The following is a 128,543-nucleotide window of genomic DNA, read 5'->3' on the forward strand; positions in this document are numbered from 1 at the left end:
CGTCATGTATGTTAGTGTATACTGTAGACTGACCCACTGCGTCATGTATGTAAGTGTGTACTGTAGACTGACCCACTACGTCATGTATGTAAGTGTATACTGTAGACTGACCCTCTACGTCATGTATGTAAGTGTGTACTGTAGACTGACCCACTACGTCATGTATGTAAGTGTGTACTGTAGACTGACCCACTACGTCATGTATGTTAAGTGTATACTGTAGACTGACCCACTACGTCATGTATGTTAGTGTATACTGTAGACTGACCCACTACGTCATGTATGTAAGTGTGTACTGTAGACTGACCCACTACGTCATGTATGTTAGTGTATACTGTAGACTGACCCACTATGTCATGTATGTAAGTGTGTACTGTAGACTGACCCACTACGTCATGTATGTTAGTGTGTACTGTAGACTGACCCACTACGTCATGTATGTAAGTGTGTACTGTAGACTGACCCACTACGTCATGTATGTAAGTGTGTACTGTAGACTGACCCACTACGTCATGTATGTAAGTGTGTACTGTAGACTGACCCACTATGTCATGTATGTTAGTGTGTACTGTAGACTGACCCACTACGTCATGTATGTAAGTGTGTACTGTAGACTGACCCACTATGTCATGTATGTAAGTGTATACTGTAGACTGACCCACTATGTCATGTATGTAAGTGTGTACTGTAGACTGACCCACTACGTCATGTATGTAAGTGTGTACTGTAGACTGACCCACTACGTCATGTATGTAAGTGTATACTGTAGACTGACCCACTACGTCATGTATGTTAGTGTGTACTGTAGACTGACCCACTACGTCATGTATGTAAGTGTGTACTGTAGACTGACCCACTACGTCATGTATGTAAGTGTGTACTGTAGACTGACCCACTACGTCATGTATGTAAAAGTGTGTACTGTAGACTGACCCACTCGTCATGTATGTAAGTGTGTACTGTAGACTGACCCACTACGTCATGTATGTAAGTGTGTACTGTAGACTGACCCACTACGTCATGTATGTAAGTGTGTACTGTAGACTGACCCACTACGTCATGTATGTAAGTGTGTACTGTAGACTGACCCACTACGTCATGTATGTAAGTGTGTACTGTAGACTGACCCATTACGTCATGTATGTAAGTGTGTACTGTAGACTGACCCACTACGTCATGTATGTAAGTGTGTACTGTAGACTGACCCACTACGTCATGTATGTAAGTGTGTACTGTAGACTGACCCACTACGTCATGTATGTAAGTGTGTACTGTAGACTGACCCACTACGTCATGTATGTAAGTGTGTACTGTAGACTGACCACTTCGTCATGTATGTATGTGTGTACTGTAGACTGACCCACTACGTCATGTATGTAAGTGTGTACTGTAGACTGACCCACTACGTCATGTATGTAAGTGTGTACTGTAGACTGACCCACTACGTCATGTATGTAAGTGTGTACTGTAGACTGACCCACAACGTCATGTATGTAAGTGTGTACTGTAGACTGACCCACTACGTCATGTATGTAAGTGTGTACTGTAGACTGACCCACTACGTCATGTATGTAAGTGTGTACTGTAGACTGACCCACTACGTCATGTATGTAAGTGTGTACTGTAGACTGACCCACTACGTCATGTATGTAAGTGTGTACTGTAGACTGACCCACTGCGTCATGTATGTAAGTGTGTACTGTAGACTGACCCACTACGTCATGTATGTAAGTGTGTACTGTAGAATGACCCACTACGTCATGTATGTAAGTGTGTACTGTAGACTGACCCACTACGTCATGTATGTAAGTGTGTGTACTGTAGACTGACCCACTACGTCATGTATGTAAGTGTGTACTGTAGACTGACCCACTACCTCATGTATGTTAGTGTGTGCTGTAGACTGACCCACTACGTCATGTATGTAAGTGTGTACTGTAGACTGACCCACTACGTCATGTATGTAAGTGTGTACTGTAGACTGACCCACTACGTCATGTATGTAAGTGTGTACTGTAGACTGACCCACTACGTCATGTATGTAAGTGTGTACTGTAGACTGACCCACTACGTCATGTATGTAAGTGTGTACTGTAGACTGACCCACTACGTCATGTATGTAAGTGTGTACTGTAGACTGACCCACTACGTCATGTATGTTAGTGTGTACTGTAGACTGACCCACTCGTCATGTATGTTAAGTGTACTTTAGACTGACCCACTACGTCATGTATGTAAGTGTTTACTGTAGACTGACCCACTCGTCATGTATGTAAGTGTATACTGTAGACTGACCCACTACGTCATGTATGTAAGTGTGTACTGTAGACTGACCCAGTACGACACGTATGTAAATATGCACTGTAGACTGATCCACTTTGTCATGTATGTTAGTGTATCCTGTAGACTGACCCTCTGCGTCATGTATGTAAGTGTGTACTGTAGACTGACCCACTACGTCATGTATGTAAGTGTGTACTGTAGACTGACCCACTACGTCATGTATGTAAGTGTGTACTGTAGACTGACCCACTATGTCATGTATGTAAGTGTGTACTGTAGACTGACCCACTACGTCATGTATGTAAGTGTGTACTGTAGACTGACCCACTACGTCATGTATGTAAGTATGTACTGTAGACTGACCCACTATGTCATGTATGTAAGTGTGTACTGTAGACTGACCCAGTACGACACGTATGTAAATATGCACTGTAGACTGACCCACTTTGTCATGTATGTTAGTGTATCCTGTAGACTGACCCACTGCGTCATGTATGTAAGTGTGTACTGTAGACTGACCCACTACGTCATGTATGTAAGTGTGTACTGTAGACTGACCCAGTACGTCATGTATGTAAGTGTGTACTGTAGACTGACCCACTACGTCATGTATGTAAGTGTGTACTGTAGACGGACCCACTACGTCATGTGTGTACTGTAGACTGACCCACTACTTTATGTATATTAATGTGCACTGTAGACTGATCCTCTGCGTCATGTATGTAAGTGTGTACTGTAGACTGACCCACTACGTCATACATGTAAGTGTGTACTGTAGACTGACCCACTACGTCATGTATGTAAGTGTGTACTGTAGACTGACCCACTACGTCATGTATGTTAGTGTGTACTGTAGACTGACCCACTATGTGATGTATGTGTTCCTCCGTGAAGAAATTTGATTACTGAATGTACTGAAATACACTGATGTAGATGTAATACTGTAGACTGACCCACTACGTCATGTATGATCAAAATGTGTACTGTAGACTGACAACGTCATCAATATTGCCCGCACTGGGGAATGCATGTCATGCATGTAAGTGTTTACTGTAGACTGACCCACTACGTCATGTATGTAAGTGTTTACTGTAGATTTACCCACTACGTCATGCATGTAAGTGTGTACTGTAGACTGACCCACTACGTCATGTAAGTGTGTTCTGTAGACTGACCCACTACGTCATGTATATTAGTGTATACTGTAAACTGACCCACTACGTTATGTATGTAAGTGTGTACTGTAGACTGGCCCAATACGTTTTGTATTTAAGTGTATACTGTAGACTGACCCACTATGTGATGTATCTGTTCCTCGGTGAAGAAGTTTAATTGAATGGAATGAAATACAATTGATAAAAGATATAATAATGAATATAGTATGTTATTATCTAAATATGGTATAAGAAGAAGACAAAGTCATCAATATTCCCCGCAATGGCAAAATACTCTTTATGTATATGTCCACTGGTTATGACTATGTCAAATGTTTTGTTTTGTATTTCAGTGAGTGAGTGAGTTTTATTCCCCACTCAGCAATATTCCAGGAATATGGCAGCGGTCTGTAAATAATCGAATCTAGACCAGACAATCCAGTGATCAACAGCATGAGCATCTATCTGCGACAAATGATATGTGTCGACCAAGTCAGTGACTAAAGTGCAAATAGGAAGGAGAGTGCAGAAAGTTTTTTTTAAGTTCTGCACCGGAAAAGAGCACTACCACCAATTTCTGTCGAAATCAATCTGGTTGCCATGGAAACGCAAAATATATTTTAATCAGAAATCCAAAACTACCAAAAGGCACCAGTACACCACCAGACCTATCGATGTGCCAAGTTTGGGGAAGAAATATTGAACGGTTTTAAGCTTCACCTCCGGGAAAGACAAATGTGCACGGACGGACGGGAGGACGGACGGACGGAGTCCATTCAAATATCCCCGGAAACGCGTTGCGGGGAATAAGAACGGACATTATGAGTTTGTCATACGTATAATTATGCATCGAACTGCATAATATTATTCTGACTGGAATATTTTGACATGATACAATAATGACAGACAGAGACACAGACAGACAGACGGTGTTTTATTTTGTATAAAGGCCTCAAGACCCATGGTACAAAGTTTGTTTGTGTCCAGCTTGCATAGGGAATGGAAGTGGCAGTTACAGTAACATACAGTAAGAAAATACCCGTTACAGAACAGTTTACAATTTGCCATTTTATTAACATCTGGAGATATGCGGAAACGTCTTAAGTGACTATTAATGACCATGTTTAAAGTGTCATTAATTAATCCTCATTTCGTGATACACGACATGGACTTCATCCTCAATAGCATCATTGTGATTATAGAAAACTCATTCATGAATGTGAGTGGTAAAACTGCTTCGAACTAACTACATCTCGATTATTACTACCACCCCAAAACTTCCTTAACAACCGTCTACATTGAAACTCTATGTTAAATAGAGCATATATTTTCACAGGTAAATTTAGATTTTGTTTAGATATATACATGACAATCAAATGAAATATATAGATCCTACGTAGTCCCAGAAAGAACTGTTATTGAACCTCTCAACAGTTTCACTTTCGGGTCACCTACAGACTGGCAATAGCAAAAGAATGACAATAGCACAACTAAATCGATAAAGCGAAACGTAGAATATATTTCTCTTAGGTCCGCCTAGATGTTTTGATATTTGTAAAATCACACTAAAAAAGAATCTAAAGATCACTACTATCCTAGAGAGAACAGTATTTCTACTTTCTCGGCGGACTTGAATAAAATATATTTGAATCACCTAGTTTACATAATTCAGACAACACCAAAACCTAATCGATAAAGCAAGTATACAACAGAATTGTTCAGGTGGGCAGTTTTCTGTACACGGTAAACAGCAAAATCGGTCAGCATTGATGCCAGTATTTATTCCAATGTATATAAAATAACATAAGCCAATACCTAACATATCTTACACAATGAACATCAGACATGTCATCATGTACATACAATAAGAAACATAGAAAGTCAAAACATACATTTATCAGGTAAGTCAACAAGTCTATGTTGAATACAAACAGTTCTCAAAAGCGGGATTCTGGTGATAATTTATCCCCTGATTAAGTCTTGTAATTTAATGGAGGAGTAGGCAGATCTGAGTCCAACACAACGGGGATAGACGGTAGGTGTTGTATAAGGTCAACCCATGTCATACTGACCAAAAATAAAGCCTGGTATTAAAATTGGTGTGGAACTCTAAGAGTGGCACATCCATCTCTACACACCCCTTTGTCAGAGGTAGACCCAGTGTTTGACGACAGTAACTCACACACAATTCAACTTTCAATTTTATACACACAAATAAATGTACATCGGGATAAATTGACCAAGAAAAAAAACACATAGCAAACCCTCTGTGGGGAATTTAAATTATTTACAAACACAACAGGACTGATAGAATAACGAGACAGACAGTTTAGTAGCTACATTTCTCTCCTGACACAAGTACCATGGCACATTTAAACTGGGACATTATATGTCCGCTTCAATCACTTTCATTGTCTAACTGAACTGACATCAACATGTCTATTTTACAGCTACAAATATTATATTTCAATCTCTAGCCTCTACATATGGGTATTTAAATTATTTATTTCACAGAGTAGAAACAAAATATGTCAAGATATTCATGATTTGAAACAACTTTTACTCAATCATCAACTCAGTTGTTAGTTGTGATATGTCCCAGAAATGTATGAAATGTTTCATAAACTGATCAGTTATTACATAATAATAATCATAACAATACTCTTGTGTGGATGTAAAATGCTGCTAGTACACAAATGAAAACTGTCATGTAGAAAACCGACATATTTAGCTAACCTTGTCACATTGTTGTACACAACATACAACACATGAACAGGTAACTTCTATGTCCGCTTCTTTCAGTTCTGTTGTATTGAATTTGTCTGATAAAGTTGATGTGTGATATTTACAAGTTTACACTGGGTCATGTTTAGTTTATTTCTTAGGCCAGGACTTCATTAATGAGTGATTTCTTGATGTCAGACATGAGGATCTCCTCCCCACTGACCACCTTCATGTTTACTGTGAAGTAATCTGACGGATCTACAGCAAACACAGGGAGAAGATCCTCCTTGAACTTCACATCAACTTTCCCTAAAACAACCGACCTGTCTACGTCAATAAATCCTATTCTACCCCTCCCGACATCCAACACAACGCCATAGTGGAGGGTGGCCTGTGTGCCGGGTGTGTCAGACATTGTGTTTCTGTAACACTTCCCCTCCTCCCCCGCCAGATACACCCTGGTACAGAGACTCCCCCGGTGTGTGACACAGCTCCATACACTGACACACAAGGAGCGGCGCTGGTAACAAACATACCCCTCACTGTCTACCTGGCTCTCCTCCCCCACACCCACCTCCAGGACAGGCCACCACCCCCACCCATAACCCACCACACCCACCCTGGTGTTGGTCTCCCAGTATCGTGTTGTGTGGGGGACAGGGGTGACACTAGAGGGGGATGGAGGAAGGGGGATGGGGGTGGAGCTACACGTGCCCCTCAATTCCTGTAGTCTGCCACTGTCCGTGTGTTGTGTGGCGGGCGGCGAGTTGGCCAGCTCACCGTCTGTAGTAACATGGCAGTAGTCTGTGTTGGCTCGACCAGCGTCCAGTTGGAGTTTAGGACCTGGAAATATACAATTGTTATTTTATTGAGTTTAGCAACTGTATTTCCTACAATATATCATTGTATTGTTTGTCCCGTGTCAGTGATTCCAAAACAGCGCACTAAATGTTCGGCTGCCATTTTCGTCCGTCTGTAAATACAACGATACTCGTGCCCTAGATAGTAATAATAACGACATGATACTATCCAGATGGGTATTTAAATTGTTTGTCATACATTTCTACATGCATTGGTAAACACATAAACTCTGTCTGACATACTTTTTACAAAGTTACATTTGACTTTGTTTGCTGTGACTGCAATCACAGAAAATGACACCATGACAGCTTATTACGGAAATATTTCAGCATCCTATCACAATAAAACTGTCATCATGGGTATTCTAACCTCTTGTTATACAACATAGTAAAGAGTGAGACAGGTAGTATTGCTGTATGGCGATATTTTTACATTTGAGTGTTCAACAGACAGAACGTGAACCGGTAACTTCTACGTCCGCTTCAATCACTGAACACAGTTTCATGACACTCGCTATGTGGGGAGGTTGTGTCGTGTCTCGAGGGGGTCAGATATTTGTAAACGAAATGACTATGTATTAAACCGCTACGTTATTATTATTCTTAAGAAATTTGAAATACACACATTCTAACAATAATCCACGATAATCCCACCTGATGTTTCATGATGATTTGCACTATGTTGAAACATACTATCATCTTGTTGATCGAAATATAGTGACTCGACTTTTACTTATTCTCTAACGTTTTTCATACGGGACAGTGCTTCGTATATGTTTAGATATATTGAACAATGAAATTTCAGGCCATCGTGAACCTGTTCCATGTAACCCTTTTCATTAATGTCACAGATCGGCCTAGGTGTTAATGTACCTGGATAGAACAACGGCTTGGATCACATTGGAGACACACAGTACTTGTGCTACCTGAATGTATGCGGAATGCATAAAGCATAACAATTATCCACGCCACCATACATGTCTAACTGAATAGTAAAAGGGCTTGGGTATCCGTGTCGATCCGGGTTAGAATTGATCTTCAGTAAGAGGCGACTTACGGGTTGGATGGTCAGCCTCGCTGACTTGGTGGACACATGCCATTGTATCTCATTTGCCTCAATTGATTTTCATGCTGTTGAACACTGGTCCAGAATTGATTGTTTACAGACGGCGGTCATATAGCTGGAATATTGCTGAGTGCGGCATTAAAGAAAAAAATAATAATTAAAAAAATACAACGGCTTGGGTCTCACTGGAGTGTAATGCGTTCCATGCAATCAGATCTCTTCTAAATTTACTTAACCTGCGTCTATAGTAATAAGGTAATTGTAACAAATAAGGTTCTGAAAATAGTGAATGCTTATACATTATACAGTAATAACCCTTCGATGAGTCAAGAGCAGAGCGACACCATAGCTGCTTAAACTGATCAATGAGAATGAATGGTACAGTATAGGGATACAGGCTACAGGTTGTTTGGCAAAAATTCCCTTGAATTCCTTGAACTCTTCCACCTTGACCTAACGTAGCTGGACATGTTATTGTCATGAAGACATGATTACCTCCTATTGTTGTGATCATATTCATATGTTTTAGTAGTTGAAGTATACATTGTTATGCAATTAGCTGAATAAATATTGCATGAATCTAGTACAGTTGTAATTGTTTTTATACATTTATTATTGTGGTGGAATAGTCTAACTGATGGAGGGGAGTGAGCTAGTAATTAAAAACCATATGACTGGAACAGATTGTGTATTGGACGGGTAGTCAAATTGGGAGTAGTCTAAATAGGAGTGAACGTTCCTTAACTTAAGCATGTACATTTGCAGCAGCGTTCCATCTTCATCTTGGCGGTGTGATAATTGTTAAGTCAGCCTATCAGTTGCTGATGACACGAACTACAAATACATTGTAACTCCAAATAAGACCACTGTTGATGTTTTATATGCTGTGGTCCCGTCAGATGAACAATACTGACACGCCTAGAATTCGCCACCCACAAAAAAAAAACTGCATAAAAGAATAGATTTACTTACAGGTAATGAATCTAGAACCTCTTTTCCCGCTGATGATGTGCATCGTGCCTGAATACCCTGAAACATAGTTGTCATGGTAACACATGGCTTTGTTTCTGTAGACTGATATCACATATACTCCACAGTTTAAAGTGTTAGCGAATCAGAGAGTTTTGATTATCGTCGCTTTGAACATTGTTGGGGTAGGATCACAGGAATATGACACATCTAAGGGTCGCAAATCTACTCAAGCAGCGGCGGTGCTGTAGTCGACATTGGCAACCCATGTCAAAACACAAAATTAGGAAACACAAAATTAAGTGAGCTGCACAGCTCCTATTGTCTTTTACAGTGCAGTGAACTACAATTACTGTTTTAATCAATGTTTTCAACTCTGTTTCTTTTCACATTATCTCACAAGCCAGAAGGGAGACGCCAGAGATGTTAAGTTGTTACATGCATCCCGAATAACACAAAAGTCATTCTGAGTCCTTGCTACACTGTTACATGTCAGAGTAAGCTTTTAACTGCGTGATAACCAACGTGATAATGCGTGATAATTCCAAAGTCGAAATAATTCCAATTAAACATAACAGTTATAGAGCATCTGTTATCTGTCAATGGAATTAAATGGGGACATCTTACGAAACTTCTGAAAATGTTAGTAGCTGTAACCTTTACTTGGAGAAGATTCCAACAACTAAACAACAAATCCCCATGTACAAACCTTTCAGGTATAGGCCACGCTCAGGTGACTCTGAAGGGATGATTGCTCCGATTATGAACTGAAAATGAACGATGAAAGATCGTCACATTGTATTAGTGATATGCATAAATCTAAATGGAAAAGAAGACTTTGAACTGAATCCCACTTCATTTATAATATGGAGCTTATATTCTGATTTCGGGGCATTTGTATGACATTCAACGTACATGCTTAGCAGCTTCAAAAACGTCCTGTGATGTCAGCGGTTCAGGTGCGACTTCCTGTGATGCCAGCTGTTCAGATGCGACTTCCTGTGACGCCAGCAGTTCAAGTCGGAGTCTTTGTGATCCAGATTTCGGGGGGACGGTTCCTGCTGAAAAAAATATTTGAACTGAAATTTCAAAATTTAAAGTCAATAACGTCTCATAAGTTCTTATTTTTATATCAACGACTGCTCTGATATTTCAAAAGGAAGTAGAAAGATGATGTGGTTCATTCGACATTTGATCTGCTTTTCCCGACCTTTATCCATTTATTATCTTGTACCTGTGATGTGATGAATGATCTCCCCAAGCTGATGCCACCGCCCTTCATGTACCTGAAACAACGATGCTTACATCATAAATATCAGAATATAACCTTCGACTTACACAGTAGCTGTGTATATTGAATGTATCTCACAATACAAGTCATAAATGTGTTCAGTGTTAAGAGCCTGTAAAACACTTTCTCAGTAACCTTTTTCATCAGTGTCTTAGATATATTCTTTTTACAAAAGCAGTACATTACCTTCCTGGTGTCTTCCTCTTTTACGGTCAATTGCATATTCCATTTTTGGAGATCTGAAGAGGAAAATACAAACACAGGTTGATTAGAATTTCGTCAAGTCATATAATACATCATACCTTTTGATGAAAGCAACAGGATGTGGTTTCAAACTATGTCATCATTGTGTGGTACACACGATACACACATATTGTTGCAGAGGCTAAATGGCACCACAAATAGAATAGATTTGAAGAGATTATCATTACAAAAGGAACTTACACGATTCAATTAAAGATGTAACTCATACGAGGAATATGGTAAATGTTTTCGATTGTCACTTATGTTTTATCTGTGTACAATGAACTCTTAGCCGAACTTTTAAAAGAGACTTCTTAAAAAGGAAAAGTGTTATTAGGAAAAGTGTTTTGTGTGTTACAATTTTTCGAAAAGTCTAGTTACCCTGTAAAGTAGGTTGTGTATCTGGTATGTCATCCACGTTGAGACTGGAGGCAAGTCCACCAAATGTATCGATGAGTTCCGTGAGAGCTTTCTGACCTTGAAGGTAAGAAGGATATTCGTGTCTTGTGTGTCATCTTCTGGAAGCTCCCTCTTCAGATTTTCATCACTTTTCGTCTGCAGTACATCTGTGAGAGTAATGAGCTCCTCTCGTCTTGTAGATTCAAGTGTTCTCTGGGTGTAGTCTATCGCCGATACCATTGAAGTATGGACGTCATGTAAAGTGTCAAGTTTCTCTTGAACCATTTCTGTTTGGGACTTGGAGACTCATTTGAATTTCCTCCATGAGTTGTCTCTGTCGATGAAGGAACCTTTACAGCAACACTTTTACAAACTTTAGTAGCAGCTTGTTCCAGTCTTCTCTGAGTAGTTCCCAGTTCAGTTTGGTGACTTGTGACAGTTTTCATCCTGCTAGTGACATCTTTCAGTTTATGTTGCTGCTTCTTCACCTGCTCCTCCAGCTGACCCTTCGCTACGTCATAGGCCTGATTCAAGTCTTCATTCTTGTGCTTGTTGTGGGCCCCAAGTTCACATACACGACAGACTGCCTTCTTACAGGTGTGGTCATACAGCTGCAGTTTGTTGTCAGGGTGGTCTCTGCAATTAGGCTCCTTCAGCCACTGCGTCATAGGGATATTCTCTGACTGGTTGATCTCAGTTACTCTGTGATTTCGATTCCTTTTCGGTTTGTCATGGAGTTTATGACAGTCGGAGCAGAGCTTGTCATCACATTCGTGACAGTACACCACAGGCTTTGCATCATGATCCCCTTCGATGTAGTTGCATTTCATCTCACCATCAGCGTGGACTTTATAGGCAGCTTCATTGCGTCTGACATGATCTATTGATGTCTGTTCCATGGTGAAGTCACGGCCACAGGAAGGACAGTGTATGCAGGTCTCTTCCGCCTGTGTAGCTTGGTGATCAAGGCATGGCTTGCAGGCAGAATGAAGGCATGGAAGAAGACGAAGCTGACTCTCATCACAACAGGACTCAGTTGATAACTGGCACACTGTCTCAGTGGAACCTAACAACATACACATGACACGAAAGTTGAGTTGAACTAAACCTAATTAAAAGAAATATATTCACACATATCCATACGCTCTTTTGTTGTAATTAGTGTTACATATACATGACGGATTGTTCATCTGTCTAATGTACCTCCATGTTGGACTTGCTCTGTATTATCCACCCTGTCTGGAGACTGTGACCTTGGAACACCCACTACAGCATCGTATGCCTCCTGTTCTTCCCGCAGTGTCTGAAACGACAGATATCGCTGCACCTCGTTTGTCGTTTTATTATTATGCTGTGCATTATTGTTCGTCTTTATTTCAGACGTTCACCAGATTAAGACTTACAGCACATAACATTATCATCTACCCACCTTCTCCACGTTCTCACATTTTGCTTGAGACTGCTGCAACTCATCATTTGACTTTGACAACGCTGTCTTCACTGAAACGACAAAGATGCGAGGATTGAACAAGATATCAGTTTGTCACATTCCAGTATTTGTTTGTCATGTTTTATTGTAAATATGGTCATCATATCTTTCCCCAAATATGACAAACAGCAATATTACAGGCATCACCATCGACGCTGACAATATAAACTATATTATCGAAATGGCAAATACAATTTATGTTAACATTATTTACTATATTACATTGACGAAATAATGTAAATGATGACATCATAGTAAAGGTGACATCATGAGAGTCGGCCAGTCGCAAATTAGTATCCAATTTCATCAGAGATAATCGGTATCGACATACGAACGATTAGGTTTGACATCGTCATCGATGTATTCTTCTGTCAGCATATTCCTGGCCAGAAAATTTATATTCACAAAAGCCAAGTGAGTTTGACATTTATGTGGGTTATCATCCCACTCCATGATTCTAACGATCCAATAAAGATCATGGTTAAGAATAGTTGATGTGGTGACATTCTCGCTACGTCGCTAACGTTTTATTGCCAGCGGTGAAACCCAGGCAAAATCGTAATTTGTCGGTAAACATTTCACGTAATTCGCGCACAGGCCGTCCCTGGTGTTGCCTGGCCCCGTCGATCTACACTCTGCACCTCTATCATTCCCACAATTCGTGATTTTGTCTGGTCATATCTCTGAGGTGCCTGGTTGCATTTTGCGATTGTGAGTTACTCCATGGGCGCACACATTTTGGCTTCTGTGTGCACACGCTTAGAACTAATGTTGCCTTCAGATGCAATACTTTGATGAGGTAAATATACATGTCAACTACATGTACATCCAGGTCATTAGTTCTCACATTTGTTTGCTGGCAATATATACTGTAGAAAATAAGTATCAGCTTACGAGTTTCAATTTCCTCGTTCTTCCCTTCTGTCTCTGACATGTGTTCATCAATTTCTTTCTTCATTCTTTCCTCCAGTTCAGCATGATCAATGTTGTTTTGTTCAATGTGTTTCTCAAGTCCTTCTATTGCCTGGAAATAAACGTGAACGCCCGGTAAACAAGTAGATAACGACTTCTTGTAAACAAATCACCTGCCATTTTATCAGATTACACGTCTTATATAACCTTCAAAGTTGCTGAAAGAGTACGTTTTAGGTTTACTACCGTTGGGAAACACTAAACGCGATTGCAGTAATAATCCTATCAATTTTCGACTATTCACAAGACAAACGTCATTTAAACTAAATAGGAATACAAGATTGCAACGCATAATCACAACTTACAGATTTCATGTCAGCTATCTCCTTTTTGTACTGAGCTTCCAGTTTGTCCTTGTTAACATAGACGAGATCTGGGTTACCTAAAAATATAAAAAATTCTTTTTTTAAGAAAACGGTGTCACAGGATTTATCATATGAAGCGCACAGGGGAATATTCTGGTCAGTTTTCATTTGGTTGCGTGTCTGTTATAGTGTTCGTTTAATATATTCCTGAAAACTTAAATATCTCACTGTGAAAGGCATTCTTGATCGCCACAGATATCTAAGGGACATCTTGGAGAAAATTATAGTGCCACATTTTTAAATGAGAACACTCGGCTGACAAAAAGACGTGCAGTGATGGATTTCCTACGTCTGGAGGCAATAATGTTCAACACGTCCATGGCCAACACAAAGTCAAGACAGGAACAAGCGCTCGACGAAGTAAAACAGACCGTGTCTGATTCTGTCGGTACGAAAACATTTCAGTCAGTCATCCATGTGAGTAGTGGCTGCACATGATGCTGACATTATGACCTCTTCTGGTAGCTTCAGCCAGCGATTATGAAATACAGCTTGATGCAGCCATTGAGGATGATGGGCGGGTACAAATGTGGCCCAGGGCAGAAAAACTGACTGGCATGAAACTGTCTTTCTGTTAGAGTTGACTGCTGTCGCCTTTGTGACATTTGTAATCTCTTGGTACATAAAGTGAAGCGTCGCTATAATAACCAGCTACTGCCAGTATTTATGTATTTATGCTATATATATACAGTTATAACATTCTTACTTTATTAGGTTCACTTAGCAAATCCATGTCTGTGATGCTTAGATTATTTGCAATATTTGTATATTCATCAAGAAACCCTTGGAAGGTTTGCCTACCTTCTTCATTAGAGGTCTTATCAAGTCTTTCCTTGATGAAAGGCTGAGTAGTGTCGAGGACAGCACAGAGCGTCTTGTAACCTTCTACTCCCTTCTTTTTAAGCGTCTCCAACACCATCTCACATTTCTCTGTCCCAGCTTGTCTACATCTATCATAGTCTGTCTGTGTGAAGATACATTTCTCATACAAGGCATCCAGCACAGGGTCGACCTGAAGGTTCTCCTTCAGAAATGTGTGGTTCTTCTGAAGGACAGCAACGTGGGAAAGGTCCATTCTGTATAGCAAGTGGTATAAATATCTGTAACAGCAAAATCACACGTTATCAATAAGAGGTATGCTTACTGTCTTCTATATTTAATATTTATGAAATATAGGGATTTATAATGAGTTTCGTGGTGGTAGAATGCAAACATATCAGCCACAAAAAGAAACTGTACATTGTTAAAATATCTCCAAATTTGAAAACATAACAACAGTTTTCACCTAAACTGTAATGGGTGGATATAGAGATCATAAAAAGATGGCAGAACAGCATGTTTAAAGTTATCTGGTGGATATGGAATTGGTACGCCACAGATGCCACTTCATTTCATTGCCAACATTCTTTATAGGAGAGAGATCCAATGCATTTGCGGGCCAAGGCAGTACTTGAACATTGTGCCGTTGAAGAAAAGCCACAACAACCCTATCCGTGTGAGGACAGGCATTGTCATGTTTGGATGTCAATCCCGGGTTAAATTGCCTCTGGTTCGAGAATCTGATGTCTGTAGCCCACATCAGTCAAATTGTCCTGACAACTAAACGTATTCTCTGACGTGCATTTATCTCATCCAAAAGTTACTGAACCACCACTAACAGCGATTCCTCTCCTTGGCATTGTCTTGCGCAAATACTCCCCACGACGCCGGTAGACACGTTGACGTCAGTCACTACGGGAACAGTTAAATGTGGACTTGTCTGCAAAGCCAACAGTCCTCCATCACAAATAAGGTACACGGAGATGATTTCGACAAGCCTTTGGCTGTTTTCTCGATGTCGTCGTATCACGATAGGTCGTATGGCGGGACGACGTGGTTGCATCCCATAATGACGTTGAAGCTTTCCCTGACTTTGTCGCCGAGTCCAAGAATGGTCTGAGCAGTAGTAACAGTGGTGAACACTGCATTCCGGGATATGAGAATCACCCATATCCATCTGTCATGTTTCGGTGCCGTGGCGCATGTGTCTATGCCGAAACCACTGACATCTAGAAACGAAGCACATGTATATCTCCTTAATTCAGTTCCTTAAATACTATGTTTTCACCGAAATAGTTGTGTGCATATGTAGTTCCAATGTAAACTAAAGGGCAAAAGAAGCGATACCAAGGAAGCTTTTAACTGTAACTTTGAGGAACCACACAATATCATTTATATATGCGAAACAGATGTGTCGTCAATATAAATCATGAGAATATATAATTATCAGTATCTCGAATGTCCGCCACGGGCATCAACACAGGACCCAGGTCTACATCGTGCTGAGAATGTCAAACTCTTGATAACGAGCAGAGATATTCTTCGTTACATCGTGAAGAGCCAGGAAAAGCTGCTGTCTGTTTCTCGGCATCACAGGTCTTGCACGAAATTTTGAATCCAAATGATCCCAAAGATGCTCAGGTGGTGACTTGCAGGTGACCATGCAGGCTAGTGTGCGTGTGTGTGCGTGCGTGCGTGCGGGCATGCTTGCGGAAAGAAAACCACATCAGCTGGAAGTAATTAGAAATATTTTATGTAGCTGCACCTTAAGTCGTTACAGCTCCTTATAAACACTCGAACACAATTAGTGAACCTAATATCCATCATGGCTAGCTACTGTCTTGAATACATTCAAGGATTCGAACATTAATCTGTGTTCCTAGCTATTAAATAGGTCTACAAAACTAGACGTCCAGGTGACCAAGAAATTCCTATTTTCAAGAGTCCTTACAGGGAAGTTTTGGTTCTTACGAAGTAATGATTTAATGTATTGTACTGTATATTAAGACGTAATAACTACATTATTCAGGTATCTGGTAGTTTCCCTCAGAATGCAATATATTTGTTTCGGCGCAATTGTTTAAGGTTCCTGTGAACTAGAACACATCTGCTTCACATAAATCCCTACTCTGGGAATAACCTTGATATGACACAAGAAAAAAACACCACACAACCCAATATGTCCACTGCCATGTTGAACAATGACTCGAACCTGGAACATCAAGGACAAGGGGCACGCAGCATATCTAACCCGTCTGTTCAAAGTATGAACGCCTATTGAGCCAGATACTGTTGAAAATAAGTCAGTGTTCAGTTATGTGAAATTCGAATATATCGATATGGAGAAAAAGCGAGAATTTGTGGTCAGTCCAGTCCGCATGATAAGCGGTGTTAAGAATGCTGTCTGACGACATACATGATCCGTGCAGCTTTTAATACTGTGTGAAGTCAAATTAAGTTCACGGTGTTCTCACTGCTACTGCAATCACAAAGATTTATGCATGTGTCAATTGAATGTGGAGGCGAACAAAGAGATGGTCTTTAATTGTAGGTACATGTATATAATGTCAGAAACAGAAACGGCACCCAGACATACACTTTGATTCAATTTTTTCAAACCACAATTTGTTTATACAAATTTTACAGTCAGGTATGTAATGTCAGAAACAGAAACGCTACCCAGACACACTTTTTGATTCAATTCTTTCAAACCACAATTTGATTTTACAAAATTTACAGGCAGGTATGTAATGTCAGAAACAGAAACGGCACCCAAACATACACTTTGATTCAATTCCTATAATAATATCAATAAATAATGGCAGAAGACAGATGTAGCAACCATAGCGAGAGAGTTCAGGGACATATTACGCAATGTGGGCATATATAAGGTAGTGTTGCTTAACAGTAAATCTAGTTTAGCGCAGTATAAACACATGAGCTTGTTTACATATTTCTCTGTTTAGGGAACCGGGGGGTAAGAGGATGTGTACAGCCTGTGAGTGATTCCGTACAATTACCCTCTATTTACAACATCTAGTTCATACCGGATCCATACACAGAGGGAATTGCCCAAGCCATATGACGACCTGACCTCACTGTTCACAAGGACTGTAGCTTGACCAGTTAACGAAAATAAATAAAAAAGGAATAATTCAACTGGGTCCTACCTGATCTATGTCTTCTGTGTGCTTGCAGGTCCCATAAGTTAAAGTCGTCCTCGGGTAGACTACTTTCTCCAGAATAATGACAGACGTTGTTTGTCAGTCTGCGCTTCTGGTCCTCTGTGCCCAGCCTGAATAATGACAGACGGTGTTTGTCGATCAGCCCTTCTGGTCCTCTGTGCCCAGCCAGAATGAAATGTGTTACATCAAGGAGGCGACTAGAACTCGCAATACAAAGAAAGCGCCAAAGTACACGTCACGTGATTACTAACGTAACACCCCATTTCAGGGGAAATCGATGGCCTACGTGCAGCACGACAGGACTTTCAGGTTACAATTGTATACGACAGCAAAGGTAGGTCAGTCGTATCAACATGGCATGCAGTTGGATATTATGTCTAGTGCTTTCTTTGTGCAGTTGTCATGACTCGCTGGCTTTGACAGGCAATGTGTTCTTAAGAACCGATATGGCTTTTGATCTATAGTCTAATGTTTTGCTTCTTCTTTGGCAATTATCACTGTACTATGGCCAGCATGCATTGACTAACAAGAAAGGTCCACACACTGAATTCACTTACTGAGGTATGGTGGTTGAGAGAAGAATTACAGGATTGGATTTAATGCTGTTTTGAAAACTTATTCATGATCATTTATATCACCGCGTGCTAGATTAGTGAGGTATGAAAGACTGAAATGGTTCGCCCCATAACGTTAATGCCTGACTGACATAACCAGCACAATGCAACACCTGGTCCATACAGAAAGAGTTGAGACAGACAGTTTTTCCCATGAAGGACTAGTTGAATACATCTTTAAAGGAAGTCTGCAAAAGCACTCTAAGTCCCTGTGGTCCCTAGTATGGTTGATCTAACTTCAGTTGTTGGTAATCTTTAACCTTTTTTATATTGTTTTGTCCACAGAAAAAACAACTAGGATACACAGATATAATTTTAACTACTAGGTTTAATTTTATATCTGTGATATCCTAGATGTTTCTACTGTCCTTCATTGACAGGTTTTACTCTTCAACATGTCTTCATCTTTATTGTATGAATTGATTTCGTCACGATATGGCTGAGACATTGCCGACGTGATGTTAAATATCAATTTAAAGTTGTGAAAAGCCGTCCAATGGCACCTTTAACGACACCCTATATCAACATATATCAGTTTCAGATCACAGTGGTATGGGGCAAGTACACTGACATTGACATTTGATGACCAAATCCACTTGCTCAGATTAATGATGGCATTTTCATCTGTCACAGCCACGTCACCATAACTCCGATTAGGCTATTAGGTGTCAGGGCCTTGCTGCTTAGATCCTGCTGTTTGGATCCTGCTGCTTGGATCCTGCTGCTTGGATCCTGCTGTTTTGATCCTGCTGCTTGGATCCTGCTGTTTTGATCCTGCCGCTTGGATCCTGCTGTTTGGATCCTGCTGCTTGGATCCTGTTGATTTGATCCTGCTGCTTGGATCCTGCTGTTTGGATCCTGCTGCTTGGATCCTGCTGCTTGGATCCTGCTGATTTGATCCTGCCGCTTGGATCCTGCTGTTTGGATCCTGCTGCTTGGATCCTGCTGATTTGATCCTGCCGCTTGGATCCTGCTGTTTGGATCCTGCTGTTTGGATCCTGCACGACTGTGATGCATTGTCCAAGACAATGGGTGGATTGCAAGCAAAGCGATGACCAATGTATTCTCCACTCACTGAAGAAAGACCTCACCATTTGCTTCAGTGTGATGGTCCCTGTCGTTCTTGGCATTGGTGCGAAAGACTAGGTCACATCCTTGGAGAAAACACGGTCAGCATAGAGAATGATAAGTCTTTCACCTATTCCCATTGATGATATTCTCCCAGAATCTTCTGTCCTCACTGGGTACCCACTGACCCCTGGTTGCGTGAGAGGCATGTACAAATGGAAAACAGGCTCATTCTTCACCGTTCTGCTTGAAGTATTGTTTCTTTAAAATCTATTTTCCAGTGAAAGTATAAAAATACAAAAAATGCAGATATTTTAATGTACAGTGTGTTTATTCCCCTGAAGTATCGATTAGGAAAAATTCACTAGCTAAATTGCTCACTTTAAATGGAATTGTCGTCCACATATTTGAAAATTCTAAGTTGGCTGAGTAGAGAGTGGCCATTGTTCCCCGGACATAATATCGTTGATACACAATGCCGTATAGTACTACATCTTTGTCACAATATAATGTGGATACCTGAGTCTGCTATGGGGGTGACACTAATCAGCCACCATACAAATCTGTAAGACGAATTTATTTTCCCATAGCCATTTTTCCTATTCCAATTTAAGTTTTTGCTCCAGTCATATCCAAAGCATCTTCATTCGAAAATATATTCCAGTAACCAGTTAAGTGCTGACACTCTTCTTGCCAAGGGCTTTACGCTTATTGCATTTAAAGTTACTAACATTTGTCCCTACTCGGCCACTTCAGACTTTTCGGCGAAGAGACTTGTTCCATACAAGAATGGTTTTCCATACAAGAGTCCATACTATGCTTAGTTGGTCTACACAGTTCAGGAGCTTCATGGTTACATTGTTTTACAATACATGACCCTGCCCTATAACGCAATACTCTACATGAAATACCTAGTTCCTCACTGAAAGTGGGTGAATGTGGAGTCTAGATGCCATGTAACAAGACATGCCGTGTCTATAAAATATAACTAAAAGAAGGAAAGATACCTAAAATAGAACTAGAAATAATACAATATGCAGGAGGTATAGTGGGAGTGTTTCTATTCATGGAGGTGTTTTCATTCTTCAAAGGGGGAGTGTTATGATCTTGAGGGGAGTTATGTTCTTATTCTGGGGTGAAACTATCCTAGATTGATATGTTTCATGGTGGGAAAAGCAATCAAAGAATAGTACAACAATCAAAGACACACACACACACACACACACACACACACACACACACACACACAAGCACACACACAAGCACACACACACATTCACACAAGCACATACATTCACACAAGCACACACGCACAGGCACAAACGCAAGCACTCACGCACAGGCACAAGCTCAAGCACTCACGCAAGCCTTCGTCAGTCCAGGCATCGTTGATCTGAAAAATACACTTTTGCAAGATGCTTCATTTCATAATGTTTAAGTGCACCTACATAACGTGCAACGACTAACGCCACCCTATGAAGGGAAATCGGTTGCCTCAAGTTCCTTTGTTGCCATGGCGTGAATTTCAGTTGCAATTGTGTAGAGTGACAAAGTTAAGTTTAAGGCTATTTTGTGTCGTGGTTGCCTTGACAACTCATTAACGTGTTGTCATCAGTATGTCATGGACGAGAAGACGCGGCAAACCTGGCAGCATGTTTTCTGCAAGATATACTTTTCCCTTCTGTCAAGATGATGATAACATATACAGTATGGTGTAGGATGAGTGTGTGTATATATGTACACAAAGTCAGATTCTGCTGAGCCAATAATGCGAAACAGGGGACAGATTTTTATATGCCTTGAGGGATTAGAAAAAATGTCATCATGGTGTGCACGAAAGGGAACAACAACAACAACAACAACAACAACAACTGACACCACAGAAATGCAGTGTCATTGCCATGTATTTACATGGTTCAGGTTGTCATGTCAGTGAGTAAGTGAGTTAGTGAGGGATTAAGTTTTGTTTTAGTCACATTTATACAATATAACTATACCACCAACAAAGAACAGTATAGACAGACAGACAGACAGATTATATTTAGTAACATTGGACTACTGGCCCATGTTACATTTGTTGTGGCAACATCTTGTTGTCACGTGATAAGCAAATAGAAGAAATGATTTAAACATGAATTCAAACATTCTTGGAAAGTACAGACTTTAGAAAAATGGCTATTGCTTTAACGTTCTGTGGTGTGAAGTCAACACATTTATCATTTGGTATTTACATACACATTTGCCATTGAGAAATGGTAAATATTTTATTCTCAAATCATTGAATTTTGGACATTGGAGTAAAATACATGAACTTCATCCTGAACTTGTCCACCGTTACAGTGGTTACATAAAGTGTGCTGTGTTTCAGATCCTTGTTTCGTCTGGTTACACTCACATTTAGATTAACCCGTGCAGGTCCGCGTTAGAATTGATCTTAAGTAACCCATGCTTTTCGCAAGAGGCGACTAACAGGATCATTTGGTCAGGCTCGCTGACTTGGTTGACACATGTCATCGGTTCCCAACTGCGCAGATCGATGTTCATGCTGTTGATCACTGGATTGTCTGATCTAGACTCGAATATTTACAGACCGCCGCAATGTAGCTGGAATATTGCTGAGTGCGGTGTAAAACTAAACTCACTCACTTACTCACTCGCATTTAGATTATGTGGAGTAGTTCAGAATTTACAAAATATCTTCGGTAACGAAGCATGTGATACAATCCTTATTTTACAATACAATAATTACTAATATGTGACGATTGTACATTGCCATGGCGAGGTTGGACATAAATACTTTAATCATTGCTTCAACACATACAAAAACAACTTTTCATCTCCTACATTTTGATATAACCATACATGTGAATACCACAGGCAAACAATACAAGACGGATATCTGAACCCAATTCCTTTTACCTCTATCATCTAGTTCTTTCAACAGTTTATAACATTGGTCTGGATATCTGTTTTCACAAATTCTGACCAGTTTAATCCAACATTTAACAGCTCTCTACCTACACTCACATACAAAAGATACGTCACGAGTTTTTATCAACTACCAAACAACACAAGCTCAAACACGAATAGATATGCACGTTTACTATGCATAACGAAGGTGTATGTAAAGCATGTCTGACATAAAGAAAGAGAACGTGGTAAACCTAACAGTGGTACAGGGAATGTTGTCAGATGGGGGTCGAGTGTCCAGTATTCGAGCGCAAGCCAAAACAACCAATGACAAAACAGAGGTTGAAATGGGAAGGCAGATCGTCAATACTGCGCATGTCCACCCCTAACATCGGTGCACGTCAGAACACGTCGTCGGGCCGAGTGTGTAAGTCTCCTGATCACGTGACTGGGGATCCGACGCACTTCTGTCTGTCATGCCTGAGCCAGTACATTTCTCGTCAATGGAGGGTGTGGAAGCTGTAGAATCCGACGTCCAAGATGGCCCCACAAGTGCTCTGTCGGAGACATGTCAGGGGATCTTCGTGGCAAAGGCTGTACAGGCACGTTGTTGACGCTGAGAAAGGCCGTTGTGACATAAGCGGTGTGAGGTGTTCTATTGTCTTCTTGAAACAAGGTTCCTTGATATTGCTGGAGGAAAGGCATAATATGGGAGCCCAGAACTTTATCAATATACCAACGGGATGTCAGGCTGCCATTGATGATAACAAGGTCGGTCTTGGTGTTCGAACATGCCACCCCAAACCATCACACTCCCTCTACCATATGGTTCCGTTTCCTCAAAGCAAAGACGTACCGTCCGTTCCCCACGCTGGTGGTAGACACGTCTTCGGTCGTCAGTTCTGTTTACTCTCAACGCTGAAAAGGACCCGTTGCCGGTTCCGTTGCTGCCAATGACGAACATTCCTGGACAAAACCAATTTCGACGTCGATTTTCTGGCAGTAACGTCATGCCCCTCAACGGTCTATAGGCTCAGATTTGCATCTGGACACTGTCCACCTGCTGACGCGATGACCAAGGCAAAGCACTGCGAGGAATCTGTTGCTTAAATGAAGCGTCAGTATATAACAGTCCTCTTGTGGGGTAGTGACTCTCGGTCGACAGCTCCTCTGTCTGTCTGCTGTCCGGCCAGTTTGTCTGTAACGTGCGACCAATGCTCCAATCGTACTTTTTGCACAACCCAGGATTCTTCCAACATCGTCGTGCGTTGCCCCCAGATGCAGCATGCCAATCGGTCTTTCTCTCATTTTCTGCTGTTAATCGAGGCATGTTCTGTTGGTTTTTCAGATGATTATGATTGCAAAGAACAGTTTCCAACGTGTTTTATAACCGATCTCCATACGGGTGCTTTCCTGCACGTGCAGGAAATTTCACTGAATAAAGTATGTTTTCCCGCTTCTGGCATGCAACACGTGCGTTTCCTTGGGGTGTCATACATTTGTTTGTTTGGGCAATGTGTTCCGAACTGATTTACATGCTTTTGGCCATATCCAGCAAATATAATCGAAATTAAATTTTGGGGACGTTTCTTTTGCACGCGAGTGTACTTTACATAAGATGTTTGCACCTATTCTATACAGTAATGCTATTTATGACCCAATATTTCCGATGCATGCAGCAAAATAGGTGCAATTTTGCAATCGAAGATATCACATGCTGCCTAAAAAGACAAGAACTTGTTGTTATGACACAGTCTGTATGCATGGGAAACGGTCTTAGAATACTGCACGCTGCTGACCAAATCAACCTGGATGAGAACATGCTGCCAAAATATTTATAATACGATACAATTTTCAATTTTGCACTAAAAATATCAAGCAAATTTATAACATTGAAACATATATTTACGGCTCTGCCAATACCACATCAAAGCAAATGGTCAACATTGATGTCGATACTTATAGATGAACAAATTTAAACACGCAGACACCGACTAGCCCTCTCCCCCGTCTTCTTCCCTTGCCATCTACTCTTTCTCCCCTCTCCTGTCTTTTCTCTTCCTATTCCCACACCTTCACGTCTAGTACATATATCCTATATTTGCTATAATTTGTCATTATGGTATGTAAAGCAAATGTGAGGATGTTACTTTCACAACCGTGGATAATATTTTACATCTGTATGTGAAATGGATATAATTGGAATCACAAGAAGTAGTGTAACACCTCGCCCCTATGTGTATTTATGCATCGCATGTGTAACATCTGATCTTTTGCTATATAATAATAAAAAAAAGATTTATAATGTCTGCCTATATTTCTTTTACAGTGATATTATGTCAGAGCAGCTCATTCGTCCAGGGAGCAGCAGTACAATTGTCACAAGAATGGTTTTGTCTTTGTATAAACTAACTGTATAATCAATTCTGTTTCTTCCCGTTCCAGCGCAGGATTTAGTAGTTCTTTAAAATATGAAAACTCTTCTCCGGGTGTAATAACATCTTGATTGTTCATGCGGTTCAATGCCACAATTTAGACACAGATTACATGCAGTTCTCTTCTGGTCACAACACTGCTCTAGTGTTGAACAAACCTTGATTTAGCAGATATATACTGTTGAAGATTAAAATCAGTCTTCGACACTATTGCACTCAGAGTCAAACCACGGTATATGTTTCTTTTATTCGTGATACGCTTCCTCTATATATGTCAGGTACATTACAATAACAGAACATAATACCATCTGATAATTTCTTTACTGTTATATTAACATTATCCCCTTATCAGGGGTAAAAAATCGTTTAACATTTGTGTTCTCACAGTGTTTTGTCGTATGTTCTACAGCAACAGATGTATTGATACCGATCAGTGTAGCATATGATCTGATTCTGGCCTTGGCATTAAGTCCATGTCTTTAACATTGACAAATAAATCACTTGAGATGTTAAAATAGCCCTCAACACTACAGCCTGAGTATGAAGGCAATGTGTTGTTATTGGGTGTATCGGTCACAGCACGACCATGTACAATGTGTAGTTACTGGATGTATCGGTCACAGCACGACCATGTACAATGTGTAGTTACTGGGTGTATCGGTCACAGCACGACCATGTAAAATGTGTAGTTACTGGGTGTATCGGTCACAGGACGACCATGTACAATGTGTAGTTACTGGGTGTATCGGTCAACTACACGACCATTTACAATGTGTAGTTACTGAGTGTATCGGTCACAGCACGACCATGTACAATGTGTAGTTACTGGGTGTATCGGTCACAGCACGACCATTTGCAATGTGTAGTTACTGGGTGTATCGGTCAACTACACGACCATGTACAATGTGTAGTTACTGGCTGTATAGGTCACAGCACGACTATGTACAATGTTTAGTTACTGGGTGTATCGGTCACAGCACGACCATGTACAATGTGTAGTTAATGGATGTATCGGTCACAGCACGACCATGTCCAATGTGTAGTTAATGGGTGTATCGGTGACAGCACGACCATGTACAATGTGTAGTTCCTGGGTGTATCGGTGACAGCACGACCATGTACAATGTGTAGTTACTGGCTGTATCGGTCACAGCACGACCATGTACAATGTGTAGTTACTGGGTGTATCGGTGACAGCACGACCATGTACAATGAGTAGTTACTGGGTGTATCGGTCACAGCACGACCATGTACAATGTGTAGCTACTGGGTGTATCGGTCACAGCACGACCATTTACAATGTGCAGTTACTGGATGTGTCGGTCAAAGCACGACCATGTACAATATGTAGTTACTGGGTGTATCGGTCACAGCACGACCATGTACAGTGGATAGTTACTGGGTGCATCGGTCACAGCTACGATCATGTACAATGTGTAGTTACTGGATGTATCGGTCACAGCACGACCATGTACAATGTGTAGTTACTGGGTGTATCGGTCACAGCACGGCCATGTACAATGTGTAGTTACTGGGTGTATCAGTCACAGCACGACCATTTACAATGTGTAGTTACTGGGTGTATCGGTCACAGCACGACCATTTACAATGTGTAGTTACTGGCTGTGTCGGTCACAGCACGACCATGTACAATGTGTAGTTACTGGGTGTATCGGTCACAGCACGACCATGTACAATGTGTAGTTACTGGGTGTATCGGTCACAGCACGACCATGTACAATGTGTAGTTACTGGATGTGTCGGTCACCGCACGGCCATGTACACTGTGTAGTTACTGGCTGTATCAGTCACAGCACGACCATGTACAATGTGTAGTTACTGGATGTGTCGGTCACAGCACGACCATGTACAATGTGTAGTTACTGAGTGTATCGCTGACAGCACGACCGTGTACAATGTGTAGTTACTGGGTGTATCGGTGACAGCACGACCATTTACACTGTGTAGTTACTGGGTGTATCGGTCACAGCACGACCATGTACAATGTGTAGTTACTGGGTGTATCGGTCACAGCACGATCATGTACAATATGTAGTTACTGGGGGTATCGGTCACAGCACGACCATTTACAATGTGTACATTAAGTTGTTTACAGATTTCAAGTATAATAACCAGTGGGTCACAGATATAGATCTGAAACTAGTATACATAACAAAAAGGAAACTTTACACTTGGAGAAATGAATTATATTAAAATGGGTAGTACAAGATAGTTATAATGCTCTTTCGTGAAAACGAAACCTTGCATGTGATCGGTCTTTACATGACCACAATTTCATGTGACTAAAGACCTACACATGTAGAGAATTTGCTGTTGACTGGAAAAAGAGATATAAACAATACATGCTTAGCCTTCGAGTGTTAAACGCGAACGTGTAATTGGCACGCTGGTCAGTCTACTGTGGCTGTGACGGCTGCATCATTTGCATAATCGTTTTGTGAGCGGGCAGTGTAGGGGTTGTGTAACTGCCCAGATCATACAAAACCATCTGCACGCTGCCCATCTTCGTGCCTGACGCGCTATTGTTGGGTAGATTCTCACTGAGATAAACGTCTAAGCTGAGCACAAATGCACCCAAAGATGGCTAAATTTCCGACAAAATGCCGGTATTGACATCTTGGGGTGGTCATCGAGATTACCTGGCCTTAATCCCATCGAACAAAAATGGGCTGCGCTTTGGAGAAGTTTTGTGCCTTGAGACGTGGACCCCAGAATGTTCAAGAGCTGGGCGCCATGTTGGTACAGCAATTTCGAAGGTTGTCCAATGCTGTGTTCACAGGTGTCAGGCGAGAGGGGAGCGGTGCGGAACAAACTTCAATACAGGTGTCTAGTACATGTGAAATTAAAAAGTGACCCCATCGTACTACTGCTGACCGTTGAGGATGCATTAAGCCCATCTTAATGCCTAATTCCGTTCTAGTGTACGCTCATTACTTCCCTAAACAAGATTTATCCACTAGCAACACTCTTGTTTTATATGGGTATGTTTTGGCCAGCCATAAACTAACGGATGTAAAGTTTCTTTCTTGATCATTATATGCAAACATTAAAGATGACTATGCATAACAATACCATATAAATAGAAGCGTCAAACGCCCATCCACGTTCAAACGAAATCTCTGAAAACATATTATCAACATCCACTATCAATAATATTCACTATTATGCATCGACTGAATAGCATTAGCAGGCGTAAGTTGAAACCATGCTACATTTGTTCTGTTCAAAGAGTGGAAAGTCATACAATGTGATAGCGCTCTCCTTTGTCAAGACAAATAATGATGGTTGCACCACTGGGGCAAGTCAGCTCGGAAAACCTTCTGGCTTTCAAAAGGTAGTGTGATAAGGGTTGAAATACGATTTCTATATGACAATCATATCTTATAAATTGCATTGAAAATGGCCCGTCCTACATGAAAAGCCCCACAAATGTGTTGCAAATTAAACATGATAGCCCAACTGACACACTCAGCACATCGAAACACCTGGTAAGCGCGAGCATACAGAAACACAAGTCCTTCAAATGACATTTCAGTTGTTCGGTCAGACTCTATCTCCCGTAACGGACTAGCTGGGTACATTTTTCACATTAATTGCAATCATATGATCCTTACCATGTTTAGAATACAATGCAGCATGTATTAATTCTGACTAGATGTTGAAGATATGCACTTTCAGGTTGAACTTGTCAACGGTTTAAATTTGTTCCATACTAGAATTTTTATTGAATTGTTTCGTTTTAAATTGCATAGTTTAATATAATATTGCTAATTTATGATTAACTACACAGAATTGAAACTGAAACAATAATAGGATCAATGCAAAGGTATTGATTCATTTGTTCTTCAGTTTAAATGGACGGTTCGCCAGTTTGAACGTGTATTGGGATATGGATATTTTGACACGAGAATGTTGTATCTAAAGTGCGTGAAGGCTGTATTGTGATGTATTCAGCATCAGGGTGAACGCAATACTGTTTCACTTGTTCTACGTCTCCGTTATCCAGAATAAGCAAGTCTCATGCATGAATCACTTCCGGACAATTTTGCAGGACGTCCTAGCTGGGAATTATGGCAAAATTATGGAGTCTATTATGGAGTTTTGCATACTATGCTTCTGCCACTACAGGCACCCGTGAAGAACCACCTCCTCGTGGTGGGTGCTGGGTAACGCTAAGCGCTCTTCAACCCCCCGTTGTGGACCCAGGGGTATATTTGGTCCACCAACCCGTTTGCTGTGGGTTGCGCCCCTGTGTCGGTGGAGGAAGGGAGTCTGGTGGTTGAGAACACTGGTCCCAGGAACAGTGTTCCTTTGCCCAACACACCACTTTGCCCCTTACTTCACCTAGACGGGTGGTTGAATGGGCCCGGTTCAACCAATCGGCTGGTCATGCCAGGCCCTGTGCATAGATTTCATGTAATTACACAACATTTGATTTAGAATTGTTTAAATTTTGGTCTTGTGACCCCTTTGTTCATGTAACATCATTTGATTTTTGTAAAATGTTTATCGCGAACTTTGCCTAGAGACTTATGCCACTGGTTTGGGTTCATAATCCGCAGAGCAATACCGTGTGTAAAATATTTGACACCATCGATGAGTATAAGGCCGACGAATTAGTGTACGTTCATAAATTTCAGAAAATTCTCACAGTTGAATTTGCAGACTTCTTTATTCGTAATCTAGGATGATATTTGAAACTTGCTAGAAGTCGAAGTTTACAATAGGGATGTTCACGTCACTTGTAAAGTGTTCTGGTAAGTGAAAAATACTCGAAAGCTCTCAAGACCCTTTGACACTGTAGCGCATTTACTGCGGTTGTAGAAATAATACGAGCGATGATTTCTGAATTACATCTGCTGTGTACAAAAACTCTGCAGCTGTTAACCTCTAAAATATAGTCGTTTTGTAACACGGGGTGTGTGGGGAGTACATCAAATGTCTCGGACTAAACTTATTTTATCTACCATATATTCAGGCTACTGAGCTGACTATGAAAAACGTCTTTGGACGAGCTGAAGGAAAAAACATTAATTACTTTCTCTTTCCGGAAATATTGATAACTGTTTTCTATTTTCAAAGATATTTACATTTGTTTGCAAGTGAGTGTTCAATATCTGAAAGGAGGTTTTCATTTCTTTACACTTCCATGTCTTAGCTTGAGAAAGAATTTGTCAACGTGCGGTGTGTGCACGTGATACTTGACATTGACGTTGTTTCATAGGGGGTCATAATGTCCATGTATGTCGTGTTGAACATAATGTTGGTCTGTGTACCTGAATGGTGATTGTGCTGAACTGTGACACTACTATGGACTGTAGAACTGTAATCAACGTAATGGTGTGTTATGGTGTTGTCGACTTTAACAGAAACCAAATCGGAATCTCGCAGTTGGAATCAAGAGAGCTACGTGTAGTAGGAATATACCTCTCTTTTTATAAGTGAACTGGTATACATTTTCTGGATAAAGAGCTAAGTAATATTCAAGGTTGCGGCACTTCTTTCTCATAGCTACACGCTCAATTGTCGTGTTGAACATATTGCTGGTCTGTGTACCTGAATGGTGATTGTGCTGAACTGTGACACTACTATGGACCGTAGAACTGTAATCAACGTAATGTCCATATGTGTCGTGTTGAACATAATGTTGGTCTGTGTACCTGAATGGTGGTTGTGCGGAACTGTGACACTACTATGGACTGTAGAACTGTAATCAACGTAATGTCCATATGTGTCGTGTTGAACATAATGTTGGTCTGTGTACCTGAATGGTGATTGTGCTGAACTATGACACTACTATTGACTGTAGAACTTTAATCAACGTAATGTCCATGTATGTCGTGTTGAACATAAAGTTGATCTGTGTACCTCAGTGGTGATTGTACTGAACAGTGACACTACTATGGACCGTAGAACTGTAATCAACGTAATGTCCATGTATGTCGTGTTGAACATTATGTTGGTCTGTGTACCTCAATGGTGATTGTGCTAAACTGTGACACTACTATGGACTGTAGAACTATAATCAACGTAATGTCCATGTATGTCGTGTTGAACATAATGTTGATCTGTGCACCTCAGTGGTGATTATGCTGAACTGTGACACTACTATGGACTGTAGAACTGTAATCAACGTAATGTCCATGTATGTCGTGTTCAACATAATGTTGGTCTGTGTACCTCAGTGGTGATTGTGCTGAACCGTGACACTACTATGGACTGTAGAACTGTAATCAACGTAATGTCCATGTATGTCGTGTTGAACATAAAGTTGATCTGTGTACCTCAGTGGTGATTGTACTGAACAGTGACACTACTATGGACCGTAGAACTGTAATCAACGTAATGTCCATGTATGTCGTGTTGAACATTATGTTGGTCTGTGTACCTCAATGGTGATTGTGCTAAACTGTGACACTACTATGGACTGTAGAACTATAATCAACGTAATGTCCATGTATGTCGTGTTGAACATAATGTTGACCTGTGCACCTCAGTGGTGATTATGCTGAACTGTGACACTACTATGGACTGTAGAACTGTAATCAACGTAATGTCCATGTATGTCTTGTTCAACATAATGTTGGTCTGTGTACCTCAGTGGTGATTGTGCTGAACCGTGACACTACTATGGACTGTAGAACTGTAATCAACGTAATGTCCATGTATGTCGTGTTGAACATAATGTTGGTCTGTGTACCTGAATGGTGATTGTACTGAACTGTGACACTACTATGGACCGTAGAACTGTAATCAACGTAATGTCCATGTATGTCGTGTTGAACATAATGTTGATCTGTGCACCTCAGTGGTGATTATGCTGAACTGTGACACTACTATTGACCATAGAACTGTAATCAACGTAATGTCCATGTATGTCGTGTTCAACATAATGTTGGTCTGTGTACCTCAGTGGTGATTGTGCTGAACCGTGACACTACTATGGACTGTAGAACTGTAATCAACGTAATGTCCATGTATGTCGTGTTGAACATAATGTTGGTCTGTGTACCTGAATGGTGATTGTACTGAACTGTGACACTACTATGGACCGTAGAACTGTAATCAACGTAATGTCCATATATGTCGTGTTGAACATAATGTTGGTCTGTGTACCTGAATGGTGACTGTGCTCAACTATGACACTACTATGGACCGTAGAACTGTAATCAACGTAATGTCCATGTATGTCGTGTTGAACATTATGTTGGTCTGTGTACCTGAATGGCGATTGTGCTGAACTATGACACTACTATGGACTGTAGAACTGTAATCAACGTAATGTCCATGTATGTCGTGTTGAACATAATGTTGGTCTGTGTACCTCAATGGTGATCGTGCTGAACTGTGACACTACTATGGACCGTAGAACTGTAATCAACGTAATATCATTGTATGTCGTGTTGAACATAATGTTAGTCTTTGTACCTCAGTGGTGATTGTGCTAAACTATGACACTACTATGGACCGTAGAACTGTAGTGAACGTAATGTCCATGTACGTCGTGTTGAAAATGTTGCTGGTCTGTGTACCTGGATGGTGATTGTGCTGAACTGTGACACTACTATGGACTGTAGAACTGTAATCAATGTAATGTCCATGTATGTCGTGTTGAACATAATGTTGGTCCGTGTACCTGAATGGTGATTGTGCTGAACTGTGACACTACTATGGACCGTAGAACTGTAATCAACGTAATGTCCATGTATGTCGTGTTGAACATAATGTTGGTCTGTGTACCTGAATGGTGATTGTGCTGAACTGTGACACTACTATGGACCGTAGAACTGTAATCAACGTAATGTCATTGTATGTCGTGTTGAACATAATGTTAGTCTTTGTACCTCAGTGGTGATTGTGCTCAACTATGACACTACTATTGACTGTAGAACTGTAGTGAACGTAATGTCCATGTACGTCGTGTTGAAAATATTGCTGGTCTGTGTACCTGAATGGTGATTGTGCTGAACTGTGACACTACTATGGACCGTAGAACTGTAATCAACGTAATGTCCATGTATGTCGTGTTGAACATAATGTTGGTCCGTGTACCTGAATGGTGATTGTGCTGAACTGTGACACTACTATGGACCGTAGAACTGTAATCAACGTAATGTCCATGTATGTCGTGTTGAACATAATGTTGGTCTGTGTACCTCAATGGTGATTGTGCTGAACTGTGACACTACTATGGACCGTAGAACTGTAATCAACGTAATGTCCATGTATGTCGTGTTGAACATAATGTTGGTATGTGTTCCTGAATGGTGATTGTACTGAACTGTGACACTACTATGGACCGTAGAACTGTTATTAAGGTAATGTCCTATATGTCGTGTTGAACATAATGTTGGTCTGTGTACCTGAGCCTCAGTGGTGATTGTGCTGAACTATGACACTACTATGGACTGTAGAACTTTAATCAATGTAATGGTGTGTTATGGTGTTGTCGACTTTAAAAGAAACCAAATCGGAATCTTGCAGTTGAGAGCTACGTGTAGTAGGAATATACCTCTCTTTTTATAAGTGAACTGGTATACATTTTCTGGACAAAGAGCTAAGTAATATTCAAGGTTGCGGCGCTTCTTTCTCATAGCTACACGCTCAATTGTCCTAAAGGTTCCTCCATATGACGAATTTGCAATTGTAGGCGAAATGTCACAGGCACGATATATTTGTAATGACACGCAGACGATCAGAACCAGAGTATACGGGTTTTACAAACTGTCTTCATTCGCTCTTTGTTGAAACGATTTTAATGACCTACTGTTTGTGTACAAGTCACATTTCACTCACGCACAACCCTCTACACTAGAACCTTGCTCTCCTGTTCTCACTGTTCATACGTTACAGTTTGTTTGTCACAGGTCCAGTAGTTAAGCTGTCAGTAGTGTTTACAGGTTATTCATAAAACAAAAACAAAACATGTTTACCAGTCGTTGTCAAGTTGTGAAGATAGGTGCTCAGTGTGAGTAGTTATGTAACATGGAAATCAGTAATGTCTGGTGAATGCAGTGACATCATTTTTATATTGCATTTGAAAGGAGAACAATATATTTGTAAATAGTATCAACATAGCACACAAAGGGTCCTGTGTAAACTCAACTGACACCTTTCACACCAGTCACGATATGGCTGAAATATTGCCAGAGTGACTTTAAATTTTAACTCATTCACTCACTCACTACATTTATAAGAATATTTGATGGAACACTTAATTATGTATGATTATATCAACAGTGTGAACAGAAACGACCCCGTCGACTAAAATGCATTGTGTATGTGAGGTGAGGTGAAAGTGGGTTTAACGTCGTGCTTGAGAATATGACGACGTGCATGCGTGTGTATGTGTATGTGCGGCTGCTGGTACTAGTCCAGACTGAAGCTGGTTTTATAGTGCTAGCCCACTGAGATACCTTGCCGCAGTGAAGCATGAATACCCCACTCAGACACATTATACTGACTCCGAGCCGACCAGTCCTTGTTGCACCATTAATGCCAAACGCCAGGCAGGGACCAACAAGTACCATATTTTAACGTCTTTTGGTATGACGCGGTCGGGGATCGAACCCGCGACCTTCCGCTCTCCGGGCATTGTGTATGTAGAATATATATGCGTATAATATATAGTCAAGCGAGAGAAAGATGCGCGACAACTAAATATACTCAGGGAAGAAAATAAGGGATCACACGAAAGGATGAGTGTTCCTTTATTTTTGTCCAGGTTTCTTCACAAGCTTTGTATCGCATAGCTTGTGACGAAACCTGGGAAAAAATAAGGGAACACTTGTTTTTCCTCAGTATATGTGTTCACACACGAAGCAAGACCACCTTTTCCTTTGGATAACGATTCGAGTAACAGTACATGCTATGGGAAGATATATCATATGTTGGTCAAAGATTGACAAACATCCACTTTTCGGGATTTGAGATGATGGCGGCCAAGGATCAAAACATAGGGGAGTCATACTCGAGTTTAAGAATCCGTTTATTTGTCTGTGGATCTCAAGGTGTGACCCTGTACATATAACACGATACAACACTTATACTTACACACGTTGAATGTAGGTAGTGTATGGTTCATGATGAAAACATATTACCTCGTCACGTAGTCCTTTACTTACTCATTCTATAGTCAGAATTGTACAGTCGACTTTGCTTTTAGCAGATATTTCTTATGGACGTGGAAAGGGTTTTGGCGCTATATAAGACTTCAGGGGCGGTGGGGTAGCCTAATGGTTAAGGCGTTCCCATGTCACGCTGAAGACCCGTGTTTGATTGCCCACATGGGTACAATGTGTGAAGCCCATTTCTGGTGTGATATTGCTGGCATATTGCTAAAAGCAGCGTAAATCTAAACTCACTCTCTTTATGACTCCATTACAATGCATGCGAAAGAAAATCGTTCTATTAAAGTGTGGGTCAGGTGTGGTTACCTTGTCACTAAGGATCCTTGACATGTTATTATTATTTTCATTATAATTTAATAGCCATGGGTTATGTGTTGTTTCGGACCATGTCATTCATTCCAAAATAACTTATGCTTTCTCTTCATTAAATTTTAGAACGACATGCAACATTATTCATTTTTCAAATTTATCAGTGTGAACTAAACTATCAATATATGTTGCGTAGATTGTGATTGTAAATTCATTTTCATTTCCACGAATCAAGGACATTCTTTCTACATTTGAAATTACATTTACATTTGTTTTGAATTTTAGGCTTCTATTTCAGGATCAAATGTCAAGTAACGGTTAACTACAGTAACTTCAACTAGTTTTCATTAATTACTGTTCGTTGGGGCCAAGTATATTTTCATGACAGTGACATAATGTCTATTACAATTCTTTTTTTTTAGAATAGTGTGTAGATTCCATTGACTGTAGTCATATTTGAAACCAGCGAGATCAGTACATAATCAATGTAATGGCAGATTGCAATGTGCAGTTGTCGGTCCATGTCGCCGGTTGAGAACAGGTACATTTCCTTTTATGGTTGATTCAGTTTAACATCCACTTTTATTAGAAATTATTAAATTGTATAATGAGCTTGCTACTGGCCAATGCGACATCGTATTTTGTTGGTTACCCAGCCACGTTGGCATTTCTTGGAATACACTGGCTGATCGTGCTTCTTAGGCAGCACTCGACAAATCTGTGACACCACTTCTTATTCCATACTCTGATTACAAAGCTAGCATTAGAACTTACATACGCGATCTGATGCAGAAGAAGTGGGACACCCAGGTAGGTATTAATAAATTACATGAAATAAAACCCTGTATTGGTTACACCTACTTGGGTTGTCAATCCAGATTTGAAGAGTTCATCATGCGACGATGTCGCATTGGCCATACAAGGTACACTCACAAATACTTGTTAAAAGGTGAGGATCCTACGTTTTGTATCCCTTGTGATGAGAGAGTCACAGTCAAGCATCTCCTGCTTGACTGTGTTGAATTCTCCATCATAAGGGATAAATATTTCAATGTTAAAACTGTTAAGGATCTTTTTAATACTGTTCATCTTCATTTAATTCTTGCGTTTTTAAAAGAAATTGATTAAATTAATGAATTTTGATAAAAAAAATCTATAGATAGATGTGTTTTAATGATTGATAGGTTTGACTAGTAACTTAGATTGTTAGTGGCTGTACCCTCAAGGAGGTTGAAGTATCGTAAACTTATTGTGCCCCTGAGAGGGTACGTAAGTCTCAAAACTTTGAAAGTCAATTTAAACTTACCAGGATTGTTAAACGTAGTATTCTTGTTATTTTAATTTTGCCTAAAATTTCTTATAATCGCCAACGCCTGAGGGGATGGTGTAAATCCAACTAGGATCCATGCAGGTAGCAAAGGTACTGTAAGTCCCCATGGTCCCTGGTATGGTGATCTACCCCCAGTTGTTGGCGATCTATAGCCTATTTTTATATTGTGTTGTCCTCTATAATAAAAATGTTTTAGATTTAATTGCTAGTTTACCTTTATATCTGTGATATTCTAGTTGTTTTACTGTCCTTTGTTGACAGGAGTTTATAATATATCATTACTTATTGTTAATCTATAACTTGTTTTAGTCACGATATGGCTGAAATATTGCCAAAGTGACTTTAAATTTTAACTCACTCACTCACTCTGCCACTACAGCTTGTTCAGCTTGACCTGATCAATTGAATACTAATGCATTGCGTGACCGTGTTACAACTGGTTCGGTCCATTAATGTGAAGGGGTGCACCTTTGTCAGTTGAATGTCAACATGTCCGAAACAGCCGAGACAAGATCGCCGTTTGACATCCCAGTGTCGAGAAATCGTCAGCAATGTCCTATGTCTATAAAAAAAGAAGCCACAGATGGTTTAATGTTTCCGATTCAGGCTTTTAGGCAGCGAGCAGCGAGCAGCAGCAGCAACTGGTGTTTCCATAGCAACCCTTGACCGAATAGAACAAGAAAGGAAAAAGCTCGACCAGACAGGGTTGTTTTTAGGCGTCACGTTTCGCAGGCCAGAAAAGAGATACAGTAATCGTCACCGCCCAAACGATGTGGATAATGTTGCTGAACATGTTATTCGGAGAACAATGGATACTTTTTATTGCGTTAAGGAAGAGATTCAAACATTATCACTATTGGTGACTTCCCTTCAGGATACAACAGATATTGAAGGAAGCAAAACCAAGCTACATGAAATAATGAAAAGAATGGGATACAGGTGGAGGAAGGCAAAAACAAACAGGCATATATTGATGGAAAAATGGGATGTTGCTGCCCAACGTATGGCGTATCTCATACATATAAAACGGTTTCGTCAAGAGGGACAACATATAGCCTACATCGACGAAACATTTCTTCATTCCAGCCATGTAAAGAGTCAATGCTGGCAGCATGGCGATAATGGCAGTGTCAGTTTAACACCTAATTCTGGAACTGGTCAGAGACTCATATACAGTTGCTCATGGAAGTTCTAAGGATGGTTTCGTGCCCAAAGACCTGTTAATATTCAAAGCCCGATGAAATTGACTTTTGATTTTTTTTCCAAATGGCTGCGAGAAAAACTGATACCCAGTTGTTATGGACAATGTACCTTACCACAGTAAGATTATGGATATATGCCCCAAAACTCCTAACAGAAAGGGAGAAATACAAGTATGCTATGCATAAATTGTGATTGAGCATCGGGTTTGAGACTCTTTACTCGTGGGTTCGAACTTTATTGAGGATTTCAGATAAGCACACGTTAAACGAATATCACCTTTAACATTGATAATAATTTCATACACTGATGAATGTGGGGTTCACACCTTAATGCCACCTCAGAGTCAAAATCATAATACCTCCCATTTAATTTCTTGTAAAAGTAACAGGAAAATTAACATCATAAATACTAACTGTTCATGTTCACAATGGAAAGAGTTCTCTTCCAACAGGAATGGCTGCAGAGGCGAAACATTGCCTTTACGCATGTTAAAAGCAGAGTTATTGTCACTTGCGAAAACAACCAACATAGTACCGCTATATCACGGGGACCATATTCTAATTGAACACAGGAATTTTTATTTTGTAATTGAGCAATATTGTGAAAACCGACCATCACTTGTCTATTTCTACCTAGTAATGGAATCTGAACAAACCTAGGATGCAACTCCGCCAGCGCTTTGCTTACACGTCGAATATCACTACTGACAGCGGGCTGCTGAACACTTTCTAAGTCACCGACTCCAATCTGGAAAGTGCCTGTTGCATAAAACCTTAACCAATGAAGCATTGCTCAGACGTGGGAAGGGAATGGCTTCTGTAGGTAGCGGGATACAGTTTTTCACTCAGTATATCAATGATAAAACGTACATTTCGTTTGTTGAATCTGTGACGTATGTGGAGTTCTCTGTCATCAAAACATTCAAAAGGATTTGAACGACCGTTAAAGACTAGCTCTCTGTACAAAGCTAATGTTTCGGAGTAGAATCAGATGATGGCTGGGCATAACTACATCTAAAGAAATGTTATAAATGGGGATAAGTAGTGATATCTGTCGAATTCGAGCTGATCTCTTGGAACAGAATATACATCATCATGTCCAAAACAGACTCTACCACAAAAGTGATATAAAACATCAGCTAGACCTGGGCCTTCAAAAAACACATCAATTAGAACTTGCTTTATTCTTTTGATGTAATGATTAAAGGTCGTACTTTTTGTCTTCAATAATTCCTACATTGTATTCAATTAAATCTGTCAATAAATCTTTATGTTGCTCTTCAAAGTTGTTTATTCTCTCCCTTTGGCGTGTGGCCATGTTCAAAACTTACTCTTGAAACCATAAAAAAAACCTGATGTACTACGACATTGACGTTGGCTTTCTTTAAAATTCCAAGTGCCAACAGAGCATGCTCAAACATGGGTTTTCACAAATCCAGGAGTGGAAAATCAATGAAACATAATTAATACATTTAAACCTGGTCTGAATGCTGGTTTAACTAAACTACCTTTACATATTACCGTTTAAGTTAGACCAATAGTCATGGTTTAACTAAACCAGGACTAGCACTAAACCTGGCCTTGGAAAAACCTGCTTCGAACTTATCGCCCATAGGGGCGAATGTGAAATTTGTTGTCGCTGTCAAAAATGTGAAGTGTACTATTAATGATGCTAAGACATTCGCAGAGGAGAAGTTTCTTGAAATTGGTGTAAACGAGTGGACTGATTGCTGTGTCCATGTTGAAAAAATTGTATGCGACTACTGGGACAAAAATATTGCAGTTGAACATGAAATAGAAAAAGTGATAATTGAACCGGGGGTAGAGAGTGATAGCGAGAGTGAATCGGATTGTGAAGGTAACTGACTTCTGTACTTTGCAAAGTTAGTAAACCAAACGAGATAGCATATGACTGTTTAAACAATTGAATTAGAACATGAAATGAATGTTTTCTCAGAAGTGTTGTTTTCCGGGACAAGTTCTGTAACGGATCCATGTATGTATGTTAGCCATACAATCATATCAACTTTGCCAGCCAACCCCTCGCTATTTTGAAAACAAATCCACTTCTACAAGATCACTACTCTGAGTGCGTATTAGTGCACCAATCTAACGAGGCAGTGCCTAAAGCCGTCCCGTGAAGGGAAGTATGTAGTCTCAGGTTCCTTTGTAGCCGTGGTGTTCATTTAAAGTTGTAATTGTGCAGAATGACGGGTTACGTTTATGGCAATGTTGTGTCCCGTGGGCCTTGACAACGTGTTTCTGTATTTTGTGTTTTTTTCAGTCTGTCATGGACGACAAGAGAATTTGTTTCTGGACAGGATTCAAATTCACACAAGGATTAGACAGTTCTGTCACGCTGACCTTCCCTTGCAATAATTTCACAACATGGATAACAGATTTGCAGTGTGAAGCCATGTGAACGGATGTACAACTCCTTTGAAATTATTTCTGAACGAAATCCACCTTCTAGTTAGGAGCTAACAGGATATGTTTAATATGCATTTTAGAAGTTGATCAGTAACAAGAAAGATTATACTTTAAAGAAGAAAACTTCTTCATCATATTATGGTATTACGGTACTATACTACAATGGCTGCTGTTTAAAGAAGACAACTTCTTCAAGAGTGAAATACTAAAAAGCACAGAACAGACTACTTATGTACATCAAGTTGGATTTAATCAAAACAACACGATGGTATGCATGAAATGGACCGATAACACCAACAATTCCCTACCTTGGCCCGTATATAAGTGGGTCAGGTTGTCACGTCAGTGTAGTTTTACACTATTTTATATGAATAATATGTATACATAATATAACTGTAAACCTGTCAACAATGGACAGTGTAATAGCTAGAGGATCCCAGATATAGATGTAACACATTAAAATATGACTATCCTTAACATTATATTGTAAAACTGGGCAGATCACAGCAGCCAAAGTGAAGCTAATACCAAACTCACACTGAGAATTCAAGACATATTATCAACGTCCACTGGCAAAACTATCTACCATCATGAAGCGTGTGGATAGCCTCAACAGGTGTATAGGTGAAACCATGCTACACTTCAAAGTGTAAACTTTCACGAAATAAGTTAAATGTGCTTCCCTTTGTCAAGACAGATAATGCCGGCTGTGTAAGTCAGCTCGGAACACCTTCTTGCTTGCAAAGGGTAGCATTGTGATGACTGAAGTACTATTTCTATGGGACTATGATGTCTTTTCAATTACCTGTGAAGTGGTCCTGAAAAGCTGCATAACGTTACTCCAAATTACTGCCGATAACCCAACTGACATTACTAGAAAATCAATTCAGTCTCTCGCATTGCGACATGCTGAATACATGTTTAAAAGCCCAAAATAATACAGTTCAAATGTTGAAATGAAACAAACTGTCATTTACTCTTTAACTCATTTGTTCACAGCAAAACAACTTATTTGTGGCAAAGAATCCAAACAAATCGTTACCAAATCACAAACCATCATTAAGTTCTGATCACTTGGTTACAATCCAGGTAGGAATAGGTGGATAGGTGGTTGCGTAGCAACGTTTGTCGAGTAAGTACATTGCCAGAATAGGTGAAAGAAACAAAAACACGCGCAAATGAAACATGAAAAGCATCCGTGAAGATCCCAGTTAGAATAGGTCTTCAGCAGGTCATGCTTTTGTCAAGAAGCGACTGAGGGGATCGGGAGGCCAGGCTCAGACGCTGCTTGATGTATGTCATGGTATCCCAGTTGCACAGATTGATAATCACGTGGTCAATCACTGGACTGTTTGGTCCAGACTCGATTGATTTCAGACAGCCACCAGGTGGAAGATTGCTGACTGTGGCGTAAATCAAACAAACAAACAAACATACATACCATTTAATGCGCTATTGATCATGTGGGAGCAAGTTTACTGCTGATCTTATAACCTTTCACACTCAGGTGACTACCGATTGTTACCCGAACGGTTATCACTTAATATCACCAATTTAATGCTGACAAAACTGATATTTCTTGACAAGAGAATTTTCATTTTGTTTCTTAATGTTAACTGAGTCACATTCCAATATCTCCTGAATATCTTACTTTCACTTTATAAATATCCGTACACGTCAGGCTGGATTTGCAAATCGACCAGCCAAATTACTGGAAAATTGTTGCGTGTTGGGTGAAAAACCAAAAAAAACTAACAATTTTTACAGTCATCATCCTGAGTGAACTGAGAGGACAAGTAAAACATCAATATATACTGAGTCAAAAAAGAAACATCACATTCTTTCTTCAGGGCACTATAAAAGAACAAGAGATGGTAAGATGGTTAAATTGTTATTATTTCATTGCTGAGATCTGTGTGATGTACTCGATACACTGACAGTGCCATAATCAGTTCCATTAGGCTACACCGCCGTTCCAAAACATGGGTATACAGAATGTCAAGTCACAAGAATAAAAATGCGAAATTTCTCAGTTCAATATCGTGTATGGCCGCCCCGCGCATTCACCACTGCCAAACACCGTCTCCTCATCGACTGCCTGATGCTTGTGAACACGTGGTTGGGGATTCTGCGCCATTGCTCTTGGAAGGCAGCGCCAAGTTCCTGCAAATTCTGAGGTTGGTTCCTAAGACCACGAAGCCTTCCCCCAAGTGCATCCCAAACGTGCTCTATTGGATTAAGGTCAGGGGACCTCGATGGCCAATCCATGACGTTGATTCCAGCGTTTTGAAGGAAATTTCGTGTCAACATCGCGGTATGCGGCCGAGCATTATCATGCTGGAACTGTAGACCTGGGCCATGAGCCGCCATGAAAGGAACGAGTTTAGGGGTGAGCACCTGGTTGGGGTAAGCAGCAGCTGTGCGGTTTCCACGGATGACAAGAAGTCGGGAACGGTTGTTCCCACAGAAAGCACTCCACACCATGCAACTTCCGCCCCCGAATCTGTCGACTTCCTGTACACAACATTGGGCATGCCTGCCGTCCGCGAATCTGAGGGTAAACCTGGATTCATCGCTAAAGACGACTCGATTCCAGTATATCTGGGTCCATCGGATGTGACGTTGGGCCCACAGCAGACGTTGACGTTGATGAAACGGCGTCAATATTGGCCCACGATATGGACGTCGAGAATGGAGATTGGCAGCCCGCAACGTATTTCGAATGGTCTGTGAGGACAGTCAACCTCTAAACATCTCAGCCCTGGTTCGTGTAGCCGGCAGAAATCGGTCACGTAGGTGACGTAGGACGATTTGACGGTCTTCTGCTCGTGACGTCACACGTGGACGACCCGACCTTGGGCGATCAGAAGTGGTGCCAGTTTGTTGTAGACGACCTCGCAAGTCATACACAGTACGACGGCTGCATCCCATTGCTCTTGCAACGTCAATAACTGATCTTCCCGCTTGCAACATGCCAACGGCACGTTCATGTTGCACAGTTGACATTCGTGGCATTTCAAGTACCGTTAGAACTGTGGTTTAAAAGTGTTTTTTTCAATTCTTGAGGCCAATGCAAACACGTGTATATGAAGAAAACTTCGATGCGAAGATCACGTGATCGACTGCACGTGCAAAACCTGATTTGGCACTAACGTTATTTGCACGACGAATGGATGGGTTTGAGTGGGTTTTGCTAACGTTTATCTAGAGTCGAAAGATAGGGGTCCCATTTCGGATACATAGATGTATCATCAGAGAAAAAATATTCATTATTTTTCAAATTACGTCTCGTGAAGATTCTTTTATGACTCAGTATATCTTTCGTCACAGGCATCAGAAGGAGGCCGACTCGAGTGTATGACGGTTCTGATGGAGGCGTCTTCTGTCTGCGTTAAACAAACCAAAACAAACATATGTGCAGTGTAAGCATGCTTTTTAATATTGAAGCTGAATAGTTTTCAACACACGGTATAGTGTTTTGAAAACTGAAGGGTATTCAAATCACTAGAATCAAATTCATTTTATATGCAAGAATAATTTGTTCTTGAAAATGCTCGATAGGACACCTTGGGAACCATTTTATGGAAAAACGCACCTGTGCGGATTTGAATGGTAGCATCGTCAATGAGAGCATGTGTGTTTAACAACTTCAATTCATGCAACACGATTCTGTTGTCGATGTCAAAACGATCATCTGCTGCCATACTGCATTCAAGTATTCATGATTAGTTTGACCAAAGTACTCAATCATTACACTCATTCTGTTTGATATGTCGCATTTTCGCAAAGAACATTCAGAGACATGGGGTGCGTCTCGTGGTGGTTTAAGGAAAGGGGAGAGTGGTGACAAACATATTAACTCATGAGACTACCTTTGGCTAATGTCTATTTACCCCAAGTATCACATATATTGATGATTCCCAATTATAACATATGTTATATTCCCAGATATCACATACTTATTGATGATGCCATTTAAAATCCATTAGTCCTGGACTAGTATGCTGTATCACTGAAAATTATTTACTGTATTTGTGTCTTCTTCCTCCTACTGCTCATTAGTGGTGGTCCGATTACTTGAAATAATTGAAGATTGGTCGCAATGACTAAACGACCAAGCAATCCATCTTGTTTTCTCACTTTTATTCCTACTTATCCTACTCCTACTTGTAGACGCTGTGTTTCCTTTTCGGTTGCCCCAAATAGGTGGGAGATTGCTGTGAGCAGCGTTAAACATCAAACAAACCAACCAGAACAAGGTTTCAGGAAAGCCTTCGTATGTTCGGTAAACTGACTCACTACGTCATGTATGTAAGTGTATACTGTAGACTAATCCACTACGTCATGTATGTAAGTCTGTACTGTAGACTGACCGACTACGTCATGTATATATATGTGTACTGTAGACTGACCCACTACGTCATGTATGTAAGTGTATACTGTAGACTAATCCACTACGTCATGTATGTAAGTGTGTACTGTAGACTGACCCACTACGTCATGTATGTAAGTGTATACTGTAGACTAATCCACTACGTCATGTATGTAAGTCTGTACTGTAGACTGACCGACTACGTCATGTATATATATGTGTACTGTAGACTGACCCACTACGTCATGTATGTAAGTGTATACTGTAGACTAATCCACTACGTCATGTATGTAAGTGTGTACTGTAGACTGACCCACTACGTCATGTATGTAAGTGTATACTGTAGACTGACCCACTACGTCATGTATGCAAGTCTGTACTGTAGACTGACCCACTACGTCATGTACGTAAGTGTGTACTGTAGACTGACCCTCTACGTGTCATGCATGATAGTGTATACTGTAGCACAGCAAAAATAACTTAGTTTCCGTTCTTGCGGAAACCTAATGGATACTGGGTAATGTAGGTTTCCGCTAGGTTTCCGTATGCGGAAACAGACAATGCGAGTTTCCGCATAGTTTACAAAACTGAAACTAACAAATCTAGGTTTCCGTCAAGTTTCTACAACTGAAACTATCATTATGCGTTTCCATTTAGTTTCAGTTCGCTGAAACATTCATAGCAAAATGACTTAGTTTCCGTTATTGCGGAAACCTATTGGATACTGGGTAATGTAGGTTTCCGGTAGGTTTCTGTTGGTTTCAGCTTAGATGAAATGGCAAACTTAGCTTTGTGCTGTTCCATTGGGGGACAATATTTACTTACTGTTACATTTGCAAGATAATTTCTATATACAGAATCCAGCTAGGGTCCATGCAGGAAGCAAAAGTACTGTACGTTCCCGTAGTCCCTAGTATGTTGATCAACCTTCAGGTGTTTGCAATCTATAGCCCATTTTTATACTGTACCGTTTAAGTGTTTATGGTTACATGCCAGTTTTTAGTGTACATTTGTGATAGACTAGTTATTTTACTGTCCTTCGAAGACAGGTAAGTATATAAGTTTGTTTTTATTTCATGTACACATTTACAAATTTAGATTTACGACTTTCCTAGTCACGATATGGCTGCCGATGTGACTTTGTAACTCACTACCATTCTGCATAACTTGTGAATGTACCATTTATTACATTTTACACGAAAAACAACAAACACAGTAACACAGTCACTAATATGATTCATCTGTTTCATTATTTTGAACAGCTCACATTTCAACAGAACCCAACAGGAACGCGCATACACTTATATTTACATAACCAGGCGTCAGCTCCATGGCTCACGAGTCTGTACGAGAAGGCGAAGAGCTGTACATGTATACAAACAATTGTACATGTAGATTAACAGTTGTACATGTATAGAAATACAACACCTTCCCACAATGAGAGAGTTAGAGTACATGGCTTGTGTCCAGTGTGCAAATATAACTTTATCCGAAACATGTTTGTGAAACACCATTCAGTATTTCTAGCTATGTACGGAAACACAGCATCACCTATGTGAGTGAGTGAGTGAGTGAGTGATTTGTGTGTATGTATGTATGTATGTATGTATGTATGTATGTATGTATGTATGTATGTATGTATGTATGTATGTATGTATGTATGTATGTATGTATGTATGTATGTATGTATGTATGTATGTATGTATGTATGTATGTATGTATGTATGTATGTATGTATGTATGTATGTATGTATGTATGTATGTATGTATGTATGTAGGTAGGTAGGTAGGTAGGTAGGTAGGTAGGTAGGTAGGTAGGTAGGTAGGTAGGTAGGTAGGTAGGTAGGTAGGTAGGTAGGTAGGTAGGTAGGTAGGTAGGTAGGTAGGTAGGTAGGTAGGTACGTACGTACGTGAGAAGCCACATCAAGAGGGAATCTTCAGCATTGGAGAACACAACTTCTGTATGAATATGCAAATACAAATATGTCAAAACCCTACAACATTTTATGCATATGATGAAATGATGTCTACTAGTGCAGGCATAACATACTTGCTGTGGTATTTATTAAACAGATTTCAAATTCAAATGTTTATTGTATGAAAGGTCATGGGCCCATATACATGAAATGTATATTTGAAGCTGCCTCAATGTATCTTAACATATACACACTAACAATCTCAAATAGTAAAGACTTGGCAACTTGCTGACAATCATGAAGCTTCTATTGCACTCATACTGAGCAGACAGCCATCCTCTGATCTGGTACATATGAAGCAGAGCCTGAGATGAGACATTTATTTTGCCACACAGAGAAAGGGGAAATATAACCAAGTTGATTAAAACAAGGCTTGAACCAGTCCACAACTGCAAACAGATGGTGTATGCTCTACTTAAGATCTGTGGGTGAATATGAAGAGTCCTGGTTGATGTCTGGCACAAACATCGTTGCCATGCTCATCGTCCCACACAGACTCTGCATCATCCTGCAAATACAATACATACAATGCTTAGTAAAACTACAAAAACAGCCAAAGTAACTCATGTATACATATTCAAAAACATGCACAGTGGTACATCTGATCACAATGAAATTATAAAATTAGAACGACTAATTTGTAGATGTAACCAAAAGATTTTTTTCACAATCACAAAGGAAAGATCTGTAGTATACATGTATATTGTATCTTCCATTGGACATGTCACTTATTTGATTGATTGGTACCAGAAAATAGTAGCCAACCCAGTATTCTGAAGCAAATTGTGGTAATATTTATTACTGTTACTGTACTCATATTCAAGGTAACATCTACTACGAAATCGCCAATTGAAATCTAAGCATAGGTAAGACGGTACATACATATTTTAAATAGATACGAATCATGTTTAAACACTGAATGTAACACCTGATTATATATGTGATCTTATTCATTTCAAATTGAAATGACCAACTCAACTGAGAAAAGCATACAAAACCTAACATTTCCCATGAATGAAAAATCGTGGGTATTTCTTAGTTTTATCAACCCTCTAAGGAAACATTCACAGCAATATAATAACATAAAATATTATTTTTTAATGTGACCTTTACTTTAATTTAAAAACTGTAAAATGTGTAACACAACTTATTCACTTTCAGTTACAGTTACATATCTGCTATACAATAAATAAATATATTCGTTATTGATATATGATGGATAACAAAGGGACAGATCAAACTTAAGTCGTTATGTGAAACCTATGAAGTGAAGCATCTTTGACGACTAACCTGATGAGAAACTGCCGTCCATTCCAGACGGATTCCTTGTTTCCTTGAAACAAACGACTGGCAGTGCGGACAGAAAACTGGTCTTTTTCTTGGAACTGAAAAAACATATCAACTTATAATTACACTGGAATCCACGCACTGTTACATTTTGAGTGATTATATTTTTCACAAAGATAAAGAAATTTATTCTATGTATCGTGTTTACTTGTTTTTGACTAAATGCTGATGAATAAAAAATATTGGTATGGTGTAACTATAAATGATTACCAAGCCAAGCCTCTTGTCAATCTCCAACAAGTCAGTGGATCCACAATACGTATCTGTAAATTGAAAAAAATGATTCTTTTAGAAATGTTATACGTGACTTGTGTCAATGCATTGTAAGGCTAAGAGGTTTAATAATTGATTACACAAATTATTACACAAAGCTATGAGTGTAAAGTATATGTAATAATTGTTTTAATGGTTATAAAATGATAAAATAGATGAGTTGCTTGCTTTCCTATCATGCTGCATACTATTTATTATTTGTTTTGTTCGTGTATCAATGGAATGGAGAGGTATTCAAATAAGCCATTGCGGCTTGTTTACCAATCCTGGTTCAATTTGTTTTGAATAAAATATGTTTACACTAACATAGATGAACTGGTATAATTGGATAAATACCGCCATATAGCTGGAATATTGCTGAGTGCGGCGTAATACCAAACTCACTCACTCAGATATATTGAGCTGACATTACATATAAACTAGTAATAAGTAAACTTATAATACATGGGAATAGTATACGTAGATCTAGGTGTAGAACTGAAAAGAATGAACATGATATAAGCATGTCTAATACACTTGCATGTTTTGAGCTCAATAGGTAAATTACTTACATGATAAAGTTTTACGTCCAGCAGAAATATTTTCGTATATTGCCTACTCCTGACAGGGTTTTGAAAAATCACCTATTTGCCACTAACACAAGTTCTCATGAGTAGGACTCATGAAGCTCGATCAGGACTTTTAAAGTAACGTGAATATGTTTTCAGATTTATTCACTGTTAATTATCTCTAGGCCTACATGTTGATGCTTGACACTGAGGAGGAGCAATTAGTGCCCATAATGCGATGAAAAGACCCTTAAGCCCATACAAGCCCACTGTTGTCACTTTGGGTACTCACATTCAATCTGCTCATTTCCACCTTTCACGGTCCCCTTTGATGTCGGCAATGTAAACAAATAAAACAATGGCGACCGGATCACGTCCACGCGAGACTACCTAAATCATTATAAAAAACACACAGCTGACATTTTAGGTGTATAGTGTATGTTTATTTTGTTGTATAACGCGGAAAGATATTGTCAAACTGTAATGTTAGATTAAGATTAAATAACAACAACAAAGTGTTTTTCCCGTGAATCTTTGCGAGACGCCATTTTCATAGCCGCCTCAGTTTCCCTCAAAGCACTGGAAGAGAGAATTCGCTACCTGGAAAAGAAAGATGGAAATGGCTGCGAAAAACTCGCAGTACCACGACCCTATCAGGTAAGACCAAGTTATTTTGTTGTCAAATAACGTTTAATGAATTATTATTTACTTTACGTACAGAAATCCGGATTGGTAAACAAGCTAATCTGTCGAATTACAGCCACTGGCCATAGGTATTCGTCACTATGCATTATTCGACTTACATGTTAATTTGGTGCAGCTAGACATATGTCTTGAATTTATTTCATATCCGTTTGATATTGTTCATATTTTGCACATGGGTCATGAATCATCTCAGCTACAAAGACATAATTTCCGTTTTATTTTCAATTCAGTGCGTGTCATGGTTATGGCAATTTTTTAACATGGCGGTCTATGGGGAAAGAATACGCAATGTTATATATATGTTGCTCATGTAACTACAATGCGGAAAATTATGTATCTGTGACCAAGATGATTTCCTAACAACCTGCAAAATTTGACAACCAAATATGGAAAACTGAATTAATGAAAATTACACAGCTACACTAAAATAGCATGCAAGTCTATGAGAATTTTGCCGACTGACGTATATTTAAGTCCCATGACTGTATAAGCAGTTTTGCTAGAAATATTTTCAAACGATGGTGAAGTAAAATAAGTCTATCTAAAACTATACTACAATTTTGAAAAATATAGCAAATAGATTATATATTAATGGATTTGTTTTATTCATTTAGGCTGTTGTGAGGAAACATGTGCCACGACTACTCCTGGAGGAAAAGATCACCCTCTCTTACTGAAGGTATGTGTTTATGGTACTACGAAATATAGACATAATTTCACTTTGAATATTTTATTATTATGCTTCCCTAGATACATTTTCACAAAATGAACCATACTAAAGTTACATTTGCAAATGGATTTGAATAACCGGTAACTTAATCATGATTTCAAATTGGACCAAATACATCTTAACTTCACACCTGTGTGAAATTGCAGTCAAACTGACCCCTTGATTTTACAATACCGTAATTACTCCAAGGTTATGTCACATGAGATAACTCGACTCCATTCATCAGGATGTTTATGTCAGGCCGTTCACTTACTGGTTGCATAATCTAAAGTGATAAATCTGTAGTTTGCTTGTTGGTATAAATGTCGCTGCAAATTTAAAACTCGAATGAATGAATGGGGAAATGCAAAGAAAAGTAACGTGTTATTGTTTATTTTTTTTCAGCAAAGCTGATGATGAGTCTGGAGACTGTATAATGAATGACCAAGGATGGTCAGCAGGAACATGTGAAGGTAATTTTGACCTATCTGTAGCGACTTTCATTATAAATAGTAAATAATTTCAAATTAATGGTGTAGAGACAGAGTTTATGGATGTCAATCCTTGATTATGTGAAAACATAGTTTCAGGGTGAATGCTTACCCCTTCGTCAGGTGAAAGCATTCACTCCGAAACATTGTGTTTTCACATAATAAAGACGTTGACATCCGTAAACATTCATGTCTTGAAAGACTAGATGGTGTAAACATACAGTCACTACTGGGTGAATATACTTGTGCCTTCAACAATACGACTGACTGACTGAGTTTGGTTTTACGCCGCTTTTAGCAATCCAGCAACATCACGGCGGGGGACACCAGAAATGGGCTCAATACGAACTGTAAGTAAGATTGAATATAGCAATTTGATGAAAATCTATTACTAGTACCATTATTACTATATAGAAAATGCAATAAATGTTCAGATATATATATAACGTATTACTACCTCTGGTCTGGGAAGCATGTAACTCCAGAGCAAATTTTGTATAGATTGTGTGTCCTCTTTAGAAAATAAGATATTTAATTCGGTCAATGAAGTGTGATGAATTGCATAATTTGAGTTTTGAGAAAACTAGTGCAAAGTGTGATTGTTCAATTCTCTTTATTCAAACTTCCTTTGGATTACTCATTTTAAATCATCCTTGGCATTTTCAGTTTCTTGTTGATTGATGTTTGTGTAATTTATCAAAATAACCTAGTAATTCGTTATTACCTGCCATTTTCAGAAACTTGCACAACGCCTAAACAGACTTGCATCTATCGATTGGCCAGATAGACGAAAGAAAAGGTAGCGACAACACTCACCATAGACATGACATCACCAGTCGTGAGTGACGAAGATGACGGCAATTAGTTGCATTCCGTCTCCTTTGTCTGGGAGTCCAGCAAGCTTAGGGCATACACGACGACACTGAACTTGGAAAGAATCTACACCTCCACTGCTCTCGTCATGGCCAACGTGAGGACGAGGATGAGGCATCCAACCCACCGGAGGGATCTCCGCCCAGGGATGCCCCTTATTGGGCTAACTGACCAACTCTTGCAATATAATTGAATTTATTTTCAATTTCATAATGTAATTTTTATTTTATTTTATTTTGTATTGTAAGCTGTATGTTGTGTTATTGTATGATGTATATCATAGTGGGTGTTTGGCGATAGTTGTGACATAGAGTGTGTGGCTGAATGCCAAGGCGTGCAAATAAATGTCCGATGCAGCTATGTTTTATTACTGTGTTAAGTTGTATCTTAGTGTTATTTTTCACCATTAGCATGATTTTTTGAAATAAATTTCATATCTAACATGCTATTTCAAGATAATAAGTGAATGAAAGTTTAACTGATGAAAAATTCCTACTTTGCTATAAATGATATATGATTTCTTAAACTGGATTGAGTTATGCCAAAATGTTTTGCTCTGTTTTTAGTGCTATATTACTAGTTATATGTATGATCTTTATTTGCCTTAAATGCTAATTCATATTCATGTTGAGAAAATAAAACAATGAATCTTATTATATATTCTGTTTTTCTTTAAGTAAATGTCATGATAATAACAAATTTCTTCTATTGTTTTTAACAAGAGTTTATGATATGAATAAAGAAGAATGGTTACATTTGGCTCTTTGAAGCGCATATGAAAACCTGTGAACCTGAAATTGAAACCGGTAACTGAAACTATGCGGAAACTATGTCGGATTGTTGGTAACTGAAACTATGCGGAAACTATGTCGGATTGTTGGTAACTGAAACTATGCGGAAACTATGTCGGATTGTTGGTAACTGAAACTCTGCGGAAACCTGTTGGAGTCTTATTAATAACTGAAACCTTGCGGAAACCTGATGGATTCAAAGTTAACAACTGAAACTCAACGGAAACTTGTCGGAGTGTGGGTAACGGAAACCGTGCGGAAACCCTTAGAAAGTGGGTAATTGTAAGTTTCCGTTATTGCGGAAACTCAATGTAAAAGAACGGAAACTCACTGGATTCTAGGTGGAAACTTAAGTTTCAGTCCACTTTCCACCAGGTTTCCGCATTGCGGAAACCAAGTTATTTTTGCTGTGTAGACTTATCCACTACGTCATGTATGTAAGTGTATACTGTAGACTGACCCACTACGTCATGTATGTAAGTGTGTACTGTAGACTGACCCACTACCTCATCTATGTAAGTGTGTACTGTAGACTGACCCACTACGTCATGTATGTAAGTGTATACTGTAGACTAATCCACTACGTCATGTATGTAAGTGTGTACTGTAGACTGACCCACTACGTCATGTATATAAGTGTATACTGTAGACTGACCCACTACGTCATGTATATAAGTGTATACTGTAGACTGACCCACTACGTCATGTATATAAGTGTATACTGTAGACTGACCCACTACGTCATGTATGTAAGTGTATACTGTAGACTAATCCACTACTTCATGTATGTAAGTGTGTACTGTAGACTGACCAACTACGTCATGTATGTAAGTGTATACTGTAGACTAATCCACTACGTCATGTATGTAAGCGTGTACTGTAGACTGACCCACTACGTCATATATATAAGTGTATACTGTAGACTGACCCACTACGTCATGAATGTAAGTGTGTACTGTAGACTGACCCACTACGTCATGTATATAAGTGTATACTGTAGACTAACCCACTACGTCATGTATGTAAGTGTGTACTGTAGACTGACCCACTACCTCATCTATGTAAGTGTGTACTGTAGACTGACCCACTACGTCATGTATGTAAATGTGTATTGTAGACTGACCCACTACGTCATGTATGTAAGTGTGTACTGTAGGCTGACCCACTACGTCTTGTATGTAAGTGTATACTGTAGACTGACCCACTACGTCATGTATGTAAGTGTATACTGTAGACTAATCCACTACGTCATGTATGTAAGTATGTACTGTAGACTGACCCTCTACGTCATGTATGTAAGTGTGTACTGTAGACTGACCCACTACGTCATGTATGTAAGTGTGTACTGTAGACTGACCCACTACGTCATGTATGTAAGTGTGTACTGTAGACTGATCATGTAACGTCATGTAACAAACTGAAACTGGTATTCCGACAAACGATTCTGTCATATTAACCAACATACGATCTCTGACAATCCCTTCCTGGAGTCCAGTGTCCTGTGATCAAAGACTGGAACTGGTATTCCGACAAACGATTCTGTCATATTAACCAACATACGATCTCTGACAATCCTTTGCTGGAGTCCAGTGTTCTGTGAGCAAAGACTGAATCTGGTATTCCGACAACCGGTTCTGTTGACATTAGTTTGTTGACTTGCTGTTTTCCATTACATTTAAACAACATAGAGACTAAACGTAAGCGTTTAATGTTTTTAACTTCGCCTACAATGCAACATATGCCCTTAGAAATTACAAAAGGGATCCGCTTGAGTGATGTCTTGTCTATAGTCTAACAAGGAAACGTTGCCAATATTCTATAGATTTGGATGGATGTTGATTATAACAAGTGTCGAGAGGACGTTTATTTTCGTAATCCATGTTTTGAGTATAATGTTTCATCATCCGAGCTCCCCACGCACCATTGAGTATCGTACAGACAATGCTAAATACAAGTACACCTCCGACTTGCAGCACCAAGGAAACCCAGATATATACGCAAACAGAACAAAATAGAAGATTACAGAAATGAGCTTCACACACTGTACCCATCTGGGAAATCAAACACGTGTCATCGTCGTGACGAGCGAACGCTTTAACCACTAGGCTACCCCACCGCCCGTTACTACTGTGAATGGGTACAAGGACATATAGATAGATGCCGAGGTAGGAACAAAGCCACCCTGCACAGTAAATCTGCAGCCTCATGTTCCCTTTGTAACCATGGCGTGACTTGCGTTTGTGTAGGAGGGGCAAAGTAGGTCAGGGTTGTGTTGTGTCAAATTGACATTGGCTTCCAGCTAACGTCTTGTGTCCATTGTTGCATGGAAAAGAAACGACTGCAATCCTGGAAGGAGGTTTTCTACATGATATAGTGTTTCTATTTTATCAAGGAGCTGATACATTATGTGGGTCAGCCGTACCTAGTTTTACTGTTTAAGAAATAACAGACAGATGAGGCATCTAGACATTCAGTTACCGTGCAATACTCAAACACCACAACATTTGAGTGTTTTCCGCTCGGACCAATATCACCTGGTCTACAATTTCTATAAGCAAGCTAAGTATTAACAAAAGGAGTTGACCTTTTGGTCAATAGCTAACCAACCATCTAACAACCGTTTAAAGCCATCAAAGTAACTGCTCCCTCCAACAAGTATTAACTGCATATTATACAAAACATACACATTTCTTCAGTTAGAAGTGAGAGAGAGCTAGTTCATTGTAGTGCTGCTATGAATATCCTTTCAGTTTATAACTGCATTTCAGAATGTTCGTGGGGAGCGATCCTGATTATAACTTGTGATAGTGGGTTGTCGGCGTATCGCATGGTGACAATCACTTGTCGGTGTCAGGCCTCTTTGTCCAGCCACAATTACATGTGCTGTATGAAGGAGGGAATAGAATCTCACACAAGAAGGTCTAAATACAAATCACATGCACTCTACTTGCAGAAATGCAGTTTGTTGTTATGTCAATCTGACCTTGACAGCATCAACAGTCTATGTTTCTCTTAAATTGGTAGATACTGCTATATATCTAAATGAAGGGATTGGATTTAATGCTGTTTAGAAGTGCTGTTCATGACCACTGACATCAAAGCTTTTAGATTAGCGTGGTAAGAGAGGCCGAACAGATATATGTCTTACACACTTTGTGAATCACCCGAGTACATTGGTGACAAACTGAAAACCATATCATCGGATTGAAACCAACGATTATAGGAACAGTAGTGATATAGACGACGTGTATCAGTGTAATTCTGACCCGTAAAGATCCGTGTAAAATAGTTGGTGTTCAGCAACCCATGCTTGTCGTAAGTGGCGAGTAACGGGATCGGGTAATCAGGCGCACTGATTTGACTGACACATGTCATCGTATCCGAGTTGCGTAGGTAGATTCTCATGTTGTCGATCACTGGACTGTCTGGTCTAGATTGGATTATTTACACACCGCCGCCACATACCTAGAATATTACTGAATGCAGCGTTAAACAACAAACAAACTCTAATTGTGTATCTCAGATGGCATAACATAATTACCCATCAGTGTGTAAACCTGTCTAAAAGTTAGCTACTAACAGTATAAAAGAAACTTTAACGTCCATTTATCGCACAATATGACTTTGTTAATGTTGTATTTGAGAAACCGCTTCTGTTACTTTGCCTGTCATTATATTTTTGTATTAATGAATACCGTGGTACAAAAACCGTATCAATGCATAACTGTTCAGAAACTGTGCAATCCGTCCAAACATTGAACATAATCATTTGAAAATCAAGTGAAAATGCTGTTATTCTGTAAACCAAGTAATAATGATAATACTCTCAAGGACGTATTAGTTATGCACATACCGTCAGGCATATTTTAGGCACATTTAAATTCAGCATGTTGGCACACTTCTTCATTCATTTTAGGAGGAAACCTGACTGAATACTCTACATCATTTTCACATCTGTAAGAGACAATGTTGATAGTCTGGCATTCACGATACAATATATGCCTTGTGGAAAAGTATACTCTTCGTAATGAAACTGGTATAATTAGAGACAGACCATCCCTATCTGTGTGTGGTGATCTCTCTATTGGGAGGGATATGCCATATATTTGTGGACGGGGTGAATGAACAAGCTTCGTCCTTAGTACACTCAAAACCAAATAAAATGTATTTCCGGATACACATCACAGTAACCTTGCGAAAATATCAGGGAGTGAAAATACGAAAAGAGGGAGCTTATGACAACAGTCATCACAATCTTGTGAACAATCCATATCGTGTTGCACAAACATGTGAAGGCAATATACACATATCCAAAAACGCTGTCAAAAGCAATATATCGAAATGTCCACACCTAACGATTATCAAGGCGTGCCTCTGGAGAAAATATAAAACTGTCGTATGACTGACATTTGTACTTAGTATTTACCTCTGGAGACACGAGACAAGACTACTATATATGTGTCTACTTATTCCAAACTGTCTGGCTTTTACAAAGGTTACATAATAACCCATTGGTGACATGATGTGTTATTGTGCTGAACAGTTGGGGATTTGAGAAACAGTCCTGCCAGAGTCTGGAACAAAGTGCAACAAGCATTCTTGAGGCAACAGACCTGCCAGAGTCTTGGACAATTTGCAACAAGCATTCTTGGGACAACAGACCTGCCAGAGTCTGGAACAATGTGCAACAAGCATTCTTGAGGAAAATGGCCTGCCAGAGTCTGGTACAGCGTGCAAAAAGCATTCTTGGGGCAACAGACCTGTCAGAGTCTGTAACAAGCATTCTGTGGGAAAGCGGCCTGCCAGAGTCTGGAACAACGTGAACCCACAATATGTAATGACAGATACCTCGGTTCTCGTTGAACTTAGTCCTAACGATACACAACAGTGTGTTGGCTTCGGGTTATATTGTCTCTGGTTGAAATAATTTAGACGGAGAGGTCTGAGTGTCCTTGAAGTAATTCAATTCGTCATTGTAATAAGCCTTGCGGTTAAAGCGTTCGCTCGTCACGTCGAAGGCCCGAGGTTGATTCCCCACATGTATACAATGTGTGAAGTCCATTATTGGTGTCACCCGACATGACATTGCTGGAATATTGCTAAAAGACGCGTAAAACCATGAACTGTGGGAGGTTGATTGTATGTACAAGTGCTTGAGTGCATTTTACGTTGATAAGTGGAGTTTTTCAAAGCTTTAACAATATTCTCGGAAAAATGCGTGGAGAAAAAGAGAATAAAAAACGCTTAACATATTGGGCCATTTGGTGAATAGAATTTTTAACCAAAAGGTTACCCCAACATCACTTACCCTAAAGAAAGAACAAATGTAACCATACTCTGACACCTCAACGTTGCGCCAAAATCGAATCATTCTGCTAAACATGTTAGAGGTTATCTAGAACTACTAAATGACCACTTGAGTATCATGTTGCGCGTCTCAATGTTTTCCGTATAGTGAAGCCACAAGGAAGTGACAGCTGATACATGTTGACTCATGTATACCCGTACGATTTATCTCCCTTATTGACAACAGTTTGACAGCTAGCGCTGATAGATGCTGTGAGAGATCTAAACAGTGTGTGTCAAGGGGTAGACATATAACTGACAGGATGGAACGCTGGGTGGGTTGGTTAAACATAAGTGGTATACCCGCACGAGTTACCTCCCTTAATGAAACCAGTTTGACAGCTGATACATGCTGGACCAGATCTACACAGTGTGTGTGTGTGTCAGGAGTTAGACATATAACTGACAGGATGGAACGCCGTGTGGCTTGCTTAAACATTAGTGGTATATACGTACGAGTTATCTCCCTTACTGAAACCAGCTTTACAGCTGATACATTCTGGACCAGATCTACACAGTGTGTGGCAGGGGATAGACATATAACTGACAGGATGGAACGGTGGGTGGGTTGGTTAAACATAAGTGGAATACAAGTACGAGTTACCTCCCTTATGAAACCGGTTTGGCAGCTGATGCAGGGTGGACCAGATCTACACAGTGTATGTCAATACATAAGCCTGGCCTATAACGTAATTGTCCACGTGGAATGGGTAGTTCCTCGTTGGAAGACTACATACCATGTGACGGGAAATAACGCACAGTGTCTATAAAAACTAAAAGAAGAAACGGTATCTAAAATAGAACTAGAAATAGTGCACTATGCAGGGGGTATAAGGAGAGTGCCTCTGTTTTCGAGAGTGTTTTGATTCTTGAAAGGGTGAATGTTATGATCTTGAGGGGGTGTTATGTTTTTATTCTAAAACTCAAACGTTTACCATCAACCACATAATATTGTAATTGGGTGTGTCTCCAACGACTTCAAATCCGTGAAGATCCGGTTTAGAATGGGTCTTCAGTAACCGATGCTTGTTGTCAGAGGCGACTAACGGAATCGGTTGGTCAGGCTTGCTTACTAGGTTGACACATGACATCGTATCCCAGTTGTGTAGATCGATGTTCATGATGTTGATCACTAGGTTGTCTGGTCCAGATTATTTACAGACTGCCGCCATATAACTGTAATGCTGCTGAGTGCAGCATTAAACAACAAACAAATATGTGTCCGTCAGTACATGCAGAATAGGTAAATCACCCAGTTGACTCAAACTCAAACGATCATAAATTGTATACCAACAACTACATAATACTACATATGGGTCCATGACGACTTCAAGTACTGTTCTGGGACAGAATCACTCTACAGTGAAGAGATCTTTGGATTGAAACATTCTCAAGTGAAACTACCCCAGGATGTCATGGTTCATGTTGGAGAGACATCAAGTGATGTCCACTCCTGGTAATTCTGAAAAAGGTCCACTTCTACAAGATCACTACTCTGAATGCGTATTAGTGCACCTCTCTAACGAGGCAGTGCCTGAAGCCATCCTACATAGGGAAGTCTGTTGCCTCAGGTTCCTTTGTAGCCACGGCGTTCATTTAAAGCTGCAATTGTGCAATTTAAGGCAATGCTGTGTCGACTGGGCCACGACAACTTGTTAACGTGTTTTTGTTCAGCCTGTCATGGACAACAAGAGAGTTTTTTTGTGGATAAAATTCAACTACATGTACACACAAGCATTAGACAGTTTGGTCACACTGACCTTCACTTGCAATAATCACACAACACACGCGACTGGTCTGCAGTGTGAAGCCATGTGAACGGGTGAACAAGTTCTTTTGACATTATATAAATGGAAATCACCAGGAGCTGTCACGATCTGTTCAATTGGCATTTAGAAGTTGGTCAGTAACAAGAAAGATTATATACTTTAAAGAAGACAACTTCTTCATCATATTATGGTGCTATACTACAGTGCTGTTTTCAAGCAGGAGTGAAATACAACAGCACAGAACAGATTAATGTACACCAAGTTGGATTGAACCAAAACAACACGATGGTATGCATGAAAGGGATCGATAACACCAACAATTCCCTACCTTGGCCACGTATATAAGTAGGCCAGGTTGTCATGTGAGTGTAGTTTTACACTATTTTATATGAATAATACGTACCCATAACATAGCTGTAAACTTGTCAACAATGGAGAGTTTAATAACTAGATGATGCCAGGTATAGAAGTAAAACATGTATGACTATCCTTAACATTATATTGTAAAACTGGGCAGATCACAGCAGCCAAAGTGAAGCCACCTCCACACTGAGTTTTCAAAACATATTATCAACGTCCACTGACAATACTATCTACTATTATGAAGAGTTTCTATAGCCACAACAGGTGTATAGTTGAAACCATGGTACATTTCAAAGAGTGAAAATTCACGAAATACATTCAATGTACTCCCCTTTGTCAAGACAGGTCATGCTGGTTGTGCAAGTCAGCTCGGAATACCTTTTTGCTTGCAAAGGGTAGCATTGTGATGACTGAAGTATTATTTCTATGGGACTATGATGTTTTTTCAATTACCTGTGAAGTGGTCCTGAAAAGCCGCATAACGTTACTCCAAATTACTGCCGATAACCCAACTGACATTACTAGAAAACCAATTCAGTCTCTCGCGTGACTACTTGCTGAATACTTGTTTAAAAGCTCAAATACTCTTTAAATGGGCGATAAAACAAACTCTCATTTACTTTTAGACTCACTTCTTCACAGCAAAACTACTTATTTCTGGCAAAGAATCCAAAGAAATCGTTACGAAATCACAAACCATCATCGTTAAGTTCTAATCACTTGGTAACAATCCAGGTAGGAATCGGTGGATAGGTGGTTGCGTAAGTACATTACCAGAATAGGTGAAAGAAACAAAAACACGAGTAAATGTAACATTAAAAGCATCAGTGAAGATCCCAGGTAGAACTGGTCTTCCGCAGGTCATGCTTTTGTCAAGAAGCGACTGAGGGGATCGGGTGGTCAGGCTCAGACGCTGCTTGATGTATGTCATGATATCCCAGTTGCATAGATTGATAATCATGCGGTCAATCACTGGACTCTCAATCAATCAATCAAACAAACAAACATACTATTTAATGCGCTCCTGATCATGTGTGAGCAAGTTTACTGCTGATCTTCACACTGATTTTATAACCGTTCACACTCATATGACTTCTCGAGAAGAGAACTTTCACTTTTGTTCTTAATGTTAACTGAGTAACATTCCAGAATGTCTTACTTTCACTTTATAAATATCCATACACGTCCAGCTGGATTTCGTAATCGACACGCGATATTACTGGAAAATTGTTGTGTGTAGGATGAAAGCAAAAAACAAAACTAACAATTTTTACAGTCATCATCTTGAGTGAACTGAGAGGACAAGTAGAACATCACTACATCTTTCTACCCAGGCATCAGAAAGAACCGCAACGAGTGTATGACGGTTCTGCTCGAGTGTATGACGGTTCTGCTGGAGGCGTCTTATGTCGCCACGGTTGCACGAACGCCGTCAGACTGCGACAGTGATGACACCATAAAGCACCTGCTCTCCTGACTCACAAATCCAGTGTCATATAAAGTCACGCCCCATTACATTCAACATAGAACTAGTACAGGCAACCACATGCCTACAGGTTCATGTTCATCGTTGTTGTGGAATGACCTTGAACCGGGAGTAATATGGTATATCACCTCACCTCACGTCGTCTGACCTCCCGTCATACAGCTGAGTGCGGGGTTAAACAGTGTAAGCATACTATTTGATAATGGTACACGGTATAGTGTTCTGAAAACTGAAGGGTATTCAGATCACAAGAATCAAATTATGCAAGACAAATTTGTCCTTGAAAATGCTCGACAGAACACCTTGGGGACCATTTTATGTCACAACGCACGTGTGCGGATCTAAATTAGAGCATCGTCAAAGAGAGCTTGTGTGTTTAACAACTCCAATTCATGCAACACGATTGTGTTGTCGATGTCAAAACGATCATCTGCTGCCATACTTGATTCAAGTAATCATTAAGATTATCTATGTAAGTGTATACCGTAGACTGACCCACGACGTAATGTATGTAAGTGTGTACTGTAGACTGACCCACTACGTCAAGCATGTAAGTGTGTACTGTAGACTGACCCACTACGTCATGTATGTAAGTGTGTATTGTAGACTGACCCACTACGTCATGTATGTAAGTGTGTACTGTAGACTGACCCACTACGTCATGTATGTAAGTGTTTACTCTAGACTGACCCACTACGTCATGTATGTAAGTGTGTACTGTAGACTGACCCACTAGGTCATGTATGTAAGTGTGTACTGTAGACTGACCCACTACGTCATGTATGTAAGTGGGTACTGTAGACTGACACACTACGTCATGTATGTAAGTGTGTACTGTAGACTGACCCACTACGTCATGTATGTACGTGTGTACTGTAGACTGACCAACTACGTCATGTATGTAAGTGTGTACTGTAGACTGACCCACTACGTCATGTATGTAAGTATGTACTGTAGACTGACCCACTACGTCATGTATGTAAGTGTGTACTGTAGACTAACTCACTACGTCATGTATGTAAGTGTATACTGTAGACTGGCTCACTACGTCATGTATGTAAGTGTGTACTGTAGATTAACACACTACGACATGTATGTAAGTGTGTACTGTAGATTAACACACTACGACATGTATGTAAGTGTGTACTGTAGACTGACCCACTACGTCATGTATGTAAGTGTGTACTGTAGACTGACCCACTACGTCATGTATGTAAGTGTGTAGTGTAGACTGACCCACTACGTCATGTATGTATGTGTGTACTGTAGACTGACCCACTACGTCATGTATGTAAGTGTGTACTGTAGACTGACCCAATACGTCATGTATGTAAGTGTGTACTCGTAGACTGACCCACTACGTCATGTATGTAAGTGTGTACTGTAGACTGACCCACTACGTCATGTATGTAAGTGTGTACTGTAGACTGACCCACTACGTCATGTATGTAAGTGTGTACTGTAGACTGACCACACTACGTCATGTATGTAAGTGTGTACAGTAGACTGACCCACTACGTCATGTATGTAAGTGTGTACTGTAGACTGACCCACTACGTCATGTATGTAAGTGTGTACTGTAGACTGACCCACTACGTCATGTATGTAAGTGTGTACTGTAGACTGACCCACTACGTCATGTATGTAAGTGTATACTGTAGACTGACCCACTACGTCATGTATGTAAGTGTGTACTGTAGACTGACCCACTACGTCATGTATGTAAGTGTGTACTGTAGACTGACCCACTACGTCATGTATGTAAGTGTGTACTGTAGACTGACCCACTACGTCATGTATGTAAGTGTATACTGTAGACTGACCCACTACGTCATGTATGTAAGTGTGTACTGTAGACTGACCCACTACGTCATGTATGTAAGTGTGTACTGTAGACTGACCCACTACGTCATGTATGTAAGTATGTACTGTAGACTGACCCACTACGTCATGTATGTAAGTGTGTACTGTAGACTGACCCACTACGTCATGTATGTAAGTGTGTACTGTAGACTGACCCACTACGTCTTGTATGTAAGTGTGTACTGTAGACTGACCCACTACGTCATGTATGTAAGTGTGTACTGTAGACCGACCCACTACGTCATGTATGTAAGTGTGTACTGTAGACTGACCCACTACGTCATGTATGTAAGTGTGTACTGTAGACTGACCCACTACGTCATGTATGTAAGTGTGTACTGTAGACTGACCCACTACGTCATGTATGTAAGTGTGTACTGTAGACTGACCCACTACGTCATGTATGTATGTGTGTACTGTAGACTGACCCACTACGTCATGTATGTAAGTGTGTACTGTAGACTGACCCACTACGTCATGTATGTAAGTGTGTACTGTAGACTGACCCACTACGTCATGTATGTAAGTGTGTACTGTAGACTGACCCACTACGTCATGTATGTAAGTGTGTACTGTAGACTGACCCACTACGTCATGTATGTAAGTGTGTACTGTAGACTGACCCACTACGTCATGTATGTAAGTGTGTACTGTAGACTGACCCACTACGTCATGTATGTAAGTGTGTGTACTGTAGACTGACCCACTACGTCATGTATGTAAGTGTACTGTAGACTGACCCACTACGTCATGTATGTAAGTGTGTACTGTAGACTGACCCACTACGTCATGTATGTAAGTGTACTGTAGACTGACCCACTACGTCATGTATGTAAGTGTGTACTGTAGACTGACCCACTACGTCATGTATGTAAGTGTACTGTAGACTGACCCACTACGTCATGTATGTAAGTGTGTACTGTAGACTGACCCACTACGTCATGTATGTAAGTGTGTACTGTAGACTGACCCACTACGTCATGTATGTAAGTGTGTACTGTAGACTGACCCACTACGTCATGTATGTAAGTGTGTACTGTAGACTGACCCACTACGTCATGTATGTAAGTGTGTACTGTAGACTGACCCACTACGTCATGTATGTAAGTGTGTACTGTAGACTGACCCACTACGTCATGTATGTAAGTGTGTACTGTAGACTGACCCACTACGTCATGTATGTAAGTGTGTACTGTAGACTGACCCACTACGTCATGTATGTAAGTGTGTACTGTAGACTGACCCACTACGTCATGTATGTAAGTGTGTACTGTAGACTGACCCACTACGTCATGTATGTAAGTGTGTACTGTAGACTGACCCACTACGTCATGTATGTAAGTGTACTGTAGACTGACCCACTACGTCATGTATGTAAGTGTGTACTGTAGACTGACCCACTACGTCATGTATGTAAGTGTACTGTAGACTGACCCACTACGTCATGTATGTAAGTGTGTACTGTAGACTGACCCACTACGTCATGTATGTAAGTGTGTACTGTAGACTGACCCACTACGTCATGTATGTAAGTGTGTGTACTGTAGACTGACCCACTACGTCATGTATGTAAGTGTGTACTGTAGACTGACCCACTACGTCATGTATGTAAGTGTGTACTGTAGACTGACCCACTACGTCATGTATGTAAGTGTGTACTGTAGACTGACCCACTACGTCATGTATGTAAGTGTGTACTGTAGACTGACCCACTACGTCATGTATGTAAGTGTGTACTGTAGACTGACCCACTACGTCATGTATGTAAGTGTGTACTGTAGACTGACCCACTACGTCATGTATGTAGTGTGTACTGTAGACTGACCCACTACGTCATGTATGTAAGTGTGTGTACTGTAGACTGACCCACTACGTCATGTATGTAAGTGTGTACTGTAGACTGACCCACTACGTCATGTATGTAAGTGTGTACTGTAGACTGACCCACTACGTCATGTATGTAAGTGTGTACTGTAGACTGACCCACTACGTCATGTATGTAAGTGTGTACTGTAGACTGACCCACTACGTCATGTATGTAAGTGTACTGTAGACTGACCCACTACGTCATGTATGTAAGTGTGTACTGTAGACTGACCCACTACGTCATGTATGTAAGTGTGTACTGTAGACTGACCCACTACGTCATGTATGTAAGTGTGTACTGTAGACTGACCCACTACGTCATGTATGTAAGTGTGTACTGTAGACTGACCCACTACGTCATGTATGTAAGTGTGTACTGTAGACTGACCCACTACGTCATGTATGTATAAGTGTGTACTGTAGACTGACCCACTACGTCATGTATGTAAGTGTGTACTGTAGACTGACCCACTACGTCATGTATGTATGTAGTGTGTACTGTAGACTGACCCACTACGTCATGTATGTAAGTGTGTACTGTAGACTGACCCACTACGTCATGTATGTAAGTGTGTACTGTAGACTGACCCACTACGTCATGTATGTAAGTGTGTACTGTAGACTGACCCACTACGTCATGTATGTAAGTGTGTACTGTAGACTGACCCACTACGTCATGTATGTAAGTGTGTACTGTAGACTGACCCACTACGTCATGTATGTAAGTGTGTACTGTAGACTGACCCACTACGTCATGTATGTAAGTGTGTACTGTAGACTGACCCACTACGTCATGTATGTAAGTGTGTACTGTAGACTGACCCACTACGTCATGTATGTAAGTGTGTACTGTAGACTGACCCACTACGTCATGTATGTAAGTGTGTACTGTAGACTGACACACTACGTCATGTATGTAAGTGTGTACTGTAGACTGACCCACTACGTCATGTATGTAAGTGTGTACTGTAGACTGACCCACTACGTCATGTATGTAAGTGTGTACTGTAGACTGACCCACTACGTCATGTATGTATGTATGTGTGTACTGTAGACTGACCCACTACGTCATGTATGTAAGTGTGTACTGTAGACTGACCCACTACGTCATGTATGTAAGTGTGTACTGTAGACTGACCCACTACGTCATGTATGTAAGTGTGTACTGTAGACTGAACCACTACGTCATGTATGTAAGTGTGTACTGTAGACTGACCCACTACGTCATGTATGTAAGTGTGTACTGTAGACTGACACACTACGTCATGTATGTAAGTGTGTACTGTAGACTGACCCACTACGTCATGTATGTAAGTGTGTACTGTAGACTGACCCACTACGTCATGTATGTAAGTGTGTACTGTAGACTGACCCACTACGTCATGTATGTAAGTGTGTACTGTAGACTGACCCACTACGTCATGTATGTAAGTGTGTACTGTAGACTGACCCACTACGTCATGTATGTAAGTGTGTACTGTAGACTGACCCAACTACGTCAGGTATGTAAGTGTGTACTGTAGACTGACCCACTACGTCATGTATGTAAGTGTGTACTGTAGACTGACCAACTACGTCATGTATGTAAGTATGTACTGTAGACTGACCCACTACGTCATGTATGTAAGTGTACTGTAGACTGACCCACTACGTCTTGTATGTAAGTGTGTACTGTAGACTGACCCACTACGTCATGTATGTAAGTGTACTGTAGACTGACCCACTACGTCATGTATGTAAGTGTGTACTGTAGACTGACCCACTACGTCATGTATGTAAGTGTGTACTGTAGACTGACCCACTACGTCATGTATGTAAGTGTGTACTGTAGACTGACCCACTACGTCATGTATGTAGTGTGTACTGTAGACTGACCCACTACGTCATGTATGTAAGTTTATACTGTAGACTGACCCACTACGTCATGTATGTAAGTGTGTACTGTAGACTGACCCACTACGTCATGTATGTAAGTGTGTACTGTAGACTGACCCACTACGTCATGTATGTAAGTGTGTACTGTAGACTGACCCACTACGTCATGTATGTAAGTGTACTGTAGACTGACCCACTACGTCATGTATGTAAGTGTGTACTGTAGACTGACCCACTACGTCATGTGTATGTAAGTGTGTACTGTAGACTGACCCACTACGTCATGTATGTAAGTGTGTACTGTAGACTGACCCACTACGTCATGTATGTAAGTGTGTACTGTAGACTGACCCACTACGTCATGTATGTAAGTGTGTACTGTAGACTGACCCACTACGTCATGTATGTAAGTGTGTACTGTAGACTGACCCACTACGTCATGTATGTAAGTGTGTACTGTAGACTGACCCACTACGTCATGTATGTAAGTGTGTACTGTAGACTGACCCACTACGTCATGTATGTAAGTGTGTACTGTAGACTGACCCACTACGTCATGTATGTAAGTGTGTACTGTAGACTGACCCACTACGTCATGTATGTAAGTGTGTGTACTGTAGACTGACCCACTACGTCATGTATGTAAGTGTGTACTGTAGACTGACCCACTACGTCATGTATGTAAGTGTGTACTGTAGACTGACCCACTACGTCATGTATGTAAGTGTGTACTGTAGACTGACCCACTACGTCATGTATGTAAGTGTGTACTGTAGACTGACCCACTACGTCATGTGTATGTAAGTGTACTGTAGACTGACCCACTACGTCATGTATGTAAGTGTGTACTGTAGACTGACCCACTACGTCATGTATGTAAGTGTGTACTGTAGACTGACCCACTACGTCATGTATGTAAGTGTGTGTACTGTAGACTGACCCACTACGTCATGTATGTAAGTGTACTGTAGACTGACCCACTACGTCATGTATGTAAGTGTGTACTGTAGACTGACCCACTACGTCATGTATGTAAGTGTGTACTGTAGACTGACCCACTACGTCATGTATGTAAGTGTGTACTGTAGACTGACCCACTACGTCATGTATGTAAGTGTACTGTAGACTGACCCACTACGTCATGTATGTAAGTGTGTACTGTAGACTGACCCACTACGTCATGTATGTAAGTGTACTGTAGACTGACCCACTACGTCATGTATGTAAGTGTGTACTGTAGACTGACCCACTACGTCATGTATGTAAGTGTGTACTGTAGACTGACCCACTACGTCATGTATGTAAGTGTGTACTGTAGACTGACCCACTACGTCATGTATGTAAGTGTGTACTGTAGACTGACCCACTACGTCATGTATGTAAGTGTGTACTGTAGACTGACCCACTACGTCATGTATGTAAGTGTGTACTGTAGACTGACCCACTACGTCATGTATGTAAGTGTACTGTAGACTGACCCACTACGTCATGTATGTAAGTGTGTACTGTAGACTGACCCACTACGTCATGTATGTAAGTGTGTACTGTAGACTGACACTACACTACGTCATGTATGTAAGTGTACTGTAGACTGACCCACTACGTCATGTATGTAAGTGTGTACTGTAGACTGACCCACTACGTCATGTATGTAAGTGTGTACTGTAGACTGACCCACTACGTCATGTATGTAAGTGTGTACTGTAGACTGACCCACTACGTCATGTATGTAGTGTGTACATGTATGTGTAGACTGACTGACCCACTACGTCATGTATGTAAGTGTGTACTGTAGACTGACCCACTACGTCATGTATGTAAGTGTGTACTGTAGACTGACCCACTACGTCATGTATGTAAGTGTACTGTAGACTGACCCACTACGTCATGTATGTAAGTGTGTACTGTAGACTGACCCACTACGTCATGTATGTAAGTGTGTACTGTAGACTGACCCACTACGTCATGTATGTAAGTGTGTACTGTAGACTGACCCACTACGTCATGTATGTAAGTGTGTACTGTAGACTGACCCACTACGTCATGTATGTAAGTGTGTACTGTAGACTGACCCACTACGTCATGTATGTAAGTGTGTACTGTAGACTGACCCACTACGTCATGTATGTAAGTGTGTACTGTAGACTGACCCACTACGTCATGTATGTAAGTGTGTACTGTAGACTGACCCACTACGTCATGTATGTAAGTGTACTGTAGACTGACCCACTACGTCATGTATGTAAGTGTGTACTGTAGACTGACCCACTACGTCATGTATGTAAGTGTACTGTAGACTGACCCACTACGTCATGCGTATGTGTGTGTGTAGTAGACTGACCCACTACGTCATGTATGTAAGTGTGTACTGTAGACTGACCCACTACGTCATGTATGTAAGTGTGTACTGTAGACTGACCCACTACGTCATGTATGTATGTGTGTGTGTACTGTAGACTGACCCACTACGTCATGTATGTAAGTATGTACTGTAGACTGACCCACTACGTCATGTATGTAAGTGTGTACTGTAGACTGACCCACTACGTCATGTATGTAAGTGTACTGTAGACTGACCCACCACGTCATGTATGTAAGTGTATGTGTAGACTGACCCACTACGTCATGTATGTAAGTGTGTACTGTAGACTGACCCACTACGTCATGTATGTAAGTGTGTACTGTAGACTGACCCACTACGTCATGTATGTAAGTGTGTACTGTAGACTGACCCACTACGTCATGTATGTAAGTGTGTACTGTAGACTGACCCACTACGTCATGTATGTAAGTGTGTACTGTAGACTGACCCACTACGTCATGTATGTAAGTGTGTACTGTAGACTGACCCACTACGTCATGTATGTAAGTGTGTACTGTAGACTGACCCACTACGTCATGTATGTAAGTGTGTACTGTAGACTGACCCACTACGTCATGTATGTAAGTGTGTACTGTAGACTGACCCACTACGTCATGTATGTAAGTGTGTACTGTAGACTGACCCACTACGTCATGTATGTAAGTGTGTACTGTAGACTGACCCACTACGTCATGTATGTAAGTGTGTACTGTAGACTGACCCACTACGTCATGTATGTAAGTGTGTACTGTAGACTGACCCACTACGTCATGTATGTAAGTGTGTACTGTAGACTGACCCACTACGTCATGTATGTAAGTGTACTGTAGACTGACCCACTACGTCATGTATGTAAGTGTGTACTGTAGACTGACCCACTACGTCATGTATGTAAGTGTGTACTGTAGACTGACCCACTACGTCATGTATGTAAGTGTAGTGTGTACTGTAGACTGACCCACTACGTCATGTATGTAAGTGTGTACTGTAGACTGACCCACTACGTCATGTATGTAAGTGTGTACTGTAGACTGACCCACTACGTCATGTATGTAAGTGTGTACTGTAGACTGACCCACTACGTCATGTATGTAAGTGTGTACTGTAGACTGACCCACTACGTCATGTATGTAAGTGTGTACTGTAGACTGACCCACTACGTCATGTATGTAAGTGTGTACTGTAGACTGACCCACTACGTCATGTATGTAAGTGTACTGTAGACTGACCCACTACGTCATGTATGTAAGTGTGTACTGTAGACTGACCCACTACGTCATGTATGTAAGTGTGTACTGTAGACTGACCCACTACGTCATGTATGTAAGTGTGTACTGTAGACTGACCCACTACGTCATGTATGTAAGTGTGTACTGTAGACTGACCCACTACGTCATGTATGTAAGTGTACTGTAGACTGACCCACTACGTCATGTATGTAAGTGTGTACTGTAGACTGACCCACTACGTCATGTATGTAAGTGTGTACTGTAGACTGACCCACTACGTCATGTATGTAAGTGTGTACTGTAGACTGACCCACTACGTCATGTATGTAAGTGTGTACTGTAGACTGACCCACTACGTCATGTATGTAAGTGTGTACTGTAGACTGACCCACTACGTCATGTATGTAAGTGTGTACTGTAGACTGACCCACTACGTCATGTATGTAAGTGTGTACTGTAGACTGACCCACTACGTCATGTATGTAAGTGTGTACTGTAGACTGACCCACTACGTCATGTATGTAAGTATGTACTGTAGACTGACCCACTACGTCATGTATGTAAGTGTACTGTAGACTGACCCACTACGTCATGTATGTAAGTGTGTACTGTAGACTGACCCACTACGTCATGTATGTAAGTGTGTACTGTAGACTGACCCACTACGTCATGTATGTAAGTGTGTATTGTAGACTGACCCACTACGTCATGTATGTAAGTGTGTACTGTAGACTGACCCACTACGTCATGTATGTAAGTGTGTACTGTAGACTGACCCACTACGTCATGTATGTAAGTGTGTACTGTAGACTGACCCACTACGTCATGTATGTAAGTGTACTGTAGACTGACCCACTACGTCATGTATGTAAGTGTGTACTGTAGACTGACCCACTACGTCATGTATGTAAGTGTGTACTGTAGACTGACCCACTACGTCATGTATGTAAGTGTGTACTGTAGACTGACCCACTACGTCATGTATGTAAGTGTATTGTAGTAGACTGACCCACTACATCATGTATGTAGTGTGTACTGTAGACTGACCCACTACGTCATGTATGTAAGTGTGTACTGTAGACTGACCCACTACGTCATGTATGTAAGTGTGTACTGTAGACTGACCCACTACGTCATGTATGTAAGTGTGTACTGTAGACTGACCCACTACGTCATATGTATGTAAGTGTGTACTGTAGACTGACCCACTACGTCATATATGTAGTGTGTACTGTAGACTGACCCACTACGTCATATATGTAAGTCGGTACTGTAGACTGACCCACTACGTCATGTATGTAAGTGTGTACTGTAGACTGACCCACTACGTCATGTATGTAAGTGTGTACTGTAGACTGACCCACTACGTCATGTATGTAAGTGTGTACTGTAGACTGACCCACTACGTCATGTATGTAAGTGTGTACTGTAGACTGACCCACTACGTCATGTATGTAAGTGTGTACTGTAGACTGACCCACTACGTCATGTATGTAAGTGTACTGTAGACTGACCCACTACGTCATGTATGTAAGTGTGTACTGTAGACTGACCCACTACGTCATGTATGTAAGTGTGTACTGTAGACTGACCCACTACGTCATGTATGTAAGTGTGTACTGTAGACTGACCCACTACGTCATGTATGTAAGTGTGTACTGTAGACTGACCCACTACGTCATGTATGTAAGTGTGTACTGTAGACTGACCCACTACGTCATGTATGTAAGTGTGTACTGTAGACTGACCCACTACGTCATGTATGTAAGTGTGTACTGTAGACTGACCCACTACGTCATGTATGTAAGTATGTACTGTAGACTGACCCACTACGTCATGTATGTAAGTGTGTACTGTAGACTGACCCACTACGTCATGTATGTAAGTGTGTACTGTAGACTGACCCACTACGTCATGTATGTTAGTGTGTACTGTAGACTGACCCACTACGTCATGTATGTTAGTGTGTAATGTAGACTGACCCACTACGTCATGTATGTAAGTGTGTACTGTAGACTGACCCACTACGTCATGTATGTAAGTGTGTACTGTAGACTGACCCACTACGTCATGTATGTAAGTGTGTACTGTAGACTGACCCACTACGTCATATATGTAAGTGTGTACTGTAGACTGACCCACTACGTCATGTATGTAAGTGTGTACTGTAGACTGACCCACTACGTCATGTATGTAAGTGTGTACTGTAGACTGACCCACTACGTCATGTATGTAAGTGTGTACTGTAGACTGACCCACTACGTCATGTGTATGTAAGTGTGTACTGTAGACTGACCCACTACGTCATGTATGTTAGTGTGTACTGTAGACTGACCCACTACGTCATGTATGTAAGTGTGTACTGTAGACTGACCCACTACGTCATATATGTAAGTGTGTACTGTAGACTGACCCACTACGTCATGTATGTAAGTGTGTACTGTAGACTGACCCACTACGTCATGTATGTAAGTGTGTACTGTAGACTGACCCACTACGTCATGTATGTAAGTGTGTACTGTAGACTGACCCACTACGTCATGTATGTAAGTGTGTACTGTAGACTGACCCACTACGTCATGTATGTAAGTGTGTACTGTAGACTGACCCACTACGTCATGTATGTAAGTGTGTACTGTAGACTGACCCACTACGTCATGTATGTTAGTGTGTACTGTAGACTGACCCACTACGTCATGTATGTAAGTGTGTACTGTAGACTGACCCACTACGTCATGTATGTAAGTGTGTACTGTAGACTGACCCACTACGTCATGTATGTAAGTGTGTACTGTAGACTGACCCACTACGTCATGTATGTAAGTGTGTACTGTAGACTGACCCACTACGTCATGTATGTAAGTGTGTACTGTAGACTGACCCACTACGTCATGTATGTAAGTGTGTACTGTAGACTGACCCACTACGTCATGTATGTAAGTGTGTACTGTAGACTGACCCACTACGTCATGTATGTAAGTGTGTACTGTAGACTGACCCACTACGTCATGTATGTAAGTGTGTACTGTAGACTGACCCACTACGTCATGTATGTTAGTGTACTGTAGACTGACCCACTACGTCATGTATGTGTGTACTGTAGACTGACCCACTACGTCATGTATGTAAGTGTGTACTGTAGACTGACCCACTACGTCATCATGTATGTAAGTGTGTACTGTAGACTGACCCACTACGTCATGTATGTAAGTGTGTACTGTAGACTGACCCACTACGTCATGTATGTAAGTGTGTACTGTAGACTGACCCACTACGTCATGTATGTAAGTGTGTACTGTAGACTGACCCACTACGTCATGTATGTTAGTGTACTGTAGACTGACCCACTACGTCATGTATGTAAGACTGACCCACTACGTCATGTACTGTAGACTGACCCACTACGTCATGTATGTAAGTGTGTACTGTAGACTGACCCACTACGTCATGTATGTTAGTGTGTACTGTAGACTGACCCACTACGTCATGTATGTTAGTGTGTACTGTAGACTGACCCACTACGTCATGTATGTAAGTGTGTACTGTAGACTGACCCACTACGTCATGTATGTAAGTGTGTACTGTAGACTGACCCACTACGTCATGTATGTAAGTGTGTACTGTAGACTGACCCACTACGTCATGTATGTAAGTGTGTACTGTAGACTGACCCACTACGTCATGTATGTAAGTATGTACTGTAGACTGACCCACTACGTCATGTATGTAGTGTGTACTGTAGACTGACCCACTACGTCATGTATGTAAGTGTGTACTGTAGACTGACCCACTACGTCATGTATGTTAGTGTGTACTGTAGACTGACCCACTACGTCATGTATGTAAGTGTGTACTGTAGACTGACCCACTACGTCATGTATGTAAGTGTGTACTGTAGACTGACCCACTACGTCATGTATGTAAGTGTGTACTGTAGACTGACCCACTACGTCATGTATGTAAGTGTGTACTGTAGACTGACCCACTACGTCATGTATGTAAGTGTGTACTGTAGACTGACCCACTACGTCATGTATGTAAGTGTGTACTGTAGACTGACCCACTACGTCATGTATGTAAGTGTGTACTGTAGACTGACCCACTACGTCATGTATGTAAGTGTGTACTGTAGACTGACCCACTACGTCATGTATGTAAGTGTGTACTGTAGACTGACCCACTACGTCATGTATGTTAGTGTGTACTGTAGACTGACCTACTACGTCATGTATGTTAGTGTGTACTGTAGACTGACCCAGTATGTCATATATGTATGTGTGTACTGTAGACTGACCCACTATCTTATGTGTGTTACTGTGTACTGTAGACTGACACACTACGTCATATATGTACGTGTGTACTGCATACTGACCCACTACGTCATGTATATACGTGTGTACTGTAGACTGACCCACTACGTCATGTATGTAAGTGTGTATTGCAGACTGACCCACTACGTCATGTATGTAAGTGTATACTGTAAACTCACCCACTACATCATGTATGTAAGTGTGTACTGTACACTGACCCAGTATATCATGTATGCAAGTGTGCACTGTAGACTGACTCACTACGTGTCATGTATGTTAGTGTGTACTATACACTTACCGAGTATATCATGTATGTAAGTGTGTACTGTAGACGTACCCACTCTGTGATGTATCTGTTCCTCGGTGAAGAAAATTAAGTAAACTCAATGGAATTAACTAAAGCTGATAAAAGATACCACAACGGACATTATGAGTTTGTCACACGCATAATTATGCATCCAACTGCATAAAATGTATTCTGACTGCAATATTTTGACATGCTATAATAATGACAGACAGAGACACGGACAGACAGACGGTGTTTTTTTTGTATAAAGGCCTCAAGACCCATGGTACAAAGTCTGTTTGTTTGCAACTTGCATAGGGAATGGAAGTGGCAGTTACAGTAACATGCAGCACAAAGAGACACGTTACAGAACAGTAAGTGGTAAAACTGCTTCGAAATAACTATATCTCGATTATTACTACCACCCTAAAACTTCGTTAACAACCGTCTACATTGAAAATCTATGTTAAATAGAGCATATATTTTCACAGGTAAATTTAGATTTTATTTAGATATATTAATGACAATTAAATGAAATATATAGATGCTACGTAGTCAAAGAAAGAACTGTTATTGAACCTCTCAACAGTTTCACTTAAGGGTCACCTACAGACTGGCAATAGCAAAAGAATGACAATAGCAAAACTAAATCGATAAAGCGAAACGTAGAATATATTTCTCACAGGTCCGCCTAGATGTTTTGATATTTATAAAATGACATTAAAAAAGAATCTAAAGATCACTACTATCCTAGAGAGAACAGTATTTCTACTTTCTCGGCGGACTTAAAGGTCACATGCAACCAAAAAATCAAACATAATTAAAACACAATTATCACTTATTAATGACATATAATATACATTGCTGGTTATGAAAAAACATAAAAACAAAATTATAAGCGTACAATCGCAAATCAAAAGTGCAATATTTTGTACTTGGGTTTACTTCCCAAGAAACGAAGCAGCCGGGATACCAAACCCAGTCAGAGCGGGTGGGTGTGCACTCAAGTGTAACGGCTGGTTCATTTGCAGATGCCCTCACGGCTTATTGTGTGTGTATACGAGGGACAGTCAAAAAGTAGTGAGCCTGACCTAGTAAATGATACAAATGCAGCTGTTTTTATGTTTTATTTTTCTACATATTATCTGTCAACTTCAAGCAAAATGGTTTTGCTACGTTCAAGCCTTACGATCCCCATTTTGTTTGAAATTTTATCTTGGTACCCCCCAAAAGCGCAAAATCTGCAATAAATGCACCACAAACGTCAGGTAACAAAATATGCAAGAAACATTTTGTGTGTTTGAGATGGGTAGACGTCCGCTAGAATCAAACTTAGATATTAAAGTGGATAAAAAAACAATTTGAAAGTACAGTCGCTTGTTAAAGTGATTCCCCTTTCATGTTTACTGAAACAGCTTGTTTTGGAGACACTACCCACCCCGTTCAGACGACAAATTCATAAGGACATAACTTATTCTAATGTTTTCACTTTTTCACACTTGATGCTAAAGGTTCAAAGTAAATACTGAATGGTCACACAAGTGTCAACTCTCAGTATATTGTAAACAGGGCCAGCTTGAATATCTGGACACAATGTTTTTGAAAGAATTAAAGGGGTGTGTCCTTAAAAAAACAGCCCTGTCTAAACAGAAATCAAGCAATCCAAATCTTTGAATGTTGATTATGACGGGAAATCATCCAATACTATACTAACATATTTTATAATGACATTATCTGAGGGCATACCATTATCCAAGAGGTACTACATGACAGATCGTTTTTCATTTTCTGCATTTTTTCTAGAAATATTATACCCCAATGTGTTGTGATGACTAATATCTCGTTAATCACATTACCCACATATGTGAATTTTTTTATACGACTTTGCCAATGATTCCTACAAACAACAATGGAAGCTTTTCAAACATTGGACATCGAGAATATAGTTAGGCTACGTACTTTTTGACCGACCCTCGTATATAGAGATGTTGGGTTTTGTAAATACATGCTCATTTTTTGTGTATAACATTTTGCAATCAACAGACATCATAACATGTCATGTGTTCAAGTATCACACCTGCCTGTCTGTGTAATTACATAATGTGACAGAGACCGAACTCGGGCCATAAATCAATGCGTTTTGTTTATGGTGTATAGCCTGATAGGTGTTAAGTTCAAATTGCATGTGGTCAGTGATTGAAATTGTATAATGAATATTGTCATTAGCAGACGGGCAGGCAGACACATAGGTGCCAATAAAACAGACTTTGAGTTTTGTCTGTGACAACGACATACCTATATCACAGTTAGAAATTCTGTCAACGCTAAATAATGACATTGCTTTCAAGTATCGAACTGAGAAAGTGACTCGGTAAGAAGAACGTGTGGTGAAATTGACAAATGAAATTATATAAACAGTTAAATCGGTAAGCTACTGTCATAACATATCTAAAGCTCGCGCCTGTGAAATATCAACAAAACATGAGAAAAATAGCTCACACCAAAGCCTTCACCGAATATTCACCGGACAACCCGCTTCCAAGCTCCGCGAACCTATTTCACTGTGCATGTGCTATGAGAGCAGCCCAGCTGTTGAAACCACTTCAATTCCCCCAAGCGCTGGGGGAAAGTTAGTGAATCGTTTGAACTACGATTTCGCGAGGGTTTTTTCATCGCGTTATTTTCAACTTTATAAGTTGAATTTGCATTTTTGATGATTTGTTTCGGTAAGTCCATACCGAAAGGTATCAGAATCTGCAAAGTTCTGTTTTACGTTGCATGTGACCTTTAAGTAAAATATATATGAATCACCTAATTTACATAATTCAGACAACACCAAAACCTAATCGATAAAGCAAGTATACAACAGAATTGTTCAGGTGGGCAGTTTTCTGTACAAAATCGTCAGCATTGATGCCAGTATTTATTCAAATGCATATAAAATAACATAAGCTAATACCTAGCATATCTTACACAATGAACATCAGACATGTTATCATATACATACAATAAGAAACATAGAAAGTCAAACATACATTTATCAGGTAAGTCAACAAGTCTATGTTGAATACAAACAGTTCTCTAAAGCGGGATTCTGGGGATAATTTATCCCCCTGGTTAAGTCTTGTAATTTAATGGAGGAGTAGGCAGATCTGAGTCCAACACAACGGGGATAGACAGTAGGTGTTGTATAAGGTCAACTCATGTCATACTGACCAAAAATAAAGCCTGGAATTAAAATTGGTGTGGAACTCTAAGAGTGGCACATCCATCTCTACACACCCCTTTGTTAGAGGTAGACCAAGTGTTTCACGACAGTAACTCACACACAACTTTCAACTTTCAATTTTAAACACACATATAAATGTACATCGGGATAAATTAACAAAGAAAAAAATACACATAGCAAACCCTCTGTAGGGAATATAAATTATTTCCAAACACAACAGGACTGATAGAATAAAGAAACGGACAGTTTAGTAGCTACATTTCTTTCCTAACACAAGTACCATGGCACATTTAAACTGGGACATTATATGTCCGCTTCAATCACTTTCATTTTCTAACTGAACTGACATTAACATGTCTATTTTACAGCTACAAATATTATATTTCAATCTCTAACCTCTACATATGGGTATTTAAATTATTTCTTTTCACAGGGTAGAAACAAAATATGTCAAGATATTCATGATTTGAAACAAATTTTTACTCAATCATCAACTCTGTTGTTAGTTGTGACATGTCCCAGAAAGGTGGGAAATGTTTCATAAACTGATCAGTTATCACATAATAATAATCATAACAATACTCTTGTGTGGATGTAAAACGCTTCTAGTACACAAATGAAAACTGCCATGAAGTAAACCGACATATTTCGCTAACCTTGTCACATTGTTGTACACAACATACAACACATAAACAGGTAACTTCTATGTCCGCTTCTTTCAGTTCTGTTGTATTGAATTTGTCTGTTAAAGTAGATGTGTGATATTTACAAGTTTACACTGGGTCATGTGTAGTTTATTTCTTAGGCCAGGGCTTCATTAATGAGTGATTTCTTGATGTCAGACATGAGGATCTCCTCCCCACTGACCACCTTCATGTTTACTGTGAAGTCACTGACCGCACAGACAGAAAACGCAGGGAGAAGATCCTCCTTGAACTCCACATCAACTTTCCCTAAAACAACCGACCTGTCTACGTCAATAAATCCTATTCTACCCCTTCCGACATCCAACACAACGCCATAGTGGAGGGTGGCCTGTGTGCCGGGTGAGTCAGACATTGTGTTTCTGTAACACTTCCCCTCCTTCCCCGCCAGACACACCCTGGTGCAGACACTCCCCCGGTGTGTGCGACATATCCCTACACGGACACACCAGGAGCGGCGCTGGTGACAAACATACACCCCGCTGTCTACCTGGCGCTCCTCCCCCACACCCATCTCCAGGACAGGACACCACACTCCACCCACCCTGGTGTTGGTCTCCCAGTATCGTGTTGTGTGGGGGACAGGGGTGACACTAGAGGGGGATGGAGGAAGGGGGATGGGGGTGGAGCTACACGTGCCGAACAATCTCTGTAGTCTGCCACTGTCCGTGTGTTGTGTGGCTGGCCGCGAGTTGACCAGCTCACCGTCTGTAGTAACATGGCAGTAGCGTGTGTTGACTCGACCAGCGTCCAGTTGGAGTTTAGGACCTGGAAAAATACAATTGTTATTTTATTGAGTTTAGCAACTGAATTTCCTACAATATATCATTGTATTGTTTGTTCCGTATCAGTGATTCCAAAACAGCGCATTACATGTTCGGCTGCCATTTGCGTCCGTCTGTAAATACGATACTCGTGCCCTAGATAGTTAATAATAACGACATGATACTATCCAGATGGGTATTTAAATTGTTTGTCATACATTTCTACATGCATTGATAAACAAATAAACACTGGTTTAAATATTTTTTTCACCCCGCTGAGTTTGACCTAGTTTGTTGTGACGGCGGTCAGAAATAGACACTACTGCTGCTTAATTATGGGAATATTTCAACATCATTTCACTATAAATTTATAACCATAGGTATTCTAAACTCAGATCACACAAAATAGTAAAGAATGAGACAGACAAAAGTGCTGTTTGCCGATATTTTTACATTTAAGTGTTCAACAGACAGAACGTGAACCGGTAACTTCTACGTCCGCTTCAATCACTGAACACAGTTTCACGACACTCGCTGTGTGGGGAAGGTAATTGTCCGGTCGTGTGTGTTGATTAAAATACGTATTTGTGAATGGTATGGATAATAAACGATTTAATTAAATATATATAAATACTGCAGCATAGCAATAATCAATGCATGTTAAGTTAAACACACATATACATATTTAACCCTGCAGACTAAAGAACACAGCAGATTCAAAATTGATCAATTTTGGGGGCGTTTGTCCGTAAGAGTTGAATTGAAACAATTTCAGACAAGGTCAGTATATAACCATTTCCAATCTATTTACTGGTTCTACAGTTCTCTTATAACATCATATACTAAAGCAGCATGTTTTGGCACAATTTATCCTTCTTTGGATCACTGAAACTACTGATTTTGAAAATAACGCAAATGGTTAAAACAAATGATGCACATTCACATCTGTTGGGTGGTGGCTGGTTGGTTTGTTGCTTAACGCCGCACTCGGCAATATTCCAGCTCTATGGCGGTCTTAAAATATTCGAGTCTGGACTAGACACTCCAGTGATGAACAGCATGAGCATCGATCTACACAACTGGGATACGACGACATGTGTCAACGACGTCAGCGAGCCTGACCACCCCATTCCGTCAGCCGCCCCTTACGACAAGCATAGATTACCGAAGACCAATTCAAAGCCGGATCTTCACAGGTGTAGGGCGGTGGTGCAGACGAGTAAATGCGTGAAGAGTTCCTCGCCAAGGCGGTGGCCGGACCACCAGATTCAAACTGCTGAAATCCGGATCTTCACCAGCTAGGGTAGGAAAGGCTCGCTGATGCTTTGCAAGGAGTGTTAAGGGTCAGTCATGTAACTCTTGCATCCAACAGTGAGGTGAGGTGAGGTGAGGTGAAATTGGGTTTAACGTCGTGCTTGAGAATATTTCTGCCTCATATGACGACGTGCATGCGTGTATGTGTATGTGCGGCTGCTTGTACTCAGCCCAGACTGAAGCTGGTTTTATAGTGCTAGCCCACTGAGATACCATGCCGCAGTGAAGCATGAATACCCCACTCAGACACATTATACTGACTCCGAGCCGACCAGTCCTTGATGTACCCATTAATGCCGAGCAACAAGCTATATTTTAACGTCTTTGGGACGCGGTCGGGGATCAACGAAGTACCATATTTTGTCTTGAGGCGGTCGCATCCAACAGTGAGTGAAAAGGGCACATCCACAAGAAATCTATCTGGGGCAGAATCTAAATATATTTCATTCAAAATGTTTGAGAAAGAGTGATTATAATCCCATCACAAAAAACGTAACATTGTTCTACACGATAATTATAACAGACAAAGGGACAGTATTAATGTGCCTGGATATGAGCGCCATAGAAGCGAACGATAACTATTATTCTATTATTATTACAATGTTAAAAGGTCATCATTTCTCCTGGCTTCATCGGATTTTGTGAGATTTAACTCGTTATAGGCCTTCATTTGGCGATTAACCAGTCCGCGATGTCCCAAAATATATAAGTGATAATTATGATTATGATATAACAAATGTGATATCGGATATATCATGACCTTTTTCGAATGAGTTATCTATCATCATGAAAACCCCAAAGAAAATTATGTCTGATATTGGATTGAGTGAAGTGCACGAAACTACATGATGCGTCATTAATGAAGTTGGGTTTCGAGCTACACTCTCCAACAGAGGTCTGTATTTCATAGTATACTCATGCTGATTGACATTTACTTACAGATGATGAAATTAACACTGCGGTCCTGTCTTATGACGTGCAATGTGGCATAGCCTGTTAAAGAAGAGGTTAGAACATCACAATGGCACATTTGTTTCTGAACATAGATGAGATATGAAGTAATTGTTACATGATATCTCGTCAGTGGGTTGTGGTTCAACCGCATTTACATATTTTAAGTCATACCATGGAGTGTCGAGGTGATGTGGGTATGCCACAAGTTGATGGAAGTCAGATAATTGTTGTAACATCAACAACAGTGTGATACACAGGCTTGAATCGTCAACTTGAATGAACTAAACACTTCAAGCATGCAGTTGTTGAAAACGCTATTTTCGTTTTAAGCTGATACACGTTTCACAGCCATGTGTAATTAGGTTTTGGAACATGAAGAATGCCTGTTTTCTTGATTTCGTGACAAAATGTGAAATTCCATGTTATCCAAGTCTAAATTAAACAACAGTTACTAAACTGCATCATGAATTTGTGGTTTTGTAGGTATGAATATTTATCGAATAACTAGTTCTGTTATGGGAACTCAATTGAAATGTAAAACGCGATCGTGTCTGCTGAAAGAGATTTCATTGGGTCCCCAAGACAAAATGTTATGAACGGCTTGATGAAGATCAATGAGGATACCTGTTCGCGAACAGAGACAGCGAGGTCATGTCCTACTGGTAGAACGAAAATAAACCAGATTGTACATACCTTGCAACGTAATACCACGTGGAATTGTCTCACCGGGGATGAATGCTCCGGTTATGAGCTGAAAGTAAAGGTGTACACTACTCATTGCATTAATGCAGAAAACTGTCTGTGTATAACCTTATTCGGTTGACTTTCATCCATATCATGTACAATAAATTTCGAGAATGCATATTCATACATTATTGAAGGTGTTTGTGAGTTAGCCAGGTTCCTGTCAAATATACTTGTGACTGAGATTGGGAGTTATGACCTAACTACCTACATGTTACGAGGACATGCACTCATTTGAAATGATGGAATGACCTCTCAATCCACCGTGACGTCCCTTGCGACAAGAAGTGAGTACTGATGAAACCCAGAATCCTCATAGGAATATTGGACGTACATTTGTGACAATGCCATGCACTTCTTGTGATGTTAGCTGTTCAGGTTCCTGTGATCTCGCCATTCTGCTGTCTGATCCTTTGAGTTCTGTTCACAGAAGAAAAAATATGTTTGTATTGTATTTGATACAAGGATGTGATTGTTGGTGTTTATAGAAGATTACGTCAATAAAACGTAACATTAGGTCTGTAGAAAACACATTTACATTTTCAGTTAATGTTGATTTAAGCACTTGGTTATTATATACTGTAAGGTTTGAAAGTTGTTTGTGTTATTTGCTGTGTAGTCCTCCACCATGGTGTCGCAATGTACCTGGGATGCGATGTATCATCTGTTGAAGCTGTTGCCACCGCCCTTCATGCATCTGAAACAACAACAACAACACTTGCAACAACAAATCAGTTATTGAGCACAATATGTGTGTGTACATATATGCATCTGTCTATCCAGCAACCACAAATACATACACAAACTCACGCACACACACACAGTTGGACGCGTGCAGGCACATGCGCGCACACATATATACAAGCATGCATAAATGTGCGGATTATTGAAGACTATATTTACTGTATCATGGCATCATACCGTGATGGTTTCTCGTTCTCTCCTTATCGTCGCCAGCAGATCTGAAATAGAATACAGACCAGATAAATTTAAAACGACATCGATAATTAATTGTCACTTTACAACTTATATTCACAATAAAATCATTTGAAAGTATTATATTTCTTTGCATACGTGAAACATAAATATAGTTGAGTAAGAAGTATTCTGTTTTATGTAAAACTATTCAAATTGAATGAATCATAAACGCAAAGGTCCAATTCAGTTAGTCAAACGATACAAGGGTGCATATCCGTTAGTACTATCTTGTCTTGATTTATAATCACCTTGTGAAGTAGGTTGAGAATCTGGAATATGATCCATGTTGAGACTGGAGGCGAGACCACCAAATGTGTCGATAAGTTCCTCCAGAGCTCTCTGGCCTTGAAAGGAAAGAAGGATTCTCGTGTCTTGTGTGTCATCTTCTGGAAGTTCCAGCTTCTGATTTTCATCACATTTCGTCTGCAGTACATCGGTGAGAGTAATGAGCTCCTCTCGTCTTGTAGATTCAAGTGTTCTCTGGGTGTAGTCTATCGCCGATACTATTGAAGTATGGACGCCATGTAAAGTGTCAAGTTTCTCTTGAACCATTACAAAAGGGGCCTGTAGACTCATTAGAATCTCCTTCATCAGTTGTCTCTGTCGACGAAGGAACCTTACAGCAACACTAGTGCAAACTGTAGCGGCATCTTCTTGCAGCTTTCTCTGAGTATTACCCAGTTCATTTTGGTGTCTGGTGACACTTCCCATTCTGCCAGTGACATCTTTCAGTTTAAGTTGTTGCTTCTGCACTTGTTCCTCCAGCTGATCCTTTGCAGCGTCATAGGCCTGATAAAAAATCTTCATTCTGGTGCATCTCGTGGGCCCCATGTTTACATATAAGACAGATTGCCTTCTTACACGTGTGGTCATATAGCTGCAGTTTGTTGTCAGGGTGGTCTCTGCAGTTACGGTCCTTCAGCCACTGATTCATAGGGATATTCTCGGCCTGGTTGATCTCAGTTACTCTGTGATTTCGATTCCGTTTCGGCGTGTCGTGGTGTTTATGGCAGTCAGAGCAGAGCTTCTCATCACACTCGTGACAGTACACCACAGCCTTAGCATCATGATTCCCTTCGATGTAGCTGCATTTCATCTCACCATCAGCGTTGACTTTATAGGCAGCTTCATTGCGTCTGACATGATCTACTGTTGTCTGCTCCATGGTGAACTCACGACCACAGGAAGGACAGTGTATGCAGTTCTCTTCGGCCTGTGTAGCTTGGTGATCAAGGCATGGCTTGCATGCAGAATGAAGGCATGGAAGAAGACGAAGCTGACTCTCATCACAACAGGACTGAGTTGAAAATTGGCACATTCCCTCCTCAGAATCTGATGACAGAAAAGTAACACAACATAGGTAAAATTCAATGGACCGGATATAGGGTTAGGTATTGAAGCTTGTGTTAATATTTAAGATAACTGTTTAGTTTGAAAGACAGATTGTCCCTCCACCCACTGTGCATGGCTTGCAGGCAGAATGAAGGCATGGAAGAAGACAAAGCTGACTCTCATTACAACAGGACTGAGTTGAAAACTGGCACACTGTTTCAGTTGAATCTAACAACATAAAAATGACACCAAAGTTGAGTTAAACTAAACCTAATTAAAAGAAATATATTTATACATATCCACTCGCTCTTTTGTAATTAGTGTTACATATACATGACGGATTGTTCATCTGCTTAATGTACCTCCATGTTGGACTTGCTCTGTATTGTCCACCCAGTCTGGAGAGTGTGACCTTGGATCACCCACTAGAGCATCGTATGCCTCCTGTTTTTCTTGTAGTCTCTGTAACGACATTTACCACTTCATCTATTGATCATATGTGTTCCTTTTCGTTTAATTTCAGAAGATGTTTCTCAGTTTTAATGTATAAAAAAATCCATTCTCACCCTTTCTTCCTTCACCCATGTTTCAATATTAATCACCAGAACATCAACATGTCATGATGTGACAGGTGCCAGTTTGTTTCTATTTCGTATGCGCTGCAAGTCATTTCTTTCAAATACTCACCTTGTACACTTTCTCACATTCTTCTTTACTCTGTTGTAAATCCGCATCGGTCTTGGATAATTCTGTTTTTACTGGCAAGAGACAATTGCAGAAATAATAAATCACGACTTCACCAAGCTAGCTTATTGACAGTAAATATCTCTCTCTCTCTCTCTCTCTCTCTCTCTCTCTCTCTCTCTCTCTCTCTCTCTCTCTCTCCTCTCTCTCTCTCTCAACAGTTGAGAATAAGTATCAAATATATCCCTCTCTCTCTCTCTCTATGATGCTGCACTCACACACCGACGCACACACAAAGAGACATATCCATAGGCAGTGTACGCGTTATAATTCCAAGTACCCACTATAATTCACTATATGTGACAATTGTCAGCTTACGAGCTTCAACTTCATCATTGTGCTTTTCAGTCTGCGATATGTGTTCAGCTCTTTCCTTTTTAATTGTTCCCTTCAGCTCAGCGTGGGCCTTGTCTTTTTGCTTAATTTGTAGCTGAAGTCTTTCTATTTCCTGAAAACACACGTTAATGACTCGTAAACACGGTCAGTCAGTGTGTCATGCGAAAAGAAATGAAAAGACGCTTTATATAGAAATAACTGCCATGGAGAGAATTGACCACATGGGATGAATAGGGTCTGACGAACAGTTTGAAGCAACAGTCCATCCTTCCATATGCAAATGTGTTACGTCACACGAGGTGTTCAGACTGTCACGAGTTAATTTGTACACCTTGTGGACTGATGTCACCTGACACACTCACCAAGGTATGACCACTAAACATGAATGACCTTCCAAATTTGAAGTATTAAAATCTGGATATTAAAAATGCTTTGTCTACTTGCCTTGTTATGTGATAAGCTGACAAGGATGTTCTGCATTTTACAAACTCACAGTGTGGAGTGCTGCAATTTGTCTCTCTTTTCCATCAAGTTCCCCTTTGTGCTGAGCCTCGAGCTTGTCCTTGTTCACATAGATAAGATCTGAGTGACCTGAAATGTATGATATTCATGGCGTCCCATCATGTCGTACAATCTTGAAGACTTATAGTTACACAGGCACTGCAGCTGTCAGGAAAGGTAGTCATCACAAGTCGTCCATGAAACAAGTACGATGTTAAAGCCTAAGTGTGCACAAAGAAATCGCCTTGTTTTCATATCGGAATTTAAGAATCGGGCAATATCAGTGATTGAAAATATAAGCTCAATTTTGTCACACTGAAAGTAGAACACACATTAAAAGCCTTGAAATGTTATGACATCATGGGGTCGCTGCTTTCCGAGCTAAACAGGTGAGTGCTATCCCCCCTTAGACTATGACATAACTGACTGTCTAGTCACAAAGCATTACCCCAGTAAAAAGCGCTGCCGTAAGTCGTTCATAAACAAGCCTTTTGTTTACTATGTTAAGTGTTTACATATAGATATACACGTGTGTGAGAGTGGTGTGTGTTTGTGTTTCAGTCACACGAAACCTTTACACATGCAAACCTTCTTCAGTTGAAGTAGCATCAAGTTTTGTCTTGATATGTGGCTGTGACTTCTCAAGGGCAGCACACAATGCCTTGTACCCTTCGACTCCTTTTTTTCCTCAGAGTGTCGAGGAACACCTGGCATTTCTCTCGTCCAGAATCTCTACACCTTTCATAGTCCTCCCATGTGAAGATACGTTCCGCATACAAGGCGTTAAGCACATGGTCGACCTGAAGTTCCTCCTTCAGAAACACATGATTCTTCTGCAGGATAATGGCGTGGGCCATGTCCAACCTGTGATGACGTCTGTGGTTCTCTCTGGGAAGGGAAAGTGGCACATATAACATTGTACATTGTGCTATCTTCCATCTTTACTGTGTTTGTCCTTTGGGGATGAATCACAACCATGCCATTAAAACTTCACAGAAGCATAATCCCGTTTCATTCAGCACAAACAATCGGGGCAAAGGTGCGATGTTGCTACAGCATTTCTGATGCTCAACAGCTGAGAATAAGTATCAAATATGTCCAATGGTGAAACAGTAGTAGAATGTCAGAGATAAGAGACACACAACATGTCAAACACGTACGTTCGAAATATGAACGTGTAAACATATAACGTTGAAAATATGATACTGCACTTAACCACAAGGTATATTCTACCCGACTAAAGGTACTTTTTATAGGTAATGTTGGTCATGTATTGTGCTCCACCATGCATGAAATGCGCTGATGGAAAGCAGTCTGACGACTTATCATGTGATCTTTGACTGATGACTATTCTTTTTCCAATATATTAATGTTCAAACATAAGGCATTTAGAATCCGCCAGGCAGGACGTCTGGCGCATTGGGCATATCAAATACACATTGCCAAGTGAGCACTTGGAGTACACACTGTCAACCGAGGACTTAAAGTACATAACGCCGACTTTATTTACACACAAGTCCCAAACAATCATCAAATGAAGGGTCAAGGCTAGCAACTTAATTCAAATATATATGATCTTTGACTGATGACTATTCTTTTTTCCAATATAATAATGTGCAAACACAAGGTATTTAGAATCCGTCCTGCAGGACGTCTGGCTTCAGTCAGTACTTATTTTGTAATTGGTTTTGAACCAAATAATCAAATAAAACAGCCCACACCATACACAGCATTCACGTAATGTATCAGACAATACATTAAAACTTCGATACTACCAGTTACTTGTGTCTTGCAGACAAAATGTCATCTAAATCCAACTTGCTTGTCTACGTCAGTCGTGAAAACACAGGCCTGAAACAAGGCATCCAGCACAGGGTCCACCTGGAGGTTCATCTTAAGAAATGTATGATTTATTTGTACGACAACATCATAGGGTATACCCTCCTGCGATTCAAGGTGCATGTGGTTACTCTTTGAAATGAAAGCGACCCACAAATAATAACAGGCATAAACGGTGTTCCACATTTATCATGTGTTTAGATCAATCACAATAATGTCGATAAGGTATCGAAACTTCAAAGATCATTTGGCCAACCTCGAACAAGTAGTGTAATGGGTGTACATGTAAGCAAAGATTCATATCCTCTGGTCGTTTTATACTTAAGAGAGATCACCTTCAATGACACATGAAGTCTTATCTTCCTGTCCCGTTCATTATTCGTCCCTTAATACACAAGAAAACATACAACGAACTGAACAGACATTATGAGCAATTATTCCATTTTTTCCCTGAAACACTAGCTGAAACAAACAAACTTCATGAAAACAGTTCACTTGAATAGTCTCACCCAATACGCTTGACTCAGCCTTGATATGGTTGAAGAATTCAGCAGCAATAGCCAGCCAGATGTGGCCGTCACCATGATCAATAGTGAAACAGTTGAGAAACGTCAGCGACTAGAGACATGCAACATATCGAACACGTCGATTCAAATTACGGTTGTAAACATGTGATAGTGCACTTAACAAGTCATATCAGACCTGACTAAAGGTTCCTTTTTGGTAGATCACTGTTGGGTGGTAAAGCATAAGCATGATTGTTTTTAAAACAATCTTACTTGCGGCTCTTTGTTTAGTTAGAACCAGTATAAAGTGATATTCGATGCTGCTGGACCTACAGTCACAAGCATTACTTTGTGGGGAAAACAATATACAATTTGCAACAGAAAACGATATCAGATGGCAGAACGATACAAGATTATCAACGTGATCTGCTTGAAGGTGACTTTAAGAGATAATAAGAATAGTTTTAACTATTTCGGCCACCTATGGAATTATTGCTCAAAGATGCACTTGGATTGAGTTACTATTGTTTGTAAAGCATGCTATCAATGTCAAGATTTGGATGCCTAAAACTACGAAGAAGTCTGTCAATTCGAGCACAATAACCGGTTCAGACACTACAAGCAGATACTTCCGAACAATGGCAAAAAGGCTGAAGTGGGTAGCTTCAACAACTTTCTGTTTCAATAGTGTTCATTTTCACAAATGTCGCATTGTGCCGAGGTAAACATCTGCTAAAAGGCTTGTGTAGTTTTCTTTCATGCTATATTTTTATCGTGTTGATCTTTGCGCATATTTCTATTCGCATACATAGCACTACATGTCAGATCATATAATAAAGCTCACGATCGTACGGTAAACATAAAACAGATGCATCAGTACATGGAGAAACATTGGTGAACAGAGAAAGGTCCACAAGTCACATTGATAGAAACACATGAAGTGAATTTACGCAAGCAAGACCTACCTATTTTGTGTTCGTTGTCTGGTATCTAGTGACTGATTATCAGTCACGTCGAGACACCTTCAGCCACCTAACTCCGGACCACCACAGACGCTGCCCCTCGGTGTGTCTTCTGCACCTTTTCTATGAAGCAGGAATTACTACATGTGTATGTTAATTCGGGGACACGCCTTCAGATATAAATATATACATGTTACGTGATAACGAACAATACCTATCTTTCCAAGGATATTGATTTATGCACGGAAAGTAAAAGTGGACAATGTTATAGCTGTATGGGGTCACGCTGACCCCGACCACATGCTAACAACCAATAGTTTAATCGTTACTACTATGAATGTGTATAAATGTTTCCGTACAATGTTGGTCTTATGGAACAATGTCACACTGTGGCTGGCCAACCCGCAGTCTCACGTTACCTATTGAAATACTTTAAAGCTCCTGTCCCCATGAATGGGGTATGGAAGCCCACATCATAAAAACAACATGCTATTCTTTCACCGTTTATAACCGCAGTTTATTTGTGTATTCAATATATCTAGCTAACATTGCGTACAATCACTAGCAGCTGAAGGGGTGGTGTAAATCCTGCTAGGGAAGTCCCCTCTGTCCCTAGTATGGTGGCCTAACTTTGGTTGCTAGCGATCTCTAGACCTTTCTAATACAGTGTTCCTCATTATTAATAGTTTAAATGTTTTACATACTCACACACTAGCTTTATGACAGCGATGACAGATTTTGTAGAGTATGCTTATATTCATTCTTACTTTATGAATTTCTGTCGTCACGATGTCGCTGAAACGTCGCAAATGTGACATAAAATTTTAACTCACTCACTCACTCTTTTGTGTCCATTGTGTGACTGAAGAAGACAAATTGAAATCCTTGCAACAGGTTTTCTGGGAGATATAAGATTCTGTCATCTTCATCCTGATAACATATTTCGTATCAGGTCAACAACACGCGTGACTGGCATTCAGTTTGAAACACTGTCACCTGGTGTACAATTTCTACTAAATATCAAAGAAGCTATCCTACTTGTCAACGGCCAATCCCAGTTTACAACCATTTTAGGCCAGCCTGGTAGCCGGCACTGTCGGTGTTGTTCGCTCCAACAGGTAGGATTAATAAGTTAATAGAAACGTCACACAAAATATACAAAGGTTGTGAGTGAACGAATTAATTCAAATTAATTGCAACATTTCAGATCTGTAGCAGTGATACCCGATCTGACCAAATTAAGTCTTACAGGTGACCCAACCCGTTGAGGAGACAGCCAGAGACACAATCAGAGCCTTCTCACATACTTACCAGGCATAATAAGTCTGCATTTTACATTGCACTAGTGTAACAAGTGACAGGCCCTTGAAAAGATGCGGTATCAAAAGTCAGTTCATAACATAACAAGGGCATCTGATCTTATAAAGCGTGAAAACTGAATGTTAGGGCGTACTGTAGACTGACCTACTACGTCATGTATGTAAGTGTGTACTGTAGACTGACCCACTACATCATCTATAAAAAGTATGTACTGTAGACTGACCAACTACGTCATGCATGTAATTGTGTACTGTAGACTGACCCAGCACGTCATGTATGTAAGTGTGTACTGTAGACTGACCCACTACCTCATGTATGTAAGTATGTACTGTAGACTGACCCAGCACGTCATGCATGTAAGTGTGTACTGTAGACTGACCCACTACGTCATGTATGTAAGTGTGTACTGTAGACTGACCCACTACGTCATGTATGTAAGTATGTACTGTAGACTGACCCACTTCGTCATGTATGTAAGTGTGTACTGTAGACTGACCCACTACGTCATGTATGTAAGTGTGTACTGTAGACTGACCCACTACGTCATGTATGTAAGTGTGTACTGTAGACTGACCCACTACGTCATGTATGTAAGTGTGTACTGTAGACTGACCTACTACGTTATGTATGTAAGTGTGTACTGTAGACTGACTCACTACGTCATGTATGTAATTGTGTACTGTAGACTGACCCACTACGTCCTATATGTAAGTATGTACTGTAGACTGACCCACTACATCATGTCTGTAAGTGTGTACTGTAGACTGGCCCACTGTGTCATGTATGTAAGTCTATACTGTAGACTGACCGACTACGTCCTATATGTAAGTATGTACTGTAGACTGACCCAGTACGTCATATATGTAAGTATGTACTGTAGACTGACACACTACGTCATGTATGTAAGTGTGTACTGTAGACTGACCTACTACGTCATGTATGTAAGTGTGTACTGTAGACTGACCCAGCCATCATGTATGTAAGTGTGTACTGTAGACTGACCCACTACGTCATGTATGTAAGTGTGTACTGTAGACTGACCCACTACGTCCTATATGTAAGTATGTACTGTAGACTGACCCACTACATCATGTCTGTAAGTGTGTACTGTAGACTGGCCTACTGTGTCATGTATGTAAGTATATACTGTAGACTGACTGACTACGTCCTATATGTAAGTATGTACTGTAGACTGACCCAGTACGTCATATATGTAAGTATGTACTGTAGACTGACCCAATACGTCCTATATGTAAGTATGTACTGTAGACTGACCCACTACGTCATGTATGTAAGTATGTACTGTAGACTGACCCACTACATCCTATATGTAAGTATTTACTGTAAACTGACCAACTACGTCATGTATGCAACGTGACCTGTAGACTGAACCACTACGTCATGTATGTAAGTGTGTACTGTAGACTGACCCCACTATGTCATGTATATAAGTGTGTACTGTAGACTGACCCACTGCGTCATGTATGTAAGTGTGTACTGTAGACTGACCCACTACGTCCTATATGTAAGTATGTACTGGAGACTGACCCATTACGTCCTATATGTAAGTGTTTACTCTTGACTGACCTTCAGTAGTATACACAATAGCGGAATGGGACCAGGCCCTCCCCAAGATTGAGGCCTTGGTCCGGCCCTGATCCCGTTCCGCTAAACTGTCCCGTTAAACTGACATGCAGCTAATAAGTCCCGATAGCGCAATCTGTTGAGGTGCTCACTTATGATGTGTAGTTTGCTCAACTATGCATTTGTGAGTTCGTATCCCACCATTGCCTCAGTGGGTTCCTTTCAACTGTCGTTTGTATCATTGGTGGTAGCAAGGAATCAGGATCACATCAGCTGCGCTAAGTTGACTGGGGGCACTCTCGTGGTGAGAGAAAGGTAGCCGACACATAAGTCCCCTATGGAGAAGTGGCGCAACCTCCATTTTTTCTACTTCACCCTAGGGGAATTGTGGCTACCGGGGACGTTTTGCTATTTTTATTCTTTTTTAAACCTTTCTTTTTTAACCTTTTACATCTGTCTTAGGTGAGTGACCAGCAAATATTATGGTCATAATTTTTACACTGTTAACATCATCAAGGGTGTTCATTCAGCCTCAGCTGTGATGTCTGCGAAACAATATATCGTGAATCTTCTCCGATAATAATTTGTTTGGTTGTGAGGAAGGATTCTTGGACCTGTTGCCCCCCTTGTTCCACGAACTTTTTTTTCTCGTCTTCGCTGAATTCGGGGATTTTACGAGACTTGGTTCGAATCTCTTGTTTCATTCTGTGGTATTTGGGGAGTTCCGAGAGCACCAAACTTAACTCTTCCTCGAATATTTTACTGTCGGTGAGCGCAGTGGAAACGTGATCTTCTATGGTGTTGAGCTTCGCTTTGGCTAGAACTCTAATTTCGTCGTGTTTCAACGCTTTACGTTGCAGTCTGCAAGATTCATACTTAAGCGCCAATCCCGCCAAGCCTACCACTCCTGACGTTTTTTCGATGTCCAGCACCACGGGCGTGGCCGCTATGGTGGATAGCAAGCCAACTCCCGCTGTGCCTAATCCCATGCCTGTTGCCACCATGGCGGTGTCGACGCCGTCCACGTAACTGACGGCCCTGTGATATTTTTTATGCAACGCTCTAGCGCAACACAATCTTGTTCTAGCTGTCGTTTGATTTCACATAACTGTTGCAAACGAAATCCGTTTTCACCACTTCATCCAGGACCGGGTACAGTCCCATTCTCTGTGTGTGTGCATATACTCTCTTACAAAATAGTGTTTAATTGGTCCTCAGTCAATGTTTGATGAATATACTTTAAGCTGATGAGGTATGAGTGTTCGTATACAAATACGATCTGGAGGTTAATGAAATCCTTTTGAAAAATCGTAATATCTAGGTTTGCGGTGGGGGCTCTTCCTAGTTGTATGCAAATAAAGCATTCTTCAAAGAGTAGTGTTATGATCTTGAGGGGAGTTTTGGTCCAATTCGTTAATTCAAGCGAAAATGAATTGATTACCAACAACCGCATAATACTGTAACTGGGTTTGTCCCCAACGACTTCAAGTACTGTCCCGCGAAAAAATCAATCTTGACGGACCTGATCCTTGAACTGATACATTCTGGGGTGAAAGTATCATAGTATGAAACGCACACATGCACTCACGCACACACACACACACACACACATTCACGCACGCTCACGTACACACACATTCACATACGCACACGCACAAACGCAAACACTCACGCAAACCTTCGTCAGTCCAGGCATCGTTGACCTGAAAAAAACACTTTTGCAAGATTATTCATTTCAATATGTTTAAGTGCACCCACGTAACGTGCAACGACTAACGTCACTTAGACACAAATTACATGCAGTTATCTTCTGGACGCAACAGTTCTGAAAGCTCAATTTAGCAGATATATACTGTTGAAGATTATAATCAGTCTTGTACACTTCTGCACTCAGAGTCAAACCACGGTAGTTGTTTTTTTTTCGTGATACGCTTCCTCCATATCAGGTACCTTACAATAACAGAACATAATGCTATCTGATAATTTCTTAACAGTAATATTTACATTATCCCCCAACAGGGGTAAAAAATCTGTTAAGATTTGTGTTCTCACAGTGTTTTGTCATATGTTCTACAGCAACAGACGTATTGATACCGGTCAGTGGGGCATATGATCTGATTCTGGCATTGGCATTCCGTCCATGTCTTTAACATTGACAGATACTTCACTTGAGATGACAAAATAATCTATAACACAACAGCTGTTTGTGAAAGAAATATGTAGTTACTGGGTGTATCGGTCACAGCATGACCATGTACAATGTGTACATTAAGTTGCTTACAGATTTCAAGTATAAGAACTAGTGGGTAACAGATATAGATCTGAAACTAGTACACAAAAACAAAAACACTTGAAAAAAGTCCACATTTACAAGCTTGGAAATGTCTTGGAAAGATGATGTTTCCAAGATATTTCCAATTTTGGGAAATATGAGATTTCCAAAAATTTCCAATTTTGGAAATGTCCACAAGGGGAGATAACTGGTGGGTGATGGTAAATGATTGTTCTTTGCACGCCCCAAGACCTAATCCCCTGTCAATTGATGATGAGCGGGTCAAGGCAGTTAAGATTCACCAATTAACAAGACGTACTGCCATGTTAATTAATGAGTCAGAGAAGTCAGTTATGACGGCCCCTGGAAGAAAAAAACAAGTTTATTGCATATAGCAATAGTAAATATACGAATGTGAGTTATTTGAAAATATGCTGACATTCTTAATTTTACTAATATTGCATATAACATCATATGCATACACAATATGGTATGTATACAAATATACCTAAATGAATATGAAGTGTATAGTTTGTTTCATAATCACATTCACAATACCACCAGATGGAGCAGTTTTATAACCCCATGCCTGGATCATGTTATATTTGATTACTTTTAATGACTAAGTTGACTAATCCTTATGAACTGTGTTCTGTGTGGTCGGCTAGTGAGCTTGGTGGTGAGTGGGTACTGAACTCCACTTACTTTAACAGACTATAATTGTGCAGGCACTGGACTATTAACCCTAATCCGCTTATAGCCAATTAAAGTGTAGGCAAAAAGAGAATGCACCCAAGTTTCTATGCCTCTCAAAGAAGCCTGTGGAAGTAGGTTACATCTTTGAAGGGCATTTAGAAGTGGAATGCATAACAAAAGCAAGATTTATGGATGTCAACTTCTGTATTGTGACTTGATTTTCACCTGATGAAGGAGTCAGCATACGCTTCGAAACGTCGTGTTATTATACATAAAGAGTTGGCATCCGTAAATCTTGCTTTTACTTATTAAAAAGGTAAGTTATTTAGATCTGCTGAGCTGTAGGTTTGTTAAACATGTCGCGATGTGATTATCGCTCTAACACACCTGAGAGATTCGTCAACAGTGTAGTATGCAAAGGGGGTGAAAGATGCATTGTATTGAATTTGGTTGGTTGCATATTGTTTTGTGTTGAGCTGTCAGTTTGTATGAATGTGTGAATGAGGAACCTCGCATAATTATGACATTGAAATCAGACTGAAATTAACATGATTCCAAGGTCAATGTCGCAATTTTGGTGAAATGGTAGTACATGTATACGGAAGTTTGTTTCAGATTTTTTAATAATCCCTTCTTTTATGCAGATAAAAATATTTCAAATTAACGAATAATACCATGCTTCTCTCAGAAGGAGGAAAGATAATTTATGCAGTATTTCTGATCAAATTAGATATTTCTTTTTCGTCCGAACAGAACTCACAAATTACGTATGTTTTGTGTGAATGTGTGTGCATACATTCGGATATAACATCTTTCTTGATACGTATTAAAATCAAATGACTATATTGGCTGGAACACTTAAAGAACGAAAATAATTTCACACTTTTAACATCGGAGTGGATGTGTATATCCCCAATCCACTCCGGTGTTACAAATGTCAGCAATTTGGACACGGGTCAAAATCATGCCGTAACACTGTTGTATGTCACCGTTGTGGTGATCACCATGACGGCTCTGACTGTGACAAAAATTACAAGTGTGGTAACTGTGATGGTGCACATCCTGCTTCATCAAGATCCTGCCCTGTTTTTCAACGAGAATCTAAAATTATGAAACTAAAATGTGAAAAACATATTTCATACCTTGAGGCCAAAAAACTGTTAACAACTGAAACTTCACCTCCGTCAAATGTCAGCTATGCTGCTGCGGTCAGTCGCCTAGTTGCAACGTCTTCCATTTCATGTCAAACTTACTTGACTTGGATAAAATCAACCCAGCCTACCCTTACAGCTTCAGCTTCAGCTCGTGAATCTTCTCCGGTAGTTACACACTCTACTTCTGGATCCCAAACAGACATTCAGACCGAAACAACATCTCAAAACGTCAGCTTCAAAACCAGACATAGATAAAATTAAGAAGAAGAAAGGAAAGAAAATCAACAAAGACAAAGCTCCTACTGTCCCTTTACCTTTGCAGGTTCCTTTAGAGAACCCATTTGGACCTCTGGACATGGAGGTGACACTGTCCTCTCAGGACAGGCAGAGGAGCTACTCCTCCTCGCATTCCCGAGGAAGATCCCCTATAGAGGCACCATGAATCAATTGTCCACGATAATGCAATGGAATTGCAGAGGACTCAAAAATAACTTCAACGAGATACAGTTATTATTACAAGATTTCCAACCGTCAGCAATATGTCTCAAGAGACATATCTCAAAGATATCGATATTTTTAATCAAAGACGATACAGTGATTACCACTCCTTCTCTCCTCCAGGAGATAAAGCTACAGGAGGTGCTTCCATTTTGGTGCGGCAGGGTGTCATACATAGCCCTGTCCCACTTGCGACGAATCTTCAAACTATAGCTGTTCGACTTACTCTGCACATTGCATTGACTCTGTGCAGTTTGTATATACCTCCGTCGTCTAATGTTCGAAAATCAGATCTTCAGAGTCTGTACGATCAGCTTCCAAGGCCTTGCATTATCATGGGTGATCTGAACGGACACAACCCACTTTGGGGAAGTGTCCATACTACTAATAAAGGTAAAATCATCGAGGAATTCATTTCTGACAATAATTTATGCATCTGCAATGACGATTCAGCCACTTATTTACATCCAGCTACGGGAACATATTCTTCCCTGGATCTATCACTTGTTGACTCAATTTTATATAATGAATTTGAATGGATGGTCCATGATGACCTATGTGGGAGTGATCACTTCCCCACCATTCTCAAAACAATAAGCCCTGGAGATGATCCACCTTTATCCAGGAGGAACTTTGCCAGGGCTGATTGGTCATTATATAAAACACTATGGAACATGCAGTTGTTATTAATACATGCCAAGGATGAAAAAATGCAAAAAAAAATATTCGAAAACTTTAAATTTACACTCGCTCGCCCATGGGCAGGCCCATGGGCCACTGTTCGCCCATGGGCAGGCCCATCGGCGAGCGAGTTGAAATTGACAGTTTTCGAAACATTTTTTTTTCATTTTTTCATCCTTGGCATGTATTTATGACTTTTGTGAGTCCAGAATTAAATTGTGACGTGTTATACGTAGATTGTATTACAGGTAGCCAACGCCGTAGCGTGGGTGGTTTACCGTTAATGAAAGACAGCGATCGAGAATGAAGAGGGTGATTCTTTTTCAACTGTTTATTCCTTTGACATAAAATGTACTTGTCTTTACGCCTGCCAATTTTCAGGTATAATTTCAAACAAGCGGCAAACTTACGTCCGACAGATTGACGGAGGTAGGGTAGCGGCCAGAGAAAAGCTTGCAACTGGGCTGTGCTGGAAATGTATCGGGATGGAATAGATTTCATAGTTTAGACTACAGTCTACCCTTGTGGGGTAGGGGTGGGTTTGGTGATGAGTTATGTGGCCTGCAAACTGTTGCTCAGATCAAGGATAAACGACCCACGCGCATATATTGTATATGAACGTCATCTTTAGCTACCCCACACATATGGCCCCAGACTTAATCGTGTACGAGAGCCGTGCGAGAACAAATATTAATGTGCAGCCTGCAGCAGACACGAGTGGAGATTACATTTGATAAGGAATAGGTACGAACTGTGCATACCGTTTTTCCCAGTTGAGGGTTAGATGAAAACTACATACAGGTGCTAACCCTAACCCTAAACCCCTAACCCCTGATTCTAACCCCTAACCTTAATTCTAACCAGAAACCCTAATCTTTAACCCTAATGCCTAAACCCTAAACCCTAACACCTAATCCGTAAACCGAACACCTAACCCCTAACCCCTAAAGCTAACCCTAACCCTGACATAAACCTCAATACTGATACTTATCTCAATCCCACCCTCACCATAACCCTGACCTGACCTCAACCTAACACTACCCTCAATACATGAATTTGAACATGAACCTAACATGAACCTAACCTGAACCTGAACCTGAACCTAACGTGAACCTGAACCTGAACCTAACCTGAACCTAACCTGAACCTGAACCTGAACCTAACCTGAACCTAACCTGAACCTAACCTGAACCTGAACCTGAACCTAACCTGAACCTAACCTGAACCTGAACCTAACCTGAACCTAACCTGAACCTAACCTGAACCTAACCTGAACCTGAACCTGAACCTAAACCTGAACCTGAACCTGAACCTGAACCTGAACCTAACCTAACCTAACCTGAACCTAACCTGAACCTAACCTAACCTGAACCTGAACCTGAACCTGAACCTGAACCTGAACCTGAACCTGAACCTGAACCTGAACCTGAACCTAACCTGAACCTAACCTGAACCTGAACCTAACCTGAACCTAACCCGAACTTGAACCTGAACCTGAACCTGAACTGAACCTGAACCTAACCTGAACCTGAACCTGAACCTTAACCTGAACCTGAGTGAGTGAGTGAACCTGAACCTGAACCTAACCTGAACCTGAACCTAACCTGAACCTGAGCCTGAACCTGAACCTAACCTGAACCTAACCCTAACACTCAACCACAAAAATGTTGTTAATGCCAACACGTGTTCCATAACTTCCAAAATTGTTTGTGCTCGATTATGAGAAAACATGATCGATTATTTCAGTTAATAAGACCACCACTGTTGATAGCGTGTCAGCATATGTTGCTACCACAAGGCGTGCTGTTAACATGAGGGGTGAAGCCCTGTCTTTAACACGAGGGGTGCAGCGACCCAACATAACTTACTTATGGCGTCTTTCTGGGTACATATAATTCTAACCGCCCATGTGAGAGCCAAAGTCATACGACGGCATTCGGCGGGAGCCTTTTTCTGGTGCTTAGGGCAGTCTATTAGGCATGACATAGTTCCCGTGAAGGATGACACCTGCATGGAACACCTGTATGTGTTTAGACAGGTCATACGTGACACAAACATTGGAACACTGTGCGATTTGATGACGACATGAGCATGTGATTTATAGCAAGTTGATATTCGAGTCGCCTGTCTATATTCCAACTGGTTTCGTCGTGCTAGAGCTATCAGTTCAGAGCGGTATGACACATTCTATTATACGCTGCACATTTTAAGATTTGAGGTTGTTTTTTTCATTTAAGCAATACCATGACCATTTCTTCTTTAATAGCCTGTTCCACCCGGCGTTACACTCGCAATCAACCGAGTCCATCCAATACTCGCTACTAGTGCTGCCGGGGATCCTCCCTGGTCGTGGCTGTGTTTGTCTCTGCGTCTGCGTCTGCGTCTGCGTAAGCGTCTGCGTCTGCATCTGCGTCTGCGTGTCTGTGTTAGTAAGACTGCGACTGTGCAAAAACTGCTTATTATGATTGTTATTAACATTTGATATATCGTGGCTTAAGCTCCGTTACGCATAAGAACAACTATCTGCACATTCATTGGATGGATGGTGACGCGTCAGAACAACTATCTGCACAACTGCTGTTTGTCAGTGTAGGTGGTTGATGAATATGCCCAGTCAGTCAGTAATGTGCTGACTGGACCCAGTAGATTCCGATATAGACTTACCAGAAGTTGGAGTAGAATGGTCACAGCGGTGTCCTCCCAAATGTTAGACGTCCCAAAAGTTAGACGCGTTAAAACAACAGAAGTTATGGTTGGTTGCACTGAGATTCACTACACTGTTACCTTCGTTAATTAATAGACTAGTCCAAATGTACTTATCTAAACTCAAAGAGGAGAGATTATGGATAATGACAACGGATTTATTTGACATACAAAAATACATTAATTCAACAAGATAATTTAAATGATCAATGGATGACTTTGTAATAAGTTTATGTGGCATAAAAACAGATTAAGTTAATATTAACAAGATAATTTGAATGGTCAGTCAAATCATTCAAGATTTAAGACACCCCCGGCCCTCCCCATTTTTAACACACAGTGGACTCACTCTAAACCGACTTCGCTCGGGACGAGTGAAAAAGCTATTAAGGTCGGTTTAGCGGGAGTTTTTAGATACTTATAACAACCACTTAACATGTGATATCACCAATTTATTAATCCACTGAACAAGTAATTATCTGTTTGATTGGCACTTTAGAAGCTGGTGAGTAATTAGCAAGTTACTAACAGTTAATCCTTGGCAGGCCAGTATGTTGATTGCTAAATACACACCATGTTTTGGCTGATGTAATATCTTGTGAAATCACAATGTCTGTTTAGAGAGACAATTTGCAGTAAAATCATGTTTCGGGACCGGATTTGAGAATTAGAATTCGGAATAGAGGGGTGTAGGATTATAGGGTGTTTCTTACGTGACATTATAGGGACGATTAGGGGCCAAATAAATATGTCGGTTTACAGGTATGTCGGATGAGAGGGATGTCGGTATAGGGGGCGTCCACTGTACATGAATATCAGTTTGACCAACTTGTCTCATACCTCATGTTGTGACGATGTGCACTTCGTGTACTTTATGTCGAGTACCAGAGAAATGCAAATTCAGAAGAAAGAACAAATGAGAATGAAAAGGGTTCGTTTAATGCCAGCGACGGGAACGATATAAGATATGAAACATATATTTCACAATAATAACAATTGCTCTTAAATGCTGTCCAGTGCATTTTCCCGAATGACAGGAAGTCTGACCTATACACATTCAGGCTGTAAGCAACAGACGTACAGTGACTGTGGCGCAGCTATAACGGATATGTTTTAAAAATAACATGCCCTAAACATTTCGTCTTTTTCTTCTCAACATTATATTGACGTGAATTTGCATTTATTAATCCAACCTATTGGAGCGAACAACACCGACGGTTCCGGCAACCCGGCTGGCCCAAAATGGTTCTAAACTGGTATTGGTCGTTGACAAGTAGGAGACCTTCTTTGATATTTAGTAGAAATTGTACACCAGATGACAGTGTTTCAAACTGAATACCAGTCATGCGTGTTGTTGACCTGGTGCCAAATATGTTATCAGGATGAGGATGACAGAATCTTATATCTTCCAAAAAACCTGTTGCAAGGGTTTCAATTTGTCCTCTTCAGTGACACAATGTACACAAAACGTAAGCAGATTGTCTAGGTCAACTTGACAGGACATAGGTGATTTCCAATTCACACCAGTGTTAGGGAATGTGAGTGAGTGAGTTAAAATTTTATGTCACATTTGCGACGTTTCAGCGACATCGTGACGACAGAAATTCATAAAGTAAGAATGAATATAAACATACTCTACAAAATCTGTCATCGCTGTCATAAAGCTAGTGTGTAAGTATGTAAAACATTTAAACTATCAATAATGAGGAACACTGTATTAGAAAGGGCTAGAGATCGCTAGCAACCAAAGTTAGGCCACCATACTAGGGGCAGTGGGGACTTCCCTAGCAGGATTTTCACCACCCCTTCAGCTGCTAGTGATTGTACGCAATGTTAGCTAGCTATCTTGAATATACAAATAAACTGCGTTTATAAACGGTGAAAGAAAAGCATGTTGTTTTTATGATGTGGGCTTCCATACCCATTCATGGGGACAGGAGCTTTAAAGTATTTCAATAGGTAACGTGAGACTGCGGGTTGGCTAGCCACAGTATTCCGTAAGATCAACAATGTACGGAAACATTTATACACATTCACAGTAGTAACGATTAAAAAATTAATTGTTAGCATGTGGTCGGGGTCAGCGTGACCCCATACAGCTATAACATTGTCCACTTTTACTTTCCGTGCATAAATCAATATCCTTGGAAATATAGGTATTGTTCGTTATCACATAACATGTATATATTTATATCTGAAGGCGTGTCCCCGAATTAACATACACATGTAGCAATTCCGGCTTCATAGAACAGGTCCAGAAGACACACCGAGGGGCAGCGTCTGTGGTAGTCCGGAGTTAGGTGGCTGAAGGTGTCTCGACGTGACTGATAATCAGTCACTGTTTCTATCAATGTGACTTGTGGACCTTTCTCTGTTCACCAATGTTTCTCCATGTACTGATGCATCTGTTTTATGTTTACCGTATGATCGTGAGCATTTTTGTATGATCTGACATGTAGTGCAATGTTTGCGACTAGAAATATGCGCAAAGATCAACACGATAAAAATATAGTATGAAAGAAAACTACACAAGCCTTTTTGCAGATATTTATCTCGACACAATGCGACATTTGTGAAAATGAACACTATTAAAACAGAAAGTTGTTGAAGCTATCCACCTCAGCTTTTCTGTCATTGTTCGGAAGTATCTGCTTGTAGCGTCTGAACAGGTCATTGTGCTCCAGTTAAGATACCTCTTCATAGTTTTAGGCATCCACATTTCAAGTCAATTTTGTGACACATGGTTATGTTGTGTTTTGCATTGACAGCAGGCTTATGAACAATAGTAACTCAATCAAAATGCATCTTTGAGCAACAATTTTCCCCCACTGGTCATTAAACTATGAAGATAAACTTAAGAAAATAAGAAATGAAATGAATCTATGGTTAGTTCGAACACTCACTCCAATAGGAAGAAATGTAGTACTGAAATCTTTGTTACTTTCTGAATTTAATCATCTATTTTCATCTGTTCCATGACCCCATGATTAAGTCATTAAAAAGTTATTCAGTTTTATATGGAAATCTAAAGCGGATAAGATTAAGAGGGAAACATTATCTCTGCCAACTGAATATGTTGGATTAAGTGCTCCAATTGTGAAGGATATGATTAATGCGCAGAAAATCTCATGGGTAAAATGGTTTTATACCAGAAATTGTAAATGGAAGACACTAGATGATAACTGCATACTAAATCACAACAGACTATGGCTAGCCAACCCCGAATACTTCAGAAAAATTCTTATACCTACCATAAGAAATACTTTTGGGAAAGATGTAGCTCTCGCATATAGCACACATTTAAACAACCAATACAAGACACTAAAGGCAACAGATTTCCTGAAGCAATCTCTTTGGTATAATACCCTATTCAAAGTGGGTAACGAAACGGTTTTATTTAAAAATTGGTACAATGCAGGGATACACTTTGTTTATGATTTGACTAACTCAAATACAGGTGAATTCTATACACATGATGAACTGCAGGAGGTTTTTAACATAAAGGTAAATATCCTTAGATATGAAAGCATGAAATCAACCATTAAAACACGTATGAAGAAATATCACATTGTACACTTAGACCCCTTTCCCACTTTTCCAATAATGCCTTTCAATATATCAAAGCTTCTCAATAACGGCAATGGTACTAGATACTTTTATCTGTCTTTTCTAGAACGAACCTACCAAAATAATATGTACACAAAGGAGTGAGAGAGTCTGTTTGAAAGAAAATATGATAGTGAAATGATAAAAAATATATACATGATGGGAAACAGATGTACTTGAAGTAATAGCCTAAAATGGTTACAGGTGATATAATATTATACCTAAATATAAGTTTTTACATAGAATTGCCATTAAAGAATTTGCTTTGTGCACCTTTTGTTCAAAGGAACCAGAAACAATTTTTCATCTTTTCAGGGAATGTAGCTATGTAAAAGAAATATGGAATGATTTAAATAGTTGGCTTAAAACTGTAGCAGAAGGTAATATTGGATTTAACTCTGAAAGTATCTTACTTTATCCTTAAATGCCATATGTCTTGTAGTTAAACAAGTCATATAGTCCCAAAAGGTAAAGGAAGCAATTGCATGTTTCAAGCACGTACAAAGGGAGATAAGCAGATACCATGAAGCAACAAAATATAGTGCCCTTTCAACATGTACGCTGGACAAGTTTTATGCATTCTGTCATCATTCCATAATCTACTAAGAGAACCAAATATTTTTTTAACTTATATTTAGGATGTGCTGCATTCTGACTCTCTAAAGTATTCCGTGTTATACACTAGTATGATATCTTCTGAACCTATCAAGTTAAGAGACTTGAATATGTAAATCATGTCATGTATATGTCAATATTAGTATTCGTTGATACAAGCAATACAACTGATTACAATATTTTCTGATATTTATTAAGCAATGTCACATGTAATCATATGTAAGCATCTATGTCAACAATCCTTTTCATTGCTACAAGTTATACAATCTGGGTAAGATCTGTGGATATTAAGCTACAAATTAATACAATGAGGTATATTACTTCTATATATGGCGTATATACCTGTATCAATAGCCATTGATATTTATCCTCTCAACAAAATATGGAGAATGTTATGTGTACAACATGTTAAGCATGAAGTGGATATTGATGCTTATATTTTTTGACAATGTGGGATAACGTTGAACATAAAACGTGTTCAACATGTGGTGTAAGTTGATGTTTGTGCTTTTGACAATTATATGGAAAACATTGTATGGATAGGATGTTACAATATGTAAAGGAATATGAAGTTTGTGCTTTCCACGTGCACAATGTTTAGAAAATATTACACATATATATATGTATGCATTTCAATGTCTGGAGGCATCATGTATAAAACATGTAAAGCATGAAGTGGAAATAAATATATATATATATATATATATAAGAAGAAGTTTCTGAAATAATTACACAACACGGATCTTCTCCAACATGTTTCACTTTTATCTTCAGGGAGAAGTGATTACAGTTAAACGGATTATGTTATGACGTCAATTTGTCATGACGTCACAATTTGTCATGACGTTAACTGCTACCTAACAAATTGATCTCAGATTAAAACATCTCATTCCAAATTCGTGTAATCTTATTTCAGGTACTACGAAATACTGAATTTTTACATAATTGTAAATCTGTCAGTACCAGTTTGATGTGTCTGGTCATGAGTTAACTTAACATAATGATTATATATTTATTGTCATTACATGTGTCATTAAAGCGTCTCTGATACATTTCATAATGCAGCATTTATTTCATTCAATGTTTTGAAGTTCATATGATGACATGAAAAATACTACTGTTCCAGCGCATTTTGAGGTTTTAATAGTCTGCGGGAGAGATGAACGAGAAAACGTCAATAAATAGGTGTTTGTTTTTGTAATGATTCCTTCTTTTTTAATTGTGAATCGTTTAACAGCTGGCACACCCTGATCTTCTAGCTCTGCTGCAATGTCCTCCTCTGACATATCAGAGAGACAACGAGCTCTATCTCTGATAATACCAAGGCAAGAGTTTAGTGTCCTGTGCACAGACACAGCAACCTCAATATTGGCAAAGGTCTTGACTGACAAAAGATTGAGAGATTGCTGTTTCCGTGCGCAACTCCACAAGAAGCGAGCCACTACGGAGACGGGTAACATTTTTCACTTCTCCACAGATGCCGGAGATAGCCTCTGAAATAGCAAACGGGGTTAACTTGATGGGGAGAAAATCTGCAGCTTCAATTACAAGGAATCGAGCCCAAGAGTCACTGTTAGAAGAAGTGTTTCCAGTAGAGAGATCTAAATCTTCTAAACGTCTTTTCTTTTCATTTCGAGATGAACCAGAAGCTTGAAGTGCCATGATGAAAGGAAATAGATTCGGCACCCCTGCTCCCCACCCACCATGGAGTGTCAACAAGGACGGTGTCAATATGCACCGGATATCCAAAATGCTGACACCAGGGATACAGGGGTGGTATACGCCAGAGACAACAACACAAATAGATGCATTTGTCTACCAATTCCATGCCCGACTGGTTCGGCCCAAGACAAGAAATTAGAGACATACATCATTTGGAGGTCATTATCACCAGATTGGGCCATGAGCCACCGCCTTCTGGCATAGGACTCTAGGCAAATGTAAATAATAATATAATTTTGAAATGCAACATTCAATATCAACATTATATAAATGTACATGAATATAAATTTGAATGTTGTCCATGCACAGGGCATGGCGTGACCAGCCGATTGGTAGAACCGGGCCAGTTCTACCACCCGTCTAGGTGAAGTAAGGGCCGAAGTGGTGTGTTGGGCAAAGGGAACACGGTTCCAGGATCCTATTGCCCTCAACCACCAGACTCCCGTCCTCCACCGACACAGGGGCGCAACCCACGGCAAACAGGTTGGTGGACCAAATATCCCCCCGGGTTCACAACGGGGGGTCGAAGAGCTCTTGGCGTTACCCAGCACCCACCACGAGGAGGTGGCTCTTCACGGGTGCCCCACAGTAGATAGAATGTACAAATATGTAACCTCAATGACATCCACAGTAGAGAGAATGTATGTACATGTATCCACCATGACATCCACAGTAGAGAGAATGTATATATATATATATGTATCCACCATGACATCCACAGTAGAGAGAATGTATGTATATGTATCCACCATGACATCCACAGTAGAGAGAATGTATGTATATATGTATCCACCATGACATCCACAGTAGAGAGAATGTATGTATATGTATCCACCATGACATCCACAGTAGAGAGAATGTATATATATATGTATCCACCATGACATCCACAGTAGAGAGAATATATATATATATGTATCCACCATGACATCCACAGTAGAGAGAATGTATGTATATGTATCCACCATGACATCCACAGTAGAGAGAATGTATATATATATGTATCCACCATGACATCCACAGTAGAGAGAATGTATATATATATATATGTATCCACCATGACATCCACAGTAGAGAGAATGTATGTATATGTATCCACCATGACATCCACAGTAGAGAGAATGTATATATATATGTATCCACCATGACATCCACAGTAGAGAGAATGTATGTATATATGTATCCACCATGACATCCACAGTAGAGAGAATGTATGTGTATATGTATCCACCATGACATCCACAGTAGAGAGAATGTATATATATATGTATCCACCATGACATCCACAGTAGAGAGAATGTATATATATATATATGTATCCACCATGACATCCACAGTAGAGAGAATGTATATATATGTATCCACCATGACACCCACAGTAGAGAGAATGTATATATATGTGTATCCACCATGACATCCACAGTAGAGAATGTATATATATGTGTATCCACCATGACACCCACAGTAGAGAGAATGTATATATATATGTATCCACCATGACATCCACAGTAGAGAGAATGTATATATATATATATATATGTATCCACCATGACATCCACAGTAGAGAGAATGTATATATATATATGTATCCACCATGACATCCACAGTAGAGAGAATGTATATATATATGTATCCACCATGACATCCACAGTAGAGAGAATGTATATATATGTGTATCCACCATGACACCCACAGTAGAGAGAATGTATATATATATGTATCCACCATGACATCCACAGTAGAGAATGTATATATATATATCCACCATATCCACAGTATGTATCCACCATGTATCCACCATGACATCCACAGTAGAGAGAATGTATATATATATGTATCCACCATGACATCCACAGTAGAAAGAATGTATATATATATATGTATCCACCATGACATCCACAGTAGAGAGAATGTATATATATATATATGTATCCACCATGACATCCACAGTAGAAAGAATGTATGTATATGTATCCACCATGACATCCACAGTAGAGAGAATGTATATGTATATGTATCCACCATGACATCCACAGTAGAGAGAATGTATGTATATGTATCCACCATGACATCCACAGTAGAGAGAATGTATGTATATATGTATCCACCATGACATCCACAGTAGAGAGAATGTATGTATATGTATCCACCATGACACCCACAGTAGAAAGAATGTATATATATATATATATATATATATATCCACCATGACATCCACAGTAGAGAGAATGTATGTATATGTATCCACCATGACACCCACAGTAGAGAGAATTTATGTATATGTATCCACCATGACATCCACAGTAGAAAGAATGTATATATATATGTATCCACCATGACACCCACAGTAGACACAATGTATGCTTCTTCGTAAGAGGTGTCTTAATGCTTAAGTGCAGGTGTGGTTGGAGTGTCATTGTACCACCGTCGACCTATGGTGGTCGTAAGAGGTGTCTTAATGCTTATGTGGTCGGGCTCGGACAGGTGTGGTTGGAGAGTCATTGTACCACCGTCGACCTATGGTGGTCGTAAGAGGTGTCTTAATGCTTATGTGGTCGGGCTCGGACAGGTGTGGTTGGAGTGTCATTGTACCACCGTCGACCTATGGTGGTCGCAAGAGGTGTCTTAATGCTTATGTGGTCGGGCTCGGACAGGTGTGGTTGGAGTGTCATTGTACCACCGTCGACCTATGGTGGTCGTAAGAGGTGCCTTAATGCTTATGTGGTCGGGCTCGGACAGGTGTGGTTGGGGTGTCATTGTACCACCGTCGACCTATGGTGGTCGTAAGAGGTGTCTTAATGCTTATGTGGTCGGGCTCGGACAGGTGTGGTTGGGGTGTCATTGTACCACCGTCGACCTATGGTGGTCGTAAGAGGTGTCCTAATGCTTTATGTGGTCGGGCTTGGACAGGTGTGGTTGGAGTGTCATCGTACCACTTTCGACTTGTGCTGGTCGTATGAGGTGTGTTGTAGGTATCCAACGAGCATATTCATTAACCACTCAGCTTACATTATCCATACCAACGTTCCTAACTAATGTATTCTGGTACAGAAAGAAACAGTTATGTTCTCTCACGTACACTTATTCCCGTCCCCAAGTATATCTCTTTCTTGCCGCAATAACAATAATATTCAATTACTGTTGTCCTCAGTTGTAACTACACCCGTTTCCTCTCACCCGACCACAAGACATTTACTGCCTTAATGCTGGCTTACAGGCGTCGAGCTAGCCGCAGGACGTCATGGCGACCGTTACGTCACTTCACATACAGTATTATCATTTGTCAGCGAAGCACTGCTGCTTTTAGTAAAGGATAAATCCTTCGGTGGCAGTATGCACACACTTCCAAAAACAGTACATATATGTCAATGCTTGTTATGTGTTGGTAGGTACTGTAACAGTCACATCCCACGGACATCACCTTTCCAGTTGTATAGCTCTTCTGCTCGTTCCGAGCTCATGTTTGTCAAGATGAGATGTCACTTGCTTGCCACAACAGTTACTGTGTGCAGTCGTGTTTTTCGGTACAGAGGTTATGACGTCAGCATCGTCGGACATGACGTCAAGCCGGCAAGACGACCAGCGTAGTGCTCAGTGAGAGGTGACGTTTAGTTTTGAAGGAGGCGGGTTGGGCGTGGCATCACACTTTTTGTATGTCAAGATATCCAGTCGCCAAACTGTCAGTATGTCGTTATATAATGTATCATGCTCATAACGTTCTGAAACTATATTTTGTACATATGACAAAATGCTACTGAAATATATTTATCAGAAAGGTGATGAAAGATCACCAACACGTATTTTCGACATGTTACTGGAATGTTTCGAGATCGTTTCACAACACGTCGTATTAACATTCTGGAAAGGTTTATAAAACGATGCATGCCCATACAACACCTACATGGAACCATACCAATTCACTGGAATATAATGTAGAAGATAAGACTTTTCGCGAAATATTTAGCGCATGTTATATTTTAAAACAAATGTCCGTTACAGCTGCGTTCTATTCATTGTGTTGCTTTCAGCCCGAATCTCTTTAGGTCAAAACTTCATCTTATTCGGAACATGTATTGCACAGGATTTAACAGGACTTGTTATAATTGTGAAAAAATATCTAATCTCTTTTCACGGGCATAAAACAAACCCTTTTCATTCAGATTTCTTATCTTCTGGATTTGCATTTTTCTAGTATTCTGCGTACTAGTATTCTGTACATGTATAAATGTACATCCCCACAACATGAGATACGATACAAGTTGGTCAAATTCATTGTAATGTGTGTTACAAATGGGGAGGAGTGTGTCCGGTGTTTAAACTGACTCTGAGATCCATTTCCCTCTGACAGTAACTAGGGTTGGGTTGCCACGCCCTGCAACTTATTGTCGTTCCGTGATTCCGGATTTATGCTTGTTACATGTTTGTTTAGTTTCAGAGACGGGTTTTGTACCACATAACAGCAGTATAGACTGAAGGGTCCCTTTCAGGAAAGGGTGCAGGTTGCATTATGGCATGTGTCATACAAAAGCTAGTGGTAGTACGTGCATTCCTACACCCCACATATCCTGTATTCGACATATTGTCCTCCTCTTACTCATCATTTTACCCCAGCTTAGCTCCACATATTCTAATTCAACTTAGTATGTAACACGAGTTCTGATTGGTCAATGCTATAAATTTCCGACCGTATAATCAGCATATACGGTCGCAATTTGAAAACCGATTCACCAAAACCTTTGAATGTATCCCTACACTATTAGGGGTAACGCTGTTTTGCAGGACATTGTCATTTGCAGAAGCCATATCCGGTCAATTAACTCACCCCTATCCAGCTAAAATGGGACATTTGGAATTTGTGTTAAAAAAGACAAAACAGTATCATAAATTTAATTTTAAGTTCAAACAACTTACTCGCAACGGGCTGTTGACCCAACACTGTTAGATCATGAAACAAGATTTATGACGTCATTATGGAGCGTGACGTCACCTGCTGTGACGTCATTTGACAACAGAACTGATAATGGCCCGTAGTTGAGGAATCAGCGGGTCGCTCATTTCTGTTACTAAAGGACGGTTTCATCATAATTCCGTCCATTTTATCTATAATACTATGATCTATTAATCATTGTCAGATTTAGTCTGTGTGCGCCTAATAAACGTGTGTAGTTTGAAAAGGGAACTACTTTTTCTGGCGATGGTGTAAGTTCAAGGAGTGATATGATTAACCTTTGACCTAGAGGAACTTTGACCTGGTTTAAATAATGAATTTCTTTCACGAAAAAACAGCGTAAAACGAGTTGAATTAGAATGGGGATAACTGTACTGTGTTTGATGAATTGGGGACGTATACCGATGGTTATATAGCCGCAAATTTGGTTATATCGGCGAGCCGCAAATTTAACGTTATATCGGTCCAGTTAGAGCTTTGTACGGTAAATCCACCAGTGGCCGTATGCATATGTCGGGCGTAAAATCTAGGCCGGGCGTAAGTAAAATGTGCGCCCGGACGTAACGTTAAACCGGTATGCACATATTAGACATAGTTAAAGTTAAGTCAGTCGTAGCGCTCTTTATTACCCACGTGTTCAACGTATGGGTAGTTGCATACTAATCTCGTACGTCACACGAGTGTCGTATCGCGTTGACCTGTGTCGTAACGACTTGACCTGAGATTATACCGATTTGTTTGGATAACCGATGACCTCTTAATTAGGTCATATTCTGACGTAACTATTTTTCATTCTTAACAAACACGTGAATTCATTCATTCTACAACTTAAATGCTTTGTGAGAATGTAAACATTGCGAACGTTGCCGTGTCGCTGTTTAATTGTGAGTCGAACTGAGACATTATATCCGTCGAAAAACATAAACGCAATGTTTCCACCGGTGATGTTAGCCAAATGAAGCAACTGGAAACCAAGAAACGAGGTGCTACGGAGTAGTTTACTGTAGAAGGCTGTACGAGGGCTGAAGGCTGTACGAGGGCTGAAGGCTGAACTCGTGACCTTCCTATGTTATCTGACCTCGCTTTCGCTCGGTCAGATACCATAGGAGGACACTCGTTTCGTATAATTCGTATGTAATGAGACCGAGTGTGGTACTTTATTTATTACCCACTTCTTACATGCATTAAATTGACAAAATAGTGTATTTTTGTTATTTTTTGGGTTTCAAACCGAAACCGGTTTCATAAAGAGGTTGCGGAAGAGTTTTGTACTGTAGTACCATTATTTGCATGACGTCACACTGTAATGACGTCACTGCCTTGGCAACCGACGTCAGGATGCATGTCAGTTGTCATCGACGTAAGTCGGGCGTAGTAACGCCTAGGCTTAACCGACGTTGTGCATGACGTGTAAGAGGAGGGCGCTGCTAAGCCCGATGTAGTGTGTTACGCCTGACGTTAGCTACGCCCGACATGTGAATACGGCCACAGATGTATTTCTGTGGGAATATGAAAACACACCTATGGCCGTATGCATATGTCGGGCGTAAATTCTAGTCCGGGCGTAAGTAAAATGTGCGCCTGTGGACGTAACGTAAACCGGTATGCACATATAGTTAAAGTTACGCCAGTCGCAGCGCTCTATATTTACGCCACCTACCAAGCAGGCGTAAGCCAGGCGTAGCCCTGTAATGCCGGCACTGGGTGCCGAGGGTTTTCTTTCAGCCACACATTTTCAAAAGGTTTGAAAAGTGAACGTAGTGCGAGAATTGCGCTCTTGTGGTCCTGGATCTGCGTACGGCTATAAAATTTCACAGAAATGTAGAACATTTAATTTCCTATCCGTTGGTATAAATATAAGTGCGACTACCTCTGCGGTATTAGAAATAGACACTGCTAAATGTTGTCCAAAATTTTGTTACGCGTTAAAAAACTATCAATTTCTCCGCTTTTTGTCGTGCACCGATAAAAGCACTCTGCTACGAATTTTTTAATTTGACATCTTTACAGAAAGTGTGAGCGAAGAAAATACAACCTGATATCTGAACGACATAAGTGTATATGAAATGGGTTTATGTGATAATGCTTAACGTTACACTCTCAACATTAAAAATGATAAGTGCCTAAAATGGATTTTCTTCTATGACGTCAACCGACCACAGAGAGGTCATACACGTATAAAGATAACGGGGCATAACTCCGCTATGCTTAACACTAGGTCAATGTTACTCAGATCACTTGGAGAACAGTTGTTGTGGATACGGGCACTATATTTTCGTTATGCTGTATTCACGGTAAACCAAACTATTCCAATTCAAAGTTCAACAATGTGAGCGGATACGTTTTGGTGGTTTCACAATTTATAAGAAAAGATGGCTATGTGTACTACTTGAGAAAGCAGGTAATAGCGATTTGGATGGCCATATCCGATATGTAAGTTAGTTCTTAGATTCCCATGTTCTCCTGTTTGTGTAGATGTATTAAGACTAATTTTGCATCATTATTAACGGAGTACTAGCCATATCTTCAAATGTAATGAAATAACTGATAATAATACAACATTTTAGTTGACGTCATTGCTTGTTTTATGCATTTTGCGACGTCGAAAAAAGACGTCATTGGTTTGCTAATTAGTATATATCTTACCTAATTTCCATTAATTGTATAAAAGGTCTCGGCTTCTATGTCAGAATTTAAGACTCTTTAGAGAAAACATAAAACGAATGATTTTACCAATTAAATAGTGTCCCGAATATATCAACAATTAGACGGTTTGACTGCGTATCTTATTGTGAGTAGCACGCGCACCTGTTTGGCATCAATTTAACGTAAATGAAAAATAATATTTCACAACACCCAAATATTTTGCAGTTATGGCTACGTGTGATCTTCTAATACTTGTGTAAAGGTTTAAAGTACTACACTAAATGAGTCAATTTCTTATGTAAATATTATTCAAACAATCAAAAACTTTCAAAGAATAAAAAAACCCGCCTACCCTATATCCACGTATATAGAGAATACTACACGAGGTCTCATTACATACGAATTATACGAAACGAGTGTCCTTCCTATGGTATCTGACCGAGCGTGGTTTGGTAGACTGTCAGTTTTACCTGAAGTCATGGCGATGCATACTATAGAAATGATCCCTAAAAGTAAGGACGAGTGTCCTTCCTATGGTATCTGACCGAGCGAAAGCGAGGTCAGATAACATAGGAAGGTCACGAGTTTCGTATAATTCGTATGTAATGAGACCGAGTGTGGTATTTTATTTATTACCCACGTCTTACATGCATTAAATTGACAAAATAACGTAGTTTTGTTAATATTTTGGTTTCAAACCGAAACCGGTTTCATAAAGAGGTTGCGGAAGAGTTTTGTACTGTAGTACAATATTTGCGTGACGTCACTGTAATGACGTCACTGCCTTGGTAACCGACGTCACGATGCATGTCAGTTGTCTTCGCCTCGTACAGCCTCCTACAGTAAACTACTCCGTAGCACCCCGTATCTTGGTTTGCAGTTGCTTCATTCGGCTAAAATCACTGGTGGAAACATTGCGTTTACGTTTTTCGACGGGTATAATGTCTCAGTTCGACTCACAATAAAACAGCGACACGGCAACGTTCGCGATGTTTACATTCCCACAATGCATTTAGTTGTAGAATGAATGGATCCACGTGTTTGTTATGAATGAAAAAATAGTTACGTCAGAATGTGACCTAACTGAGAGGTCATCGGTTATCCAATCAAATCGTTAGAATCTCAGGTCAAGTCGTTACGACACAGGTCAACGCGATACGACACACGTGTGACGTACGAGATTAGTATGCAACTCCCATACGTTGACCACGTGGGTAATAAAATATGGTATTGAACAAGGCTAAATGTATATACAGAAATTAGTTTGATGAAAAAATATATGAACGATACGCAAAAAATACATCATAATACTGAAAGTGTAATCGGAAGGATAGGGCGATTGTGTTTACTCTTGTTCAACCGTCATTCACCTCAAAGAAAATGCCTAACATGTACAACAATGTTGACGTATGACATCACTACCGATGACCGATATCTTGCAAAATGGCGGCCTCGCTGACAAGGGTACACAGGATTTTGCGAGGACCCTTCCCTTGATTCAGGGATCGTTCGTTTATAAAATATGAGATGTAAGTAATCAGGATGATTCTGACTATCTGTGTATTGTTATATTTTTTATCGTTTTCATTGTAAGTAAGAGAAGAAGCCAGAAATGCTGATAATTACCTTTGTCGTTCTGCGTGATTTTGCGTCAGTCATGGCGTCACGCTGCACTGAAACTTCGACAATTTCTTATGAAATATCAAATGATTGCATTGTATCTGTTTTTAATTTCCCATTTCTTGCTATGATACTCTTTCCATGCATATTCTAAAGATATTGAGCCATTGCAAGCAATGAATAGACGGCTGAATGTTGGAAAATTTCAGAAAATGATACGTAGTGTTAAATCGGAATGTTTTGCTTTTTACAAGCGCAGCCTTTCCAGCACAGCGTTCGTTTGGACTTGTCACACCCAATATCTTTCGTTTCATTTTATCAAGACAGTTGATATTGGTGACAAAGCGCATTTGTAATTCTATTCTAAAATGTATGGGGAATTCAGTGATGCATTTGTCGCAGCTGAATATGATATATACGTGATGTAATTGGCGTCTCAATACCGGCCTTCGTGATTTTGTAAACACTATCCAATATGACGGAAAGCGCACTTTGGCGTTCGTGTAAGTGTATTTTCAGAATTATCATTAGTGATTTCATGAAAACCTGATATCAGAGATCAGTAATATGCTATTTTTGAAATTCAATACTTCTGAGTAGTAATTTTCCGATTTGAACATTTCAAAACATACACCAAATAACGCTGTGAATCGTGATTTCGTAATGTGTAAAAAATGGCGACATTTATGATGAAGTCCATGTTATTTCTCCATCAGGATCCATCGTTAAAGTTGGGTTTTCTCGGTTTTCTTTGGCTTTCCATGATTACGGCTGAAAGGGATGTACCGCGAAGTTGTTTCGCGCCTTTTACCGGTGGTTTAAAAACGTTCGAAAATCTAAAAATAGCTCACTGCGCCTCGACGTAAATACGTTAAGCCGGGCGTAGCAACGCCTAGGCTTAACCGATGTTGTGCATGACGTGTAAGAGGAGGGCGCTGCTAAGCCGGACGTAGTGTGTTACGCCTGACGTTAGCTACGCCCAACATGTGCATACGGCTAATAATGTTACACTTTGTTCGATTACAGAGGTCTTGACGTCAGCACCGCCAGCTATGACGTCACGCCGACAACAGTACCAATCTTGTCACTGTGTCAGCTGTGACAGGGAGGGAGGCATTTCTCACCGAAAGGAGTACGTTGCATCTTGACGCTGTTTCTTGTACTTGGGTCTCACTCGACTGTCAATATTTTGTTATAATGTTTGCCTAAGGTTTCCGTTTATGTTACTTATATGAAATGTTACCAAGCTATAACATTCTGTAAGAGCATTTCAAAACGTTATTTAACACATATGAATTTATACGTTTGGTCAATATTTATATAAAAACATAATTCTGGAATCGACAAAATCACAAGAAGAAAAGAAAACAACATTTACGGAACATTTCTCGCAGTGGGTCATTTCAAATTTAACAAAACATTTTCGTGTTGCCCAGATATACCGATTATCCGATTTGAACATTTGAAAACATACACTGATTGTGTTTATCCAAAAACCAAATAAAAACAGTATGTTTGTGTGTGTGTGTGTGTGTGTAAGGGGGTGGGGGGAGAGGAGGAGGGATTGGTGGTTCGTTTGATCATTTCTTTGTTTTTGTTGTTGTTGTTGTTGCTGCTGCTGCTGTAGCTGTTGTTTAATGCCACACTCAGCAATTCTATAGCTATATGGAAATATTCAGGCCTTGGCTTCCTTTCACAAAGCACTAAGGTGATCGTAAGTCACTCAGGGCCATGTTAAAGAATGGGACTTAAAGTTAACCTTAGTAAAGATTGCTTCGTGAAGGTGCACCAGGACCAGACGCTCTAGTTATTGACTTCATACCCATCGATCAACTTAACTGGGATACGATGAAATGGATCAACCACGTCATCAAACCTAACCACCGCATGCCGTTTGTCGCCCCTGCACGCTTGAGTTGCCGAACATCAATTCTAACCCCATCTTCACGGCAGTTCCTGGTAGTATTAGTACGTCATACAAGCAGTGCAGACAGTGTACGTATAACGACTTGATCCGGCATTGCGTGTTGGTAGATTCAAAGGTTGATAGAATCAAAGGTTGGTAGAATCGAAGGTTGATAGAATCAAAGGTTGGTAGAATCAAAGGTTGGTAGAATCAAAGGTTGATAGAATCAAAGGTTGGTAGAATCAAAGGTTGATAGAATCAATGGTTGATAATATTCTCGTCTATCACAGCACACGTCTGCAGAAGTGCAGAAATGCAATAAACAGTATGTCAAGCTCCTAATGGAATACACTTGTTGACAAAAGTTATACTGTACTGAAAATACAAGAAAAAAACAACACAACACAGAAACAACAACGGGCAGCCTGCTGCTAGAGGTCGTCCAGAGTGTTAGTTTCAAAACAACATATATGAATTAAATCTGAACTCTAACTTACTTTGGTCTACATTTGTCGGTTACTGTCGGACTTCGGAGCTAATTTTAATTTAGCGTTTGTAGTAGTTCAAAAGTAATAGGGTACATATATATCCACTTTACTCCACTCCATTCTCTAATATTCCCGGTGGGGAGGCCCACTGTGTAAGGCGTACACTGAAGGCGTTCGGCGAATTTCATCGCCCACGAAGTCACTGATCCGTTAACCTGGGCTGGTTTCATTGATCCACCAAGTCGGTCAGGTATGGCATGGCATGGCATGGCATGGCAGAGGTTTTCGCCCGAACACACACTAGAAGTGTACATAGTTTCTGGCCCGTACACACAAGCTACACGTTTAAAGACGTTTAAGTTCATGCACACAAACCACCGAACGTGAAATCCTGCTGACGGTCCCGTTGGAGTTACATTTAGTATCCCAAATATTCACACATTTCACAGACACAGAAAACAATGCTAGGGCTGACGGTCCCATTACATTTACATTTAGTATCCCACATATACACACATTTCACAGAGACAGAAAACAATGCCAGGGCTGACGGTCCAGTTACATTTACATTTAGTATCCCAAATATACACACATTTCACAGAGACAGAAAACAATGCTTGGGCTGACGGCCCCGTTACATTTACATTTAGTATCACAAATATACACACATTTCACAGACACAGAAAGCAAGGTTAATGCTGACAGATAAGGTTCCATTCCTAGGATGTTTAGGGGGTAGCGATCCCACGCAAAGTTAGGGTCGAGCGTTTGGGGTTTAGAGGGTTACGGGTCATATGCAATGTTCGTGTATACAGTTGAATGGGTAAAGACTATCCAACATGTCATTATACCCGTTGATATCCCCATTTCTACAACCACCCCTGCACTCGCCACTAGACTTCAGCTACTGGTACCCCGCCACTAGATTTAAGTTACTGGTATCCCCCAACTAGACTTCAGTTACTGGTACCCCGCCACTAGACTTCAGCTACTGGTACCCCGTCACTAGACATCAGCTACTGGTACCCCGCCACTAGACTTCAGTTACTTGTACCCCGCCACTAGACTTCAGCTACTGGTACCCACCACTAGACTTCAGCTACTGGTACCCCGCCACTAGACTTCAGTTACTGGTACCCCGCCACTAGACTTCAGCTACTGGTACCCCGCCACTAGACTTCAGCTACTGGTACCCCGTCACTAGACTTCAGTTACTGGTACCCCACAACTAGACTTCAGCTACTGGTACACCGCCACTACACTTCAGCTACTGGTACCCCGCCACTACACTTCAGCTACTGGTACCCCGCCACTAGCACTTCAGCTACTGGTACACCGCCACTGCACTTCAGCTACTGGTACCCCGTCACTAGACTTCAGCTACTCAGGTACCCGCCACTGCACTTCAGTTACTTCAGTTACTGGTACCCCGCCACTAGACCAGTTACTGGTACCCTATCACTAGACTTTCAGCTACTGGTACCCCGACTTCCTCCACTTCAGCTACTGGTACCCGCCACTACACTTCAGCTACTGGTTCCCCGCCACTGACTTCCAGTTACTGGTACACACTTCCACTAGACTTCAGTTACTGGTATTTTCCCCACCACTAGACTTCAGTTACTGGTACCCCTTCACTAGACTTCAGTTACTGGTACCCCCACACTAGACTTAAGTTGCTGGTACCCCACGCCTAGACTTCAGTTACTGGTACCACTAGACTTCCTACTGGGGTACCCACCACTCAGCTACTGGTACCCCGCCACTACACTTCAGCTACTGGTACCCCGCCACTGGAGACATCAGCTACTGGTACAGTTGCCCGCCTGCTGGACTTCAGATACTGGTGCCTACTGGTACTGGTACCCCACCACTATTGGTACCCCGTCACTACACTTCAGCTACTGGTACCCCTTCACTAGACTTCAGCTACTGGTACTTCCCGCCACTCAGACTTCAGCTACTGGTACCCGTTCGACTTCAGTTACTGGCCACTAGACTTCAGCTACTGGTACCCCGCCACTAGACTTCAGTTACTGGTACCCCGCCACTAGACTTCAGCTACTGGTACACCGCCACTGCACTTCAGCTACTGGTACCCCGCCACTAGACATCAGTTACTGGTACCCCTCCACTAGACTTCAGCTACTGGTACCCCGCCACTAGACTTCACGGCTTTTCAGCTACTGGTACTACACTTCAGCTACTGGTACCCCCGCCACTGCACTTCAGCTACTGGTACCCCGCCACTAGACTTCAGCTACTGGTACCCCGCCACTAGACTTCAGCTACTGGTACCCCACCACTAGACTTCAGCTACTGGTACCCCGTCACTGCACTTCAGCTACTGGTACCCCGCCACTAGACATCAGCTACTGGTACCCCGCCACTAGACATCAGCTACTGGTACCCCGCCACTAGACATCAGCTACTGGTACCCCACCACTAGACTTCAGCTACTGGTACCCTGTCACTAGACTTCAGTTGCTGGTACCCCACCACTAAACTTCAGTTACTGGTACCCCGTCACTAGATTTCAGTTTCTGGTACCCCGTCACTACACTTAAGCTACTGGTACCCCTTCACTAGACTTCAGTTGCTGGTACCCCACCACTACACTTCAGTTACTGGTACCCCGTCACTAGATTTCAGTTTCTGGTACCCCACCACTAGACTTCAGCTACTGGTACCCCTTCACTAGACTTCAGTTACTGGTACCCCTCCACTAGACTTCAGCTACTGGTACCCCGCCACAAGACATCAGTTACTGGTACCCCACCACTAGACTTCAGCTACTGGTATCCCGCCTTTACACTTCAGCTACTGGTACCCCACCACTACACTTCAGCTACTGGTACCCCACCACTACACTTTAGCTACTTGTACCCTACCACTAGGCTTAAGCTACTGGTACACCGCCACGGCACTTCAGTTATTGTACATCACGCCGGCTCTTCATTTCATTTTAGTTATTGGTAAATTTCTGGGCTGGGCTGGGCTGGGCTGGGCTGGGCGTAACTCTTTTCCATGTTTATGTTCTTGACATTTATGTCAAAATTCTGTTCATAGCTTAACCCAATGAATCTGCAGATATTCTGCGGTTATAAAGGTGTCTAGAACGTGCAGATATTCTGCGGTTATAAAGGTGTATATCACATAATCTGGTATATACTGAGCTTAGAACCTCCCACTCTCCCACTCAACACATACCCGTGGTTCTATCCTATAAGGGAATGAATACGCGCGACTAAACTTACAAAACGGGCGTTGTGCCGGCCGACGGAGTTAAGAAAACCACACATATGTCGCGGCAGTATAATCTGTATACGTAAAGGTTCTGTTGGGCTCTTAAGATCCGTGATCCCAGTAATGTGTATTTAAAGCAAATGTTAAAGGCCAAACTTTGCAAAAGAGATTGTACACGTGGATGCTTCATTGCATTTAGTGCCTTAGTCTTCCAGCATGTTAACCCACGATAGCTTGAAGCGAGGAACGCGTAAATACCAACAGCAATCATAATGGATGTAGTCAGCTTTCCACAAAATGCAGATGCAGTCGTACCTAACAGACACAGACAGACAGACAGACAGACAGACACAGACAGACAGACAGACAGACAGACAGAGGGGTGGCTCCGCAGCTGGATCAGGATCAAGTATTGGATGGACTTGGTCGATTGCGTGTGTATACGGCAGTGGTCTCTGGACCGGACACGATAAAGCACAAGTGGCCATGGAACAGCATAAATGAAATAAATAACAACAAAGATCAAATGTGCACAGCTGGTTCCACAAACACAGGTCTGAAATGATAGCTCTGGCAGACGGCTCAAATTTGACTGTCATAAAAACTAGTTGCTTAAGAGAGTCGAGAGTGTTGACATGGCCTGGTGCAACCAGACCGAGTCTTGGATCATACCTCAAAGGAGATTTAGGCTAAAAGTAAGCACGGCTTCATACGGGCATGCTACCGAGGTGAAGTTTATTATTCGTCGTCACAAACCTGGTGCATTCCCAGAAGTGTGGCATAGAGAAGCTAGGTGTTGGTGCACATTGACTTGGCTTGTCATCACATTGCACAGCGTTACAATGTCCGTGTTACTGAACTACTTACATGTAGATGCCATTATACATTGGAATGATGGCACCACTACTTAGACTGTCCTAAGTACCACACAAATACCCCGTCGAATCCCACCACATAACAAAGGCATGTCATACTATCACTGTGGCCCTGGTGAAACACATGTTAGAAATATAGTTGTATCCATGGGGACGCGCAAGCGGGTGTCCAGAAGTAAATTATGTTTGGTCGCTTTACCCCTTGTTGAGGTTGAGGGTGAGGGTGAGGGTGAGGTTAGGGTGAGGGTGAGGGTGAGTGTTATGGATAGGTTCAGGTTCAAGTTCAGTTAGGGTTAGGTTGAGGTTTGAGTTTAGGGGTTAGGGGTTAGGGGTTGGGTTTAGGTTGAGGTTTGAGCTAGTATTAGGTTGAGGTTTGAGTTTAGGTTATGGTGAGGTTGACATTGAGGTTAGGGTTATGTTGAGGTTGAGGATTAGGGTTGGAATTCGGTGGTCATGGTTATGGTTAGAGCTGACGTTAGGGTTAGAATTAAGTTTAGGTTTGTGATTCGGTGTCAGGCTTAGGGTTAGGGTTAGGGTTAGGAGTTTGGGGCTGTACGGGCTTACGCGGCATTTAAATATCTACCGGCCGGCCGATAACATGAGTCAAATCAACCGAGTAGACTGCAATATTAGGAAACTTCTTGAAACCATAAAATCAAGTATATTTCATCTTCTCTCTTGTCCATCTGGCTTCCACGCTTCCTTTTTTGCAATCATAACCAATCACTCCGTACACCAATCTACTGCGCTCAAATCACTAATTAGTTGTTAACACATTTAGGAGTGAAGCATACAGAGAACGGCCGCCGCAAATTAATCTCTTAAATTATTTAATTCTGACTGAAGCAAATAGCTCCCCGTAAACTGAAAAGACATGTGAGATTCAGAAGCTAATAACATCTGCTGTAAGTGATGTGGGCATTATCACTAAAACTTCCTACAACATTACAAGTGGCAAAATAACAGGCATATAGATGCACACTGGCCCTGCCTATCTCAGAACATCATGTCCTCTCTCTGTCCAGGGTGTCTGACCAGGGTTCTGCTGTCCTCACCTCGTGAAACATGGTCCAGCCTCACTGCTCACATATCTTAAAAATTAATTTCCACAACGTCATTGATAGATAGTAGGTAGTGAGATGAGCAAGTCGTGTTTACATCGCTCATGGAAAATGTGAGTTTTGTCGTGATTTGAAAGTGCGAAAACTCTTGAAAATTACACAGTTGTGTTGTAAGCAACACAAGAATGTCTTGCTAAAGTTGTTTTGTTGAAAAAGTGACTTTGAGAGAAAATGCAGCCTGAAACTGTATTTCTATATATAATACTTTCAAGTTTTCCATGATAAACTCTCGGTTTGAGTTTGCGCTTACCACTTGATTGGACCCAACAATGAGCGACGAGGAACACTTGTATAACACCCAGCCCAGCGACTCACAGGACAAAGAGATATACTTGGAGATCAAGCGCAAGTTTGGGAACAAAGACAAAGACTCTTTTCAAACAGGCTTGATTGAAGTATACAGAAATGACCCCAAGGAGTTAAACCACATACGAGAAAGTCTATACGACTATGCTAAAGACACTTGCCATGAATTTCCAGCTGGTAAACTCGTATCGAGACGGAACAAGAGCAATGATAAAGACAGTTTTCTCAACAAATATGCACAAGATGTGTACTATATCTATCATTATTTGGAAGGTGGAATACCGGATCATGTGCTACAGTCGAAGGTACTTAGTCGCGCCAGCGTGAGAAACCAAGGCAATCAATCAGTATTTGATGACGATAATGAAGGAAACAACATAGACAAGACAACTGATGACGTCACTACTACACACGGTGAGAATGACTCAATATCGCTTATTCTCAGCCATGTAATACAGATTAAGCAGTGTGTCTCTCGTGGAAATGAAAATGTTGAAAAGAAGATTAAGGAATTAGAAAACAAGTTCACAGATGAAGTCCTGGCCCTAAAAGAAATAATCTCTGAGAAGGATGCTCTAATAACCAATAAAAATATCAAACTGAAGGACTCGGAAGATAGGCGTGCTGAACTTAGAGCTGAACTGAAGCTAATCACTCAAGAAAACAAAAGCTATCGTGACCATATAAAAGACCTCGAAAGTGAAATGCTTCGCCTAAACTACTCAGTTGATGCAAAACTGAAAATCATTGAAACGAAAATCAACAGTATCACCGCAAGATCTAAACATACAAGTGCTACAGAGACCAGAACTACAAGTACTAACTGTGAAAATCAAGAAATTCAAAGCAACTCTGAATCTACAGAAACGACGAGAACAGGTCCATGTGTTGTGCTAAGTCCCCAGTTGTGCCCCAGCAAGACAGGACCAAACAACAGGACTTCACATTGCAACATAAAACAGTTGAACCAGTGCGGCAAACGAGAAACACTACATCTGGTAACAATACCGTCCTAGATCTTACTGATAAGAATTATCAATATGACTTTACATATACACAGAACAGTAACCAACGCGACCAGTGTGAAATAGAGCCATGGGAAATTGTCAGTTCTGACAAACATAAAGACAAGCTACATAGAGAACGTACGACACAGGGTAAGCCAACTTCCTATCCTATCAAATCACTTGCGAAATCTTACAATACCTTAGAAGGAGTTCCAAGGCTGCGTAGTAAAAGGATTGTGCTGTACAACATTAAAGCTGATGATTCATTTGAATGTGTAAAGAACTTAATATTTGACTATGCTCATGAACGGCATGTTCGTATAACGTTTGTGCGACTTTGAAGAAGAGACAGAACTATAACTACCAGGATACTTATACAGTGCAAGTTAACATTGACTTTGATGACTATGAAGCTGTTGTGTCAGGTAATCCAGAATTCTGGCCAGCGGATATTAGAAGTAAGGACTATGTTCCTAAAAGCAGGATGAGATACTCATATGATCAAGCTGACAACCACAACTTTTAAGGTGACTATGTTTGATATGTTATTTAGACAATATATCATGATGTATATAACTTGTATTCATATCCTTATGGCTCTATCCTTTCTGACATGGAATGTGAGAGGTGTTTTACATGGTTCGGACTATATAACCAAAACTTTGTCACTTCCGGTTGACGTCATTGCTCTACAGGAGCACTGGTTATCTGCAGATAACATAGACAACTTAACAGCATTTCATGACACTAACCTAATGGCATACAAAGCTGTTCCTCGTAATCTTTCATGTTCTAGGGGTTCAGGTGGATTAGCCATTTTAATTAATAAGCAGAGTAACTGGAAAGCTGAAGCTGTCTCAACTCTCACAAGTCATGCAATAGCAGTCAAACTGTCCCGTAAACATCATACAGATGTTTTTATTATTGCATGTAGACTGCCCTCAACAAATGTACTACACTCTGTTTATTGTGATGCACTTAATGAGATTTTAGACATTTATGATAACCTCTGTCAGCTTGGTACTACTATTATCATGGGTGATCTCAATGCAGATATATGTAAACACCCCCTGTCTACACGGGCCAAGCATCTCAATAACATGGTACTTGATAGATACCTTTCACATGTTGTTGATGCAGTACGATCCAGAGGCCCCGGATTTACATGTCGATCCAAAGATAACCTCTCTCTCAAAGCCTAATCGATTATTTTCTTGTTCCATCTTGGGTTCAGGGCTATGTTACAAATTGTGAAGTGATAGACTCATGCCCTTATTCAGTATCCGATCACTTTCCTTGTCTTATGTCCCTTTCAGAACACGTCCTACGCCGTGATGATTTTAACCAAAACCCTAAAGTCCCAAAATGGAACAAAGCTAACAGGGACAACTTAGATATGTTTGAGTATGAAGTAGAAAAATATCTCAGTTTTGTATATAACCAAGGCACACAATCTACAACTGATCATTGTCAAGTTATAGAAAACCATTGTCACATTATTACTAACGGCCTTATACAGGCCAGCTGTAAATGTATCCCACAAAGTACATTCAAGCCTTATCTAAAGCCATACTGGAAACAGGATGGTTTAGATAATGCCCACTACCGTATGAGAGTTGCTCGTAGAGCATGGGTTAACAGTGGTAAGCCCAGAGGTGACGACTCGGATGTATTATTATCATATAAAACTGAAAAGTCAAACTTTAGACGTCTGCATCGAAAATCTAAAAGATCTAAAAAAGCATGGGATTTTGACTGAAATTGAACATGCAGCTGAACTTGATATCAATACCTTTTACAAAACTGTCAGAAAACAAAGATCCACAACTGATGTTATAACCACACTTAACTATGATAATGAAAATGAATCAACACCTGCTGGTATATGTAGATTGTGGGGTAAATATTACTCGGACCTAGCTCAGCCACACACCTCACAGATGTTTGATGATGAATTTAAAGATGAAATATGTCAGAGGGTTGAATCTATTGAAGTATTAGATGACTATTTAATCGATGAAGGACTGGAAAGGGATTTTACAGATAACGAGGTACGAGAGATTGTCAAATCTCTCTGCAAAACAAATCTCCAGGCCCAGATAACATTACAAATGAGCACATTATCCACGGGGGTCAGGGTCTCATTACACACCTTTGTGACCTGTTTAACAAAAATAATTAAATTTCGCTATGTGCTTTTTAACTATAGACTTGGTATGGTCATTCCAATCTATAAAGGTAAAAAAGGAAAATCCGATCCCCGAAACTATAGGGGAATTACTCTAACGTCATGCCTTGGAAAACTTTTGAGAAGCTATTACTTAAACGAATAGAAACTAAATTACTTGAAAATAATCCTTACTTCCCTGATATACTCCAGTTTGGATTTAGAAAGGAACATGGCGCAGTTATGAGCGTTTTTGCTCTTATTGAAAGTATCAGATATTACATTGAGAGAAACTCTACAGTATATGCTGCCTTTTTAGATAACGAAAAAGCATTTGACAGAATATGGCACGATGGTCTATTTTACAAGTTACATCAACTAGGTATCCAGGGAAACATCTGGAAACTACTGCACTACAGCTATACAAATAGTTATGCTTTTGTAAAATATAAGGGTGAAAACTCTGACAGGTATCCTATTAAGCAAGGTGTTGGCCAAGGCAGAGTCATGTCGTCCTGGTTCTTCCTAGTGTTTATCAATGATTTAATTTCTTCACTAAGACAGGCTAGTAATGGCCTAAGTGTGTATGGTGTGAATGTTCCGACTATATTGCTTGCTGACGACACAACACTTGTAAGTACTTCACCAAAGGGACTTCAAACTGCTCTCGATACTGTACATACATATGCCAATAAATGGCGCTTAACATACAATCCTGCAAAAAGCACAGTAATCATTTTTAATAAACGTAAACGTAAAGTTAAAACTGTAAACTACACTCTTGGCAATGAAAACATCGCACCAGCAGATTCCACTACTTACGGCGGTATACTTCTAACGTCTGATTTAACATGTAAATCTAGAATCGAAAAGTGCTGTCAGAAAGCAAGACAGAGTGTTAATTCCCTTAAATGCTTGGGGCTAAATAACACTGACCTACATCCAGCTACCAGTGTTAAGATATGGCAAAGAATGATTCTGAAAACAAGTTTTATGGCTGTGAACTATTGTTTGACATTAAAGGGCAGCAACTTTGGTTGCTAGAAAACACACAACGGTATTACTTTGCCCGCACTGTCCAGGGACTAGATAAAGAGATCTCCGTCTGAATCCACTATTGCAAACTTAGGATTGTGGACCATGATTGGCTACATTGATAAAAGTAAACTCCAGTTCTTTTGGCTCTTTATGCAACGCTAGTTGTGACAATCTCATAAAAAACATATTCTGTGCTTCCATGGCTAATACACCCCGAAAATCAACTATTTGTGGAGATCTTCAGTCTGTTTTGTGCAAATACAACCTTATAAACTACTTACATACGTACTTATACAGTGGTTCATTTCC

General features: G+C 40.4%; 2 protein-coding genes, 1 long non-coding RNA gene and 1 pseudogene across 7 annotated transcripts; 1 reads left to right on the forward strand and 3 right to left on the reverse strand.

The window, feature by feature from the left end:
- Window positions 1-4,354: 4,354 nt before the first annotated feature.
- LOC124262332 lies at window positions 4,355-86,798 on the reverse strand. Of its 3 annotated transcripts, XR_006894554.1 has the most exons (12): window positions 86,701-86,798; window positions 86,190-86,319; window positions 85,815-85,885; window positions 85,490-85,589; window positions 84,044-85,127; window positions 83,739-83,779; window positions 83,463-83,514; window positions 83,152-83,237; window positions 82,767-82,824; window positions 82,059-82,112; window positions 79,017-79,809; window positions 78,015-78,960 (listed from the first exon to the last, which is right to left on the reverse strand). XR_006894554.1 is itself a non-coding variant. In XM_046696824.1 (11 exons), the coding sequence occupies exons 5-11, from the start codon at window positions 84,666-84,668 to the stop codon at window positions 6,319-6,321; spliced, it is 1,602 nt and encodes a 533-aa protein (XP_046552780.1). In that variant the 5' UTR covers window positions 84,669-85,127; window positions 85,490-85,589; window positions 85,815-85,885; window positions 86,190-86,319; window positions 86,701-86,798; the 3' UTR covers window positions 4,355-6,318. The 3 variants fall into 3 exon arrangements, 2 of the variants coding, with proteins under 2 accessions (XP_046552780.1, XP_046552781.1); XM_046696824.1 differs by lacking the exons at window positions 78,015-78,960; window positions 79,017-79,809 and adding an exon at window positions 4,355-7,004; XM_046696825.1 differs by lacking the exon at window positions 78,015-78,960 and having other exon boundaries at window positions 78,982-79,809.
- Window positions 10,975-18,083, reverse strand: LOC124262333 (E3 ubiquitin-protein ligase TRIM33-like). Of its 2 annotated transcripts, none has more exons than XM_046696826.1 (7): window positions 17,805-18,083; window positions 14,617-14,915; window positions 13,756-13,832; window positions 13,373-13,502; window positions 12,419-12,489; window positions 12,193-12,292; window positions 10,975-12,055 (listed from the first exon to the last, which is right to left on the reverse strand). In XM_046696826.1, exons 2-7 carry the CDS (start codon window positions 14,888-14,890, stop codon window positions 11,214-11,216), a joined length of 1,494 nt encoding a protein of 497 aa, XP_046552782.1. In that variant the 5' UTR covers window positions 14,891-14,915; window positions 17,805-18,083; the 3' UTR covers window positions 10,975-11,213. The 2 variants fall into 2 exon arrangements, with proteins under 2 accessions (XP_046552782.1, XP_046552783.1); XM_046696827.1 differs by having other exon boundaries at window positions 14,617-14,891; window positions 17,805-17,816.
- On the forward strand, window positions 80,941-97,715 carry LOC124262334. 2 transcript variants are annotated; one of them, XR_006894555.1, is made up of 3 exons: window positions 80,941-81,181; window positions 81,511-81,619; window positions 97,704-97,715. It is a non-coding gene; the product is annotated as an uncharacterized LOC124262334 (long non-coding RNA). The 2 variants fall into 2 exon arrangements; XR_006894556.1 differs by lacking the exon at window positions 97,704-97,715 and adding an exon at window positions 89,940-89,950 and having other exon boundaries at window positions 81,511-81,611.
- Window positions 97,716-114,897: 17,182 nt separating this feature from the next.
- LOC124262351 lies at window positions 114,898-114,982 on the reverse strand (annotated as a pseudogene).
- Between the last annotated feature and the right edge of the window lie 13,561 nt (window positions 114,983-128,543).

Source organism: Haliotis rubra, unplaced genomic scaffold, assembly GCF_003918875.1.
Source record: "Haliotis rubra isolate DU_JTF1 unplaced genomic scaffold, ASM391887v1 Scf831, whole genome shotgun sequence".
NCBI classification, from domain to species: Eukaryota; Metazoa; Mollusca; class Gastropoda; order Lepetellida; family Haliotidae; genus Haliotis; species Haliotis rubra.

Excerpts from the sequence above, each read along its gene's own strand:
- LOC124262333 (XM_046696826.1), bottom strand. The coding sequence starts at position 14,890 with ATGGACCTTTCCCACGTTGCTGTCCTTCAGAAGAACCACACATTTCTG. Across the intron at positions 13,833-14,616 it reads TAAGACCTCTAATGAAGAAG|GTAACCCAGATCTCGTCTAT; the intron begins GTAGGCAAACCT and ends TTATATTTTTAG. Across the intron at positions 12,490-13,372 it reads GAACGAGGAAATTGAAACTC|TGAAGACAGCGTTGTCAAAG; the intron begins GTAAGCTGATAC and ends TTGTCGTTTCAG.
- LOC124262332 (XM_046696824.1), bottom strand. The coding sequence starts at position 84,668 with ATGACCACACGTGTAAGAAGGCAATCTGTCTTATATGTAAACATGGGG. Across the intron at positions 83,515-83,738 it reads GAGAACGAGAAACCATCACG|ATGCATGAAGGGCGGTGGCA; the intron begins GTATGATGCCAT and ends TTGTTGTTTCAG. Across the intron at positions 82,825-83,151 it reads TGCATGGCATTGTCACAAAT|CTCATAACCGGAGCATTCAT; the intron begins GTACGTCCAATA and ends CTTTACTTTCAG.